Source organism: Bos indicus, chromosome 17 (assembly GCF_029378745.1).
Source record: "Bos indicus isolate NIAB-ARS_2022 breed Sahiwal x Tharparkar chromosome 17, NIAB-ARS_B.indTharparkar_mat_pri_1.0, whole genome shotgun sequence".
Classification (NCBI taxonomy): Eukaryota; Metazoa; Chordata; class Mammalia; order Artiodactyla; family Bovidae; genus Bos; species Bos indicus.
In genome coordinates this window covers 2534876-2679054 of record NC_091776.1, presented here as the reverse complement: position 1 = coordinate 2679054, position 144179 = coordinate 2534876, and the positions used below count along the sequence as shown (strand labels likewise).

Genomic DNA, 144179 nt, shown 5'->3' with positions numbered 1-144179 from the left:
GTCGCTTCAGTCGTGTCCGACTCTGTGTGACCCCATAGACGGCAGCCCACGAGGCTCCCCCGTCCCTGGGATTCTCCAGGCAAGAACACTGGAGTAACCCATTTCCTTGTCCAATGCATGAAAGTGAAAAGTGAAAGGAAAGTCGCTCAGTCATGTCCGACTCTTAGCAACCTCATGGACTGCAGCCCACCAGGCTCCTCCATCCATGGGATTTTCCAGGCAAGAGTACTGGAGTGTGGTGCCATTGCTTCTCCCTCTATAGCAATAAGTGATGTTAAAAATTGGAATCTGTAGCACTACAGAAGCACAGAAATGAACCCCAAATGAAAAAGAAAAGTTTGGGGAGCTAAATTTAGGTTGGGTATTTAACTGAAATTCCAGGACTGGGAACAGAGCTGGGCATATAGTAGGCACTGGGTGATAAGGGTGATAGGTGGGTGAACTGATGGGAAGTCAGACCTTCCTCAATGGTGGTGGACCTGGGAGCAAAGAAGCTGTGGTTCAGTCCTGATCCACACTCACACACGTCACAGAGAGTGAGTTATAACCTCAGTTTCTTCCTGTGTAAAACGGAGACAACACTCAACGGTTAGGAGGACTAAGTGAGAAAATGCTTATTAACTCAGTTCCTAGCACAGAGGAAGCACAAGATTCTGTGATCCAATCCTCCACTACAAAGTCTTCTGAGGAAGAGGCTCTCCAGAGGTAAAAAGTCTTCGGATGGGAAATCCCTTAGCTTCCGGGCTTCTGCGGGACTCCCGTCTTTTCCCCGGACAACGGACAACGGGAGCTCTTTCTCTTGGGACCCACGGCGGGATCCAGGGCCTGAAGATGAAGCCTAAAAGTTAGGTGGGCCCTGCGAGCCCGGATTCCAGCTTCCTTTATGCAGAAACCCCTTTATGCAGTGGAATCGTGGTCTGACCCACTGGGAGACAGAGACACCGGCCTGAGTGGATGCTGTGGCTGTCTTTTGACTTGGCTCTTTCCGTGGGAAGGTAGAAAGGAACAGCGAGGCGAGAGTTGATAGTTCTTTGACATCATCATGTTGTCCTGCAAAGCCAGCGTGCTTTCACAATCCCCTCACCAGACCCGGCGACCCAGTTTTGAATGCTTTTAAGGCATTAGACCAAACTGGTTGAATGCAGCCACCTTTCCTACAACTGGGAAACTAGGAGTCTCTCTAGCAAGTTGAATTCTCCCTTTTACGAATGAATGACCGCTTCTGGTTTAGGAAAATGTTCTGATGTTAGATTACTCTTGGGTGGGCCTTTCCTTCTAATAGCAATTGTGTTCCCTTAGTTTGACTGATTTAGGGAGGCAGGCTTACTTATATTGGTACTCTGAGAATGTTGCCTACTGTGGTTGTAAGGAAAGTTTTGTTCAGCCAACAAGAGCTCATTCTCTCAGTGGAAAAGCAGCCTAGTCGTCGCTAACGCTTCCCTGCTGAATAGGTCTGAAGAGACTTCAAACACGGACACATGAAGACGTTTCACTGTCTCCTACGGGTTCCCGGAGCCAAATTCCCGGCAGGCAAGGCAGGCGGAGAGAGCAGCTCTGGGGCAGTTCCACTGAGAAAAATAAATTTATTCAACAGCATAACAATTTGGCTTATAAACAGGGAGTTAACCAAGCAAAAAATAACCTTCAAGAAACTATGGACACTCGCTCACCATTCATTGCCCAAGACAGCAGAGCGCCTACATCTTGAGCAATGTATTCTGCTTCATATCACTCTCATCTCTCTCTCTCTCTCTTTTTTCTTTCGTTAAGTGACTCCCTTTTCAGAGGCGGCGGTCCAAAAATTAACCTTACTGGGAAAGAGAAAAATCAAATGCAAATCGGCTTGGCGCTGCCTGACTCACAAAACGCCCTGGGGATGCGACTACGTGATTTTTCCTTAAAAAAAAATTTTTTTCCCCCTCTCTCTGAAGGAGTGAAACTGCCTGCCGTGAGGAGGTTCTCCTTGATTTTGCCTCCAGTAAATTCACCGGGTGCAGACTGCCTTAGCGTTTTAAATCGGGTTAGTGACCACTAGAGACGGAAATCGCTAATTACCAAGTCCCTTTTGATCTCCCCGGGCCGTTTGGCTCTTGACCCTGGAGGCTCCAGTATCCGTACTTTCCCAGAACTGGACCAGAGCGGCGAGACCAGAGCCGGGTCTACAGTTAACGTGTACGCCAAGGTCTGGATCGGACTGCTAAAAATGTCCACAGACATCCCAGAGTTGCAGACCTCGGGAGCTGGTGTGCTGCTGGACGTTAACTAGCGCCTGTGTGTCCAGGAGTTTGATTAAGCTATCCGCTAACCGCACTTTTATTTAAATTTGGGGCTAAGAATGGGGAAATAATATATTAAAATTTCCTCATCCACTGCCTCTCCCCTCTAACGCACCTTCGTTTTTCGATTTTTTTTTTTTTTTTTGTGGAAAATGGAATTTTCTTCTCTTTGCTGGGACTAAAATGTGATTCGAAATAGTTTGTGAGATGAACAAAAGTCACCAGCCAGCCGGACGTCTAGGGCAGAGCGCTGACGGTAGAGGAGTGAGAGCGAAGGGTTGGTGTGGGAGGATAATGGGGAGCCGGCCTCCTCCCCGTCTGGTCTCCATTCCCCTCCGTCTTCCAGGTAAAACGGCTTTCCCTTAATCCATCACCTGCTGGGAGCGCCCTTCCCCAGGCAAGCGGAGAATTTGTTAGCTGCCAGAACCTGTTAGCTCTGTTCGGGGCGGCTTTGTGGAGCCAAACGAGGCTCCTTGCATTGTGGCCTTTGTCCGAGGAATTTAAGTATTTACATAATGCGTGAGCGCGGAACTCGGCGATGGGTCGGGACTCGGCGTGTGGAGACGCGCGTACTCGGCAACCGCGGCGCCCTGGCGCGCGTGCGCCCAGGAACCAGCTCGCTGTGCGCGGGCTCAGGGCGCGCAGGTCCTGAGAGCAGCGCCCCTTGCTCGGTCATCTCCCGGGGGCTGCGCTGTAAGAGGCGAAGTTTCGGTGAATGAATCGAAGAAGCTGGATCCATGAGACTCTGAAGCTGGAATAATTAACTCGGTTTTCTAGGAGAATGTTGGGCGCTTCGTCGTTTTACTTGCTGACCCGCTCGGGTTCCGATCACTCGCGGGGTCGCTTCCCACCCGCGCGCCAGCGGACAGCGAGGGACATTTAAAGGGGAGAAGAGTGCGCGGTGTGCAGGACCACTGCTCTGCGGAGTTTAGGAAGGAATCTGGAGGCTTTCGAGGCGCGCACACTTCTCAGAGTAAATGCAGATACTTTAGGAAGCCGACGTCTCCGAGTATCCAACCTTTTGGAGAGAGGTGGCTCTACTCAGAAATCTCGCCCAAGGCGACTCTCCACCAAAAACGTCCCGGAGGTACCCAGAACGCTCCCCAATCTAGCAGGTGCAAGATCTCTTATGCGGCCTCTACTTTCCAAAGCCGGCCGCTGAGGCGGAAGTGCTACGGGATGGATTTCAAAGAGGAGCCCGCACTGGAAGGGGTGGCTAGGCAGACCCTCGAAGCCCAGAAGCGGCCCGCCCTTTCCACGGGGCCTGCGGGCTGGCGCCGCCCCTGAGCGAGCGCGCTCTTCGCGGGTCCCAATCAGCTCTCTCGCCGGTCTGTGACGGCATTCGGCCCCGCCCCCTCGACGGAGATAAATACATTGGCAAAGGCTCCGTCGCGAGCAGCGCGTGCGGCCCTGCGCCCCGGCCCGGCCTCCAGGTGCACTGTATATACATAGCATCCAGCTTGTAGGGCAGGTTCCGCTGTCCCCGCGGTCAGCCGCGGCCAGCTCCGCATCCTCCTCAGTCCCGCGTGCGGTGCGGCCAAGCCGAGCCGATCTCCAGGCTTCTCGCCTTCTTCTTTTTCTCTCCCTCCCTCCTCCGCAGGTGACATGTCCCGCGGCACTGGCCGGCCGGCTTGCCAGTGAGCAGCGGCGCAGCGCCCCTGTTCGGCCAGCGCAACTTGCCTGGCTCCGCGCGGCTGGTGCCGGAGAACGGCGGTGCCCTCGCCACAAGACTCTTCCCTACAGGATGAAGAACCCAATGCTGGAGGCCGTGTCGCTCGTGCTGGAGAAGCTACTCTTCATCTCCTACTTCAAGTTCTTCAGTTCAGGCGCCCCGGGCGAAGACAAGGCGGGGAACACTTTATATGAGATCAGCTCTTTTCTCCGCGGTGACGTGCTGGAGGTGCCTCGGACCCACCTGACGCACTATGGCATCTACCTGGGCGACAACCGTGTCGCCCACATGATGCCCGATATCCTGTTGGCCCTGACTGACGACAAAGGGCTCACGCAGAAAGTGGTCTCCAACAAGCGTCTCATCCTAGGCGTCATTGGCAGGGTGGCCAGCATCCGCGTGGACACCGTGGAGGACTTCGCCTACGGAGCCGAGATCCTGGTGAATCACCTGGACAGGTCCCTCAAGAAGAAGGCGCTGCTCAACGAAGAGGTGGCGCAGAGGGCAGAGAAGCTGCTGGGCATAACTCCCTACAGCCTACTTTGGAACAACTGCGAGCATTTCGTCACCTACTGCAGGTTCGGCACCGCGATTAGCCCCCAGGCCGACAAGGTACCACGTGTGACTCTAACCCCGGTGGGCTCGGTGGGGACACTCCCTCCCTTCCCTAAACTTTCCTCACCCCTGGGAGCAGGGATTGGGTTCTAGATTTAGTAACGAACCTTCTGCTGTTCCTCAGGAAAGCGAAGTAAATAAATAAATGGCAATGTGCCTTGCAGGATATCTCGAAATGCACGGCGCAAGAGTGTGGCAATGCAGTACCGCTGCCAGCAACGCCAGAGAGCTGCCCAGTTATTGCTGCAGAAGTCATCAGGGTGTCCACCCAGCGTAGTTGAAATGACAAGGGCGAGTGACTAGGAGGGTCACAGAAAATCTGTCGCCGTATGCTTGCAACTTTACCCAAGAATTGGCAGTTGGAAGGAAGGTGTCCAGAGTTTATATTTAATCTATAACACTGTCTAGTACAAGTTGTTGTGCCTTTAAAACAAGGAAGCATGCCCGTTTTCCCTATGAGCTGCAGAGAGAGAATTCTCTTTGCTTAATATAAACTACCAAAATATCCATTAAGAAGACCTCCCTGGTAGGTCTCTTACTCCTGTGGCTGAGCTTAAGGGAAATCTTCTCCTTGGTATTCTGCATTTCTTTTATGCTGGCTTTAATCCCCATTTAGACTTCCCCATTGTTAAGCATCCTATATCTACTAGCCCCACAGTTGGGTTGGAGTGTTTCAGAGTTCCCCAGAGATTAAAACAATTAGTTTTCCAGAAGAGTCATTAACTGTTGGAAGGTAATTTTATGGGTACTTTAAAAAAAGGGGGGGGGGGAACTGTTAGAATTTAAGATGATTAAATTAGCTACAAAGCCAAAGGAAAAAATAGTGGATTTTTTATTGCCTTTTGATACCTCTTAACTTATAAAATTCACATTTTAAGCCTGCAATTTCATTTGCAGTTGAAAGTCTTAACCTTCTCTGCAGTTGCTAAAGAGGTGCTGTTAGTGTGCATCCTTTACAATGAAAATCTGGGCACTCACATAATACGTTTCATTTATACTCTTCATGTCTAGATACGTTGGGACCGAAAGAGTCTAAGTCCATGTAACCAGTTTTTTTATTTTTCCACATCTTAATTTTTTGACCCACATGGGAAAATCTTTCCTCTTTAGGAGAGCATGAAAGTATAGTGCTTGTTTACATCCATATATGAAACTCCTTACAGAATATTTATAAAGCCGTAACAGACTCAATCTAGGAATTCTAAGTAAAATAAAAATACAGTTACAGCACTGTGCAGTGATTCAAGAATCACAGCTTCAGTCCAGGCCTGTTTAGAAATGAGCTTCACCACATTTACAAACACTGGCTCCAAAAGTGTTCAAAAGGAAACACGTCAGATTTACTTAGGACCGAAGCAAGTCATTTCTCTAAGGAAAAACAGTATTTCCCTCCCATAATTAGGAGTTACCCTTTCATGGAATACATATAACACTGTATTATATATTTCTACAAAAAAATAGTACAAGTGCTTTTTTAAGGTAGTAAAATATTTAATCTGCATAAATAACTAGTTGGAACAGTTTTTCCTCTTTGGAAACTTTTTAAGGTTTTATAGAAGTAGAGAAGTGCTTTAATTGCTGTTGCTGCATAGCACCTCTTGTGAAACTGAGTTTTTGTCTTCACTTTGAATGGTCTAACAAACAATTTGGCCACACAGTAGATTTCCTAGGGGGAAAAAAAAAATCCCCATCCCAAATTTTCCAATTCTAAGGACTGTTTTTGAACATGCCCTGAGAGAAGTAGGTCATTAGTACTGAAGGAGGACTGGCTTTTATTTTCTAGAAACATAAGGACTGACTTGATTCTGGGACTGGTGGTTGAGTTCTCCATATATACAACTATCATCAGCTTAACATGTCTCACTTAAATTTGTGTTGATAAAATCTCTCAAGAGCACTTTCCCTCATGAAAACACTACAGTTAATATGAAAGTGAACTGGAAGAAAATCTTTTTTTTTTCCCTTTGGCAGTGATTTTTTTTTTTTATACAAGCTTAGAAAATGGAAAATTAAACCATTTTATAACAATTTCAGTATTTCATAAGCTATAAAGCCCTTTAATTAGTAACTATTATTATTTCTTATGCTTTTTTTTCTTTGCTGGTATTACTTTGCATTGCCAAAATGAATACCTGTACCCCCTTTTAATTTGCAGGGATTTGTTGCTCAAAGGTGCCCCTACAGGCTTCTTAACATTAATCCAGAACTAGAGGGCATTTCCTACCATGGAGCAACCCAGAGGTGCCTCCTGGACAGGACATTAGAAATGAGATGATCCTCTTACGGGGGAAAGAAAGTCCACAATGATTCTGTGTTGGTCTAAATTAAATATTATTGGGAAAAAAGGTAAAAGAAGAATGACTATATCAAGACAGTATTCTTATTTACTTAAATGTACGTGTGTGTATGTTTTCAGTTGTGTCCAACACTTTGTGACCCCACAGACTGTAGCTCTCCAGGCTCCTCTGTCCATGGAATTTTCCAGGAAAGACTACTGGAGTGGGTTGCCAACCCAGGGATTGAACACATGTCTCCTACATCTCCTGCATGGCAGGAGGAGTCTTTACTGCTGTGCCACCTGGGAAGCCCACCTAAATGTATATTTCCCCATTATTTGCCAAACAGCTTTTCTTACTATCCTGAAAACTTTATTCAGTTTGATCCTTATCTCCTCATCACTTGAAAATTATGTATTTGTTACTCAGTATCTTGTTTAGTAGAAAGAGACAAATCATGTTTGACACACAAAAAGAATGATATATAGATAACCAGCTGGAAATTTTATATTTGTTGACATACTGTATAAAAATATTGACAGAGACAGCCTTGCAGTGAAGGTTGTGTGTTAAAATATATTGGACTTGTTTCTGCAATGCAGGAGACATGGGTTCGATCCCTGGGTCAGGAAGATAAAGGGAATGCTTACCCACTCCAGTATTCTTGCCTGGAGAATTCCATGGACAGAGGAACCCGTGGGCTACAGTCCATGGGGTTGCAAAGAGCTGGACACACTGAGCGACTAACACTTTCACGTTCATTCTATCCATTAAGAATTTGGAAACGTGGCTGTCCAGAACTACATCTGGACACTGATGAAAGAAATCAAAGAGGAGACTCTAAAAGCATATACAGTGTCATCTAGAAAAGGAGCTTAAAGCCAAGTTCTTAGTTTTCAGTTGTATCCCCAACTCTTTGTGACCCCATGAACTGTAGCCCATCAGGCTACATGGGATTTTCAGGTGAGAATACTGCAGTGGGTTGCCATTTTCTTCTCTAGGGGATCTTCCCAACCCAGGGATCAAACCTGGGTCTAATGCATTGCAGGCAGATTCTTCACTAGCTGAGAACAAGTAGGAAACTCTTATCAAAATGGAGCAATTAATTGCTAAATTCTGCCCCAACAGTGATGAGGTAGAGATAACTGTCAAGATCTAGCAGTGAAAATAATCATTGTAATACTTTACATTTATACAGCATGCAGATGAATGCAGAGTACTTTTGCTAAATCTCATTTGATCCTCACAACAACCTCAGTATTTGCATGGAGGAGAAAAAGGTAGTCTGGACAGGTTAAATAATTAAGAGTGATCCAGGCAATACTTCCGAGAAAAATTAGTTTTCTAAGAAAAAAATACATATCTTAGAAGAATGCATTCTTCAGCGGGTAAAGATCTCATTTATTTTTATCTCCAGCAGCCAATTTTCAATTTCAACTGATCGTGACTTTATTTTGGCAGGAAACAGGATATGACAATAAAATCAGACTTTCGATGCCTTTAGATTTTGAGGCTTATCAGAAATTTATCATCAGAAGTATTACCAAATTTTAGAATGGTGAGGTGTAGGAATCAAAGTCACCAATAATGATGGGCTAAATTCTATTTGCTCAGGATCATTTTACTTTTGAATATGTTATTGTTATTGAGAGGCAATTTAGTGTTGTTTTTAACCTTTAATCCTGAATGACTTTCATGTGGTTATATTCTCTGTAGTTTTCTGTAGATGTTCTGCATTTACAAGGGCAAGTGCCTGAAGTATTATTTCAGCCACTATGGGATGTGGCATCAGGAAACTGAACTGTTAACAACTTAAATTCTTCCCTAAGTTGTGAGAGAAATTCTAGTTCTTCTGGTGACAGGGAATAGCTGGAAAAGTTGTGCTCTACTGTTTGGTATGTATGATTCTTCTTAGGTTTAGCCTTTTCTAATATTCTTAAATTTTATTTTCCAGTTTTGTGAGAATGTGAAGATAATTATTCGTGATCAGAGAAGCGTCCTTGCTTCTGCAGTCTTGGGATTGGCGTCTATATTCTGTCTGGGCTTGACATCATATACCACTCTTCCTGCAATTTTTATTCCATTCTTTTTATGGATGGCTGGCTAACTTCATACTCCTGTGTCAGTGTATGGATTCTCTGTATAGAAATGTTTATATTTATATAGCACAAATCAATATAAGCATTATCGAGAAAAATGTGACCTATAATAATGTGTGCTGGATAAAAATGTGATTAAGAATGACACAAAGTGCTTACCATGTAAGCCCAAGGATGGAGGCTTTCTGAATCTTTCCAGGCAGTTCCATTCCCAGGCATCGTGAGTCTTGGAAACATGACGGCTTGTGCTAGAATTCACTGTTATAAGAAAACCAGCCTGTAAGGTGATGGCCACAGGAGATTATTTGCTATTCTTTTTCTCCTATAATCATTGTTCTTCTCTGTTAAGCCTGAATTAGAAGATTGGAAAATTTGTTGAATGAGACCCCTAACTATTGTAAATTTATACTATTTCATTGAAAATTTTATGTTAAACGAAAATAATTTCCCTTATTCAGATGAAAGCATGTTTGATGATTGGCCAAAAAAAAATCACATTTTCTTTGTGTATTATATATAATTTCTAGTAAGTCAAGAATAATTTCATTTCTTGAAACAATATTGGCAAAGTTAAGGTTTAATGATAAAATAACTGACCAGAACTATAGAAATATGTTTTCTTGCAGAAATAGCTAATAATACTATAGTTTTGATAGGGCCTTACTTAATAGGAAGCCTGGCATTCATTTTTTTTTCCCTTTTATGTGTCACTGTAGTTACTTTAAACCACTCTGAGAGGAAAATGGACATAGGATTGAAGTAAGTTGGGTACTTGGAGAGTGTATGTGCCAATTAAATACACAGATGTATTGAGTCCATGTACTCGGACCGATGTACTGAGACTGAGTACAAGTATTGAGACATGTACTCAGACTAACAAATTGTTTGCTCTGAATTGCTTTACTGTCACAGCAGTGTAGTTAGTACAGAGCATTGGTGGAGGTGAACATAAAAGCACATTCAATCCATTTTTTTGCATTTATAGTGTAACTTGCATGTATGTCATTGGATGGTTTAATTTTAAAGCACTTACTAATGCACTGTATAATTTTTAAAAGCCCTGGCATTTTTCTTCTAGTTAGGTTTCTCCATTTCATTACCAAGTCAGTATAGTTTACATCCTTAAAAGAATGATGCTTCAGCAATATATAAAAACCCAAGCAAGTAAGACTAAGGGAAATAGCTGTTAGAAGTCATTTTTAAGTGTCTTAATACTACCAAGTGTGTAAGTTGATTACACAGAGCCTGTTTTAATGTCAGAGTTGAGATGCAGCAATGTTAAAGCAAGTGTGCAAGTACTTTTGCAAAATCACCAAATTCTAAAAACTAAGCTACAAGCCTATAAACTATCAAGAATCAGAAAATAATGAGTCACATAATGAGCGGTATGAGGAGGGCAGGGTTGGTAACTCAATGATCCAATCAGAACAAATTTAAGAGTAAATTTTAGTATATTTGATGTTTTATCACCACTAATTTACCAACAACAAATTCAGTTAAATAGTGACTAAACTTTGTATTTAATCATTTAAATGTGTTGAATACTTAAAACATGAAATGACAACACCACAGAATGAAGTGTTCTATGGGCCTATTCCAACCACTTAAAGTTATTCTTAGTGTGTATACATAAACACAACCACTATGAGAACTTCATTGTATTAGTGGTTTTTCACTTACTGTATATTACTTATGTAGCAATTGTTTATAAATAAACTAATTTAAACATATGGTTGTCCTCATGAATAATTTACACCTTTCTTCAGACTTTAGTATTGTAGGTAGCAAAAAAATCACTGTGTATTGTTAAATCTGTGTTCAAAGATCATGATCTCTCATTAAAAGCTAAGGGAAGTATTTAAGGTTGAAACTAACCTAATAGTCTTGACTCGCTTCATATCCTTAAAGCAAGATTCAATGCATCTTTCATTTATGTGCTCGTTATGTGTCAGACATTGACCTGTTGCAATTTCATGGTCTAGAATTCATGTTTGTTAACTACCTATATTAGAGTATACACAGTGCTATGGGAAAACAAAGAGAAGAACTCTTCCTGAAGGGTCAGAGAAATGTGTGTGAAGGAGGCAGTGCCAGCATCAGGCAGAGAAATAGAAAGAGGGGATCTCATCATACTGATGTGTCCTGTTACTTGTGGGAAAAGGGAATGGGAAGGAAGGTCTTATTCCCGGGAGTTGTTGACCTTCTTAGGAGAAAAGGAGAGTTTTTATTTTGTTGTGCTCAGTTTAATTGGTTGTTTAATGGGAAGAAAAAGAAGCATACATCCTTGATTGTGGTTATGGAAGAAACCCTGAGCCATTAATGTCTCTAGTGAATTGCTCTGGGCTTCATTAGGTAAAATTCATCCTTAAAATCCTACAAATTTTTACTCTAACTTGTGAAATGATAATCCAGTAGTGACTGATGCAGTTTTTGGTTGCTTATTTGTTCTTTGCCATACCTAGCTAAAGGTTGAACAGGACCAGCCAGGGCTAAGATGAAGCAATGCAAGTGCTGAGGGTGAAAAGATGAATGGGACATGGACCTTTTCCTCAAAGCTGATGGTCTCATGAGCACAGAAGGACACAGTAAGGCTTTCTGCAACAGAGCTGACTGAAGGCACAGAGAAAGAAGTGGTTCATTTTCACTGATATGGCCAAAATTATAGGGATTGCACTGAGACTTGAAAAATGGGAGTGCTTTCCAAAAGTACAAATTTGGGGTAAGGCATTTTACACATTGGGGACAGCATGAGCAAAAAGGCATGAGAACTGCCCCCACCAAGCCTGGCTCAAAAGAGTGAGGTACTTTCTTATTCTGGGACTGGAAGCCCAAAACTGCATGGGGGCATTTGGGCAAGTGCAAGAGGCCAGAGCAGAGCAGAGGCGGTGAGCAGAGGTGCCAGGAGAGAGTGATCAGGTGGAGCAAGTCTTGTGTAGACCAAGTTAAGACTTTATGAACCGGCAATAGAGACTTGGGGCTCAGAAAGACAACTCCCAAAAACATGTAGGTAAATGGACGCATGGGGCAAGACAACAAGGGACTAGTTATGATAACTAGTTATGAGTTAGGAATGGTTCTCAATCTCTAAAATAATGGCCTGTGATTGTAAGGGTGGAGAACAAACGTGTCAAGGAAATGTCAGCGGACGTTAGCCAAATTCTGACTCATGAGTAATTCCTGGTGGAGTGTCTGGGAAGAATCATGTATCTTTCCTTCTTGCCAGAAGGCTGGTTCCTGAAAAATACATGTGATGACTGGGTATAAATTATACATTTTAGATCTTTGTTTTGCTAAATGTGTTCCTTGTCAAGAACAAGCAAATAAGTATGAATTTGTTGTTTAAAAAATATTTTTTTTAGTATATAGATATATTTCATATTTTTCCATTTTCTATTTCATAATATTACTGTCAAGTATCAAAAATATTTTCCAACAATATCAAAGTTATGCCAAAGGCAAAAGTCTTTTATTATAGATGAGAAGTCTATGAGAAATGATGGTTGCTAATCTTCTATTTTATATAATCTGTTTAGAGAGTTTTATCTAACTGGATACGTCAGCTCAACTAATTTTACATTTGGTATACATGCATGTTCAATAAAAGCAGATTTTCATACTGTCCCCTCTTGTCTTTGAATTTGAAATGCATGAAAGTAGATAACAAACTTTCTTGAAAATGGTAGCCTGAAAGTTTTTGCCTCTCAAAGCTTTCTTTACTGAACATAGTTTTATATGTTTGAAATTAAAACATCTTGTGAATCTTCCTTCAGATTGATATAATCTATGTTATTTACATCTTGAAGCCTACCTTGACTATGTAGAAAAGGGTCCTGTGTAATATGAAATCACGAATCCCTTCTCCATTCTACAAAATCAACAAGAACAAACAGAGTCACAGGCATGAACTCTAGAATCAGATGTGTGACGTGTAACGACCGAGGCAGTGGCCACAGGTGCGGTGAAGGTGAGGTGTCAGTAGGAGCAAGTCCCAGCCCAGTCCTGAAATAAATTCATGGCATAGCAAGGACCACAGAAGTTACTGGGCTGAACCCTTAAACATCTGACCACATTTCAGAGGTGGAAAATCAGGTAGGGATTGAGATACTTTGTGGTTATGCAAATAAACTAGAGCCAGATCCAAAGCTTGACTCTAGCTTTCTTTCCACTGCAGCTCGCTGAGGCTTCCCATAAACAGGACAAGCTTTTCTTCAATGAATGTGTTAATTTCTTGCAGACCTTCTATGTCCTCCATATACAGGGCCATATAGGAATGCACTAGTTAGAATCTTAGTCCTAGTTGCGCAGTCTAAGGAGAAAGAATGGAAGTTCAACAGATTTTAAAACTGATAATTTTGTACAGGTGTCAGAGAACAGACAGACAAGACCTGTCTACTGGAGGCAGTAAAGGAGAGGGAGGGTGGCAGAGAATTCTTCATTGACACTTTAACTGAGCAGTAAGACTACAAACATTTAAAGTGACAAGTCCCTTTTCCTGGCCATTGCAGGCACCTGGAGCAGTAAATACAAAGGCACAGAGTCATGAGACTCCCCTGCAGTTGGATTGCTGCTAGTTATTAAGAAAAATCACCTGCGTTCACATTGTTGCTTTGAGAGAAAGGTGCCCAGTACTATTACAAAGACCTCACAGTTCTTTTGAGGAAGAACAGCTCTGCTCAGATGCTTCTAGAGACAAGAGCCAAGATCCTGGAAGGCTTGACACTGTAAAAGTCTTAAGAGCGAAGGAAGTGTTTCCTAAACTTTCCAAGTCACTCTGGTGAGTCTAATAAGCTGGCAATCTTGCAAAACACATGATGAATGGGGGTGGAATTAGATTGTGAGGAAAAGAAACAACGTTTTATGGAAAGATTTATTTAAGGTAGATGGAGAAGGGGGAAGTACAGGGACTTCCTCAAACAGATGAGTGGCCCCGTGTCCTGTCAGCTCACAGCTGCTCCTGGGTCCCAGCAGCGATCCTGGTGCCATCCTCCTCCTGACTCTGGACACTGTCCTGATACTTCTTCCCATGGAGTTTTAGCTGGTACTCCCGGGGCTGCTGACCTGCTGCTCCCAATGCTGAGTGTGTCACTGCGTCTGCTACCTCATGGCTTCCCTCAACTCCTTTCCTCTGTGTTTCACTTCCGCTTCACTCTCCTGGGTAAAGTCTCTCACTGAAAACTGCCAAAGGATCTAATTAGGCTGACTAGTAATGGTGCCTGGAAAACCCCATGGACGGAGGAGCCTGGTGGGCCGTAATCCATGGGGTCACTAGGAGTCGGACACGACTGAGGGACTTCACTTTCACTTTTCAGTTTCATGCATTGGAGAAGGAAATGGCAACCTACTCCAGTGTTTTTGCCTGGAGAATCCCAGGGACGGGGGAGCCTGGTGGGAAGCCGTCTATGGGGTCACACAGAGTTGGACACGACTGAAGTGACTTAGCAGTAATGGTGCAATATTGGTACTCACAATGAACAAAGTTCTCAAGCCAGGCTGCCTCATGGGCCAGTGAACCCTCTCATATCCTTTTTAGATTAGATACCTTCAGATCCTCCCGGCCAACGCCCCTGGCCTCGGGTGGCAGCCGGGAGGACCAACCCCACGTCTGAGGAGCGGTGGCTGCGGGGGCACAGGAGGGCCTAGAGGAGCTATCCCACGTTGAAGGTCAGGAAGGGCGGCGGTGAAGAGATACCCCTCGTCCAAGGTAAGGAGTAGCGGCTATGCTTTGCTGGAGCAGCCGTGAAGAGAAACCCCACGCCCAAGGTAAGAGAAACCCAAGTAAGATGATAGGTGTTGCAAGAGGGCATCAGAGGGCAGACACACTGAAACCACACTCACAGAAAACTAGTCAATCTAATCACACTAGGACCACAGCCTTGTCTAACTCAGTGAAACTAAGCCATGCCCCTGGGGCCACCCAAGACGGGTGGGTCATGGTGGAGAGATCTGACAGAATGTGGTCCACTGGAGAAGGAAATGGCAAACCACTTCAGTATTCTTGCCTTGAGAACCCCATGAACAGTATGAAAAGGCAAAATGATAGGATACTGAAAGAGGAACTCTCCAGGTCAGTAGGGGCCCAATATGCTACTGGAGATGAGTGGAGAAATAACTCCAGAAAGAATGAAGGGATGGAGCCAAAGCAAAAACAATACCCAGCTGTGGATGTGACTGGTGATAGAAGAAAGGTCCGATGCTGTAAAGAGCAATATTTCATAGGAACCTGGAATGTTAAGTCTATGAATCAAGGCAAATTGGAAGTGGTCAAACAAGACATGGCAAGAGTGAATGTAGACGTTCTAGGAATCAGCAAACTAAAATGGACTGGAATGGGTGAATTTAACTCAGATGACCATTACATCTACTACCCCGGGCAGGAATCCCTCAGAAGAAATGGAGTAGCCATCATGGTCAACAAAAGAGTCCAAAATGCAGTACTTGGATGCAATCTCAAAAACGACACAATGATCTCTGTTCATTTCCAAGGCAAACCATTCAATATCACAGTAATCCAAGTCTATGCCCCAACCAGTAACACTGAAGAAGCTGAAGTTGAATGGTTCTATGAAGACCTGCAAGACCTTTTAGAACTAACACCCAAAAAAGATGTCCTTTTCATTATAGGGGACTGGAATGCAAAAGTAGGAAGTCAAGAAACACCTGGAGTAACAGGCAAATTTGGCCTTGGAATACGGAATGAAGCAGGGCAAAGACTAATAGAGTTTTGCCAAGATGATGCACTGGTCAAAACAAACACCCTCTTCCAACAACACAAGAGAAGACTCTACACATAGACATCACCAGATGGTCAACACCGAAATCAGTTTGATTATATTCTTTGCATCCAAAGATGGAGAAGCTCTATACAGTCAACAAAAACAAGACCAGGAGCTGACTGTGGCTCAGATCATGAACTCCTTGCTGCCAAATTCAGACTGAAATTGAAGAAAGTAGGGAAAACCACTAGACCATTCAGGTATGACCTAAATCAAATCCCTTATGATTATACAGTGGAAGTGAGAAATAGTTTTAAGGGACTAGATCTGATAGATAGACTGCCTGATGAACTATGGAATGAAGTTCATGACATTGTACAGGAGACAGGGATCAAGATCATCCCATGGAAAAGAAATGCAAAAAAGCAAAATGCATGTCTGGGGAGGCCTTACAAATAGCTGTGAAAAGAACAGAAGCGAAAAGCAAAGGAGAAAAGGAAAGATATAAGCATCTGAATGCAGAGTTCCAAAGAATACCAAGAAGAGATAAGAAAGCCTTTCTCAGTGATCAATGCAAAGAAATAGAGGAAAACAACAGAATGGGAAAGACCAGAGATCTCTTCAAGAAAATTAGAGCTACCAAGGGAACATTTCATGCAAAGATAGGCTCGATAAAGGACAGAAATAGTATGGACCTAACAGAACCAGAAAATATTAAGAAGAGGTGGCAAGAATACACAGAAGAACTGTACAAAAAATATCTTCACAACCAAGATAATCATGATGGTATGATCACTCACCTAGAGCCAGACATCCTGGAATGTGAAGTCAACTGGGCCTTAGAAAGCATCACTACAAACAAAGCTAGTGGAGGTGATGGAATTGCAGTTGAGCTATTTCAAATCCTGAAAGATGATGCTGTGAAAGTGTTACACTCAATATGCCAGCAAATTTGGAAAACTCAGCAGTGGTCACAGGACTGAAACAGGTCAGTTTTTATTCCAATCCCAAAGAAAGGTAATGCCAAAGAATGCTCAAACTACCACACAATTGCACTCATCTCACATGCTAGTAAAGTAATGCTCAAAATTCTCCAAGCCAGGCTTCAGCTATATGTGAACCATGAACTGCCTGATGTTCAAGCTGGTTTTAGAAAAGGCAGAGGAACCAGAGACCAAATTGCCAACATCTGCTGGATCATTGAAAAAGCAAGAGAGTTCCAGAAAAACATCTATTTCTGCTTTATTGACTATGCCAAAGCCTTTGACTGTGTGGATCACAATAAACTGTGGAAAATTCTGAAAGAGATGGGAATACCAGACCATCTGACCTGCCTCTTGAGAAACCTCTATGCAGGTCAGGAAGCAACAGTTAGAACTGGACATGGAACAACAGACTGGTTCCAAATAGGAAAAGGAGTACGTCAAGGCTGTATATTATCACCCTGTTTATTTAACTTATATGCAGAGTACATCATAAGAAATGCTGGACTGGAAGAAACACAAGCTGGAATCAAGATTGCCAGAAGAAATATCAATAACCTCAGATATGCAGATGATACCACCCTTGTGGCAGAAAGTGAAGAGGAACTAAAAAGCCTCTTGATGAAAGTGAAAGTGGAGAGTGAAAAAGTTGGCTTAAAGCTCAACATTCAGAAAATGAAGATCATGGCATCCGGTCCCATCACTTCATGGGAAATAGATGGGGAAACAGTGGAAACAGTGTCAGACTTTATTTTTTTGGGCTCCAAAATCACTGCAGATGGTGACTGCAGCCATGAAATTAAAAGACACTTACTCCTTGGGAGGAAAGTTATGACCAACCTAGACAGCATATTCAAAAGCAGAGACATTACTTTGCCAACAAAGGTCCGTCTAGTCAAGGCTGTGGTTTTTCCTGTGGTCATGTATGGATGTGAGAGTTGGACTGTGAAGAAGGCTGAGCACCGAAGAATTGATGCTTTTGAACTGTGGTGTTGGAGAAGACTCTTGAGAGTCCCTTGGACTGCAAGGAGATCCAACCAGTCCATTCTGAAGGAGATCAGCCCTGGGATTTCTTTGGAGGGAATGATGCTGAAGCGAAACTCCAGTACTTTGGCCACCTCATGTGAAGAGTTGACTCATTGGAAAAGACTCTGATGCTGGGAGGGATTGGGGGCAGGAGGAGAAGGGGACAACTGAGGATGAGATGGCTGGATGGCATCACTGACTCAATGGATGTGAGTCTGAGTGAACTCTGGGTGTTGGTGATGGACAGGGAGGCCTGGCGTGCTGCGATTCATGTAGTCTCAAAGAGTCGGACACGACTGAGTGACTGAACCGAACCGACCTTCAGATCAGGTCATGACCTTGGCCAATCAGTTGTTGCTGAGTTGTACAACCATGGTCTCCAAGGCGTGGTGGAGCTACTCTAAGAAGCTATTTGTAACTGATTTTCCTTCACAGATAGCTATCAGCCAGGTTAGATGGGAGAGTAGTACCTGACCGTCACCTTTGAGAGTTCAGTCTGCAATAATATAGAGGATGGATTGCTCAATGAAACTTAACACAAAGGACATACATTCTGTCACCTAGATGTAGGACAGAAATGATGAAGACTGGATGAAAGTCAATGACCGTGAGGATGGAGAGGAAAGAATGGAGTGATTTGAGGGGTGTAAAAGCGGGGGGAGGTATTTCATAAAGGGTCCAACCAAGAACCATGAATCTGTTCTAAGTATTGTCTGGCAAGATGTGTGTGTGTGTGGTGTAATACCTTGTTTTTTCCCTTCCAGTCAGCCTCCGAACTCTTGGGAGGGCCTCACGTTGGCCAACTAAGCCAGAAAGCAGCTGACCAGAAAGCTGAGCATGCACCCTGCTGGGAAATGTAGCTGAGGGCTCACAGGAAAGGCTGGGTGCCCATCAGTATAACTGGTCGTGTTGTGCCATGCTGGCTAATTTGGAGGAGTGGGCCTTGGAAGAAGTAGGATGAGCCTGGTTTTGGATATGCAGTTTGAGTAGCCTAGAGTCGAATAGATGGAAATATAAACAACTGGAAAGTGTAATCTCTCACTCAAAACAGAGCTCAGGGACAGAGATATATTGGGAGTTGTAACAGTGGTGAATGGAGCCAGGCCACGAATATACCATTTGGGGGTGTCTATGAAGAATGAAAATGTAATGGTGGGAGACTACAGTTAGTCATGTCCAACTCTTAGGGACCCCGTGGACTGCAGCCTACCAGGCTCCTCCGTCCATGGGATTTTCCAGGCAAGAGTACTGGAGTGGGTGGCCATTGCCTTCTCCGTTGAAGAATGAAAATGTAATGGTGGGAGACTACAGTCACAAACAAATAAGAGCAAGGAAGAAAGACCAAAAACCTTTTTAGAAGGAGATTGAGGAATAATGGTACAAAGCTTAGAGCAGACCAGGAGACACTATGAGGAACCTACAGAGGGGTGAGTTCTAGAAGATAGTGTATGAATAGTATCAGGATAGAAAAAAGAAAAAGGCTGAAGATGTTCACATTGGACTTGGCAGACAAGGAGTAGAGTGACCTTGATTAGTAAGCACCCGCTATACTAGATGTGGGGTGTTAGTAGTAGGAAGTCAAGATGTACCTGGAGTAACAGGAAATGTTGGCCTTGTAATACAAAATGAAGCAGAGCAAAGGCTAACAGAGTTTTGCCAAGAGAACACACTGGTTATGGCAAATATCCTCTTTAACAATGCAAGAGATGACTCTGCACATGGACATCACCAAATGGTCAATACTAAAATTAGACTGATTATATTCTTTATAGCCAAAGATGGAGAAGCTCTATACAGTCAGCCAAAACAAGACCTGGAGCTGACTGTGGCTCAGATCATGAGCTCCTTACTGCAAAATTCAGGCTTAACTCACAGATACTAGGGGAAACCACTAGACTTATCAGTGGTTTCATTTGATTTCATAAATCAAATCCTTTATGATTATACAGTGGAGGTGATGAATAGATTCAAGTGATTAGATCTGGTAGACAGAGTGCCTGAAGAATTATGGACAGAGGTTTGTAACATGCTATGGGAGATGGTGACCAAAACCATGCAAAGTGGTGGTCTAAGGAGGCAAGAGAATTCCAGAAAAACATCTACTTATGCTTTATATATTACGCCAAAGCCTTTGACTGTGTAGATCACAACAAACTGTGGAAAATTTTTCAAGAGATGGGAATACCAGACCGCCTTACCTGTCTCCTCAGAAATCTATATGCAGGTCAAGAAGCAATAGTTAGAACCAGACATGGAACAACAGACTGGTTCCAAATTGGGAAAGGAATACGTCAAGGCTGTATATTGTCACCCTGCTTATTTAACTTATATGCAGAGTACATCATGTTGGAAGAAAAGCTATGACAAACCTAGACAGCATATTAAAAAGCATACACATTACTTTGACGACAAAGGTCTGTCTAGTCAAAGCTATGGTTTTACCAGTAGTCACTTATGGATGTGAGAGTTGGACTACAAAGAAAGGTGAGTACCAAAGAATTGATGCCTTTGAACTGTGGTGTTAGAGAAGACTCTTGAGAGTCCCTTGGACTGAAAGGAGATCAAACCAGTACATCCTAAAGGAAATCAGTCCTGCATATTCATTGGAATGACTGATGCTGAAGTTGAAGCTCCAATACTTTGGCCACCTGATGTGAAGAACTGACTCCTTCGAAAAGGTCCTGATGCTGGGAAAGATTGAAGGCAGGAGGAGAAGGGGATGACAGGGGATGAGATGGTTGGATGGCATCACTGACTCAATGGACATGAGTTTGAGCAAGCTCCAGGAGTTGGTGATGGACAGGGAGGCCTGGTGTGCTGCAGTCCAGGTGGTAGCACAGTCAGACACGACTGAGCGACTGAACTGAACTGAAGGAGGCCTTTTAAATAGCTGAGAAGAGAAGCAAAAGGCAAAAGAGAAAGGGAAAGATATACCCAACTGAATGCAGAGTTCCAGAGAAGAGCAAGGATAGGTAAGAAAGCCTTCTTAAGTGAACAGTGCAAATAAATGGAGGAAAACAATAGAATTGGAAAGACTATAGATCTCTTTAAGAAAATTGGAGATATCAGGGGCATCTTTCATGCAAAGATGGGCACAATAAAGGACAGAAATGGCAAGGACCTAACAGAAGGAGAAGAGATTAAGAAGAGGTGGCAAGAATACACAGAAGAACTGCACAAAAAAGGTCTTAATGACTCAGATAACCATGATGGTGTGGTTACTCACCTAGAGCCAGACATCCTGGACTGTGAAGCCAAATGGACCATAGGAAGTATTACTACAACCAACGCTAGTGGAGGTGATGGAATTCCAGTTAAGCTATTTCAAGTCCTAAAAGATGATGCTGTTAAAATGCTGAACTCCAATATGCCCGCAAATTTGCAAAATTCAGCAGTGGTCACAGGTCTGGAAAAGGTCAGTTTTCATTCCAATCCCAAAGAAAGGCAACGTCAAAGAATGTTCAAATTATTGTATAATTGTACTCATTTCACACGCTAGCAAGGTAATGTTCAAAATCCTTCAAGTTTAGCTTCAACAGTACATGAACCGAGAACTTCCAGACATGCAATCTGGATTTAGAAAAGGCAGAGGAAATAGAGATTAAATTGCCATCTGTTGCATCATGAAGAAAGCAAGAGAGTTCCCCCCAAAAAACACCCATCTAATTCTGCTTTAGTGACTACGCCAAACCTTTGTGTGGATTACAACAAACTGTGGAAAATTCTTAAAAAGATGGGAATACCAGATATGAGGAGACACCTTACCTGTCTCCTAAGAAGCCTGTATGCAGGTCAAGAAGCAAAAGTTAGAACCAGACATGGAACAACAGGCTGGTTCAAAATTGGGAAAGGGGTACTTCAAGGCTGTATATTGTCACCCTGCTTATTCTGATATACCACCCTTATGGCAGAAAGCAAAGAGGAACTAAAAAGCCTCTTGATGAGGGTGAAAGAGGAGAGTGAAATAGCTGGCTTAAAACTCAACATTCTCAAGAAGATCATGGCATTCAGTCCCATCACTTCATTGCAAATAAATGTGGAGAACATGGAAACAGTGACAGATTTCATATTCTTGAGCTCCAAAATCCTTATGGATGGTGACTGCTGCTGCTGCTAAGTTGTCAGTCATGTCCGACTCTGTGCAACCCCATAGACAGCAGCCCACCAGGTCTCCCATCCCTGGGATTCTCCAGGCAAGAACACTGGAGTGGGGTGCCATTTCCTTCTCCAATGCATGAAAGTGAAAAGTGAAAGTGAAGCCACTCAGTTGTGTCTGACTCTTAGCGACCCCATGGACTGCAGCCTACCAGGCTCCTCCATCCATGGGGTTTTCCAGGCAAGAGTACTGGAGTGGGTCACCATTGCTTTCTCCCATGGATGGTGACTGCAGCCACTAAATTAAAAGATACTTGCTCCTTGGAAGGAAAAGTATGATAAACCTAGACAGTGTATTAAAAAGCAGAGACATCACTTTGCTGACATTGGTCTGTATAGTCAAAGATACGGTTTTTCCAGTAGTCATGTACAGAGAGTTGGACCATAAATATGGCTGAGCACTGAAGAATTGATGCTTTTGAGCTGTGGTGCTGGATAAGACTCTTGAGAGTCCCTTACACAGTAGGGAGATCAAACCAGTCAATTCCAAAGGAAATCAGTCCTGAATATTCATTGGAAAGACTGATGCTGAAGGTGAAGCTCCAATACTCTGGACACCTGATTTGAAGAGCTGTCTCACTGGAAAAGATCCTGATGCTGGGAACGATTGAGGGCAAGAGGAGAAGGGGACGACAGAGGACAAGAAGGTTGGATGGCAACATGGACTCGCTGGACATAAGTTTGAGCAAACTCCAGGAGATAGTGAAGGGTAAGGAAGCCTGGTATGCTGCAGTTCTTGTGTTGCCAAGAGTTAGACAGGGCTTAGTGAATGAACAACAACAGGAAAGTTAAGGATAAGGCAGACTGTAGGTTGAAATGTAAATGGGTAAAGAGCTTGAGCTTCCTTTTGTAGTAGTTTGGTGGAAAAAGGAAGGAAACAAAGCACAAAGACTCAAAACAGTATAATATGTGACATCTTTTTTTTTACTTTAGCCTTGCTTGGAATGAAGCCTATTAAGAACCGATTTATGTCTCATTGTGTGTCTGTGTGTGTGTGCTCATCATGTTCAGCTCTTTGGGACCCTATGGACGGTAGCCTGCCAGGCTCCTCTGTCCATGGAATTTTCCAGGCAAGAATACTGGAGTTGCCATGCCCTCCTCCAGGGCATCTTTCCACCCCAGGGATGGAACCTCTGTCTCTTGTGTCTCCTTCATGTGGGTTTTTACCACTGGCACCACCTGGGAAGATTATGCCTCACGGAGGAACATAAATCAGAAGTGAATTCTCATAATTGTTTTCTGAGGGGGATAAGCTACTTGTAATATTATCAGAGAAGCACTTTTCTTTCAGAACAGTGACTGGTATCAGAGGATCAGTCAAATCAATGAACATTCCCATTTCTATTGGCTTCCTTGAAAAAAAACACATATTCAAAGAGAGATTCAAGCAGGGTCATCTAGACATTATCACACTAAGTGAAGTTAGAGAAAGACAAACATCCTATGATATCGCTTATTTGTGGAATCTTAAAAAAAAATGATACAAATGACTTTATTTACAAAACAGAAATAGACTCACAAACATAGAAAACAACTTATGATAACCAAAGGGGACAGGTGGGAGAAGGATACATTTGGAATTTTGGATTAACAGATATACACTACAGTATATAAAACAGAAAAACAGCAGATAAGTATATTTACTATCTTGTAATATCCTATGATGGAAAATAATCTGAAAAAGAATATACGTGTGCTGAGTGTTCAGTCATTTTAGTCATGTTAGACTCTTTGCAGCCCCATGGACTATAGCCTGCCAGGCTCATGTGTCCATAGGATTCTCCAGACAGGAATACTGGAGTGGGTTGCCATTTCCTTCTCCAGGGGATCTTCCCAACCCAGGGATCAAACCTGCATTTCTTATGTCTCCCTGCATTGGCAGGCAGGTTCTTAACCACTAGCACCACCTGGGAGGCCTGAAAAAATAACATGTATTTGCATATATTAATATATGTATAATGAATCACTTTGTTGTATACCTGAAACTTTGTAAATCAACTATACTTCAATAAAAATAAAAGAAATTCTAGGGGTGTCAGGAGAATTGGGAAGGAATAGAAACACAAGACAGACTGCACAGGACTCTAACCTTTGGCTCTTATCCCCACAGCCTATTCAGGGAAGTCTGTGGCCATTTCTTCCCTTTCACAGAATAATGGAGTAGAGATCAAAATACAAGACTCAGATTCAAAAGCTTCTGGAAACTTTTTGAGTGGCATGACTTCATAAGTTCTTTGGATTTTCTACAGTTAAATCTCCACAAATATTCATGAAAAATCATAATGGAAGATTAAACAAATCTAAATGGCTAACATGTTCAACAAAAATTGCACAAAATAATTTATCTCTTTGTCCTATGTTGACCCCAATACATGAAGAATTTTGAGACCATTTTATCTGGCACTTAACTGAATCACCTATTCTTTGGAGAAGAATTAGCATTCTTGAGAAAATCTCCTTGTTTATACCGAGTCAAACAATGAGCTGAACTTCCAAGATTTACTGATAAACAGCTTTGTTTGCTAAGCCCAGCTCGGCTTGAAGCTGCCTCCAAAAATCTGCTCAGGCTGAAGAACCTAAGCTCCATTTTGGTCCAGACTCCCGATCTGATCTCACTGCTGGAGAGAAACCAAAAAGGCAGCACTTGCTACCTACTTGAGTGACATCACGATTGATTTCCTCTTTAAGACTCCCTTAACCCCCTTCCAAACTCCACTGCTCCACACAAATCTTTCTCCACTTCACCTCTTGTGGTTCAGTTGCTAAGTCGTGTCTGACTCTTTGTGACCCCCAAGTATGTCAGGCTTCCCTGTCCTTTACTGTCTTCTGGAGTCTGCTAAAACTCATTTCCATTGAGTCAGTGATGCCATCCAACCATCTCATCCTCTGTCTTCCCCCTTCTCCTCCTGCTCTCAATCTCTCCTACTATTAAGGTCTTTTTCAATGAGTCAGCTCTTTGCATCAGGTGGCCAAAGTATTGAAGCTTCAGCAAGTCACAGACAAATGACTACCAGGGAATTCAACAACAGTAAATTCTTTCTGTTTTGTTTTTGTTTTAACTGAATTGTAGTTTATTTATAAAGTTGTATTAATTTCTGCTGTATAGCAAAGTGATTCAGTTATATATACATACGTGTGCGTGTGTGTGTGCGTGTGCACTCAGTCACTCAGTCATGCCCTACTCTTTGCAATCCCATGGACTGTGTAGCCTGCCGGCCTTCTGTGTCCATGAGATTTTTATAGGCTAGAATACTGGAGTGGGTTGTCATTCCCTTCTCCAGGGCATCCTCCCACTTTGGGCACATCTGTTGCTTCTTCTGCACCGAGAATCTTCTCCACATGGGAAGCCTATATACACATCATTTTAAAATATTCTTTTCCATTATGGCTTAATATAATATTGAATATAGCCCTCCATGCTATACAGTAGGACCTTGTGGTTTATCCACCCTCTATAGAAAACTTGCATCTGCTAACCCCAACCTCCCATGCCATCCCTCCTCCAACTCCCTCACCATTGGCAATGACTAGTCTGTTCTCTATGACCCTGTTTCTGTTTCATAGAAAGGTTCATTTCTGTCATATTGTAGATTCCACATACAAGTGGAATATATGATATGTATATATATCATATATTTGTCTTTCTCTTTCTGACTTACTTCACTTAGTAAGATAATCTCTAGTTGCATCCATATTGCTGCAAATGTCATTAAATGTAAATTCTCTTAATTTCATACTACACCTAATTTTTCTTGTGTAAAAAAGTGAATAAACAGAAACCGTAATTAAATAGGGTTGGGGGACTGGAAGAGGGAGCTCTTAACCCTTTCTAGGGAAGGACTCGGCCAAAGAAAAGCTATGGACCCTTGAATTATTACAGCTCTCCCTGCTTCCTTTTCCCTCTATAGAAAGTCCTCCTCTCCATTTTTGCAGGGGACTTTCACATGGCTAGCCATGGTTGCAGACTCTGAATTGCAAGTCTATCCTGATCCAAAATAGACCCATCTTTGCTGGAGAAATATCTGGCAGTCTATTTGTTTCAGGTCAACACTGGGATGAGGATTTAAAGTGACAAAAACATTTGTGATAATTATTTTTAAAAAAGCATAAAGGAACTGAAGACGTAAGACAAGATGAGAGAAAATCTGAAAATGAAGAGAAGAAAGGAAGTGGGTTTAGAGCACCATGGCAGTCTGTTTGAGGGATGACCCCTCTGCAGGTGAACAGCTACCCCGATACTTCCCTTTGCTGCTGCAGCCAGAGGTGGGGGGTTGGGGGTGGGCTGCTATGCCTCCTTCTGTAGCAGCTAGACTTCTGTACTTTGTAGGTGCTCACTCTTACAATCACTCTGGAACCAAGTGTTATCCCTTTGATCCCAAAGTTACCCTCCCATCTAGATAGAAAGGCAGACTATGAAAACTAGAAAAGGTCAACTTTTATCTGCTCTCGCCACTCCCACCCCTTTGCTTGGCTCTTTCCCTAGCCAGGTTCAAGGAATTTTATTGATGTGCTCCTAACTCAGCACGTTAGAAAGTGCTTCTAAGCACACATTTTGCCTGGTATGAGGGAGATTTGGTGGGTGGGGGCGGAGAGTCTCTCCTAAGAACCACAAATCTGTGAAAAAAAAGTCAGGTGGGCCTTAGGAAGCATCACTACGAACAAAGCTAGTGGCGGTGATGGAATTCCAGTTGAGCTATTTCAAATTCTAAAAGATGATGCTTTGAAAGTGCTGCACTCAATATGTCAGCAAATTTGGAAAACGCAGCACAGGCCACAGGACTGGAAAAGGTCAGTTTTCATTCCAATCCCAAAGAAAGGTAATGCCAAAGAATGCTCAAACTACCGCACAATTGCCCTCATCTCACACGCTAATAAAGTAATGGTCAAAATTCTCCAAGCCAGGCCTCAGCAATATGTGAATCATGAACTTCCAGTTGTTTAAGCTGGTTTTAGAAAAGGCAGAAGAACCAGAGATCATATTGCCAACATTTGCTGGATCATCAAAAAAGCAAGAGAGTTCCAGAAAAACATCTATTTCTGCTTTATTGACTATGCCAAAGCCTTTGACTGTGTGGATCACAATAAACTGTGGAAAATTCTGAGAGATGGGAATACCAGACTACCTGACCTGCCTCTTGAGAAACCTATATGCAGGTCAGGAAGCAACAGTTAGAACTGGACATGGAACAACAGACTGGTTCCAAATAGGAAAAGGCAAGGCTGTATATTGTCACCCTGCTTATTTAACTTATATGCAGAGTACATCATGAGAAATGCTGGGCTAGATGAAGCACAAGCTGGAATCACGATTGCCGGGAGAATTATCAATAATCTCAGATATGCAGATGACACCAGCCTTATGGCAGACAGTGAAGAAAAACCTCTTGACGAAAGTGAAAGAAGAGAGTGAAAAAGTTAGCTTAAAACTCAACATTCAGAAAACTAAGACCATGTCATGCTGTCCCATCACTTCATGGCAAATAGATGGGGAAACAGTGGAAACAGTGGCTGACTTTATTTTTCTGGGCTCCAAAATCACTGTGGATGGTAATTGAAGCCGTGAAATTAAAAGACGCTTGCTCATTGGAAGGAAAGTTATGACCAACCTAGACAGCATATTAAAAAAGCAGAGACATTACTTTGTCAACAAAGGTCTGTCAAGGCTATGGTTTTTCCAGTGGTCATGTATGGGTGTGAGAGTCAGACTATAAAGAATGCTGAGCGCTGAAGAATTGATGCTTTTGAACTGTGGTGTTAGAGAAGACTCTTGAGAGTTCCTGGACTGAAAGGAGATCCAACCAGTCCATCCTAAACGTGATCAGTCCTGAATATTTATTGGAGGGACTGATGTTGAAGCTGAGACTCCAATACTTTGGCCACCTGATGCGAAGAGCTGATTCATTTGAAGAGACCCTGATGCTGGGAAAGATTGAGGGCAGGAGGATAAGGGGATGACAGAGGTTGAGATGGTTGGATGTCATCACTGACTCAATGGACATGGGTTTGGGTGGACTCCAGGAGTTGGTGATGGACAGGGAGGCTTGGCTTGCTGTGATTCATGGGGTCGCAAAGAGCCAGACACGACTGAGTGACTGAACTGAACTGAACTGAAATAGAGTTGAGAGAGCAGCAGGGGACCTCTCTTGCCCTGTGGTTGGCAATCTTACCAACCTCTCCAGGTGTGTACCTGCAGGCTTAGGATACTAACTACTTACTGAAGGCAGCCAGCTCATTCCCACAGCAGATTATTCAGATTCTGCTTCATTCCTTTCATTCAGCTCACATGTATTGAGTGTCCATTATATCCCAGGCATTGAACTTGGGAGAGGGTCTACAGAGGTGGAAGCTAAAAGTTTCTGCTCTCAAGGAGAAGGTATGTTGCAACCATAGTTTGGAACTATCTGAGTTGAAAGTGACTTTAGAAAATATGACATTTTGCACTTGTTATTTCATAAAAGGTGTTCACATACATTCACTCATTTAATAATTATTACCCTATAATGAAGAACTGAGCCCACAAATATTGAGAAACTTGGTTTTTAACCACTAGGTGTTATTCTTGTTTTATTGTTAAGGAAACTGAGGCTAAGCAGGTTAAATGTTCAAGATCCTGTAGTCAGAAATGTAGCATCAGGACTCAAACTTTGGCATTTTTACTCTGTATTTACTCTATATTACTTCATACTACTATTTGTGGGAAACCAAGCAAATGAGATCATCAGTTTCATTCCAAGATCATCCCGCTACATGCAGCCAGTGGTCATGGACATGAGAAGTAGCCCATTTACTTTCCTAGTCCTTACTTGTAATTTTTGGCTGTAAAGACTGAACTTTAGTTCAGTATGATGTAACAGTTCTTAAGATTTTAAATCCTCACCCAAGAAAGTGAAAATGAAAGGTAAATTTGTCCCTATCCCTGGAATCTGAAAGGTTAGCTGACATAATTGATGTCTTATTTTAATCTTGTTAAGGTATCCATGCAAATTGCGCCCAGTTCCACCAGATGCTATTCAAGCTCAGCAGTCCTCTGATAGAGTTCATGAGCTGATACCACGGAATACTCTCTCCACAGTGAACTGTTTACCAAGCATCCTCCTTTTGTGAAGCAATGCCAAGATGATATTAAGATGTAACAAAAACCATCACAATAACAGTGGGTGTATCCATCTGCCATCAGCTTGCTTGTGCTCACACATATGCACAGCAGCTCTCTAAGCTTGGCAGCTTGGTGTTTGGGCCTTACCGTCTGGGTATATGACGAGTTATTTCTGGGCAATGAAATTCACAATCTGAATCACAGCCCTGGAACTCAACTGGGCAAATACTGAAAAGTTGAGATGTGAAAAGCGGACCATCGTGGCTCTCCAAAGGGGAACCACGCAAATCCTTCTCAAACAGTACTTGTAGGCCTACTGCAGGTGGTCAAATCACAAACAATGATGGGCCTGGGTTTCAGGTCTGAGGATATTATTTACATGTGTGACATATGCAACATTCTTGATTCAGCAGAAATCCCTCTTGATCGTTTTCTGAGAACAGACAGGATTGATTATCTTCCAATAAACAGTTCTAAACATTTTTCCTCTAGTCTCTAAACAACTTGTAAACCCTGGAATCCCTGCTGACAGGGGCTATTGAGAAACAAAGACAGAACAGATGGTGGGGTCTGAAGGGTGATGCCCTACAGTGGAAATTAGCCAAGGAGATGGGGCAGAGGCGGGAGCAGGTAGGGCAAGAAGTTCAAGATGACACTGTCCAAAGGCCAGGGGGTTGGCTAGTCTCACAAGAACAGGGCTCCTGGCTTTCTGTGGACCCACTGGGTGCTTGTTAAGTGCCTGACAGAATGCTTGAAGCAGTGTGAGGAAACAAAAATGAAGCTCACATCCAGAGTGCCCTCTCCTGAGTGGGGCTGAGCTTCTGGATGCAGGCCAAGCAGCTCCCTTTATCGGTGACTGAAAAATGGGGGCTGCAGTCAAACCCAAAGCCTGAGCCCACCTGGAACACCTCACACTGCAGATTTGAGATCCCTGTGCCTTGTTGACAGCTGGCTTGTCTTGCTCCCCAACTAAACTATAAGCCCTTCTTAAAAATAAACTCTTATAAGGTGTTTCTAAGTGTGTAGGACAGTGCTCAATCAATTCTAAAAAACAAGTACAATTTCACTGTCCCCTAGGCTTTTTTCAATCGACAGGCAGCCAAAGTAAGGAAAGTTTCTTGTTTCTAGTTCTTCAGCAGACTTACATTCAAACATCTAAGCAGCCATGTTTTTCCTTCTTTTATTTCACTTCTCCTCCCTTCAGATAGCATATATAGAGAGCGCCTGGTGCCAGAAAGGCTCCCTGCCTGCTTTGCGCGCGGCCCATGAGGCTGTAGAGACTCTACCACTAGAGGGCGGCCGAGGGACACTCCGTGCGGTCTCTAGCTCCAGGGCCAGACAGTGACGGTGATGCTGTTCAGGCCGCGGTTTGGAAGCCACAGGCACGAACATGCCACTTAATCACTCTGCCTTGTAAACGTCCTGTTTAATCTTTTGTTCATCTCTACACACCATTACATCTCATGATTTAAAATCCTCATTCTTAGGACTTGGCTCTGGGTTTGTGATGCAAACGCTCTCATTTCTGTCTTCCTAAATTACTTGTTGTCCAGAAAACTAACATATCAAAAAAGTTTTGAGCTGTTTCTGAGGTGTTTGTGACTGGTTCCGAGGGTACAACCGCTTTTCATGGTGTGATCCTGTGTGCCCCCTGGCTGAGGACATGATATACTGCGAGCAGTGCAAAGCAACCTGTTCTGTTTTGCAAGTTTTCCTCTTGCCTTGTGGTTCAGTTGCCAAGTTTTGTCCAGCTCTCTGCGGCCCCGTAGATTGCAGCTCTTCATGGGACTTCCCAAGCAAGAGTACTGGAGTGGGTAGCCATTTCCTTCTCCAGGGGATGGATCTTCCTGATACAGGGGTGGAACCTGCGTCTTCATTGGCAGGTGGGTTCTTTACCACTGAGTCCCCAGGGAAACCCTTCCTCTTGCCTGCCATCTGATTTAATGGGAGATTTTCAAAATAATTGTCTCCTAAGTTTAATAGAAATAAAATCTATATATCTAGGAAATGTTATTCTTGTTTAAACCTCAAGTTTTACTGTTGTTTCATAAACATTATCACATTGATTCACTGTTCTGCATCATAATTTCACTTTTCCTCTATGAGTATATTCAGTCTTCCTTGGGGAACCTTTGTGATAAAATGAAAAAGTCTTGCTTGGGTCTTACTCTGGACCAGCTGGACTCTCTGGCAAAGTCTCATTTTTAATCTTCTCAAATATAAATGAGGGAACATATTACTTACTCTCAAGGTTATCATGAAAGTTATAAATTATGTTGAGCCCCACAGTGAGCTGGCACGTAGATATGCTTAATAAACATTAGATATGGGGCTGTATGTCAGCATCACCTCTTCCAGATTCTGAAGAATATTTCTCCTGAAGTATTTCAAGTAGGCTTACAGTTGTTTCTGGTATCTACACACAAGTGTGTGTGTATTTGTGTGTGTGTGTGTGAATCGCTCAATCATGTCTGACTCTTTGTGACCCCGTAGACTGTAGCCTGCCAGGCTTCTGTGTCCACAGAATTCTTCAGATAAAAATACTGGAGTGGGTTGCCATTCACTTCTCCAGGGAATCATCCCAACCCAGGGATTGAACCTGGGTCTCCTGATTGCAGACAGATTCTTTACCATCTGAGCCACCAGGGAAGCCCCTACACAACAGTAATTTCTGCTAATATTTTAAAAGAGATTCTCCTGTCATCCAGCTTCTGCTCCACAACTCAGCTCTCAGAAAAGAGTGTGCTTGGCCTCCAGCTGCCACACCTTGTGGAGCATGGCTGGCGGGGGTCTGGGGGAGCTGAAGGGAGTGTCCATGCTGGTGGGGTGCGAGGCCCAAGTCCTCGTGGTCATTCAGGCAGTCTGCTTGTTGGAATGATATGCCCCAGGTGCCAACCTTTTGGAAATCCCAGTAGTGGTCAGACTGGCCTGGCTCACAGCAACTGAGTGTGTCTTTTAAAGCAAGGATTTTATGAACAGGCAGTGAAGAGCTTTTCAGATAGAAGTTGGGTAGCTGGAGAGTTTGTTTAGAAGCAGCCAGGGAAAGGAGGAGGGAGGGCAGTTGGAAGTGTGGCCTCAACACAGAGGCCAGGAGTAGGAACCAGAGCTTGTATTGTACATGAACACCTCTTTTTCTATACTTGAAACCTGGGAAACATAAATTGTACAGTTGTCATTAGCAGTCATATTGATAATAACTGGGGCTTTCCAGCATCCAAGATTCTACCTGAGGTGAAGATACAATAGTGATCAATGTGTGGTGTGTTTGTGTGTGTGCTCAGGATTTATCCTAAATATTTGGGAATAATATGGGAATACCAGACCACCTTACCTGCCTCCTGAGAAACCTGTATGCAGGTCAAGAAGCAAGAGTTAGAATCAGACATGGAACAATGGACTGGTTCAAAATTGGGAAAGGAGCACATCAAGGCTGTATATTGTCATTCTGCTTATTTAACTTATATGCAGAGTACATTATGTGAAATGCCGGACTGAATGAATCACAGCTGGAATCAAGACTGCTGGGAGAAATATCAACAACCTCAGACATGCAAATGATACTACCCTAAAGGCAGAAAGTGAAGAGGAACTAAAGAGCCCCCAATGAAGGTAAAAGAGGAGAGTGAAAAAGCTGGCTTAAAACCCAACATTCAAAAAACTAAGATAATGGCATTCGGTCCCATCACTTCATGGCCAACAGATGGGGAAACAATGGAACCAGTGAGAAACTTTATTTTGGGGGGCTCCAAAATTACTGTAGACAGTGATTGCAGCCATGAAATTAAAAGATGCTTGCTCCTTGGAAGGAAAGCTATGACAAACCTAGACAGCTTTTTGCCAACAAAGGTCCATATAGTCAAAGCTATGTTTTTTCCAGTAGTCAGGTACAGATGTGAGAGTTGGACCATAAAGAAGGCTGAGCATTGAAGAACTGATGCTTCTGAACTGTGGTGCTGGAGAAGACTCTTGAGACTCCCTTGCACAGCAAGGAGATCAAACAAGTCAATCCTAAAGGAAATCAACCCTGAATATTCACTGGAAGGATTGATGGTGAAGCTGAAGTTCCACTACTTTGACCACTTGATGGGAAGAGCTGATTCATTGGAAAAGACCTTGTTGCTGGGAAAAATTGAGGGCAGGAGGAGAAGGAGACGATGGAGGATGTGATGGTTGGATGGCATCACTGACTCAATGGGCATGAATTTGAGAAAACTCTGGGAGATAGTGAAGGACAGGGAAGCCTGGTGTGCTGCAGTCCATAGGGTCACAAAGAGCTGGACATGACTTTGTGACTGAACAACGAAGAACAAGTCCATTTTAATAATATGACAATACCTAGCCAACTAAAGTATTTTATTAACACACACATCCCATTTTCTAGCCTTGTTAATAAATAAATTTTCTTTTCAAGATATATATATTTCTGGAAAATATATATTTGAACTATATTTCTTGAAAATACATATCTTGAAAGGATATAATATGGACTGAATTTTAAACTCAGCCAATTATAATTTTCTGATTTCCTATAGTACTGTTCCTTAATGTGAGCTCCATGGGTGACCTGCATCAGAATCACCGAGGAAACATGTCAAAGTGGCAGGTTCCTAGGCAACATTTTACATGCAGTGGAGCAGAAATTACTAGTTACAATGCCATTGTCTCTTTTTCAGTACCATTATCCTTATTTAGTTGGGTTAGCTATACATGTTAGAATACTATATTTCCTGGCCTTCTTTTCCGTTTAAGAGTATTCTGACCAATGTAGTGAGAGCAGAAGTGTTGTATAGGAATTCCAGGAAGGCACTTTGTAAGGGAAAGAATGCATTGTTTCTTTACCCGTTTCTCTTGCTGCCAGTGTGAAAGTGAATACAATGGTTAGATTGCCAGCAGCCATTCTGGAACATGGTGTTACTTTATGGATGAATTCAGGTATCTGGGGTGGTGAAGCAGGAAGAAAGAACCTTGGTAGCACCTTATCAGATTTTGGCTGCCTTCCTCTAGAGGAAATAAGCTCTTAATTCACTTAGACCATTGAGAATGTTCCGTTCTATGCTGACCTAATTCCACTTTCTAAATCTGCTGAATCAAAATCTGTTGAAAAGCTGCAATTTTAACAACCCTCTTAGATAATTCTTGAACACAATCACATTTGAGAGCCACTGGCATGGTTTAAAAGGCCCATAAGTGGCTTTACAATTATTTGTTAGACCAATTAGGATGAGGATTGTATACATTATAGCTTTGCTTGTATTGCCAGGGTACAGGGTCATGAAATATTAGGAGATGGTCCATCAGAACCCACAGAATGAACAAATGGGTAAGAAAATCTGCTCACTTCTTCCATTATCTATCTGAGAAAATGTTTCTTTACTATGGACAATTTTAAGAAACACTTGGAAGATAAATCTTTTTCTACTGCTCTGAACATCAAAACGAAAGTACAGCAGTAATCACCACACAGTGGTCAGCGGCTTTGCAGTGACACTGTAATTTCTCAAATGTGGCGTGTGTTTTGTCTTTGGAATCCCCTCCAGAGTTTGCTACCAGGGTAGTATTAGTCCAATAATCCTATTCAGTCCTTCAGCGCTGCTAGCCTTATGGGGAGTAAATCCATTTCTAAACACAAAGCAACTAAATGCTCACCATATTGCTTCAGTAATCTATACCTATACTTATGTGTGTATGTGTAGACAATATCATCATACATATCATTGGAGGATAATGGCTTTAGAATGTTGTGGTGGTCTCTGCCATACATTAATGCTAATCAGTCATAATTTTATATATATACACACACACACACACCCATTTCCTCTTGAGTCTCCCTTTCTTTCTCCCCTAATTCCACTCCACTAGATTGTCACAGAGCACCAGGCTGGGCTCCCTGTGTTATACAGAAGCTTCCCATTAGTTATCTGTTTTACACATGACAGTGTATATATGTCAGTGTTACTTCCTCAGTTTGCCCTACCCTCACCTTCCCCCACTGTGTCCTCTAGACCAATTCTCTGTCTTCATTTCGTCTCAGTAAATAGCTTCATCAGTACTATTTTTCTAGATTCCATATATGTGTGTTAATATTCAATATTTGTGTTTCTCTTTCTGACTTACTTCATTCTGTATAACAGGCTCTAGGTTCATCCACCTCACTACAACTGACTCAAATGTGTTCCTTTTTATGGCCAAGTAATATTCCATTGTATATATTGCCACATCTTCTTGATTCATTCATCTGTCAATGGACATCTAAGGTGCTTCCACGTCCTGGCTATTGCAAATAGTGCTGTAATGAACATTGGGGGGGGGTGGGGCATGTAACTTTTTGAGCTGTGGTTTTCTCAGGATACATGCACAGTAGTTGGATTACTGTGTCATATTGTAGCATTATTGCTAGTTTGTTGAGGAATCTCCATACTGTTCTCCATAGTGGCTATACCAATTTACGTTCCCTCAAACAGTACAGTGGGGTTCCCTGTCGGGAGCCGCATTAGGCATTACTGACAAAATGGAGGCACAGCCCCCAACCCCCTCTCCTTGTCCCGCAGGCATGGACCCAGGATGAAGGAGTTAGGTCTTGTGATTCTGACTTGTTTTCTCCTTTCTTTGGTTGAGTTGACTGGAAAGAATGTTAAGGTGCTTACTGTCCTTGCGAGGAGCATGAGAAGGCACAAAGCTTTCTGCAGTTTTTCCCAGAGAACAATCCATAAAGTTAACCATTGACATTTGTTCAAGGATCCTTACAAAGAGTGTTCCAGGATGAGCATGTAGGCCGCAGCTTGAGGCCATGGGAGGGATTGTTATCTGAGACTATTTGGGAGGGAAATGTTTATGGCAAAGGAAGTTTGCTGAATTTAGGGTTTAGAAATAATTAAGAATATTTAGAAGCTAAAAATTTAAGGAATGTTGTAGTGTTAGCATATTTTACTATAGCTAATAGAGATTAGGAATTTTAGAGATATTAATAGAAGCCTTTTTAAGAGATAGTGAGCTCAGGATACTAGGGGCAAACAGGATTTAGAAAGATAAGAAATAAACTGAGGAATGTGGTATGCAGCCAAGACATTAGCATGAGTTACAATGTAATCACAAGTTAAATATAAGATACATAAGAGGAAGTAGATAATAGATAGTAAACATGATTCTGAGAGAATTGCTGAAGCAGGAACTCTGTCTGAAGGGCAACAGTGATTTTTGGAGATAATAAATCTGGGTCAGGGGAAACTGAAAATGTCAAACCTCTGACCTAATGCTTTTGTCAAAGTATAAAGGAGAACCCGAAGCTTGAAATAAACATGCAGTCCAGAACCTTGAATCAGAGGCTGCATCATTCCCTGCCGACATCGCTCATCTCTTCAGGCTGATTCCCTGGTTGCTGGAGCTGGACTCCAGAAGTTCCCTTTCCTCCACAGCCTCTCCAGCATTTATTTGTAGTTTTTTTTTTTTTTTTTTTTGATGATGGCCATTCTGATTGAGGTGATACCTCATTGTAGCTTTGATTTGCATTTCTCTAATAATGAGCAATGTTGAGCATCTTGTCATGTGTTTATCAGCTATCTGTACATCTTCTTTGGAGAAATGTCTGTTTAGGTCTTATGCCCATTTTTTGAGTGGGCTGTTTAGTTTCCTGATAATGAGCTGTATGAGCTACAGTTATATTTTGGAGATTAATCCTTTGTCAGTTGCTTCATTTGTAAATATTCTCTCCCATTCTGAGGTTTGCTTATCTTGTTTATTGTTTCCTTTGTTGTGCAAAAGCTTTTAAGCTTAATTATGTCTCATTTATTTATTTTTGCTTTTATTTACATTACTATGGGAGGTAAGTCAATGAGGCTCTAGCTGTGATTTATGTCAAAGACTGTACTACCTATGTTTCTTCTAAGAGTTTTATAGATTTAATCCATTTTGAGCTTATTTTTGTATATAGTTTTAGGAAGTTTTCTAGTTTCATTGTTTTACATGTATCTATCAAGTTTTCCCCGGAGAAGACAATGGCACCCCACTCTAGTGCTCTTGCCTGGAAAATCCCATGGATGGAGGAGCCTGGTGGGCTGCAGTCCATGGGCTCGCTAAGAGTCAGGCACGACTGAGTGACTTCACTTTCACTTTTCACTTTCATGCATTGGAGAAGGAAATGGCAACCCACTCCAGTGTTCTTGCTTGGAGAATCCCAGGGACGGGGGAGCCTGGTGGGCTGCCGTCTATGGGGTCGCACAGAGTCGGACACGACTGAAGTGACTTAGCATAGCATAGCATCAAGTTTTCCCACCCAAGCACTATTTATTTAAGAGGTTGTCTTTTCTCTATTGTATATTCTTGCATCCTTTGTCAAAAATAATATGCCCATAGATACGCAGGTTTATCTCTGGGCTTTATATCTTCTTCCGTTGGTCTATTTTTCTTTTTTTTGTGCTGGTACCATACTGTCTTGATGACTATAGCTTTGTAATATAGTCTGAAGGCAGGAAGGTTATTCCTCCAGTTCTGTTTATCTTTATCAAGATTGCCTTGAATATTTGAGGTCTTTTGTGTTTCCATACAAATAGTGAAATTTTTTGTTCTAGTTCTGTGAAAAATAGCATTGGTAATTTGACAGGGATTGTATTGAATCTGTAGATCACTTTCTGTAGTGCACTCATTTTCACAACATTGATTCTTCCAATCCAAGAACATGGTATATCTCTCCATCTATTTGTGCCATCTTTGATTTATTTCATCAATGTCTTATAGTTTTCTGCACACAAGTCTTTTGTCTCTTCAGGTAGGATTATTCCTAGGTATTTTATTCTTTTTGTTGCAATTGTGAATGGGATAGTTTCCTTAATTTTTTTCTTTCTGATTTTTCATTGTTAGTGTATCAGAATGCAAGGAATTTCTACATATTAATTTTACATTCTGCAACTTTGCTATATTCATTGATAAGCTCTACTAATTTTCTGGTGGCATCTTTAGGGTTTTCTATGTATAGTATCATGTCATTTGCAACAGTGAGAACTTTACTTCTTTGCAAACCTGAGTTCCTTTTATTTCTTTTTATTGTCTGGTTGCTGTGGCCAGGACTTCTAAAACTATGTTGAATAAAATTGGTGGGAGTGGGCACCCTTGTCTTCTTCCTAATCTTAGAGGAAATGCCTTCAGTTTTTCACCAATGAGAATACTCTTGGCCTTGGGTTTGTTGTATATGGCCTTTACATTGAGGTAGGTTCCTTCTTCTATGTCTACATTATGCAGAGTTTTTTTTAACCATGAATGAATATTGAATATTTTAAAAAGCTTTCTCTGCATATATTGAGATGATCATATGGTTTTTAACTTTCAATTTGTTAAGGTAATGTATCACATTGATTGATTTGTGTTTATTGAAGAATGCTTGAATCCTTGGGATAAACTCCACTTGATCATGGTAAACAATCCTTTTAATGTGTTGTTGGATTCTGGATGCTAGAATTTGTTGAGGGCTTTGAATCTATGTTCATCCATGATATTGCTCTGTAAATTTATTTTTTCTTTTTGGTGTCTTTATCTGGTTTTGGTATCAGAGTGATGATGGCCTTATAGAATGAGTTTGAGTTTTCCTTCTGCAATTTTCTGGGAGAGTTTGAGCAGGATGGGTGTTAGCTCTCATGGCATCCAGTCCTGTCACTTCATGGCAAACAGATGGGTAAACTGTGGAAACAGTGGCAGACTTTATTTTTGGTGTCTCCAAAATTACTGCAGATGGTGACTGCAGCCATGAAATTAAAAGACGCTTATTCCTTGGAAGGAAAGTTATGACCAACCTAGACAGCATGTTTAAAAGCAGAGACATCATTGTTAACAAAGGTCCGTCTAGTCAAGGCTATAGTTTTTCCAGTGGTCATGTATGGATGTGAGAGTTGGACTATAAAGAAAGCTGAGCACTGAAAGAATTGATGCTTTTGAACTGTGGTGTTGGAGAAGACTCTTGAGAGTCCCTTGGACTGCAAGGAGATCCAACCAGTCCATCCTAAAGGAGATCAGTCCTGGGTGTTCATTGGAAGGATTGATGTCGAAGCTGAAACTCCAATACTTTGGCCACCTGATGCTAAGAGCTGACTCATTTGCAAAGACCCTGATGCTGGGAAAGATTGAGGGCAGGAGAAGAAGGGGACAACAGAGGATGAGATGGTTGGATGGCATCACCGACTCAATGGACATGGGTTTGGGTGCTCCATGAGCTGGTGATGGACAGGGAGGCCTGGTGTGCTGTGGTTCGTGGGGTCGCAAAGAGTCAGACACGACTGAGTGACTGAACTGAACTGAATTGAAACATTTGGAATAATTTGCCTGTTAAGCCACCTGGTGCTTGGCTTTTGTTTGTTGGAAGATTTTTGTGTACAGTTTAGATTTCAGGGCCTTTGTTTGGTCTATTCAAATTTTCTTCTGGTTCTGTCTTGGAAGGTTATACTTGTCTAAGAATGTGTCCATTTCTTACAGGCTATCAGCAACAGCAGCAGCAGCAGCAGCATCCATTTTATTGACCTATAGTTGCTTGTAGTGGTCTCTTATGATCCTTTGTATTTTTGTGTTGTCTGTTGTAACTTCTCCTTTTCCATTTCTAATTTTATTGATTTGAGTCTTCTCCATTCTTTTCTTGATGAGTCAGCTAATGGTTTGTCAATTTAACTTATCTTCACAAAGAAACAGTTTTTAGTTTTATTGATCTTGCTACTGTCACCTTAATTTTTTTCCCATTCATTTCCAGTCTGATTGTTATGATTTATCTTCTTCTTCTAACTTTGGGGTTGTTCTTTTTCCAGTTGCTTTAGGTGTAATATTAGGTTATTTGATGCTTTTGTTTCTTGAGTTAGGCTTGTATTGCTATAAATATCCCTCTTAGCACTGCTTATTTACTGCACCCCATAGGTTTGAGTTGTCATGTTTCATTGTCATTTGTTCTGAGTTATTGTTTATTTCCTGTTTGATCTTTTCAGTGACCTTTTGGTTATTCAGAAGCATATTGTTTGTGTTTGTGTTTTTTACAGCTGTTTTCTCTAGTTCACGTATAATCTTAGCACTGTGATCAGACAAAAATATTTCATGCAGTTTCAGCTCTTTAAAATTTACCAAGGCTTGATTTGTGACCCAAGATGTGATCTATCCTGAAGAATGTTTCATGTGCACTTGAGAAAAAAGTGAAATCTACTGTTTTTGGATGAAATGTTCTGCAGATATCGATTAGGTCTATCTGGTCCAATGTTTCATTTAAACCTTGTTCCCTTAATTGATTTTCTATCTGGATGATTTGTCTATTGGTGTGAGTGGGGTGTTAAAAGTCCCCCACTATTATTGTGTTACTGTCAAATTCTCCCTTTATAGTTAGATTTTCCTTATGCATTGAGATGCTCTTATGTTGGGTGTATATATGTAGAATTGTTATATTTACTTCTTAAACTGATCCCTTGATCGCTTTGTAGTGCTCTTGCTTGTCTCTTGTAATGGGCTTTATTTTAAAGTCTGTTTTATCTGATATAAGTATTACTATTCCCCACTTTCTTTTAATTTCTGTTTGCATAGAATATTTTTTTCCAGACCCTCACTTTCAGTCTGTATATGTCCCTAGGTCTGAAGTAGGTCTCTAATAGACAGCATATATAGGTGTCTTATATTTTTATTCATTTAGCCAGTGTGTGTCTTTTAGTTTGAGCACTTAATTGATTTATATTTAAGGTAATTATTGTTATTATGTATGATTCTACTACCATTTACTTTATTGCTTTGGGTTTGTTTTTATAGGTGTTTCTTTGCTCTTATGTTTCCTGTCTAGAAAAGTTCTTTAGCATTTGTTGTAAAGCTGGGTTGTTATTTATTCACTAAGTTGTGTCCAGCTGTTTTGTAACCCCATGGGCTATAGTCCCCCACCCCCCACCCTCCGGCTTCTCTGTCCATGGGATGTTCAGGCAAGAATACTGTACTGGAGTGGCAGCCACATCCTTCTTCACGACATCCTCCTGATCCAGGGATTGAACCTGCATGAACCCAGTTATCACTGCACCACTTGGGAAGCCCCAAAGCTAGTTTGGTGGTGCTGAATTCTGTTAACTCTTGTTTATCTGTAAAGTTTTTTATTTCTCCATTTAATCTGAACAAGATCCTTGCTGGGTAGAATAATCTTGGTTGTAGGTTTTTTTTTTTTCCTTTCATCACTTAAGTATATCCTGCCACTCCCTTCTGGTCTGCAGTTTCTATTGAAAGATCAGCTGTTAGCGTTATGGGGATCCCCTTATATATGGGGATCCCCTTATATGTTATTTGCTGTTTTTCCCTTGCAGATTTTAACACTTTTTCTTTGGTGCTAATTTTCATTAGTTTGATTATGTGTCTTGGAACATTTTTATTTTTTTTCAGGTTTATCCTGTATGGGACTCTCTGGGCTTTCTGGACTTGGGTGGCTGTTTCCTTTCTCATGTTGGCAAAGCTTTTGACTATAATCTCCTCAAATATTTTCTCATACCCTTTTCCTTTTCTTCTGGGACCCCTATAATTCAAATGTTGCTGCACTTTATGTGTCCTAGATGTCTCTGAGACTGTCCTCATTTCCATTTGTTTCTTTATTCTGGTGTGCTTCAGTTATTTCCACCATTCTATCTTCCATTTCACTTATCCATTCTTCTGCCTCAGCTATTTTGTTAATGGTTCCTTTTAGTGTACTTTTAATCTCAGCAATCATGTCGTTCACTACTGATTGTCTATTCTTTATTTTTTCTAGGTCCTTGTTAAACATTTCTTGTATGTTCTAGATCTGGGCCTCCAGACTATTTATCTGTTCATGTGTTCTAAGTCACTTCAGTTTTGTCTGACTCTTTGCAATGCTATGAATTGTAGCCCAGGCTCCTTTTTCCATGGGATTCTCCAGAAAAGAATACTGGAGTGGGTTGCCATGTACTCCTACAAGGGATCTTCCTGACCCAGGGCCCGAACTCATGTCTCTTATGTCTCCTGTTTTGGCAAGTGGGTTCTTTATTACTAGTGCCACCTAGGTGCCTCCATTTTATTTCTGAGATTTTAGATCAACTTTACTACCATTACTCTGAATTCTTTTTCAGGTAGACTGCCTATTTCCTCTTCATTTGTTTGGTTTTGGGTGTTTTTACCATGTTCCTTCATCTGTTGTTTGTTTCACTTTGTTTAATTTTGTGTTTGGGGATCTCCTTTCTGCAGGCTGCAAAGTCATAGTTCCTCTAATTTGTGGAACACCCGAGTGGGTGGGGTTAGATCCTTACCTTGTGAAGATTTCCTGGTTGCGAGCAGTAGTGCCAGTTTTCTGGTGAATGCAGCTGAATCCTTTTTTCTCTTAGTACAGTGCTGTGTCCAGTGGTGTGTTTCGGGATGTCCGTGGGCTTGGTATGGCTTTGTGTAGCTTGTCTGCTAATGACCAGTTTTGTGTTCCTGTTCTGCTGATGGTTTGGCATGAGGTGTCTGGCACTGGAGCTTGCTGACTTTTCGGTGTGGCCATACATGAACTGTGAACTTCCAGATGTTCAAGCTGGTTTTAGAAAAGGCAGAGGAACCAGCAATCAAATTGCCAAAATCTGCTGGATCATGGAAAAAGCAAGAGAGTTCCAGAAAAACATCTATTTCTGCTTTATTGACTATGCCAAAGCCTTTGACTGGGTGGATCACAATAAACTGTGGAAAATTCTGAAAGAGATGGGAATACCAGACCACCTGACCTGCCTCTTGAGAAACCTGTATGCAGGTCAGGAAGCAACAGTTAGAACTGGACATGGAACAACAGACTGGTTCCAAATAGGAAAAGGAATACGTCAAGGCTGCATATTATCACCCTGCTTATTTAACTTATATGCAGAGTACATGAGAAATACTGGGCTGGGAGAGGCACAAGCTGGAATCAAGATTGCCAGGAGAAATATCAATAACCTCAGATATGCAGATGACACCACCCTTATGGCAGAAAGTGAAGAAGAACTAAAGAGCCTCTTGATGAAAGTGAAACAGGAGAGTGAACAAGTTGGCTTAAAGTTCAACATTCAGAAAAAGAAGATCATGGCATCTGGTCCTGTCATTTCATGGCAAATAGATGGGGAAACAGTGGAAACAGTGGTTGACTTTATTTTTCTGGGCTCCAAAATCACTGCAGATGGTGATTGCAGCCATGAAATTAAAAGACTCCCACTCCTTGGAAGGAAAGTTATGACCAACCTAGATAGCATATTTAAAAGCAGACACATTACTTTGCCAACAAAGGTCCGTCTAGTCAAGGCTATGGTTTTTCCCGTGGTCATGTATGGATGTGAGAGTTGGACTGTGAAGAAGGCTGAGCACTGAAGATTTGATGCTTTTGAACTGTGGTGGAGAAGACTCTTGAGAGTCCCTTGAACTACAAGGAGATCCAACCAGTCCATCCTAAAGGAGATCAGTCCTGGGTGTTCTTTGGAAGGACTGATGCTGAAGCTGAAACTCCAATACTTTGGCCACCTGATGCAAAGAATCAACTCATTGGAAAAGACTGTGATGCTGGGAGGGATTGGGGGCAGGAGAAGAAGGGGACGACAGAGGATGAGATGGCTGGATGGCATCACCAACTAGATGGACATGAGTTTGGGTAAACTTCGGGAGTTGGTGATGGACAGGGACGCCTGGTGTGCTATGATTCATGGGGTCGGAAAGAGTCAGACATGACTGAGCGACTCAACTGAACTGATAGAGAAAGAGAGGGAGAGAGAGGGAGGGAAAGGGAGAGAGAGAGTAGGAAGAATGTCTTCCTGTGTGTCCTTAACACAGTAAGCAGCAGCCAATCATACTACTCAAGAAGTCCTCCAATATTTCTAGGGGTTTGTGAACCTGTTATGGAGAAGGAAATGGCAACCCACTCCAGTGTTCTTGCCTGGAGAATCCCAGGGACATGGGAGCCTGGTGGGCTGCCATCTATGGGGTTGCACAGAGTCGGACACGACTGAAGCGACTTAGCAGCAGCAGCAGTGAACCTGTTTTGTGTGCTGTGGGGTTAGCTTAGACTCAGACCTGGCCTTAATCCAGCTTGTAATTGCTTCCAAAGTTTACAATTGGCATCAAATTCCACAGTCTCAGGCTAACTGTGGGGATGTAATCTGCTGCACCAGTGGCTGCAGGCGGGCATTCCCTTCCTCTTCTTTGGTCTTGGCCCTGCCTCTGCTTTTAGGCCACCTTCTGGTGTCTGTTCCCTCCCTAGACAAGACAGAGTGAAAGGAGTGGCTCGTTAGGGCTCCCTTGCTCATGTGGGCTGGGGAAAGGGAGGGGGTATAGCAGACACAAGTGGGGTGGATGGGGAGTGCCTGCTCTGTCCAAGGCCCATGAGATATTGCTATCATCTGAAGCAGTTCATGTGTTCCCTCATAGGAGTTGGTTGCTGGTTTTGTTCCTGAGCAGAGTCAAGTTGCATAGGCTCCCAAGAAGGTGTGGGCAGTGTCCTGTGCCTGCACACAGCTTGGTGGCAGCTGCCACTTCTGGGGTCAGGAGTGCAGCAGCCTCCTGTCCTCCACCTCTAGCTCTTTCCCTGGCTTTGGAGGTGGACTGTTGGCATGAGTTCCAGGTCTGGGATTGTAAACCGCAGTCATGGTTAGTGCTGCCTCTGGTACTTGTGCTGGCTTTGGCGATGGCCAGCCAATGTACCTACCTCTGGAGTCTCAGTCCACAGCCACAGCTCATCCCACCTATACACTTGAAAAGGTGAGATATTTCTATCTGTGAGCTCATGGAGTTAGAGGGCCCCTGCAGCAATGATCTCTTGCCTCTCTGGCAGGCCCAGGCTTTTTCCTTACACCTTCGGCTATGTCATATTTGCCCCCTTAGAGTATTTTAATGGCAGTCCACCCCAGTTCTCTCCCTGGGGTCAGACTCCCCAAAACCTGAGCCTCGGAATGCAGCCCCTGCTTGCTGAGGCAGGTGTGAAAACAGTGTCTAGCGTGGGAAGTGCTGGTTTGTAACCATCTCTGTGGTGAATTCTCTCCATTTTGTCTTCCAAGCACCTGTTTCTGCATTCCCCTCTGAGGTTCCAAAGCTCCCCCAACCCCATCCCTGACCATGAGGGGGTTTCTGAGTGTGTGGAAACTTTTCTTCCTTAGGGCTCCCTCTCTGAGGCACAGGTCTCTGACATGAACATTTTGTTTCTTATTTTTCTTATATCTTTTGCCCTACATCATTCTGTGGAGATTAGCTTGCCTTTTTGGAAGCCTGGGGTCTTCTGCCAGGGTTCAGACGGTGTTCTGTAGGAACTGTACCACATACCAATGTATTTTAAATGTATTTGTGGGGATAAAGATAATCTGACCATCTTACTCCTCCACCATCTTGGACATACTCCCCCTACACATACCATTTTATGAACAAAGTAAATGTCCAAGTTCCTGAACTTTGGTGTGTCCTCTAACATTATGGAAGTTAACAGCTCTGATAATTCTATTGAAAATGCCAGTTCCATGAGTGGAAAGTTGTATTTTTCATTTAGAACTGTGATGCTCAGAAGTCAAGGGTGATGCATGTTAATGATCCATAGCGATCTAACTAAGAAGTTTGGAAATAATCCACGTGCATGTTTTAAGACATTGATTATTCGACACTTCTTAAAAGATATAAAAAATCCAGCCCTTTGCCTGTATTGCCAGATTCCCCATGTTTTCCATGGATACCATCAGCCTAACCAAGGTATTGTCTTTTTCTTTTGCTCTTTAAGTACTGGCATATGTTGCTAAGACCTTGTGCTAGAGATTCTATAATAAGTATCATAGTTCAGTTCAGTTCAGTCACTCAGTCGTGTCCGACTCTTTGCGACCCCATGAATTGCAGCACGCCAGACCTCCCTGTCTACTGGAGATCAGTGGAGAAATTAGTATCATAAGGCAATGCTTAAAAATAAAGTGATTGCTAAATTCTTATCTATAAACATCAGCAATACTGAAATTAAAAAACCAAAACAATCTAGTTTCCTTCCCTGAAAAATGGAGATAAAAATAGTAATTTTTCATGAAGTTGCAGTGAAAAATACATGACAAGGCATTTAATATTCTGAGTAAATGTTAGCTGAGATTGGTCATTTTTCATTTTATTAAATGTTTTGGCTTCATTGAGCTTCTGGTAGATGATAAAACATCTGTGAAACTTTATTAAAGACATTATTTTAAACCTATTTCTGAAGATTTTTTGTGGCAATCTCCAAAATTGGAAAACCAACCCCCATCTTACTCCTAAGGAAAGGGGAAGTGACTCTGGATTTACAGCGGGGTCACACTCCTTGGATCATTCCCAAGGAATTGACTCCTAGGCTAGTCTCTCCCTTTTCATTCAACTGTCATCTGTTCAGTTCCTTATTGTTGGGACTGTTAATCTGCTATCATGCATGTGTGTTAAGTTCCTTCAGTTGTGTACAAATATTTGTGAGCCTATGGACTGTGGCTTGCCAGGCTCCTCTGACCATGGGATCCTCCAGGCTGGAGTGGGTTGCCATGCCCTCTTCCAGGGTATCTTCCTGACTCAGGGATTGAACCTGCATCTCTTATGTCTCCTGCATTGGCAGGCATCACCTGGGAAACCCAATTTGCTATATATCATTTGCTATAAACCACATTTTCAATATATTCTACATTAAAAAAAATATTGGGTGGTGTTTTCCTTCTTCCTGTTATTATCAGTATTGGAAAGAGAATGAAATACTGTTGAAACTTTGAGACAAGGCCACTGACCTAAATTCCATGGATTTGGAGGCAATTTTGATAGCACTTGATAAAAAAGCACAACATTCAAAAAGCCTGAATGTGCTCAAATTTTATTCTTTTTGAAATGACTTCTCTAACTATACATGTAATATGTGCTCATGTAGAAGATCGAGAAACTTTGGAAGCATATAATGAAATTTAAAATCACCAAAAATCCATCTATCTGGAATTACACCCACTGTTAGGATTTTAATATATTTCCAGTTAGGCTTTCCTGACTCCCTAGCTAGACTGGGCAGAAGGTCAAAGTGGCTCTACTGTACAGAGTAGCCTAGAAACTGCAAGATTTCCAAAGAGGAAACCCGTTAGCTTCTTCTAGAGCTCTCCTCACAGAGTCAGACCTTGTTTGGGCACTTCTCCATCTGATGACACAGTGACTGATGCTTGGGCAACAACTTGACTGGAGAGTGCAAGTAAGAGATGCCAGCTGAAAGCAGGATAAGAAGGCATGGAGTGAGAAGCAGGACCATTCATAGTGCGCAGAGGACCCTGTGTGACCTCGTACTCACAGGGAGCTTTGTTCCTTCTCTAAATGTACTATATACACAACAGCTCCGATTTACTGTTCTCACTGTTTCCCCCTTGTCTGCTAAGTTCCTGCCTCTCTCAGGATCCTTGTGAATCAAGGATATTTGCAAGTAACAGAAGGGAAACCCTGGTTGATTTTTTTTTTTTTTTTTTAATTTATAGGTGCGCAAAAGGGCCCTCACCCTCACCACATCTCAAAACTTTAGGCCTGTCCTTCCCACATTGAATGCCACCTTCAATCCTAAAGTTGTTTCTCTGGACTCTAGGATCCAAACATAGGTGGGAGACATTAGCCACTGAAAACAATGTAGCTGAATGTATTCCCTCCTGAGAGAAGAAGGGTTCCTGTTACACCCAGCCAACAGAGAAACCTGGGTGGCAAGTCTTTTTTTCTTCTTAGTCTTGACTTATCCATGTAAATTTTTTGTATTAATTTTTATTGGAGTATAATTGATTTACAATGCTGTGTTAGTTTCAAGTGTATAGCAAAGTGAATACATATATCTACTGTTTTTAAGTTTCTTTTCCCCTATAGGTCATTATAGAGTATTGATTAAGGTCCCTGTGCTATACAGTAGGCGTGTGAGTGCTAAGTCGCTTCAGTTGTGTCCAACTCTTTGCAACCCTATGGACTGTCCATGGGATTCTCCAGGTAAGAATACGGAAGTGGGTTGCCATGCTGTCTTCTAAGGGATCTTCCTGATCCAGGCATTGAACCTGAGTCTCTTATGTCTCCTTCATTGGCAGGCAGGTTCTTCACCACCAGCACCACCCGGGAAGCCTGACACATAGGTACTTATCACCTATTTTCTATATAGTAGTGTGTATGTGCGGAGAAGGCACTGGCACCCCACTCCAGTACTCTTGCCTGGAAAATCCCATGGACGGAGGAGCCTGGTGGGCTGCAGTCCATGGGGTCGCTAAGAGTCAGACACGACTGAGTGATTTCACTTTCACTTTTCACTTTCATGCATCGGAGAAGGAAATGGCAACCCACTCCACGTTCTTGCCTGGAGAATCCCAGGGACGGGGAGCCTGCTGGGCTGCTGTCTATGGGGTTGCACAGAGTCGGACACGACTGAAGTGACTTAGCAGTAGCAGCAGTGTGTATATGTTAGTCTCAACCTCCCAATTTATCCTTCCCCTCCACTTAGCTCCTGCTGACCATAAGTTTGTTTTCTATATCTGTAACTCTACTTCTGTTTTGTAGATAAGTTCATTTGTATGCATTTTTAAGATTCCACATTATAAGTGATACCATACGGTATTTATCTTTTTCTAGCTTACTTCACTCAGCATGACAGCCTCTAGGTCCATCCATGTTGCTGCACATGGCAATATTTCATTCTTTTTCTATGTCTGAGCAATATCCATTGTGTACACGTGCCACGCCTTCATTCATTCCTCTGCTGATGGACGTTTAGGTTGCCTCCATGTCCTGACTATTGTGGATAGTGCTGCAGTGAACATGGGGATAACTGTGTATGTGTTTCTATTATGCTTATTTGGTTTGCTTTTAGATTTCACATGTAAGTGAATTTGTCACAGATGTATGACATTTGTCCTCTGTCTGACTTGTTTCACTTAGCATAAAACTCTCCAGGTTCATCCATACTGTCACAAATGGCAAGATTTCATTCTTTTTTTATGGATGCGTAACATTCCATTTTATACAGAGACACAAAATCTTTGTGCAGTCATCTACTGATGGGCACTTAGGTTGCCTCTGTATCTTGGCTATTGTAAATAATGCCACAATGAACATAATGGTGCATATATTTTTTCCAATTAGTGTTTCTGTTTTCTTCAGATACATACCCATGAGTGGTATTGCTGGATCATATGGTGGTTCTTCTCTTTTTTTTTTTGATGAATCTTCATATTGTTTTCTATAGTGGCTGTACCAATTTACATTCCCACCAACAGTGTACAAGGATTCCCTTTTCTTTACATCCTTGCCAACAGTTATCTGTTATCTTTTTGATAATAGCCATTCTGACAGGTGTAATGTGGTATCTCATTGTTGCTTTCATTTGCATTTTCCTGATGACTATCGATGTTAAATACCTTTTTATGTGCCTGCTAGCTACCAGTATGTCTTCCTTGGAAAAATATCTGCTCAGATCTTCTGCCAATATTTAATCAGGTTGCTTAAGGGATATTAAGCTATATGAGTTGTGTATTTTGGATATTAACCCATTATGAGATATACAATTTGCAAATATCTTTTTCCTTTCAGTAAGTGACCTTTTTGTTTTGTTGATGGTTTCTTTTGCTCTGCAAAACCTTTTTAGTTTGACATAGTCCCATTTGTTTATTTTTGTTGTTGCATCCCTTGCCTGAGGAGACATATTTAGAAAATATTATGAAAATGAATGCTAAATAATGTACTATGTTTTCTTCTAGAAGTTCTATGGTTTCAGATCACATTTAAGTCTTCAACCCACTTTGAATTTTTCTGTGCATAGTATGAGAGAGTAGTCCAGTTTAATTTTTTTTTTTTTTTTGGCATTTAGCTGTTTAGTTTCCCCATCACCATTTATTAAAAAAGCTATCTTTCCTCATTGTATAATCTTGCTTCCTTCCATTGTCATAGATTTATTGCCATGTATATGTATGGGTTCATTTCTGGGTTCTCTTTCTGTTCCATTGATTTATGTGTCTGTTTTTGTGACATATCCATACTGCTTTGATTACTGCAGCTTTATAATATAGTTGGAAATTAGAGAGCATGATACCTCCAGCTTTGCTCTTTCTTCTCAAGGTTATTTTAGCTAGTCAGTGTCTTTTTGTGTTTCCAAACAAATGTTAAAATTATTTGTTCTTGTTCTGTGAAGAATGCCATTGGTATTTTGACAGGGACTGAATCTATAGATTGCCTTGGGCATTATGGCCATTTTGCAATATTAATTCTAATGCATGCACACAGAATATCTTTCCATTTGTTTGTACTATTTTCAATTTATTTATTCAATGTATTATATTTTTCTGAGTAGAGATCTTTTACCTCCTTAGTTAGATTTACTTAGAGTAGTTTATTCTTTGTGATGTGGTGATAAATGGGTTTATTTTCTTAATTTTTCTTTCTGATAGTCTGTTGTTATTGTATAAAATGCAACAGATTTTTGTATATTAATTTTCTATCTTGCAAATTTATTGAATTCACTAAAGATCTCCAGTAGTCTTTCGATGGATTCTTGAGGATTTTCTCTAGGTATAGTATCATTTTATCCAAAAACAGTGACAGTTTTATATTTTCTTCCCCAATTTGGATTCCTTTTATTCCATTTACTTTTCTTATTGCTTTTGCTAGGGCATCTGATACTGTGTTAAATAAAAGTGGTGAGGGTGGGCATCTTTGTCTTGTTCCTGATCTTAGAGGAAACGCTTTCAGTGTTTTTACCACTGAGTATGTTGAACATAAGGTTAGCTGTAAGCTTATTATATATACCTTTAATATGTTGAGGTATTCACCCTGTATACAATGTTGACAATTTTTTAAAATCAGAAATTGATGTTGAATTTTGTCAAAAGTTTTTTTCTGATTCTATCGATATGATTATAGGATTTTTATTCTTTAGTTGGTTAATACAGTGTATCAAACTGATTGGTTTGCAGATATTCAACTATCCTTGCATCTCTGGGATAAATTCCACTTGATCATGGTGTAAGATCCTTTTCATGCAATGCTGAATTTTGCTTGCCGATATTTTGTTGTAGACTTTTGCATCTATATTAATTAGTGATATTGGCCTTTAGTTTTCTTTATTGTGATATCTTTGACTTATTTTGATATCAGGGTGATGGTGGCCTCATAAAATGAGTTCAGAAGTGTTCTTTTCTCCATAACCATTTAGATTAGTTTAAAAAGGATAGATACTAACTCTTCTTTAAATGTTTAGTAGAATTCATCCATTAAGCCATCTTGTCCTGGACTTCTGTTTATTGGGAATTCTTTTTTTTTTTATTATGAATTCAAATTCATTACTGATAACTGGTTTCTTAATACTTTCGATTTCTTCCTGGTTCAATCTTGGGAGATTGTACATTTCTAGGAATTTGTATATTTCTTCCAGGTAGTCTGTTTTATTGATGTACAGTTGTTTGTAGTTACCTCTTATGACGTTTTTTATTTCCATAGTGTCTATCATAACTTTTCCTCTTTCATTTCTATTTATTTGGACTCATTTCCTATTTTTTGATACATCTGGCTAAAGGTTTATCAATATTGTTTATCTTTTCAAAAAACAACTTTTAGTTTCATTGATCATTTCTGTTTTTATTTTTTAGTTTCTACTTCATTCACTTCTGTTTTCTTTAGTATTTCTCTTTTTCTACTAACTTTTGGTTTTGTTAGTTTTTTGTTTATAAGGTTGTATTGTTTGAGGTATTTCCTGTCTCCCGAGGTAGGTTTGTATTACTATGAACTTCCCTCTTAGGACCATTTTTGCTGCATCCCATAGATTTTGGATCATTGTTTCATTCTTCTACAGGTTTTGTTTTTTTTTTTCTTCTTCTTGATTTCTTCAATGATCCATTGTTTAGTAACACATTGTTTAGCCTCCACATATTTGTGATATTTTGCAGTTATTTTTCTTGTAGTTGAATTCTAGTCTCATAGCATTTTGGTCAGAAAAGATGCTTGATATGATTTCAGTTTTCTTAAATTTACTGAGACAAACTTGTTTTGTGGCCTACTATGTAATCTCTGCTGGAGAATGTTCCACATGCACTTGAAAAGAGTGTGTGTTCTGCTCCTTTCAGATGCAATGTTTTGTATTTTTCTTTTCACAAAATAATTATATTACAAGCTCACTGTCACAAAATAAGATCATCTGTAATCCTTTTGTTAATAACACAGGAATATTTAACTTTTAATAAAAATGGGACTCTCCTTTTGCCATCAAAATCACAGTAAGTAGTGTTTTCCATGCCACGAATATTCCTCTGTAACAGCATTTTTGTTTAATCAGTCTGAGAATGTTAAACATTTTTCTAGCTGTGAAAACTCTTTTTTGCATCTGTAAAATGAGGCTAGTACTCATGGGAACTTTAAGGGTTGTTATGAGAATTACATGAATTATGCAAAGTCTTAGAACAGCACTGATTACTATTCCCCTACTGGACTATGACCACCATCAATGCGAGGACCTTGTCTGCCCTATTCAACCTGGTATTTCGAGGGTCTAATATCAACTTGGCAATAAATGGAATAGTAGTGCTGGTTTCAGCAGAACTGCTGGTAGAATTAAACTCTCAATAAATATTTGTTGAATATTTTTTATTTTACTTACATATATATATATGTAAGTATTCAATGGATGACCCACGGGTTACTAATAGCTATTAGTACCTGTTGGCTGTTGAACCTGTTGGGTGATTAAATTTAAGTTTAAGCTTTGGGTTAAACAGAATTAAACAGTTATCTTTGCTGTATCTCTGAACTTTTATAAAGCTATCAGGCACTGAGAATTTCTGAAAAGGATGTAATAAGTGGTTTTTCTCTAATTTTATTACATAACTTTTTTTTCTTTCCCACGGGGCATTTTCTGGTGTAAGAATTGTACTGAACACAGTTTGGGAATTCAAGGATAATGCTCTTGAGGTATAGATCCCTCCATTTTATAAATAAGAATGCATATGGGGAGTAGGCTGGAGAGAGGAAAGGGATACATGTAAGGTAGATACTGTGCTAGACACTCTACATAGACTGCCTATGGTCATGACTGATGCTGATTAGCAAACATGTAGGAGCCCACATATTGGGTGTCAACAGCATGTTAACCCTAGACTTTGTTAGCGGCATCATGTGACCAGTCTCAGCTAACAAACTGTGATTGGAAAGAACACAAGTCAGTTTGGAACCCAGCATGTAATTGCCCATGTGAGATGACCCAGAGCACTCCTGTCTCTGCCATGACCACCTGCAATGTGACAGGTGGCAGTGCTCCATTAGTCTGGGCTCCAGAGTAAAGGGAGAAAGAATGACTCCATGGGAGCAAATCTACAGCTGCTGTAGCTCAATAAGAAATGAATCTTTTTGTTATTTTAAGCTGAGATCTGTCAGACTGTTTATTATTGCACCATAATCTAGTCTACCCTGACTGATACTGTATCTTATTTAATCTAGACAACCAAAATACATGACAGACAATATTGTTTTTGAAGTGTAAATGATGTGAAAGTGGAGACTTAGAGAGGCTAAATAATTTGTATATAAAGTCAGACTGCCAGTATTTGAACTGTCTTACTCCAAAGCCTGTTTCATTTCCACCTTATTACACTGACTCAAAAAAAAAAGTTAAAATACAACTCTTAGATTTACTAAAGTGTTTACAAATATGTTCTAAACAATCAGTGAAAACAAGACCAGGAGCTGACTGTGGCTCAGATCATGAACTCCTTATTGTCAAATTCAGACTTAAACTGAAGAAAGTAGGGAAACTCACTGGACCATTTAGGTATGACCTAAATCAAATTCCTTATGACTATATAATGGAAGTGACAAATAGATTCAAGGGATTAGATCTGATAGACAGAGTGCCTGAAGAACTATGGATGCAGGTTCATGATATTCTACAGGAGGTGGTGATCAAAACCATCCCAAAGAAAAAGAAATACAAAAAGGCAAAATGGTTGTCTAACAAGGCCTTACAAATAGCTGAAAAAGAATAGAAGCAAAAGGCAAAGGAGAAAAGGAAAGATATACCCATCTGAATGCATATTTCTAAACAATAGCAAGGAGAAATAAAGCCTTCCTCAGTGATCAGTGCAAAGCCTTCCTCAGTGATCAATGCAAAGAAATAGAGGAAAACAATAGAATGGGAAAGACTACAGATCTCTTCAAGTAAATTAGATACCAAGAGAACATTTTATGCAAAGATGGACACAATAAAGGACAGAAATGGTATGGACCTAACAGAAGCAGAAGATATTAAGGAGAGATGGCAAGACTACACAGAGGAACTATACAAAAATGATCTTAATGACCCAGATAACCATGATGGTGTGATCACTCACCTAGAGCAAATCATTCTGGAGGGCGAAGTCAAATGGGCCTTAGAAAGCATCACTATGAACAAAAAAGTGGAGGTGATGGAATTCCAGGTAAGTTATTTCAAGTCCTAAAAGATGATGCTGTGAAAGTGCTTCACTCAATATACCAGCAAATTTGGAAAACTCAGCAGTGGCCACAGGACTGGAAAAGGTCAGTTTTCATTTCAATACCAAAGAAGGGTAATGCCAAAGAATGTCCAAACCACCACACAATTGTACTCATTTCACATACTATCAGGGTAATGCTCAAAATTCTCCACGCCAGGCTTCAACAGTATGTGAATTGAGAACTTCCAGATGTACAAGCTGGATTTAGAAAAGGCAGAGGAACCAGAGATCAAATTGCCACCATCCACTGGGAAATCAAAAAAGCAAGAGAATTCCAGAAAAAAACATCTACTTGTTTCATTGACTATGCCAAAGTCTTTGTGTGGATCAAAATAAACTGTGGAAAATTCTGAAAGAGATGGGAATACCAGACCAGCTTACCTGCCTCCCGTGAAACCTGTCCGCAGGTCAAAAAGCAACAGTTAGAACCAGGCATGGAACAATGGACTGGTTCCAAATTGGGAAAGGAGTATGTCAAGGCTGTATATTGTCATCCTGCTTGTTTAACTTATATGCAGAGTACGTCATGCAATATGCTGGGCTGAATGAAACACAACTGGAATCAAGGTTGCCAAGAGAAACATCAATAACCTCAGATATGCAGATGATATCACCCTCATGGGAGAAAGCAAAGAGGAACTAAAGAGCGTCTTGATGAAGGTGAAAGAGGAGAATGAAAAAGCTAGCTTAAAACTTAACAATCAAAAAAATGAGATCATGGCATCTGGTCCCATCACTTCATGGGAAATAGATGGGGAAACAATTGAAACAGTGACAGTCTTTTCTTGGGCTCCAATTTCACTGCAGATGATGGCTGTAGTCATGAAATTAAAAGATACTTGCTCCTAGGAAGAAAAGCTATGACAAACCTAGACAACATATTAAAAAGCAGAGATATTGCTTTGCTGACAAAGGTCCATCTAGTCAAAGCCATGGTTTTTCAAGTAGTCGTGTATGGATGTGAAGTTGGACCACAAAGAAGGCTGAGTGCCAAAGAATTGATGCTTTTGAACTGTGATGTTGGAGAAGACCCTTGAGAGTCCCCTGGACTGCAAGGAGATCCAACCAGTCCATTCTGAAGGAGAGCAGCCTTGGGATTTCTTTGGAAGGAATGATGCTAAAGCTGAAGCTACAAAACTTTTGGCCAGCTGATGCAAACAGCTCACTAATTAGGAAAGACCCTGATGCTGGGAAAGATTGAAGGCAGGAGGAGAAGAGGATGACAGAGGATGAGATGGTGGGATGGCATCACCGATGCCAATGAACATGAGTTTTAGCAAGCTCTGGGAGATGGTGAAGGACAGGGAAGCCTAGTGTGCTTCAGTCTATGGGGCTGCAAAGAGTTTGACGTGACTGAGTGACTGAACAGAAGCAAGATAAATTTTATTGAACAATGTTTCTTATGACATTGAATTATTATTTCAGTGATGCCCAGGGTTGGTGAAAGGATGGAGTCCTGTACTCTGTCAGCTAAGCACATTTCTAGATGCTAAAGTGAATGCTGGCTTTAAAATTTCCCCTGGAGTCAGAAGAAATTTGATTCACCATAATTTCAAATCAAGTAATAAATCAATGGAGTAGCATAAATTGTCCAAAAGCTAATTTTGGAATCATTTCCATCTGTTTCAAAATATGCTAGTTATAAGTTATCTAAACCTTGACATTATGAAAGCTATTCCACTCATATTTTGAAAATTAGTGTTCTACTTTTTCTATAGATGGGGATTATTTTTTTGTGTATTAGTAATTTGGAAAATTTTGTAAGTTTAACTTTTCTTTCATTACATCACTTCAATATTAAACTCTGAGAGGAAAATAAGCTGTTAATTTTTAATCTTATTCATTCCTTGGACAAATAAGTTTTGAGGGTTCTGTACTAGGCACTGGAGATCAAGAAATGAATAAATCTCTGCCTTCTTGGATACCATATTTCTGTAGAGGAGATGATAATAACAAGATAATAAAATATAGAGAATTAAATGGTGAGAAGTACTATGGAGAAAAATAAAGCAGAGATAGATACAGCTTGTATGTACAATGTAGAAGGATGTAATTCACACAATATGGCCTTACCTTGGAAGGTCTTACTGAAAAAGTGTAATCTGAATAAAGCCCTAAAGAAGATAAAATAGCCAGCTACCTGGTTTTGTGGAGGAAGAACATTCCAGGACCATGGAATAGCAAGAATAAGCTCCCTGAGGCAGAAGTTTACCTGTTATGGTCAGAAAGTCAGTGTAGCTGGAGTAAATAAAGGCAAGGAATTTTTAGTCTGGTTCATCATGAACATTTACTCTGGCAACTAGCATTCATGTCTAGCACATAGCAGTCATTCCATAAATGTTTGCTAATAAATAAATCAACAAAATCAGCAAAAGAAATGTTTGCTAATAAATAAATCATATCAATATGATTAGCACTGGTAGCTAGAGGAATTCTAATTTTATCCTATGTGTACATGCACATACACTTTTTTTTTTTTTTTTTTTGGCTCTGAATTTTTCTTTGTGAGAGTTTTGGTCATGTATGTGTTTCAGTTAAGTGGTACATTTCATCTAAATTATCAAATTTGTGGGCATAGAATTGTTCATCATATTCCTTTTATTTTCATTTTTACCCCTGTAGGAGATAATGTTTCTGATAATAGTAATTCGTGTCTTCTCTTTTTTCCCGGGCTAGCCTGGCTAGAGATTAACCAATTTTAATGATGTTTTCAAAGAACCAAGTTTCAGGTTTGTTGATTTTATTCTTTTGATTTCCTGTTTTCAATGCCAATAATTTCTAAATTTTATTATTTCTTTTTTCTGTTTGCTTTTGGGTTGCATTGCCTTGCTTTCTAGTTTTCTTTTTTTTTTTTTTTTTAATTTTAAAATTTAAATTAATACTGGCTCACTTTGAGCAGGGTCAGAGGAAGAGAGCTTGCCCTGGATTTGGGTGTTGTCAGGAAGCCAAGGAAACCCTGTGATAGGGTGTCTCAAGAAATCTTACCCACAAACAGCTCATACAATTCAATATAAAAAAAACCCAATCCAAAAAAAAAAAGGGCAAAAGCCCTAAACTGATATTTCTTTTTTTTTTCTTTTTTTTTTTTAATTTTTAAAATTTTTTTTTTTTTTTAAATTTCAGGTATACACATGCTCCCCATCCTGAACCCTCCTCCCTCCCCCCTCCCCATACCATCCCCCTGGGCCGTCCCAGCACACCAGCCCCAAGCATCCAGCATCGTGCACTGAACCTGGACTGGCATCTCGTTTCATACGTGACATTTCACATGTTTCAATGCCATTCTCCCAAATCTTCCCACCCTCTCCCTCTCCCACAGAGTCCATAAGACTGTTCTATACATCAGTGTCTCTTTTGCTGTCTCGTATACAGGGTTATCGTTACCATCTTTCTAAATTCCATATATATGCGTTAGTATACTGTATTTATGTTTTTCCTTCTGGCTTACTTCACTCTGTATAATAGGCTCCAGTTTCATCCACCTCATTAGAACTGATTCAAATGTATTCTTTTTAATGGCTGAGTAATACTCCATTGTGTATATGTACCACATATACACATATGTACCACAGCAGGATCCTCTATGACCCACCTCCCAGAATATTGGAAATAAAAGCAAAAATAAACAAATGGGACCTAATTAAACTTAAAAGCTTCTGCACATCAAAGGAAACTATTAGCAAGGTGAAAAGACAGCCTTCAGAATGGGAGAAAATAATAGCAAATGAAGCAACCGACAAACAACTAATCTCAAAAATATACAAGCAACTCCTACAGCTCAACTCCAGAAAAATAAATGACCCAATCAAAAAATGGGCCAAAGATCTAAATAGACATTTCTCCAAAGAAGACATACAGATGGCTAACAAACACTTGAAAAGATGCTCAACATCACTCATTATCAGAGAAATGCAAATCAAAACCACTATGAGGTACCATTTCACACCAGTCAGAATGGCTGCGATCCAAAAGTCTACAAATAATAAATGCTGGAGAGGGTGTGGAGAAAAGGGAACCCTCTTACACTGTTGGTGGGAATGCAAACTAGTACAGCCACTATGGAGAACAGTGTGGAGATTCCTTAAAAAACTGGAAATAGAACTGCCTTATGATCCAGCAATCCCACTGCTGGGCATACACACTGAGGAAACCAGAAGGGAAAGAGACACGTGTACCCCAATGTTCATCGCAGCACTGTTTATAATAGCCAGGACATGGAAGCAACCTAGATGTCCATCAGCAGATGAATGGATAAGAAAGCTGTGGTGCACATACACTTTTTAAAAATAGCAGATTAAAGCAAATTAAGCCAGTAGTAAATTCTGGGTGCTGAGAAAGTATGATGTATTTTATTCTTATATGTTTACCGAAAATTTCTGAAATTATAGTGAACAAACCACAAAAAAACAGTTTAGGAGATGATACTAAAAATCACATATCCCAAAGTGTCCAGTATGGGCTGAGTGTTTTCACTTGCTATGTCGATTTTATACTACCCACCTGTGAGAGAGCTGGTATTATGTTCATTTTACAACTGTGAAAACTAAAGCTCAGAAAGATTATATCAGTTAATGTACACTGGGAAAGAGAAGAGCTAAAATTTTCATATAGGTGTTATAATTTTAGTGCTTTTATTTACACCAATTTGCATATAAAATATATGAAAATATCTTATATGCAGATATATATATATGTGTGTGTGTGTGTGTGTGTGTGTGTGTGTATATATATATATATATATATATATATATGAGCATGCACGCATGCTCAGCTGCTTCAGTTGTGTCTGACGAGTTGTAACCCAATGGACAGTAGCCCACCAGGCTCCTCTGTCATTGGAATTCTTCAGAACAGAATACTGGAGTGGGTTGCCATGACCTCCTCCAGGGGGATCTTCCCAACCCAGGGATCAAACTCTTGTCTCCTGTGTCTCTTACATTGCAAGTGGATTCTTTACTCACTGAGGTGCCTGGGAAGCCTATGTATGTGTGTGTGTGTAATTGTATATAAAAGTACACTTTTCTACAAGTATAGATTATAAGATACATTTAACTATTTGTCACATCTAGTAAAAATAAGTAGTATGAAAAATATGTTTAAATTTTAATATGATTTCTTGCAATTAGAATTTGTCCTTAAAACAAAGCAGTCATTCTAATTTTACATCTTATAGTCATTTTACTAATCACTCCCCTTCTTTCCTCCTATGCCTCCACTTAATTGACATAGACACTGCTGCTACTGCTGCTGCTAAGTCGCTTCAGTCGTGTCCGACTCTGTGCAACCCCATAGACGGCAGCCCACCAGGCTCCCCCGTCCCTGGGATTCTCCAGGCAAGAACACTGGAGTGGGTTGCCATTGCCTTCTCCAATGCATGAAAGTGAAAAGTGAAAGTGAAGTTGCTCAGTCGTGTCCGACTCTTCATGACCCCATGTGTCAGGGAATGTTTAACAGGAGGATTCCTATGTGCTGTTTCTCACAAGTCTTTTGTTTCTTTTTAAGTGGAACAGCACGCTGCTCCCAGGAACTGAGGTCATTGTGTGAAACAGGCTTGAGTCTCCTTTAGTAAACATTCTCTTTACAACAAAACTGCTTAGTCTCGATCCCCTTTCTTGAGATATGGATTGGCTCCTGACCTTGTGACCATTATTAATCCTTTGTTCCCTTGGTAACAGTTGCTGTACATTTGGTTTTCTGATCTTTATCACTGTCAAAAGAAACTTCTTGTACCACAGCCTTTATATACTCACAGAGAAATCATTAAAGCACCTTTGCTCCATCAGAGCCTGGGTCCCCATGTCTTTCTCTCTTTCTCTCTCTTCTTGGCTGATTCTCTAGAGCACAGAGACCCGTCTTGCTCACTCTCCTGCCCGGGCTTCTAAGACTCTCTTGAGAAGGCGCCCTGTGCCTTCACTCCTCTTGGGAGGGCGCCGGGTGCCTTCGTGAGACACACAAGTCCTGTGTCAAGGACTTTATTGGTTCTCTGCATAAAACAGGGAATATCATTCTCTTTCTCTCTTTTACTTTCTTATTGCCGCCTCCATACCACCAGGTCCCAGTCCATTAAAGGACCCCAACACCCATGGACTGCAGCCTACCAGGCTCCTCCGTCCATGGGACTTTCTAGGCAAGAGTACTGGAGTGGGTTGCTATTGCCTTCTCCAGACATAGACACTACTCACCCACTTTCTAGAATTCTAAACACATATTCAGACTTGTTCTATCTCCTAGTTATTCACAGAACTGAAGCTCTGTCTCTGGGTTACATGGGGCTACTGGACTGAACCAGAGAAGTAGCTCTAAATCAGTCTGGTTAGCATACCCTATATATAAAGGACACCGCTGATGAAAATCAGAATTGGTAATTGTAGTTGTTTCAATTATAGATTGTAGTTCTTTCATCAGTTTCCATTTAAATACATTATTCCTACAGAAGAAGATTCCAGTGGGGCTAAGATACAGGTTGAGATGGAAATGTATCTCATTTAGTAAGAATGAGAATTGGAATGGAATGACTAAAAGCTGGTAAAACATAAAAGGTCAGTGATTTCAGGGATGCTGTAGAGATTGTACAAGTGGATCAATGCAAATGAGAACAGATATAATAATTTTTTAGAAAGATCTGATGCTTTAATGTAAAATGCAGGGAGAGGGGCAGGTGGTCCCAAGATGATGGAGGAATAGGATGAGGCGACCACATTCACCCCACAAATACATTGAAAGATCATCTGCATGTGGAGCAACTTCCATGGAACAACTTCTGAATGCTGGTGGAGGATCCCAGATACCCAGAAAGGCAAACCAATCTCTTCAAAATGAGGTAGGACGAAAGATAAAGACTAAAAGAGAGACAAAGGATTTCAGGACAGAGACCCATCCTGGGGAGGGAGTCATGAAGGTTGAAAAGTTTCCACACAATAGGAAACCCTCTCACAGGTGGGGTCAGTGGGGAGCTTTGGAATCTCAGAGGGCAGCATAACAATAACAACAACAACAACAAAAATCACCACAGAATAGGTGTTGAATGGCAATGACCAAGGAGAAGCAGCTCGCAGGCTTGTGTTTGCCCATGGTGAGCGGGGGCTGGGCGTATAGGCAAGGGCTGCATTGTAAGCCTTTAGGGTAACAACTAGGGCTGAATGCCCTGAGGACACTCTGAGGGGACTGATGTGACATAGCAACCCAAGCCTTCGGAATGCCAGAGAAACAGAGAAAAACAAAGGGCCTTTCCTGCAGGAAGGTTCTAACACCGCACTGTTACCCCTGGTGTGCTCACAGAATAGGGGGTCCTACCCTGGTGAATACCAAAGGAAAGCAAGCCAGCTGCAGTCTAGAGCCCTCCCTCCTCGGAGGCAGAGAGGCAGGTGTGTGACAGCCAGAGTCAGAACGCAAGGGGCTGCTTCAGTCTCTGCCCTAAAGACCTGCATCTTCCACCAAACTCTGAGCAGTCGGCCAACTGCTAACCATGTCTTCCTAGGATCTTGGGTGGTTCACATCTGCCAGGAGTAACACAGCTTCAGCTCCCCAGAGGAGACACACGGCACACCTGGGACTGTGTGTCACGCATGTGGGAAACTGAAAAGCTGGGACCAGGGAGGTACATAAACACATGGCCACCTGGGGCTGTGCGCTTGGAAAGCACCAGGTCACCTGAGCAGCTTGGACCCGAGAAAGACACAAAACGCACAGCCCATTGGGGTCTGTGCCCTTGCAGAGCACCTGAGACCCTAAGTGGCTTAGAGCTAGGAAGTGCACAGAACACAGGGTCCACATGGAAGAGTCCTCTTGCAGAGGACCCTGGACATGAGCAGTGTGGACCCGGGAAGTACAGGCCACCTTGGGCTGTGGCAAACCCAGTGCCATCCATCCACTGTGAGCACTCCCACACATGCCAGCGGTATTTGCAGTGTCCCTCCCTCCCCACAGCGCAGCTGAACAAGTCAGCCTAAATAAGTGGCCACCTTCGCCCCCTTGTGTCAGATTGGAAATTAGACACTGAAGAGACCTGCAAACAGAGGAAGCCACAATAAACAAAGAAGAGAGAACTGCTCTGGAAGTGACAACTGCAATGGATTAAAACCCTGAAGTTAAGGCAGAGACTGTGCATTTGAGAGGCAACTATAGACCTTGAGAACAAGTACACGCCAGAACAAGGGACCCCACACTGCCCACCACAGCTCCAGAGAAATTCCTAGATATATTTTTACTATTATCACTTTTAACTTTTTAAAAATATTTTATTTTTTATTACTGCTTTAACTTTCATTTTTATAGTCTACTATAACCTTTCAAAAAAGACCCATATTTTTAAAAAGACATTCTATATATGTGTATTTAAAATTTTTGTGATCAATTTTGTCCTGCATTTTTTATTGTATTTTTGAGAGTCTAACTTCTTTTCTAGGTTTTTAATCTTTGCTATCAATTTTGTACCTTTAATAATCTAATCTTCAGTATTAGGGATTTGATTATTGTCATGGTTATTCTCTCCCCTTTTGACTCTCCCTTTTTACCTCCAGGTCACCTCTATCTCTTTCCTACCTCTTCTCTATATAAATCTGTGAATCTCTCTGGGTGTTCTGGGCTGTGGAGAGTACTTAGGGATTTGGTTACTGGCTTGACTGCTCTCTCCCCTTTTTACTCTCCCTTTTGTCCTCCTGGTCACATCTATTTCCCTCCTCCCCCCTTATCTTCCCTATATAACTCTGTGAATCCTTTTGGTGTTCCTGGCTGCAGAGAATCGTTTCACCATTAATGCAGGGATTTTATCATCTGGGCTGTAAGGATGGAGAAGTCTTGAGGCTACTGTAAGAGAAGGACTGAAACCCAGAGGCAGGAGGCATAACTCCAGAACTTTAGAACATCAGAGAGCTCCTGACTCCAGGGAACATTAATAGACAAGAGCTCACTACCAAATTTCCATACCTACACAGAAACCAAGCTCACTCAACAGCCAACAAGTTCCAGTGCAAGACACACCATGCTAATTCTCCAGCAAAACAGGAACACAACCCTGAACATTAAAAGACGGGCTGCCAAAACCATGCCAAACCCATAGACATTCCCAAACTCACCACTGGACACTTCACTGCACATTAGAGAGATGATATCCAGCTCCACCCACCAGAACATAGACACAAGTTTCCCCAACCAGGAAACCTTGACAAGCCACTGGTCTAACCCCACCCACAGGGAGCAGACTCCTTAATTAAAAGGAACCATTAACTTCCAGCCTGAAGAAAGGGCATCTAAAACACAGCAATCAAAAAAAAAAAAAAAAAAAAGGAAAAAAAAAGAAAAGAAAAGGCAGAGAAGTATTCAGCAGGAGAAGGAACATGATAAAAACCCACCAAATCAAACAAAAGAGGAAGAGATAGGGAGGCTACCTGAAAAAGAATTCAGAATAATGATAGTAAATATGATCCAAAATCTTGAAAACAAAATGGAGTAACTGATAAATAGACTAGAGATGAGGACTGAGAAGATACAAGAAATGTTGGACCTAGAAGAAATAAAGTAGAGTCAATCAATAATGAACAATACAATAACTGAGACTAAAAGCACTCGGGAGGGAACCAACAGTAGAATGACCGAGGCAGAAGAGAGGAAAAGTGAGTGGAAGGTACACTGGTGGAAATAAAGGAAACAGAGCAAAAAAACAGAATTAAAAAGCAATGAGGAAAACCTCAGAGACCTCTGGAACAATGTTAAGCACCCCAACATTCGAACCATAGGTGTCCCATAAGAAGAAGACAAAAGGAAAGGGTATGAGAAAATATGTGAGGAGATAATATTTGAAAACTTCCCTAAAAAGGGGAAGGAAATAGCCACTCAAGCCAAGAAACCCAGAGAGTCCAAAACAGGATAAACCTAAGGCTAAACACCCCAAGACACATATTAATCAAACTAACAAAAATTAAACACAAAGAGCAATATTAAAAGCAGCAAGGTTAAAGCAACAAATAACACACAAAGGGACCCCCATAAAGATAACAGCTGATCTTTCAATAGAAACTCTTCAGGCCAGAAGGGCAGGACATACTTACAGTGATGAAAGAGAAAAACCAACAACCAAGATTACTCTATCCAGCAAGGATTTCATTCCGACTCAAAGGATAAATCAAAAGCTTTACAGACAAGCAAAAGCTGAGAGAATTCAGCACCACCAAACCAGCTCTTCAACAAATGCTAAAGGATCTTCTCTAGACAGGAAACACAGACATGGTTTATAAAAACGAGCCCCAAACAACAAACTAAATAGTAACGGGATCACACTTATCAATAATTACCTTAAATGTAAATGGGTTAAATGCTCCAACCAAAAGACAAAGACTGATGAATGGATACAAAAACAAGACCCCTGTATTTATTGTCTACAAGAGACCCACCTCAAGCCTAGGGACACATAGAGACTGAAGGTGAGGAGCTGGAAAAAGACATTCATGCAAATGGAGACCAAAAGACAGCAGGAGTAGCAATACTCATATCAAATAAAATAGACTTTGAAATAAAGACTGTGATAGAAGACAAAGCAAGACACTGCATAATGATCAAAGGATCAATCCAAGAAGAAGATATAAAAAATAAATATATATATGCACCCAACATAGAAGCACCTCAATACATAAGGCAAATGCTAATAAGTATGAAAGGGAAAGCTGAGGTAACACAATAGTGAGGGTCTTTAAGAAACCACTCACATGTATGGTAGACCAATCATACAGAAAATTAAAAAGGAAACACAAGCTTTAAATGATACAGTGCACCAGTTAAACCTAATTGATATCTACAGGGCATTTCACCCTAAAACAATGGATTTCTCCTTTTTCTCAAGTGCACACGGAACATTCTACAGGATATATCACATCCTGGGTCATAAATTTAGCCTTGGTACATTTTAAAAAATTGAAATTATTTCGCGCATCTTTTCAATCACAATGTGGTAAAATTAGATGTCAACTACATTCAGAAAATGAAGATCATGGCATCCAGTCCCATCACTTCATGGGAAATAGATGGGGAAACAGTGGAAACAGTGTCAGATTTTATTTTTTGGGGCTCCAAAATCATTGCAGATGGTGACTGCAGCCATGAAATTAAAAGACGCTTACTCCTTGGAAGGAAAGTTATGACCAACCTAGATAGCATATTCCAAAGCAGAGACATTACTTTGCCAACAAAGGTTCATCTAGTCAAGGCTATGGTTTTTCCAGTGGTCATGTATGGAGGTGAGAGTTGGACTGTGAAGAAGGCTGAGTGCCAAAGATTTGATGCTTTTGAACTGTGGTGTTGGAGAAGACTCTTGAGAGTCCCTTGGACTGCAAAGAGATCCAACCAGTCCATTCTGAAGGAGATCAGCCCTGGGATTTCTTTGGCAGGGATGATGCTAAAGCTGAAACTCCAGTACTTTGGCCACCTCATGCGAAGAGTTGACTCATTGGAAAAGACTCTGATGCTGGGAGGGATTGGGGGCAGGAGGAGAAGGGGACGACAGAGGATGAGATGGCTGGATGGCATCACTGACTCGATGGACGTGAGTCTGAGTGAACTCCAGGAGTTGGTGATGGACAGGGAGGCCTGGCATGCTGCGATTCATGGGGTCGCAAGGAGTCAGACATGACTGAGCAACTGAACTGAACTGAACTGAACAGGGGAAAAATAACTATTAAAAATACAAAAATATGGAGTCTAAACAACATGTTTCTGCATAACCAAAAGATCATGGGAGAAATCAAAATGGAAATCAAAACACACATAGAAACAAATGAAAATGAAAACACAACAACCCTAAACTTATGGGATTCAGTAAATGCAGTGCTAAGAGGGAGGTTCACAGAAATACAAGCCTACCTCAAGAAACAAGAGAAACATCAAATTAACAACCTAACTTTACACCTAAAGCAAGGAGAAAAAGAAGAACAGAAGAACCTTAAAGTTAGTTAAGGAAAGAAATCATAGAAATCAGAGAAGAAATAAATGAAAAAGAAATGGAGACTATAGCAAAGATCAACAAAACTAAACACTTCTTCTTTGAGAAGATAAATAACATAGACAAACGGCCAGACACATCAAGAAAAAAAGGGAGAAGAATCAAATCAATAAAATTAGAAATGAAAATCCAGAAAACACAACAGACAACACAGAAATACAAAAGATCATGAGCCTACTATGAACAATTATATGACAATAAAATGGACAATTTGAAAGAAATGGACAAATTCTTAGAAAAGTATAACCTTTCAAAACTGAACCAGAAAGAAATAGAAAATCTTAACAGACCCATCACAAGCACGGAAATTGAAACTATAATAATAAAATCTTCCAACAAACAAAAGCCCAAAACCAGACGGTTTCACCAGTGAATGCTACCAAAACTTTAGGCAAGAGTTAACACTTATCCTTCTCAAACTCTTCCAGAAAACTGCAGAGGAAGATAAACTGCCAAACTCATTCTATGAGGTCACCATCACCCTATTACCAAAACAGACAAAGATGCCACAAAAAAAGAAAACTACAGGACAATATCACTGATGAACATAGATGCAAAAATCCTCAATGAAATGCTAGCAAAGAGAAACCAACAACATATTAAAAAGATCACACATCATGACCAAGTGGGCTTTATCCCAGGGATGCAAGGATTCTTCAATATTTGCAAATAAATCAATGTGATATACCATATTAACAAATGGAAAGATAAAAACCATATGATTACCTCAATAGATGCAGAGAAAGCCTTTGACAAAATTCAACACCCATTTATGATAAAAACTCTCCAGAAAGCAGGCATTGAAGGAACATACCTCAATATAATAAAAGCCATATATGACAAACCCACAGCAAACATTATCCTTAGTGGTGAAAAATTGAAAGCATTTCCTCTAAAATCAGGAATAAGACAAGGGTTCCCATTCTCACCAATACTACTCAACCTAGTTTTGGAAGTACTAGCTACAGAAATCAAAGAAGAAAAAGAAATAAAAGGAATCCAGATTGGAAAAGAAGTAATATTCTCACTGTATGCAGATGACATGTTCCACTACATACAAAACTGTAAAGATACTACCAGAAAATTGCTAGAGCTAATCAATGAATATAATAAAGTTGCAGGATATATAATTAATATACAGGAATCCCTTGCATTCCTATACACTAACAATGGGAAAAAAAAAGAAAGGAAATGTAAGGAAACAACCCCATTAACCATTGCAATGTAAAGAATAAACTACTTAGGAATAAATTTATCTAAAGAAAAAAAAGATGTATATATAGAAAACTATAAAACACTGAGGAAAGAAATCAAAGATGACATAAATAAATGGAGTAATACACCATGTTCATGGATTGCAAGAATCAATACAGTGAAAATGAATATACTACCTCAAGCAATCTATAGTTTTACTGCAATCCATATCAAGCTACCATTGGTATTTTTCACAGAAGTGGAACAAATAATTTCACAATTTGTATGGAAACACAAAAAACCTCTAATAGCCAAAGCAATCATGAGAAAAATGAATGGAACTGAGGGAATCAACCTTCCTGATTTCAAATACAAAGCTACAGTCATCAAGACAGGATGGTACCGGCACAAAGACAGAAATATAGGTCAACGGAAAAAAATAGAAATCCCAGAGAGAAATCCATGCACCTACAGACACCTTATTTTTGACAAAGGAGTCAAAAATATACAATGGAGAAAAGACAATCTCTTTAACAAGTGGTGCTGGAAAACTGGTCAACTACATGTAAAAGAATGAAACTAGAATACTTTCTAACACCATACACAAAAATAAACTCAAAATGGATTAAAGATCTAAATGTAAGACCAGAAACTATACAACTCTTACAGGAAAATATAGGCAGAACACTCCCTGACATAAATCATAGCAAGATCCTCTATGACCCATCTCTCAGAGTAATAGAAATAAAAACAAAAATAAACAAATGGTACCTAATTAAACTTAAAAGCTTTTAAGCTTTTAATGAAGGAAAATATAAGCAAGGTGAAAAGGCAGCCTTCAGAATGGGAGAAAATAATAGCAAACAAAATAACTGACAAAGAATTAACCTCCATAATATATAAGCAGCTCATGCAGCTCAATACCAGAAAAACAAAAAACCTAATCAAAAAGTAGGCCAAAGAACTAAAGAGACATTTCTCCAAAGAAGACGTACAGATGGCTAATAAACACATGAAAAGATGCTTAACCTTACTCATTATTAGAGAAATGCAAATCAATACCCTAATGAGGTATCATCTCACATCAGTCAGAAAGGTCACCACCAAAATGTCTACAAACAGTAAATGCTGGAGAGGGTGTGGAGAAAAGGTAACCCTCTTACACTGCTGGTGGGAATGTAAACTGATACATCCACTATGGAAAATAGTGTGAAGATTCCTTGAAAAACTGGAAATAGAACTGCCATGCTGCTGCTGCTGCTGCTAAGTTGCTTCAGTCGTGTCCGACTCTGTGTGACCCCATAGACGGCAGCCCACGAGGCTCCCCTGTCCCTGGGATTCTCCAGGCAAGAACACTGGAGTGGGTTGCCATTTCCTTCTCCAGTGCATGAAAGTGAAAAGTGAAAATGAAGTCGCTGAGTCTTGTCCGACTCTTAGTGACCCCATGGACTGCGGCCCACCAGGCTCCTCCGTCCATGGGATTCTCCAGGCAACAGTGCTGGAGTGGGGTGCCAGCCATATGAACCAGCAATTCCATTGCTGGGCATACACACTGAGGACACCAGAACTGAAAGAGACATGTGTACCCCAACGTTCATTGCAGCAGTCTTTACAATAGCTAGGATATGGAAGCAACCTAGACGTCCATCAACAGACGAATGGATAAGGAAGTTGTGGTACATACACACAACAGAATATTACTCAGCTATAAAAAAGAACACATTTGAGTGAGTTCTAATGAGGTGGATGAAACTGGAGCCTATTATGCAGAGGGAGGTACATCAGAAAGAGAAACACCAATACGGTATATTAATGCATATGTATTGACTTTAGAAAGAAAGGAATGACAATCCTATATGCAAGACAGCAAAAGAGACAAATGTACAGAATAGACTTTTGGACTATGTGGGAGAAGGTAAGGGTGAGATGATTTGTGAGAATAGCATTGAAACATGCATATTATCATATGTAAAACCAATCACCAGTGCAAGTGTGATGCATGAAGCAGGGCACTCAAAACCAATGCTCTGGGACAACCCAGAGGGATGAGTTGGGGACAGAGGTGGGAGGTGGGTTCAGCATGTGGGGACACATGTGCACCCATGGCTGATTCAAGTTGATGTATGGCAAAAGCCACCACAATATTCTAAAATAATTATCTTCCAATTAAAATAAATTAATTAATAAAGAAGTTTACTCAAAAGGTGGAAAAAAAAAAAAACACTGATGAAAGAAATCAAAGGTGACACAAACAAATGGAGAAATATACCATGTTCTTGGTTTGGAAGAATCAATATAGTGAAAATAAATATACTACCCAAAGCATGCAATCCCTATCAAACTCCCAATGGTATTTTTCACAGATCTATAACAAATAATTTCACAATTTATATGGAACCATAGAAGATCCCAAATAGCCAAAGCAATTTTGAGAAAGAATGGAACTGGAGGAGTCAACCTTCCTGACTTCAGACTATACTACAAATCTACTGTCATCAGGACAGTATAGCACTGGCACAAAGACAGAAATATAGAACAATGGAACAAAATAGAAAGTCCGGAGATAAATCCATGCACCTAGAGATACTTTATCTTTAACAAAGGAGGCAAAAATATACAATGGAGAAAATAACAGTGTTTTCAACAAATGGTGCTGCGAAAACTGGTCAACTACATGTAAAAGAAAGAAACTAGAACACTTTCTGACACAATACACAAAAGTAAACTCAAAATGGATTAAATATCTAAATGTAAGACCAGAAACTATAAAACTCCTAGAGGAAAACATAGGCAGAACATTCTCTGACATACCTCATAGTAAGATCCTCTATGACCCACCTCCCAGAGTAATGGAAATAAAAATAAACAAATGGGACCTAATTAAACTTAAAATCTTTTACACAATGAAGGAAACTATAAGCAAGGTGAAAAGAGAGTCCACAGAATGGGAGAAAATAATAGCAAATGAAACAAATGACAAAGAATTAATCTCCAAAATATATATGCAGCTCATGCAGCTCAATACAAAAAAAACAAAGAACTCAATCAAAAAGTGGGCAAAAGAACTAAACAGACATCTCTCCAAAAAAGACAGGCAGATGACCAATAAGGCACATGAAAATATGCTCAAGATCAGTAATTATTAGAGAATTGGAAATCAAAACTAAGAGGCATCACCTAATGTCAGTCAATATGGCCATCATTAAAAAGTCTAAATAAATGCTGGAGAGGCTGTGATGAAAAGGGAACCCTACGACACTGCGGGTGGGAATGTAAATTGGTACAGCCCCTATGGAGAACAGCATGAAGATTTCTTAAAAAAATAAAAATAGATCTACCATATGATCTAGCAATCCCATTCCTGGGCATATATCCAGAGAAAATTCCAACTCAAAAAGATATTAAGATGGTATGGAAAACATGAAGGAATTTTTGGCCAACCAAATACATGCACCCCAATGTATGTGTGTGTGTGTGTGTGTGTGTGTGTGTGTGTATGAATACTACTCAGCCATAAGAAATAATAAAATAGTGCCATATGCAACAACATAGATGGACCTAGAGGTTTTCATGGTAAGGAAATTAAGTCAGACAAGGGCTTCTCAGGTGGTGCTAGTGGTAAAGAACCCACCCACCAGTGCAGGAAATGTTAAGAGACCTGGGTTCGATCCCTGGGTTAGGAGGATCCCCTGGTGGAGAGCCTGGAAACTCAATCCAATATTCTTGCTTAGAGAATCCCATGGACAGATCAGCCTGATGGGCTACAGTCCATAGGGTCCCAAAGAGTTCGACATGACTGAAGCGACTCAGCACACATGCACACAAGTCAAAGATAAATATATTCTATCACTTATATGTGGAATCTAAAGAATGATACAATCAACTTATAAAACAGAAGTAGACTCACATACATAGAAAACAAATGATGGGCTCACTAAAGGACAGAAATGGTATGGACCTAACAGAAGCAGGAGATATTAAGAAGAGGTGGCAAGAATACACAGAAGAACTGTACAAAAAAGATCTGCATGACCAAGATAATTACGATGGTATGATCACTCACCTAGAGCCAGACATCCTGGAATCTGAAGTCAAGTGGGCCTTAGAAAGCATCACTATGAACAAAGCTAGTGGAGGTGATGGAATTCCAGTTGAGCTACTTCAAATCCTGAAAGATGATGCTGTGAAAGTGCTGCACTCAATATGCAGCAAATTTGGAAAACTCAGCAGTGTCCACAGGGTTAGAAAAGGTCAGTTTTCATTCTAATCCCAAAGAAAGGCAATGCCAAGCAATGTTCAAACAACTGCACAATTGCACACATCTTACATGCTAGCAAAGTAATGCTCAAAATTCTCCAAACTGGGCTACTGGGCTTCAGTAATATGTGAACCGTGAACTTCCAGATGTTCAAGCTGGTTTTAGAAAAGGCAGAGGAACCAGAGATCAAATTGCCAAAATCCACTGGATCATTGAAAAAGCGAGAGTTCCAGAAAAACACCTATTTATGCTTTATTGACTATGCCAAAGCCTTTGACTCTGTGGATCACAATAAACTGTGGAAAATTCTTCAAGAAATAGGAATACCAGACCACCTGACCTGCCTCTTGAGAAACTTATATGCAGGTCATGAAGCAACAGTTAGAACTGGACATGGAACAACAGATTGGTTCCAAGTCGGCAAAGGAGGCCGTCAAGGCTGTATATTGTCACCCTGCTTATTTAACTTATATGCAGAGTACATCATAAGAAATGTTGGGCTGGAAGAAGCACAAGCTGGAATCAAGATTGCCGGGAGAAATATCAATAACCTCAGATATGCCGATGACACCACCCATATGGCAGAAAGTGAAGAGGAACTAAAAAGCCTCTTGATGAAACTGAAGGAGGAGAGTGAAAAAGTTGGCTTAAAGCTAAACATTCAGAAAATAAAGATCATGGCATCTGGTCCTGTCATTTCATGGCAGATAGATAGGCAAACAGTGGAAACAGTGGCTGACTTTGTTTTTCTGGGCTCCAAAATCACTGCAGATGGTGACTGCAGCCATGAAATTTAAAGATGCTTACTCCTTGGAAGAAAAGTTATGACCGACCTAGATAGCATATTGAAAAGCAGAGACATTACTTTGCCAACAAAGGTGTGTCTAGTCAAGGCTATGGTTTTTCCAGTGGTCATGTATGGATGCGAGAGTTGGACTGTGAAGAAAGCTGAGCGCCAAAGATTTGATGCTTTTGAACTGTGGTGCTGGAGAAGACTCTTGAGAGTCCCTTGGACTGCAAGGAGATCCAACCAGTCCATTCTAAAGGAGATCAGCCCTGGGTGTTCTTTGGAAGGAATGATGCTAAAGCTGAAACTCCAATACTTTGGCCACCTCGCGCAAAGAGTTGACTCATTGCAAAAGACTCTGATGCTGGGAGGAACTGGGGGCGGGAGGAGAAGGGGATGACAGAGGATGAGATGGGTGGATGGCATCACCGCCTCGATGGACATGAGTTTGAGTGAACTGCAGGAGTTGGTGATGGACAGGGAGGCCTGGCATGCTGCAGTTCATGGGGTTGCAAAGAGTCAGACACGACTGAGCGACTGAACTGAACTGAACTGAAAGGGGAAAAATAGAGGAAGGAATAAATTAGGAGTTCGAGATTGACAAACACACACTACTATAAATAAAATGGATTAACAACAAGGACCTGTTGTATAGAACATGGAAGTATTTTCAATATCTTGTAATAACCTATAATGGAAAAGAATCTGAAAAAGAATATACATGCATACATATATATGTTTGTGTATAACTAAATCACTTTGTTGTATACCTGAAACTAATACAGCATTGTAAGTTAACTATACTTCAATTAAAAAAAAATAATAAAGAACCCCCCCCCAACAAATAAACCCCCCTAAAATATACATACTGCATTGTGGATTATAAAGGCATTTTAAACATTTTCCCCTTAGAGTTCCATGGGCTTTGTGGTCCCTGCATATGAGAAAATGCAAACTCTTTTTGGCCCAAAGAACAAGTATCCTTCTGCTTCCTCTGCCATGACAAATGAGAGTTGGACAGGCAGAGCTGGAGTCATCAAGAGAGGGCACCACCTTAGATGGAGCAATAAAAGAGAAGTCACACCTGAGGTACTGCTTTGCCTCAGGCAGCCTTCCTGCCCAGGGGTACTAATGTCTCTGAACCAAAGCTGACTTCAGCCAAAGTCATTTTCTTCATTGAATATATTTATGGTGGCACTTTAAAAAGAATCTTTAAAAGTTCAAAGTCCAATTTGAAGTCTGTGAGAGCCAGTACATAAGACTGGAAGTCAGAGGTGAGCAGCTGGGCATCTGGTACTGCCACTGACTGGCTCTGGGACGTGGGCCCAGCGCTCCGGCTGCTCCCTACTGGCCTGATAACTCTTAAGGTGTCTGTAAGCTCTGGTACCACTGTACCTCATTATTCAACTACTCCAGTGAGTTAACATGGGAAAGAGTTTATCATGCTCTCTCCCCAAACAAGTGTTCACATTTTTAAACTTCTGGAAAAGGTCAGTTTTCATTCCAATCCCAAAGAAAGGCAATGCCAAAGAATGCTCAAACTACCACACAATTGCACTCATCTCACACGCTAGTAAAGTAATGCTTAAAATTCTCCAAGCCAGGCTTCAGCAATATGTGAACCGTGAACTTCCTGATGTTCAAGCTGGTTTTAGAAAAGGCAGAGGAACCAGAGATCAAATTGCCAACATCCGCTGGATCATGGAAAAAGCAAGAGAGTTCCAGAAAAACATCTATTTCTGCTTTATTGACTATGCCAAAGCCTTTGACTGTGTGGATCACAATAAACTGTGGAAAATTCTTCAAGAGATGGGAATACCAGACCACCTGACCTGCCTCTTGAGAAATCTGTATGCAGGTCAGGAAGCAACAGTTAGAACTGGATATGGAACAACAGACTGGTTCCAAATAGGAAAAGGAGTCCATCAAGGCTGTATATTGTCACCCTGTTTATTTAACTTCTATGCAGAGTACATCATGAGAAATGCTGGACTGGAAGAAACACAAGCTGCAATCAAGACCGCCAGGAGAAATATCAATAACCTCAGATATGCAGATGATACCACCCTTATGGCAGAAAGTGAAGAGGAACTCAAAAGCCTCTTGATGAAGGTGAAAGTGGAGAGTGAAAAAGGTGGCTTAAAGCTCAACATTCAGAAAATGAAGATCATGGCATCTGGTCCCATCACTTCATGGGAAATAGATGGGGAAACAGTGGAAACAGTGTCAGACTTTATTTTTCTGGGCTCCAAAATCACTACAGATGGTGACTGCAGCCATGAAATTAAAAGACTCCTACTCCTTGGAAGGAAAGTTATGACCAACCTAGATAGCATATTCAAAAGCAGAGACATTACTCTGCCAACAAAGGTTCGTCTAGTCAAGGCTATGGTTTTTCCAGTGGTCATGTATGGATGTGAGAGTTGGACTGTGAAGAAGGCTGAGCACCAAAGAATTGATGCTTTTGAACTGTGGTGTTGGAGAAGACTCTTGAGAGTCCCTTGGACTGCAAGGAGATCCAACCAGTCCATTCTGAAGGAGATCAGCCCTGGGATTTCTTTGGAAGGAATGATGGTGAAGCTGAAACTCCAGTACTTTGGCCACCTCATGCGAAGAGTTGACTCACTGATAAAGACTCTGATGCTGGGAGGGATTAGGGGCAAGAGGAGAAGGGGACAACAGAGGATGAGATGGCTGGATGGCATCACTGACTCGATGGACTTGAGTCTTGAGTGAACTCCGGGAGTTGGTGATGGACAGGGAGGCCTGGCGTGCTGCGATTCATGGGGTCGCAAAGAGTCGGACACGACTGAGTGACTGATCTGATCTGATCAGAAAAATCTTTTTCCATATGTCAGTTTTGTCATGTCATGAGTTAAGTCAGAGGGGGAAAATGTTTTTTTCTGTATTGCCTAATACTATTTCTAATATTATAGTTTATTAAAAAAATTAATTGGATGACTAGATTTTTTTAACTGAAAATGGGATACCAAGGGTCAGATGATCAGCATAGCACTATCATTATTGACAGATGATACTACAGAAAGATGAGTTATTAGCATTGCATATTCTGATATTTATTGCACTTTTTCTATACTAAGAAGGCTACAACAAATTAATTTGGTGACCCCAGCATAATACTTCCTCCATTCTTTTTTTAAATTATTTTAATTTTTAAAATTGAGGTACAATTGACGTAACACTATGCTAGTTTCAAGTGTACAACATAATGACTCAATATTTGTATATACTGCAACATGATCACCACAGTATGTCTAATTAATATCTACCCCTATATATAGCTACAACTTTTTCCTTGTGATGAGCACTTTCACTATCTCCTTATAGCAACTTTTAAATATGCAATACAGTATTATTGACTAGATGTCATGCTGTACGTTACATATTACACTCCCTTGAATTCATTATTTTATAACTGGAAGTTTGTACCTTTTCACGTCCTTTACCCTTTTGCCTTCATTTCACTTCCTGCTTCTGGGAACCACTAATCTGTTCTCTGTATCTGTGAGCTTCTTTTCTTTTCTTTCTCCCATTTCTTCTTTCTTCCATTTCCCATCCCTACATTCCTCTCTCCCTCTCTTTCTTCTTTCTTTCCATATATAAGTTAAATCATCAGATATTTGTCTTTTATGCATGAGTTACTCAGTCTAATGCCCTAAGATTCCAACCATGTTGTCACAAATGGCAAGATTTCATTCTTCTCTTATGCTTAAGTAATATTCCATTGTATGAATTCATGTGCATTTATGTATGTATGTACATATATGCCACATTTTCTTTATCCATTCACCCACTGATGTGTGTGTCTCCAGGCCTTAGCTATGGGTTTATTCTCCATGTAGAGCATTAATCTATGTAGGAAGATCCAAAAGATTTGCTGCCTTGGAAAGACAGGTTGTTAATCATGGGAGATACACTGACTGGATTTAAAGACGGTGTGGTATAACCTATCACCCAAACTAAAGAACACACTATCGTACTTTCATCTTGGTACTGACATTCACATCCCAGAGTTATGAAAAATTCAAATTAAACTGTCAGGCACAAAGCAGCAAATCCGGGTGAGAAAGTAAGGGTCAGCGAATTGAATGAAACATATTTACTCTAAGTATTGAAAAAGCTCCTATACTTCTGAAAGGGTTTTGAGAGATCATTTAGATTGGAGGGTCACCAAATTAACGGAGGTTCTCTAGCTCCCATGCTGTGTTCATTAATTTTATAAATATGCAAGTAGTTGCCTTTTTTTTTTGGTGGATCTGTGCCATCACTGCCAGGTATGGTTAAAGAAGGCTCCAACACATCGAAAACAAAGCAGACCACTGCATGATGCTCTTTCATATAAAACTGTTCACTTCTTTCCTTCTTTATTAGGACCAAGTTGGATTTTAAACATTTATAAGGACTTCTCATGGCTTTTTCTTTCCCTTTTGGGGTTTTGTATTTTACAGAAGGTAAATGAAGACAATTTAATCCAAAAAGCTTGCATTTAATATAGGGAAAATACATTTACATAGTAATCCAGATCACTTTATCTAACTATATTTTGTACACCCCTTCCAATTTTTTATTCTAACTTTTCCATTGCATTTTCCACAATATTATTGATCTTTTTGGCATTTACAGAGCTCCCTTTCTACTTTTTCCCTCACCAATAAGTATCTTTCAACTTTGGCTTTTCATTCAAAAACACCTCTACACAGTTTATCTTCCTGTTTATTTGTATCACATTTTCCATAAATTTGCAAATAAACTTCTAACAAAGCCTAACTTGGGATCTATTCCTGAAAAATAATTCAAGTTGGCATAACTGTTTTAGATTCTCTTTTCTAGGAGCCTTGAGAAACAAAGCTAAAGGTCACTCCTTCAATTTTACTTGTAGAGAGCACAGTTTTAATAGCTTTTGATAAATACAGAGGCAATGGGTAATAAAAGATTTGGGCTTCCCCAGTGGTTCAGCACATGCCCTGGAGAAGGAAATCGCAACCCACTCCAGTATTCTTGACTGGGAAATCCCACAGACAGAGGAGCCTGGCAGGCTACAGTCCATTGGGTCACAAGAGGCTGACACGACTTAGAGACTAAACCACCACCACCACTGATGACTCGGCAAGTGAAGAATCTGCCTGCAAGGCAGGAGTTGCAGGAGACTTGGGTTCAATGCCTGGGTTGGGAAGATCCCTTGGGAGAGGGCATGGTAACTCACTCTGGTATTCTTGCTGAGAAAAATCACATGGACAGAGGGGTCTGGCTCCATGGGGTTGCAAAGAATCGGACATGAACTAAAGTGACCAAGTACATTGAGCAATAAAAGATTTTGAAGGAATCTGACAAAAAGGACATATAATGTAAGCATCAGATCAGATCAGATCAGTCCTCCGTCGTGTCCGACTCTTTGCGACCCCGTGAATCGCAGCACGCCAGACCTCCCTGTCCATCACCAACTCCCACAGTTCACTCAGACTCAAGTCCGTCGAGTCAGTGATGCCATCCAGCCATCTCATCCTCTGTCGTCCCCTTCTCCTCTTGCCCCCAATCCCTCCCAGCATCAGAGTATTTTCCAATGAGTCAACTCTTCGCATGAGGTGGCCAAAGTACTGGAGTTTCAGCTTTAGCATCATTCCTTCCGAAGAAATCCCAGGGCTGATCTCCTTCAGAATGGACTGGTTGGATCTCCTTGCAGTCCAAGGGACTCTCAAGAGTCTTCTCCAACACCACAGTTCAAAAGCATCAATTCTTCCGTGCTCAGCCTTCTTCACAGTCCAACTCTCACCTCCATACATGACCACTGGAAAAACTATAGCCTTGACTAGACGAACCTTTGTTGGCAAAGTAATGTCTCTGCTTTGGAATATGCTATCTAGGTTGGTCATAACTTTCCTTCCAAGGAGTAGGAGTCTTTTAATTTCATGGCTGCAGTCACCATCTGTAGTGATTTTGGAGCCTTGAAAAATAAAGTCTGACACTGTTTCCACTGTTTCCCCATCTATTTCCCATGAAGTGATGGGACCGGATGCCATGATCTTCATTTTCTGAAGTTGAGCTTTAAGCCAACTTTTTCACTCTCCACTTTCACTTTCATCAAGAGGCTTTTTAGTTCCTCTTCACTTTCTGCCATAAGAGTGGTGTCATCTGCATATCTGAGGTTATTGATATTTCTCCTGGCAGTCTTGATTCCAGCTTGTGTTTCTTCCAGTCCAGCGTTTCTCATGATGTACTCTGCATAGAAGTTAAATAAACAGGGTGACAATATACAGCCTTGATGGACTCCTTTTCCTATTTGGAACCAGTCTGTTGTTCCATGTCCAGTTCTAACTGAAGCATCAGAGGGGTCTTAAAATAACACTGTCTTATCTAAAGCAAGGTTCTTTGGCCTGACTCTAATGCCTATTGAGGAATTTTTCTTTATTTGATTTCCTTTATATTTATAGGAAAAGAAAAAGGAAAAAAGAAAACTGGAAATGTAAAACAATTCTTCAGTCTACTTCCAAGAATGTCTTGTGCAGCTCACAAGACAACATCTGCACTTTAGTGACAGTGAAGGATCTTCAGCAATTCCTTAAAAAATATTAAACTTGTCAGACTAATACGTCTAACACAATTTTAGTTGAACTTTGAAAATATGTATTTACAATGTGTATTACAGTGAATTACTTGGAATTGAGGAGGCACCAACATGAAAATTAAGAATGTAATTTTTTTTCAGAGAAATAAATGAGCAGCCACAAATAGTAATCAATATAAGAGAATAAGTATCATCCTTGTGGTTCCCAAAATATTTTTTTATAAAAAAAAAATCTCAAGTATCAATAGGAATCGTCTATCAGTCTAGGTTTTCTGGTTTCTGTACTTTGAAGGCATGCAGCCTTCATAAATGAGACTGGTGTTCACTGCCTGAAGGGTAGAGAGTTTAGGGAAGAGTATTTCTTGAGCATCTAGTATGCACTTGGTTTTACGGCACTTGTTTCTGCACACATTTTGAAACAGTAAAACATACTTGTTTTGTCTGAAGGTTTCAAACTGGGGCCACTTACTTGCTAAACGACCTTCAGTAAACTACATACAGAGAAGGCAATGGCACCCCACTTCAGTACTCTTGCCTGGAAAATCCCATGGATGGAGGAGCCTGGTAGGCTGCAGAAGAGTGGGACACGACTGAGTGACTTCATTTTCACTTTCATGCATTGGAGAAAGAAATGGCAACCCACTCCAGTGTTCTTGCCTGGAGAATCCCAGGGACGGGGGAGCCTGGTGGGCTGCCATCTATGGGGTCGCATACAGTCGGACATGACTGAACCGGCTTAGCAGCAGCAGCAGCAAACTACTTAAGCTCTGTGTGTCTCATTTTCTTCATCTGAAACATGGGACTGCAGGGGGCTAGCATGTTTGCCAAAGTTACTTGGAGAAATAAATGAACTAATATGTGAAAATCCTTTAAAGTTGTTTCTGGCACACAGTAAGTGCTCATTATTTGTTAACATAATCATTTAAACACCCTGTCCCATTTTAAACTGGGGCTCAGAGAAGTAATTCGTCCAAGGTATCATAATCATAAAATGGTAACACAGGGAGTTGAGCCCAAATCTGTATGATTCTAAAATTCTTATTCATTCTTTACTGTTGGAATATGTTAATATATATATTAAATGTACATATCTGTTTATATATATTATATATGTATGCACACGCTTGTTAACTAAGAAAATTTAAGACATTCGTTAGGCCTCCAACATATGGAGATGATAAACTGAAATCACTAGTCTAGAAGAAAGCATCACGTGGTTGTGAATTAGGGGGCTGTGTTACTGTGTAACTCAGGGGATTATTCTGGGCATCAAGTTTCTCCTTTGTTAATGGAGAAGCTACGTGATCTAGGATCAATCTAGTTCTAATATTATTTCAGTCTGTTTAGGAGCTGGTTCCTAAAGCCATCTTTTTCTTTTTTTGTCTGCCATATAAACCCAAGCTCTATCTTTAAAGGAGGCAAAATTCAGTATTATGCATGCAGAAAGCCACACAACTGTATCCTTGAAAAGCTGGTTTTACCCAAGCATACAATCTGGTGCATCAGCTTGGCCACAGCCAAATAACTTTCCAAACTGATCAGCGGTAGGTTACTAGGTCTCCGATTCAGCCCATTTTCTTGTGCACTTAAACCATTCAAACTTTGTGAGTCTACTGCAAATCCGCCTTATATTTCCCCAACCCCTCCACAAGTCTTTATTTAAAGAGGTCCATGGACAGAGGTGCCTCGTGGGTCACAAAGGGTCACAGAGTCCGACACGACTGAAGTGACTTAGTGCGTACGTGCACAAACGTACGTACGTACACAAACACACACACTCTCTCTCTCTCTGACCGTGCTGGGTCAGACTACCAGCTAAAGACTTGAAAACTCAGAAAACTTTTACAATGCATCCACATTCTTCCCAAGTAAAAGTTGTAATGAAGTTCAAGTCACAGCCCTTGCTTTATAAACACCTCAACAAAACAAGCACGATCTTTTTTTTTTTTTGAATCAGTCTATGGGCACCTGCCCGGATAGCTGGCTCTTCTCCCTCCAATTGGCTAAAGTGTCTGTCACTCCAAGCATTTACCACCAGCCCCCCCCCCCCCCACCCACTTCCCCCGCCCAAGAACTACCTTCGGATTTAAACCTAGGGCCAGGACCCCCGCCCTCCTTCCTGGGGCTGGTCGCTGATTGGTCGAGACGTCCCTCCACGTGCGCTGCCTAGGCCACCGCGCAGCGCCCGCCGGGAGCCGGGCTGTGAGGCTCGAGGACCTCGCGAGCGTCTCCTCGTGGACTCCCCTCCCCCTTGCTGCGACAACCCCCCTACCGCCCTCTACCCCCGCTCCGACCCCACTGGTCCCCGAAACGGTGGCGGCGGTTTGTGGTCGTTGGTCCCACGGATTTAGGACCAATATTTGAAGATCCGAAGGGGTGAGGAGGGGATGGGGGCCGCGGGGTCACTGCCAAACCGCCTGTAACGGCCGGAGACCGTGCCTCCTGGCCGCAGAAAGCCAGGTCCAGCTCCCCGTCCCGGCAGCCGCGCCGCTGGGACCCGCGCTTGGCTGCAGGCGGCGTCTGCGGGCTGCGCCGTACCCCCGTCCCCGTCTCGTGGAGCGGCAGGAGGACAGGTGCCCTCGGCCGGGCTCCCCACCCCAGGGCGCCTTCTGAGGTGCCTGCACCCGCGGTTGCCGCCAGCGCCCACTGCCCGTCGGGGCCCCTCGGCGGCGCCCTCCGCGGCGCCCGGCCCTCTCCCCGCCTTATTTCCGCTCTGTGCCGCCGCCTTCCGGCCGTCCCCACCTGCTGCCCTCCATGTTCTCCTAACACTCTCTCTCCGTCGACCGCCGCGGGTCCAGGCCGTCTGCCGCGTCCGTGCGGCCGTTGTCGGGCCCGCGCGTTCCTTCTGGAGGCTCTGGGACAGCGCCCCGGGCGTCTGACTGCTGGGTGAGGTTTGGCAATCGCGTCGTCCTTCCCATCGTTGAAACGGGGATGAGCCTCGAACTCTCTCCCTCGCCCTTGATGCCCCTTCCTTCCCTGCCCGAGGGTTCGCGTTTGTCGGGTGTTGACAGCCGAGGGCTGCGGGTGGAGGGGACCGTAACTGACCCCTCTCCCGAGACTAGCAGTGCGCGGCCATGGACGGCGTGCGGGCGGGCGTACACGCAGGGTACCATCTTGTTTCCTAATGCCAGATAGTTTTCATAACTAAGTTTAAAAATACTTTCTTTGGGGTACTGAAAAGACCTCTGAGTCTGGAGTCGGGAGACTTTAGAGTTCATCTTGGCATTGATATTCTGAAATCCTTGTGAAACTGCTTTATCTGGACAGTCTTGCCTCATATGTGAATTTAGTTTATCTAATGTTGACGTTTCTTTAAGCTATCTCTTTACACTCTTGATTAATGCTCTATAGCTTTTATCGTGTATGGCGATTCTAATACGGGTCAATATCAGACGGGGCATCTGCAGGTGCTTTTCAAGGACGTGATTTCTTTTACGGATCTTCCGCTTTGTGTTTGAGGATTGCTATAGAACCAGGAAGCAGGATACGTTGCGTGTAAAAGTAGGCTAACATAAATAACATTGGCGTGTTGATAGAATTTTGCTTAAGGATGTATTTTTCTTTCAAGAATCTTCAGTAGTTGGACCAACTTCCATTTAGAGCCTTTCAGGATTAAACTTCATCATGGGCTCTAATGATAGACTTCTTTCCAGAGAACACATTTAAAACATTGTTTGAAAATTAGCTTGTTTGCAATTACGTACCCTTATAGACATAGAGAGACTTCCCTGGAGGCTGAACTGGTAGAGTCCGCCTGCCGTGCGGGAGACCTGGGTTCAATCCCTGGTTTGGGAAGATCCCCTGACGAAGGGAAAGGTTACCCACTCCAGTATTCTGGCTGGAGAATTCCATGGACTGTATAGTCCACGAGGTCACGGAGCGTCGGATACGACTGAACGACTTTCACTTGCATAGACATAAAGATTACTACTGGTGCTTCAATCAGTGCTGTAATTAGAACTGTTTTGATTGCTAATTTTGACTTAAGATTGAGTATTCAACTTGAACATTATAATACTTGAAATATGAATGTGAAATGTGAAGTATGAGTTTTATTGAAATGTACGACGTAGCCTTACTGAATATATGATGAGGTAAAAATTATCAGGCATACAAGAATATGCCTAATTTATGGACCGAAATTAAGGTTTATATTTTTAGTGGTGTCATGTTTGTTGTTAGGAATCTTAGACATGCTTATTTAAGGAGGATTTGGTGTAAAATCTGACCAGATATGCATATTAATGCTGTGTTTTTTGTTTTATTACCTCATGGTTGGTGAGGAAAGAAAATACGACCAAAATCTGTTCAAATTATAACAGGTTTCACATGACATTGATTATAGAAGACCTTATATAAGCAATAGTAAATGCATAATTTTGTAGCAGTACACAAGAATTTTGGTTCTATTGTAAATAGCTTTATCCTGAGTTCAAAAAGCATATAACACTTCCGTATTCAAAGCACTATTTTAGACACTTATTAGTTCCAGTTATTTTTAAAGTAGTTCAATTTTTAAGTGTTTTCTGAATTTAAATCTGCTGTCCACAGTATTACTGCTGCTTCTACTGCTGCTGCTAAGTCGCTTCAGTCGTGTCCGACTCTGTGCGACCCCATAAACGGCCTCCCACCAGGTTCCCCCGTCCCTGGGATTCTCCAGGCAAGAACACTGGAGTGGGTTGCCATTTCCTTCTCCAGTGCATGAAAGTGAAAAGTGAAAGTGAAGTCGCTCAGTCGTGTCCGACTCTTAGCGACCCCACGGACTGCAGCCTACGAGGCTCCTCCGTCCATGGGACTTTCCAGGCAAGAGTACTGGAGTGGGGTGCCATTGCCTTCTCTGACAGTACTACTAGAAGTTGTGAAACACCGAGTTCTAAAACTTTTTATACATAGATATATTTAACTTAGGAGTAAAATGTAGGAATAAAAATACAGAAATAAAAATGTGCTCTCATCTGTAATAAAAGTAAAGTGGAAGGTAATGGAACCACTACACCCTTTTATTTTGAAATAAGCTTAGACTTACACATCCATACATTTTCGATTATCCTTCTCATTTTTCCAACCATATTGCTATAGTGCAGTCTGTCACTAAAATGAGTTGTTGCTAAAAAATCTCTGTTGATCTGCTAACCATGTACCACCGTCAATAACAACTGAACGAACAAGTCAGAAATTTAATGCCATGTAATTTAAGGGATACCTTAAAGATCTAATGTGCTTTTTATAAGTGTGTTTTGATATTTTTGAAATTAATATTTTTTCACTGTTAAATTAGTTTTTAAAAATCAAAATTTATAAAATGTTCATTTTTACAACTTCATAAATTTTTACGTAACAAGTTGAAGTTTGAATTTAAGTATAGCTTGAACACAACTGACATTCTTTTAGATGAATGATTTTCACTTATATTTTGTTAAAATTGTGTTTCTTGTTTTTCATTAATATATTTTCTATTTTGAAACTCAGTAGGAGTTTGAAACTTGAAATTTTTGTTATTAAGATGCTTAACACTAATGAAGATACAGTTAACCATTTCAGGCTAAAGACTTGATTCAGATTGCTGCTTGAGTATCTGTCCTGTGATTGGCTAAATATTTTGGTCCTTCCACTTTGGTGGATTTTTTTTTTTTTTTTCTTTTTTTCTTCTTTTACTTTAAAATAGAGATGAAGAGAAATCTTTGAAAGTCCAAAGTTTGGGGAAAAAAGACTTATCTATGAAAGCTAGAGTCCACATAGGGTACAACAACTTTTAATCTACCCTTCCCAGTTTTTATTTTTTATAAACATGGTATGCCATTCCCATGTTCAGAATCCTCCTTCGTTTACTCAGATTATTTGGGTCAACAGGGGAAGGAGAAAACCTTGTAAAACACATAGCACTGTGAATCCACAGCTGAAAGTGCCAGAGGACTAATTGAGTCTTGGAACCTTCAATTGATAATATCAGCTTTGTCATAATGTATAGGACTGCTATGCCTCTTTGGAATTTTGGTAATTCTCAGATTCTGAAACATTTTGAAATGAGTATAAAAATACTGTATGCCTGCTTTAGATTTGACTTATGATTCTCTGGTTGAGGTTCTTGAATTCTGGCTCTTTTGTAAACATTTTGGCTAAATAAAGTATGGTCTTCATGTTAGATATTTTTCAGCTTTCTTAAATGTGAATTAGATATATGTATATGTTACTTTTGTTTGGGAGACTTTAAGATAAGAACATACTCTTTTTAAAGAGAGTGGGATTGGTGACTCTCCAGTGTATCTTATACTTCTGCAATTTCAAGTTTTTGTATTTTGATTGAGATTTCTTGAAATGTACTAAATATAGCATACATTTTTACTATCTCTTTAGAGAAAAAGTCTTTAATGTGGGGTCTGGCCTATTATTTAAACATGGGACTCTAGATAATATCTTTAAAACACAACTTTGGTGACATGGGCTAACTGAAGATATATATCTATAAAGTAATTGGGAGGGTGGGGTGGGTTGCAGAAATCAGCCATTTGGAGCAGGCTGTGCATTATACTTAAAAAAAAAAAAAAAAAAAAAGTCCAGAACTGTTTTGGATAAAACAGAAGCAGAATCTGTATTTATCTGTTGTGCTTATAGGCAGTAAATTTCATGTGTGAGGTAACATATTAAACTAGAGTCTCTCTTTGCTCATCCTTTTTCTTGCAGCATGTTTAAAAAATGGAAATCTCACACTTTCCTTTTCTCTACATTGTGTCAACATGATGTCATTAGTGTAGTGGGCCAGTATGATGTCCTGTGGGATCCATTAAGGTCCCTCTAGAATAAATGATGGGCTTCCCTGGTGGCTCTGACAGTAAAGCATCCACCTGCAATGTGGGAGACCTGGGTTCAAATCCCTGGGTTGGGGAGATAGATCCCTTGGAAGAAGGCATGGAGAACCAACCAATTCTCCAGTATTCTTGCTTAGAGAATTCCCTGGATAGAGGAGCCTGGCAGGCTGTAGTCCGTGGGGTCGCAAAGAGTCAGACAGGACTGAGCAACACACAGAATAAATGATGGAAGAGAGCCAGAGTTTATAAATCTCTTAGAGTTTGAGGGTTTGGGTCCCAGGTCTTTTCAATGACTAGTTTTATGACCTTAAGCAAGTTTATTTACTCTTAATTTTCCAGTGTGTAAAATTTGAGGGATTTAAGGTCCACTTGCAATTCTAGTATTTTCTTACTGCAGAGTCTGCAGTAATGGTATAATGGCAAAACCTAGAATAAAACAGTCTTAAACTGAGAAATGTAGTTATATCATTTAAAATGCTCTTAATTTTAAAGGAATGATAGTAGAAAAAATTGTGTTTATTCAAAGACGAAAGGCTGGTTAGCTAATATTTAATGATTCTGATTGTCAAAGAGTATCATCTCGTTTATAAGAAACTATTAATAATAGTTTATTGGATTTATATCACATTAATAAAATATATTCCTAAAGTATAGTGTAAGATACACAGCTGGATATACAGACTTAAGACTTTTCCTTGGATAAGGCTTTTTTTCTACTTCTGTCAGTTAATAAATGTATGAGGCCAGTAAATTAGAAGAATCTGAAAAACGTATAAAGAGAAATGAGACATTACCAGCCATGGTGAAATGAACATGGAAGGAGAAATTGAAGAAAAGATGAACAGCTTTCTACCTTTTCTGGAAATGGGCCTTTACATAGTAGATGTATTATTTAAAACAAGAGTTCTTTAGGATACCAGTTATACCTGTTCTTCAAGTGTAAATACATTTTTAAAATGAATTGTTAGTACCCAAATAATATTAATGAGTAGATACTCTCTTTTATTATAAAGATGACAGAATGTTTTAATCTGAATCAAAGATGAATAAGAATGACTATTTAAACCAGTATTGAATTCTGTTACTATCACTAGTCAGACTTGGGAAGATTTAAGTTGCTTTTTGATTATCTTTGGAAAGATAGCTATTGATTAAACTTGAAAATATGTGAGAGTTGTGTCCTGGAAGAGGAGAATAAGTGAAGTCATTTCATGAATGGGGCACAAGTTGATAAAATATTAGAGAGGAGGGTTGGAGGAAGTGGTGAGTTGAACCTAAGAAGGTGAAATTCAGTATGAGTCTAAAGTCTGGTTACTTGTTATAGGCTAAGGCAGATGTAGGTTTTTTGTTTTTTTGACAGTTTGCTTAATTTGAACTGTCAGTGTCATGCAGCTGTGTCAAACACTAATGTCTTTCTTTGCACTGGTGGCCTTTTCAGTTTCAAAGGAAAGAGGTTAGTGAGGAAGCTTGAAACTATCATAGAAGCAGTTGATACACTCATTTTCCAAATGGCTCTCTAGAAAGCTAATTACCGAGGAAAGTTAGAATATCATATTGAAATGTTTGGGAAACACAGAGTTAAAGCGGAAAGATTGGTTTTTATTAAAATTTTTGTGGCCTTAAATATGCTGCTGTTCATTGTGATGCTCCTAAGAGGGAAGTATAGTGATTCCCAGGTATTAGGCATAAAACACATTTTTGAGGCCTGCTAATAGCTTCTAGAATAATCATTTTAGGAATATCATTTTAGAAAATGTTGGATTAAAGAAACTGAATCTGCCTGTCTTGTAGAAGACACGGGTTCGATCCCTGGGTCGGGAAGGAACCCTGGAGAAAGGCATGGCAGCCCACTTCAGCATTCTTATCTGGAGAAGCCTATGGACAGAGGAGCCTGGTGAGCTACAGTCCATGGGGTCGCAAAGAGTAGCTCATGACTGAAGCAGTTTAGCACACATGCACAATAATGTTTAGAAGGAGAGAATCGTTTTTCAAAAGCAGTTATATGAAAGGGGCATGTTCAGTTTGGCCAGAAGGATAAAGTCAGAACCTGTAGGTGAAAGTTAAAAGGAAAAAGATAATGATTCATTAAAAAGACCTTTATTAAAGAATTAGCCCAAGTTATGTTGTTATAAGTATTCAAAAATAAGATGGGTGACTGCTTTGCAGCAAAATTGGTTGAATTAAATGATTTTAAGATCTCTAATTAAAGTTTGAAGTTATTTTATTAGTTTTCCAGAAAGTTTCCATTGATGGATTCCCCCCCCCAAGTTTATACAGTATTTTTAAAAAATCACACTGTAGTTTTAATTGATTTGTTACTTTAAACATTTTTAAAAAACTGTTATTGTGGAAAAAAATCTGGATTCAGGTTATATGATCTCAAGTAAATTATGTTACTTTCTGGACATCTCAGATTTTTAAATAAGTAAAATGAGGGTAATATAAAGTAGGGGTTTAGGAATCCCATATTTAGGCAGATGGGCTTCTAATTTGCATGTCTACCCTACCAAGCACTATCAATTTATAGGCACTATGACTTTTACCTCTCTTATTCTCAGCTTATTTATTTTTAAAATGGAAAATAATATCTTAGAGAGTAAGTACTAGATGAGATAATGTGTGTAACATGCTTGTCATCATGCAGAGTATAAATGTGCTAAATAAATGAATGCAGAAATAAGTGTACAGTGGAATTTCAGAAATTAGTAAAGGTAGAAGTGTAAAGTGATTTGTCAAAGATCTGTTGACTGAGAACTAGAACCCATGCCTCTTATGTTTATTTAGACCACAATGTATCTTCCTAAGCTAGTGAATGTGCCAGGGAATGTACATTGTGGTAGGGATTTGGGAATCAAAGACCAGACTCTGCTTAAGATCTGTCAGGGGTTGGGGAATGAGGGGGCGGCAGGGCCCAACAGTCCCTCACTCTGAGATGGTAGCAGTACAAAAGGATACAGCATCTAATTTAGCATGGAGAAGGGATGGTTTGTTTTTGTTTGTTGGGTTTTTTTTTTTTTGGAAAATATTAAGTTTGGGAGAGGCAAAGAAAGCAAGAGAGGACTGTGGAGCAGCCTATGCAGAGGCTGGTGTATGAGAACATGGTGCGTTTGCAGAATTGCAACTAGATAAGCTTTGTTGTTGACATACAAGAAGCGAAGTTTGAGAGAGATAGGCTGGGCTGGTGAGGAAAGGACCTTTATGATGCTTTTAAAAGAGAGTTTAGATTTTGTCTTTAAAGAACAGTGGAAAATCCCTGAAATGACCTTTTGCTTTTAGTAAAAGTAGCATATGCTCTTGATAGTTACAGAAAAGCGACAAGTTAAGGTCCCTTAACTCTTAGTTCCTACTTATAGATGATAACTACTGTTAAAGTTCCCTGTAAATTTTTCCAAATCGTGTGTCTTTAATTTTTGTGTTCACGAACATCTGTGAGTATATACATATATATCTTTAAACAAAAAACACGGTTGATACATAGTCAATATATTGTTTTCCAACTCATTCTCATGTGATATTTCTTAAATATTTTTCCATATCAGCACACACAAATCTATGACATTCTTTAATAGCTGCATAACATTCCATTATGTAGGTATACCATAATTTTAAAATCAGTCCTCTATTGGTAGACCACTAGAAATTTTTTAGACTTTTTATTTTGAACACAGTGTTTCAGTGAACATGCTTGTGTTTATATCTTTATATACTTGTACAACTATATCCGTAGGTTAATTTCTTAGTAATTACTGAGTATATATACATTTTAGAATTTAATAAGATTGCCAAATTTTCCTTTAAAAATCATTCTAATTTAATGCCTAGAGTGTATGAAATCATGTTAAGGTTTTTTTTTTTTTTAATTTTCTGTTAGCATCTTCATCTAGCAAATAATTACTAAGTACCTACTGTGTACCGAGCACTGTGTTGGATAATAGGGAAAGTGTTCAAGGCACATAGGAATCTCTGCTTTTATGCATATCAGAGTTTAAGCCACAGAATGTCTGCAGCTATTTTGTTTGGTTTCTACAGTTTTTGTTATTTATAATTGAATTAATTTCCAGGGTTTTCTTTTTTTTTTTTTTTTTAACCCTGCAACATTTTGTTTTCAAGAAACCATGAACCTCTTGTAGAGATCACTTCAGTTCAGTTCAGTCGCTCAGTCGTGTCCAACTCTTTGTGAGCCCATGAATTGCAGCACACCAGGCCTCCCTGTCCATCACCAACTCCCGGAGTCTACTCAAACTCATGTCCTTAGAGTCGGTGATGCCATCCAGCCATCTCATCCTCTGTTGTCCTGCACCTCCTCCTGCCCCCAATCCCTCCCAGCATCAGAGTCTTTTCCAGTGAGTCAACACTTTGCATGAGGTGGCCAAAGTATTGGAGTTTCAACTTTAGCATCAGTCTTTCCAATGAATACCCAGGACTGATTTCCTTCAGAATGGACTGGTTGGATCTCCTTGCAGTCCAGGGGACTCTCAAGAGTCTTCTCCAACACCACAGTTCAAAAGCATCAATTCTTCAGTGCTCAGCTATCTTCACAGTCCAATTCTCACATCCATACATGACTACTGGAAAAACCATAGCCTTAACTAGATGGACCTTTGTTGGCAAAGTAATGTCTCTGCTTTGGAATATGCTATATAGGTTGGTCATAACTTTGCTGCCAAGGAGTAAGCGTCTTTTAATTTCATGGCTGCAATCACCGTCTGCAATGATTTTGGAGCCCCCAAAAATAAAGTCTGACACTGTTTCCACTGTTTCCCCATCTATTTCCCATGAAGTGATGGGACCAGATGCCATGATCTTCATTTTCTGAATGTTGAGCTTTAAGCCAACTTTTTCACTCTCCTCTTTCACTTTGATCAAGAGGCTTTTTAGTTCCTCTTCACTTTGTGCCATAAAGGTGGTATCATCTGCATATCTGAGGCAAAAAAAAAAAAAAAAAATGCAGGCTTAAAACATAGAAGGAAGCTGACTGCATGATGATGATATTACTCTTTCCTGGATTGTAGGTCCTTTTAAAAAGGCAGAGTCTATGCTTGAACTCCGGAGAAGGCAATGGCACTCCACTCCAGTACTCTTGCTTGGAAAATCCCATGGACGGAGGAGCCTGTTAGGCTGCAGTCCATGGGGTCGCTAAGAGTCGGACACGACTAAGCGACTTCACTTTCAATTTTCACTTTCATGCATTGGAGAAGGAAATGGCAACCCACTCCAGTGTTCTTGCCTGGAGAATCCCAGGGACGGGGGAGCCTGGTGGGCTGCCGTCTATGGGGTTGCATGGAGTCGGACACGACTGAAGTGACTTAGCATAGCATAGCATGCTTGAACTCTCTTTGTATTAAATTTTGGGAGGAATATTAAAAGCCACATGGTCCAGCAATGCCCCCTTTGCTTGAATCTCTCCAGCATGTCCAGCCTGTGTTTGAATACTTCAGTTAGGCAGGAAGACATCTTCTGGTCAGCCGTTTCCAACTTTGTGCAGTTCTGTCTGCTTGGCAGAAAGTCCCACTGAGTTAATCTGTCCTCTGCTGTCCACCTGAGTTGTAGTCCTGCCCCTCAGGGTCATCCACATGAATAAAAATCCAGAAAAAGGCTTGTTCATAGAAAACATTCAGTAAATGTGTAGAAACTTGAACTGAATTGTGAGAGTTTGACTCATTAATTTTTTTGAGTTGGAATTTGGGTAACATATACCCTAGATTAAGTTTGAACATAATATTCTACCAGATTACATTTTAATCATGCCATTTTTATGCTGTGAGTATTTGCAAATGTAAATGGATGACATGTTAATGCAGCTCCTTGACTCAAATTTTAAGAATTGAGAGATTATACATATGAATCTGCAGATTTCCGGCTTCTCCTGAAACCTTGGAAAATTTAGCGTAACTGGGCAAACTGGGGATTTCCTCACAGTAATAGTTTGCTAGAATTGAGTATCCACTGCCTTTTCCCAGTGTCTTTCTTGTTAAACACAATCCACAGCACTTGTCAGAATCCTGTGGTTTTGCCTTTTTTTTCACTCATGTAACATTCGTTGCCATGGCCTTATAGGCATTTAAGTTGGTCATTTAGTGGGTATTCAAACTTAGCAGGCCCAGAACTGAACTCTGCTCTTACCCCTAAGTATAAGTTCTAAGTTCTATCTCAGCCTTCCTTACTTCCTTGATGCTTGTAGATCAGGCCAAAACTTTGGTGTTATCCTTGACATCTCTGTTTATCTCATATCCAATCTGTCAGAAAGCTATTGGACGTACCTTCTAATTGTATCTCACGTCGGAGACTCCCCTCCACCTCTACCTTTCTGGTCCATGGCACTATCATCTCACCTGAATTTTAGTCTTGGTTTTTGTTGGTCTCCTTGCTCCCACCTTTGCTCTTCTACAGACTTCACAGTACAACAGGCAGATAATCCTTTGAAAATGAAGGAGCATATTACTCTCGTGCTCAGAATCTCCAGTGGCTCCACATTTACTCAGAATCAATGCTGAGGACCTTCAGCACCTGACTTAGAAGATTTGTGAGATGTGGCAGCTTGTTACCTTGCTGACTTCATCCCCTGCTGTTCTCTTCTTGGCTTTACCATACTGGTCCCCTTGCTCGCCTCATATGTGCCATGCACACTTCTATTCTCGGGCTTCTGTCCTCATTTTTCCTTTTGTGTTGTTCTTCCCAAATAACTCCAATGCCCAGGTTCCTCAGTTCTTTGCTCAAATGTTATCTTCTCAGGAACCTCTGAGTATTAGTTATCTGATTAAAATTGTACACTCTCTTCTGCACACCTCTTCCCCAACCATGTACCCTGTTCATTTTCCTCCTCCTGTTATCTTTTAACATATTATCTACATATTACTTGTATTATCATTTGTTTCTCTTCTTGGAGTATAAGCTGTGCAAGGGAGCAGTTTTGATTTTTACCTTACTGATGTATCCCAGACTTAATGAATAGTGTCTGGCATACAGTTTGTCCTTAATAAACATTCATTGAATAAATGAATGAGTGAATTCATGTTTGCAGTCCCTGGTCAGCAGTTTGTTTTTTTTTTTTTTTATTAATTTATTACACAATAGGATTATTTTCCTAAAAGTTAACTTTAAGTATATATATTATTGTATTAATTAGATAATAAATTTATAATGCTTATATCCAAACTACTATTTTAAGCCCTTTATGCTTAATCCTGTCAGCAATCTTATGAAATAGAAACTGTTATTTTCTACTTTTAGAGACAAACTGAGGCCAAACTTGCCCAAAGCCATAGGTAATATGGGGAGGAACCAGAGATCACATCTAAGCAATCATTTAGGTACCTGAGTTTGCTCTTAATTATCATACCATGTTGCTCTTTCTATTTTAAGAAAATTAGGTTTTTATTATGTTGTGTTGCAGATCATTTCACCCCCGTTTGTAATTTTCTGCCTTCAAAATAGTTAATACTTACATAGTAAAAATGAAGTGAAAGTCTCTTAGTCGTGTCCAACTCTGCGACCCCATGGACTCTCCAGGCCAGAATATGGGAGTGGGTAGCCTTTCCCTTCTCCAGGAGATCTTCCCAACCCAGGGTTCAAACCCAGGTCCCCCACATTGCAAGCGAATTCTTTACCGTTGGAACCACCAGGGTAGTAAAAGTAATTTAGTACTATTTTTCTTTGAGGTTTTTTTGTTTATTTCTTAGAAGAGCCTTCTTGGTTCTAAGATAAAGTAAATTCACTCATTTCCCCTTTAGTTTTGATCTGTAGAAGCTTAAAGTAGTCAGGTACATATTTTTATATCATCTTGACAGCACTGAGATTTTGTCTGAAGGGGACAAAATCTCTGGAACAATGGTTAGGAACCTAGCATAGTCAGCTCTCTGTATCCATGGTTCCACAACTGCAAATTCAACCAACCTTTGATCAAAAATATTTGAAAAATAGTTCCAGAAAGTTCCTTAGACTTGAATTTGCCACACATAGTGGCATATATAGCATTTGCATTGTACTTACAACTCTTTACATTATGTTTATATTGTAAGTAATCTATAGAGATGGTTTAAGTATATGGGAAGATATGCATAGGTTAGCAGCAGCAGCAGCATAGGTTATAGGCAAACGACTATGCTATTTTATATGAAGTTTGAGCATATGTGGGTTTTGGTGTCCTTGGGAGTTCTAGAATCATACCCTGTGGATCCTGAGTGATGAAAAATGACTATGCTGATTCAGGTAAGATATAATTGAGAACAGGCTGTGGGATATACAGGAAAAGATTGATTTCAAGAAATATTTAGAAGGGAAAATATGCAGGTTTTTGTGGCTGATCAGCTGAGTCAGAGGAAGGCCTCAGGATTAAGTTCCTGAGTTTCTGGTTGTGACAGTTTGGAGAAGGAGTAATAAATAATCCTTGTGGTGTCATTATCAGTTGGCCAGATGAATTGATGGAGGTAAGGTAAAACAGGAAGGAACAGGTTTGGAGGATAAAATGACATTCAGTTTTAAAATATGTTGAATTCAAGATGCCAGTTAAAAATCTCATTCTTAGTGCTTGCTAGGCAAACTCAGTAGGCAATTTGATGATGACTGGTAGCTTAATACAGAGCCTTGGACTGCTGCATTTAGCTGTGAGGGTGTGTGAGCTACTTTCCTTCTATGTTGTCTTCAGAAGTGTATCATTAACACAACTGGATAGCTTGGGAGGAACCGTAAAAAGACTTTGTGGGTGTGGTGTATATGATAATGGATGTTTGTAGCTATATTTCTCATCACTCAGAAGAAAACTCAGATATTTTAGAACTAAGAAGGACTTTCTCAGGTCACCTAATTTTAGCTATATCATTTTAGAATTTCTGAGTACTTTGTTACTATTTCTGCTGGCTGTTTCCTCCTCTAACTCCTTTCACTTACTCCTGTTTTCCCACTTTTGTTTTTGTTGTTCCTTTGTTTTTTTCACTTTTGCATCCCTTTCTTTGTAGCTTATGCCTTATAAAGGTACTGCTTAACTGACTAGAGACATTAAAAGAGGTTTCCAGCTTCCCCTGTAGGGAAGAACTCTGGGGCCAAGGCTTCAGTGATCTCTGAATATAGCAGCCACAACTATTCTTGGTTTTTTGCACCTAGAGAAAAGCTTCATAGGTTCCTCCTGGAGCTCTGTGTCATAAACACTTCTCTTAAACTTTGCTATAGGAACTGCAACCATGAGTGAAGAAACTATAGATGGAACAAATGGATGCAGCAAAGTACGGACTGGTACTCAGAATGAAGCAGCATTGCTTGCTTTGATGGAAAAGACTGGATACAACATGGTTCAAGAAAATGGGCAAAGGAAGTTTGGTGGTCCACCTCCAGGTGTGGATTTTTTTATGTTCAAAAAATTGGATGTTTAATGCAGTCATTTACATTAGATATATATCTCCACAAGTATCCCAACAAATAGCTCTTTCCTTGAAACCACTTTAAGACCTCAGCAGTCATGTTTACTGTTGTGAAGGAAAAGAGGTAGATTATATTTGTTATGCGTGTCTTTCCCTGAACATTCTACTGTTGATTTAAGTAGCAGTTAAGAAATAAGTCAGGATTAGGTCAGTGGGGAAAGTGGGCTCTAGCTATGAAAGGGGAGGGCATCTGGGGAGGAATCAGAAAGAGTAACAAGTAGAGGAGTGGTGTTTATACTAGATGCAAGCAGATTATTAGATATATTGTTTTGCCTTTCTACCAATAGCCAGTACAGTTTCCTTGCTCAAAACCCTCCAGTTAACTTTCTGTGAGACAGAATCGTAGCCTCTAACGGCAGTGACGGCTGCTTTGCCTGTCATTTAACTCCTCCCTCAAGTATGCTTTTCCCATACAGACCTGCTTGCTGTGTGGTGTTCTAATATAACTAATATAAAAAGCACTTGCTTTTCCTTTTTTCTGATATATTCTCAAGGCTCATTCCTCCATTTTATTCAGATCTCTGCTTAAACCTCACATGCTTAGAAAAGAGGTACCTGATTACCAAAAATATCAACCCTTCTGTGGCTTTATTTTGCTTCATAGCACTCACTACTCATTGTCTTCTTTTTCTATTGAATATCAGCTTCATGAAGGAAGGAGGCTTCTAGTTTGTTCATTTTTGTATCCCCATTATGTATAATAGTGCATGGCATATAGAAGGCTCACAGTAAACCTGTGGAATGAATTATTGAATAGTAAACATAAATACCTTATTAGAATTTGTCTATTTTTGTCTTTCAGGTTGGGAAGGTCCACCTCCGCCTCGAGGCTGTGAAGTTTTTGTAGGAAAAATACCTCGTGATATGTATGAAGATGAGTTAGTTCCTGTATTTGAAAGAGCTGGGAAAATATATGAATTTCGACTTATGATGGAATTTAGTGGTGAAAATCGAGGTTATGCTTTTGTGATGTATACTACAAAAGAAGAAGCCCAGTTAGCCATTAGAATTCTTAATAATTATGAAATTAGACCAGGGAAATTTATTGGTGTGTGTGTAAGCTTGGATAATTGCAGATTATTTATTGGAGCTATTCCAAAAGAAAAGAAGAAAGAAGAAATCTTGGATGAAATGAAGAAAGTTACAGAAGGAGTTGTAGATGTCATTGTTTACCCAAGTGCAACTGATAAGACCAAAAATCGTGGTTTTGCATTTGTGGAATATGAATCTCACAGAGCTGCTGCTATGGCTAGGAGAAAACTAATTCCAGGTAAATGTATCCTTTTTCAAAGGTTATTTTTCTATGTTAACCTTACTATACATTTGAAAAAATAGCAGTACCTCGTAGATCAACTTATGAAGATATGTAGTGCCCTTGAAGAGGAATAGAAATTAAGAAAGTAAAACAAATGATTCTAAAAGAATATGATCCTATAAAATGAGTCATTTATAACAGTTTACTGATTTACTGAATTATACAGTTTTGTTTAGCTGTTGTTTGATAAAAATAAAAAGGACAGTACCTAATCCTTCTAATAAAGGTCTGTCTTTGAATTGTATTTGTTCTTCTGACTCTCAAAATTAATTTCACTGTAAGTCTGTCTCAGTTCACCTTAGTAAAAACTTGTGTGAATAGGAAACTAATACTTTACCAAATACATTATATGTATTTGAGTTTCTGTTTCTTTGGAGAAACAGTTTTACTTATTTTTGATTTTGATTTATTTTAATTGTCTTCAAATTTATTTTTTTACAGGAACCTTCCAACTGTGGGGCCATACCATTCAGGTGGATTGGGCTGACCCAGAGAAAGAGGTTGATGAGGAAACTATGCAGAGAGTTAAAGTTCTCTATGTACGAAATTTAATGATCTCAACTACTGAGGAAACAATTAAAGCAGAATTCAATAAATTCAAACCTGGTTCAGTTGAGCGAGTAAAGAAACTTAGAGATTATGCTTTTGTTCACTTTTTCAACCGAGAAGATGCAGTGGCTGCCATGTCAGTAATGAATGGAAAATGCATTGATGGAGCAAGTATTGAGGTAACACTGGCAAAACCTGTAAATAAAGAAAACACTTGGAGACAGCATCTTAATGGTCAGATTAGCCCCAATTCTGAAAACCTGATTGTGTTTGCTAACAAAGAAGAGAGTCACCCCAAAATTCTAGGAAAGCCGCCAGCTCTTCCAGCTCGTCTCAATGGCCAGCATAGCCCAAGCCCCCCTGAAATTGAAAGATGCACTTACCCGTTTTTTCCTGGAACAAAGCTTACTCCAATTAGTATGTATTCTTTAAAGTCCAATCATTTCAATTCTGCAGTAATGCATTTGGATTATTACTGCAACAAAAATAATTGGGCACCACCAGAATATTATTTATATTCAACAACAAGTCAAGATGGGAAAGTACTCTTGGTATATAAAATCATTATTCCTGCTATTGCAAATGGATCCCAGAGTTACTTCATGCCAGACAAACTCTGTACTACGTTAGAAGATGCAAAGGAACTGGCAGCCCAGTTTACATTACTTCATTTGGGTAAGTTTATAAGTACTTTAAACAATAGAGTAGAATATGAAATTAGAAAGTATTGTTATAGATTATTCATAAATGTATTTTGTTTGAACTCAACATTAGTGGTGAGTATTTAACATAAATTTGTGAACTCATGCTAAATTTTATTGAGACTTCTGCTTGATCTTCCTATATTTAGCTTTTTATTTATTATTTACTGGGGGGAACATTTGGTTTTGATTTACTGAGAGTTCACTATCTTAATTTATCAATTTACTGTTTTTGTAGTGACTAATCTTCATTTGAAATAATTTCTTTATAAGTTGCGGTATTTATTACTTAAACCAGTTTATAAGAATGTTTCTACATCCTTGGTGAAGTCTACATGATAATCTTTTTTTGAGAGCAGGCTTAGGCTTAAAATCAGAAGCATTTCAGATGGGTCATGTGTAGACACAGTTTATGCTCACCAATCTGGAAATCTGTCATTATTAACTCATGAAAAACAAGAAGCATCATTAAGAGATGTTTATGACCATTCTCTTTAATTTCATGCTTTTAAAAAAGTTTCTCTAAAGCATTTGAGGGATAATTAAGACACGTTTTGGGCCATATGCTAACTAAATATTTGGCCTTGTGAAGAAAGAGATGTAATGTCACTCTGGTATCTGCCTTCTGCTGTTTTTACTGTTCTGTCTTAGTCTCTCTGGACTGTCCTTCCCTTGCACTAGTTTGTTTCATTTTTTAATGCAGCTGTAGATTTCAGTTGGTTATTACTTTGTGTTTAAAATAATATTTATTAGAAGAATACTGGCTTATTGAAAGTTACAATAGAATGGAAAGGTCTCCTACTAAGGATTATAATTGCTCTTGATTATAATTGTCAATCATAGCTTAAAATTTATTATATAGTTGTAGAATCATATTACTGAATATTGCATCTGTTTAAAATTTACATTCTCAAATTTGTTAAGGAGAGGAAATTAAAAAGCAAAATCATTGTTAAAGGGAGAATAATTTTTGTACCTCATTACAGACTTGCTTATGTATCATGGCCACTCCCATGGTATTACAAATATTTTTAGGAGATTCTTATTTGGAGGTGGAGTCAGAAGTTTAGGGCTGAAGTGAGGTTCCCTACAAGAAACTTTTCAGCAGTGTTCTCAAGTATTAGTTTGGAATTTGGAAATTTTACAGTCATCTAAGTTAAGTCTTAGATGTGATTTCAGTTAATGTACAAAACATTGGGTTGGCCAGAAAGTTTGAGTTTTTCTGTATGATGATACATATATGTGTGCTAAAGTCACTGCAGTCATGTCTGACTCTTTGCAACCCCATGGACTGTAGCCTACCAGGCTCCTCTGTCCATGGGATTCTCCAGGCAAGAATGCTGGAGTGGTTGCCATGTCCTCCTCCAGGGGATCTTCCCAACCCAGGGGATGAACCTGCATCTCTTATGTTTCCTGCATTGGCAGGCGGATGCTTTTACCACTAGTGCCACCTGGGAAGCCTGTATGATGATAGAGAAAAACTGAAACGACCTTTTTGGTCAACTCAATAGAATCCTTCAGTTTTTCTTTTAATAAAGACAGTCTGAGTTAAAGATAAAATTAGGTGGATAGCAAATGATTAACAGTGTTCTTAGAGAAAATGGATCAAATTATTCTTTCAAAGTGGAATGTTTGGCATTCAATTGCTGAGCAAGATACTTGTGCTTGAAACGTATTTTATTTCTATATCTGTTCATTTTCTTTACAAATTTAAATTTGCAAGATTCTTAAAACTTTTTTTTTAGTTTGTCATATTTTCTATTTAGACATAGTTGACCCATCTACTTGTAAATTCCATTATTAAGATGTTTTTCACTTGAGTCCTAGGGCCATAGTTAACTCCTGTTCACCTGTAGTTCCCAAAGACAACCCCTGTTGAGTTATAGTATTTCCAACTTGAATATGTTCATTAGGGATACAGTTAGTGTCAAGGAATGAAGTTCTTAGAGGGCACAGACAATTTGCTTTAGTCTTCTTTACAGATTTTATCAGCATATATCAAAACTGCTTATAATGAAAAATTGAACAGTTTCTGTTTTATTTTATTTTTCAGTTTCAGTTCATCATCAGAGACAAAAGCCAAGATCCAAATGCAAGCCAAATTTTGAATTTCATACAGAAGGCTAGAGGCCTTGTCCATAGATAGTGGCACACAAACTGTGATTGACTAGAAATACGAATGAAGGCTGAGTTAAGAGGCAGCTAAGCAGGAAAAGAGAATTCAAGGAAGTGGAAGAATCAGAAATCAGAAGTCTAGAAATCTTTAATAAGAAAACAAACATCAGACCTTCAGAGGTCTTAAAGTAGGCAGCTGGAAAGTGACACATTGCCACAAGGCAGGTTAGGAATAGGCTGAATACTGTTGGCAGTGCTTTGGCATGCTTGTTCCTTCTGTCACCATTGGGTCCTTTGGGCTTTAATGAGTTGTGCCTTTTTATGCGCGGTTTCCTTTAAATAAAGGTTGCAGAGTTTCACTGGGTGCCTCAGGGTTGAGATCAGTTGGTGATAGTGTTGTGTTTTTAGAGGGGAAGAGGTGCTGTGTTACTGATGTCCTGCATGTTTCAAGCATAGATTGTTCCAAGATCTTGCGAGGTTGCTACTGGTTCCTGGAATTCCTCGAATGTGAGTGAAAGTGAAAGTCTCTCAGTCCTATCCGACTCTGTGACTCCATGGACTATACATATACGGTCCATGGAATTCTCTAGGCCAGACTACTGGAGTGGGTAGCCTTTCCCTTCTACAGGGTATCTTCCAAACCCAGGGATTGAACCCAGGTCTCCTGCATTGCAGGCAGATGCTTTACTATCTGAGCCACAAGGGAATCCCAAGAATATTGGAGTGGGTAGCCTATCCCTTCTCCAGTGGATCTTCCCAACCCAGGAACCGAACCGGGGTCTCCTGCATTGCAGGTGAATTCTTTACCAACTGAGCTATCAGGGAAGCCCCCTCAAATATAGTTCATTAAATATGAAATCATATTTTGGCTCTATTTTCTTGAAGAATTTGAATCTAATTTCCTAGGTAGTGAATTTAACTGCTATTAATATTTTAAGATGTTTTCTTTAGGTGTAGCATTTTATTTGCTTTGACACTCTTCTCTTTCAGTTTTGATGCTATTCTGATGCTATTAAATCTTACCTTAATGATCTTTGGCTGTTCTATGCTATATAAACAGTCATTTGCCTTTTTGTCTCAGCTCTTTAAGAGTGTGCTTTCACTATCCACATTTGTTTTAGCTTCACTATGCCTGTTTTTCAAGTCTGAAAAATAAAAGAGAAAAAAAATAGATTTCATTTAGTTAAATGATTATTGGTGTTGAGGGACATAGAAGTTTTTTCAAGGAAGAGCAGGCATTATTTAAGTACCAAATCAGAGTACTTCTGGTGACCATTTAGTGCTCTTACTAGAATCCAAAATATTCTTGTTGCATAGTAACATAAAATGAATTTTTAAAATATTCTGGGTTTTTTTTTGTTTCCATTTATAGTAAGCTTTATTTTAAGCAAGATAATTTACGAAAAGCTGGAAGCTGGGGTTCTTGCCAAAATTGAACCCTTATTATTATTATTTTTTACTTCAAAGATAGAGACTGTCTTCATCTTCAGGATGTCAGAGAGTAACTTCCCTGGGAACTCAGTACCCAACCAACAAGATAAGAAATTATCTGTCATTTGATTATTCAACATTAGGAAGCTGTAATAAATGGGATACTCAGTGGGTTTAAGGACTTCCCTGGTGGCTCAGCAGTAAGGAGTCTGCCTGCAATGCAGGAGATGCAGGTTCAGTCCCTAGGTTGGGAAGATCCCCTGGAGAAGAAAATGGCAACCCACTCCAGTATTTTTGCCTGGAAAATTCCAGGGACAGAAGAACCTGGCAGGCTACAGCCCATGAGGTTGCAAAGAATTGTACACGAATTAGCAACTAGACCACCACACCACCATCAGTGGGTTTAATGTGTAGAATACAGACTTGGGGGCTAGGAGATAGGTTCTATACTAAATATTTGATGTATGGAAACATCTCGGGTCATTCCATATCACATCTTTTTACATAGGCCTTTTCTGTCTCATAATTTTTATCTGTTTAATAATTGACCAGACTATCAGTGTGAATAATCCTGCTTTTCCTAAAACTTTGCCTCTGTCTTGAATCTTCCAATATTGCCATGGCTTTTCTCTGGAGTAGTCTTTGCTATTGAGGAGACAGAAATTGAGGAGATAAAGAAAAGTCCTAGTTTTGTAAGAAGAAAAGTCCTGGAGAATACTTACTGGAAGGAGGGAGGTAGCCTCAGTTAAATAATTTACTAACAAATAACTGTAGGCAAGACATTTCTCATTTCTGTGTGTGTTCATTCCTGATGCAAATGGTAGATTTTTACTTGAATGACACCTAAAACTCTTTAAAAAAAAGCAGGAGTGAAGAACCTGTCACAAACCAGCTTGTTTGTGACAGTGATTTAATTTTGTCTGAAATTTTGCACTATTGCTATGACTGATAAAATTTAATTAAAGAACAAGCTTTTTTGAATGCCTCTTTTGTGTGAATTGTACTTTACTAAGCAATCTGGACCTAAAGGTAAATAAAATACTATTCTGGCTCTTAAGGAGTCAGATCTGCTGAAGAAGGCAGAGGTGTGAACTCTACGCATAGTTACTTTGGGAACACAGAGATGTGCTTTGGTGATTTCAGTCAGATTTTTAGAATTAGAAATAGAAAATATGTGGACTTTAGTTAATGTAAATTTCATTAGTTCTATTTTTTGAAACTTTGTGGATATTTTCTTTCTTTTTTAGTACAGCTATGTTGATTGTGCTTGCTTTTGCTTTTTCTCTGTGCAAGCAATGTTTTTCTTAGATGAATCCATTTTGATTTGTGTGGACTATTTTATGTGAGAATGTTCATCTTTTTTTATATATTCTGTACTTTTTTCAGCGTTCATTTTGTGGCTGACCTGAATGTTGCTTCTCATATTTGACTTTGTAATGGCATACATCATCAGAATCTAGTTTTTTCTGGTCATTGAATGCTAAAATATTAAATATATATTCTAAGCATGTGGCCGTTGTATTTACTATCCCTTTAATATCATTAAAAGATTAGGGGATTCGGTTTTTATTTCTGTTGTCACTTGTAACTTGGTTGAAAGTTATGAAATACAAGACACAGTAAGATGAAGAAATACTATTCTGAGAAGTTTTCATCTGAAAAATAATTGGTGCTATTTTTTATGAGCTATCATTATTTCCAGATTGATGGGCAGAAATTCAAAAATAAAATTTTAACTTAAAAAATTTGCCAATAAATTGCTTTGAAACAAAGAGAAACTTCTCTAGTTTTTTAAATTTAAGAAATTTTAGGAGAAATGGATGGAGGAGCTTGGTGGGCTACAGTCCATGGGGTCGCTGGGAATTGGACACGACTAAGCAACTTCACTTTCACTTTTCACTTTCATGCATTGGAGAAGGAGGTGGCAACCCACTCCAGTGTTCTTGCCTGGAGAATCCCAGGGACGGGGGAGCCTGGTGGGCTGCCGTCTATGGGGTCGCACAGAGTCGGACACGACTGAAGCGACTTAGCAGCAGCAGCAGCAGACTAAAAATAATATAATGTTTATAGTGAAATTTTAAAATTAACTAGAAAAATTGATACTTTTAGAAAGTTAATATTTTCTTTCCAGTTTTAATTATGGATCTAACTTTTATACTATTTCAAACTTATATTTTAAAGAACAAAAGTAATTTTCTGAATTTGCTTTAAAATTCACCTAGTTAAGTGGGATGATCACCAACATTTTATACATTAATATGTTTTCATATGACCAAGTGGTGAGATGAAAATTCCATTAACTCAACTATGTGTCTTTGGACCTCTGAGAGGGCCCCGTGTTTGTGAAAATGTGTTTTTATTCCTCTTGAAACCTAGTTTGTTTTTTTCCCCCCAGAAGATCATCATTTGATATTACTCATAATTTTTTTCTTACACTTGTTTTAACGGACCATAATTTTTACGAAGTTGCTGCTGTGAGAGAAGCTTAATAATGAGTAATCAAGTAAAAGAAGCTATAGTCTCAGCTGCCAACAAAATGTGACCATGAAATGATCCACCTTTGTGTACCTCAGTGCCTTCATCTCTAAAATATCAGGGTTTTACTTGGTGACTTCTAAGGAGGTCACCTCCCCCAAATTTATGGTTTTGTTTAAAATATGATAAAAACTCTGTAAAGAACCAAAAAACAATATTTGAGTTTTTCTTTTGCATACTGAGACAGAATTCAAATAGTTTAAAATTAAGAGCTGCTTTTGTCAGAATTAACCCTTTTCTCAGTTTAATGCTCCTTTTTTCATATAATTCAAACTTATGTTTGTCTGTCACAGCAAAACAACTAGATTTAGAAAACGAGTTACCTATTTCATTTTCATGATGACAAGTAATTATTTTTTCTTTCCATGCATTTGTCAATTCATTATAATCAAAACCAAGATTTTATAAAACAACCTAATTACTTAGCAATTTGGAAATTGGTTTTTGTACCAGTGAATCTAGGAAATTAATGATGTATGTTAAAACATGTATGACCAGTATTTATTCCATAGTTATATTATTAGCTGACAAATTTGATCGTGTGATTTCATTTATTTTATACATTTATTTAGTCATGCTTGATCTTCTGTCCTACAGTTTCTTAGTATCTTTGGTTGATACATATCTAAAATTCTTTTTCTAATATACTAGTTTTAATAGTAGCTACTGCTTTTTAATTTATAAACTTAATGTATGATATTTAATATTTAAAAAACCTATGGTTTGTAAATTTTCTTCTAGTGTTAAAGGCCACAGTAAATTTTGCATATGTACATTCTTAGATGTCAGCAGCAACTCAAAATTTTACCACATTGTATCTCCTAAATATATTTTTCAATGTGGCTTTAAAAGAAATTTCAGTGTTGTGTTGATTTTTTTCTCTCCTCTAAGCTTTTAAACCCTCCGAAATAAGTAAGCTTTATACATGTTTTGGAGGGTTTAGAATAGTGAAACTGTGTAGAAGCTGCACTTTTGTGCCTTTATTTCTGCTTCCTACTTAATATTTAGTAGACAGTAATTACTGATGCTGTAAAATGAATGGACTAGTGAATAGGGAAGCTGTTTTGGAAAAATGGTTTTATTGTGATGAATTTATTCAAGTGATCATTTGTGATTTTAACCACTTTAAAATTGCTCAATGTCAGTTGCTTCCAGGCCTTTTGGTGAGGATTAAAGGTAGTACCTGATCTTACTAGTTAATTTCAGATATATTATCTATTCTAGAGCAATTCATCCTCTGTCATAGAGTGATACATATTCTATCCAAGACCTGATAGTGTGTTACCTCTAAGAAGAGTGTACTTGCCTCTGGAGAGTCAAAAAAAATGAAAAAAACCCTAATTTCCCAGGTGGTTAGAATCTCTAAATCACCAAAATGTTAATAACAACTTGGATTTTCTTTGCCCTTAAGTTTGAAATATTTGGTTAAAGGTCATATGTGGGCCTTTCCTTACAGCAAGTGACATGTGAGTTATAAAAATTATTTACAATAATTCATATTTTAAGAGAATCATTTATTTGGCTAACTGTATCTTTCTGCATTGCCTTTAGTAAATACAGTCTTACATACCACTGATAATGATTTCTACTATAAATGTATTTATAACTTCCAGTTAAAAAGTGTTATCAGAGTGTAATCATTAGAAAACATCAGTCTGCTCAATTATATTGCCTGATAATTTGATAAGTATACTCTAAGCTTCCTCATTTCTTACACGTTTAAACAGTGTAGCCTGATTTTTATACACAGAGTAATCAAGAGTAAATAAACTTGAATAAATAAAAATTTTAAACTTGAATATACAACTCGTTTCCTTTATACAATAGTTATCTATTGACCTTTACTTCATTTTTTCTTTCATGTTTTTGATTTTCCTTCGTTATATTTTCTAAGAATGTTATTTCTAGAGACGCTTTACTTTTTTTTTTTTTTTTTGGTAATCCTCTTTTATAGGTGAATTGTTGTAAGACTGCAAGCCCATGAAATTAATTTTTCCTCTTATCTTCATTTCAGCATACATATTCCAGTCTGCTTGTTTACTGGGCAGATTAGGGAGTAAGCAAATTTGCAGCCCATGTGCCATAGTGTGTATGGCTTATTCCTTCTGTGGCTGTGTTAATTTTTGATCTAAAGGTGACCAAATATGTAGTTACAGATTTAGTAAAGTTCAATTTCACCCACTATCCAAAGTAGAGCCTTTCTGGGAAACCTTTTGTAAGCCAAATAGAATAAAGCAAAGAGGCTTAGGACACAGTCTTGCTAACAGAGGCACAGAGTAAACCAAGGTAGAGCACAAATGCTCACCCACACAGTTCAGAGCTCTTGACAGCTTGACGCTGAGACACTGTCATTCTGGGGGAAGGAGCTTGCCTTTGCTGGTCTGGATGTTTAGGCTGCATGCTGTCTTTATAGTGGAATTGCTACAGAATGAATGCTAAGCACTGTTTTTGCTTTCTGCCTTTTCTCATAGAGGAAAAATCCTCTTTGTATTTCTTTTGGTTAGCAAAAACAGATACCAATGTGTAATGTAAAGTGAACTTTCAAAAAATGGGGGATACCTTTATTGGATAACTTTGGGTATAGAATTTAAAACATTCCAAGTGAGCCATTATGATTCTTTGGAAAACAGGTTTAAATTGTATTCTGCACTATAAAGTTATAATCTTTACCAAAAGCAAAATAATTCAGAGTAATGTTTATTAATTTAAATGTCTCACTTGTGTGTTCAGGTGTCTACATCTGTTTCTTTGAGAGATCACAAATCAAGTTTCCTTGAGTGATTCATAGGTGTGAAATTTAGATATACCAACTATAGAAATAATGAAGATATCAGAGCACTGGAAAGTTACTTTTTTTCTCTTAACTAGAGAGAAAGGGGAGATACTGAGCAAAAACAGGATTACTTATTCTGTGAAAGCACTCTTAGCTTCTGAAGGGTATTTACAAATATGATGAGGTATCTGTGATTTGTTTTCCTTCTTTATTTCTTCTAAGTGTTTTCTATGATTTACTGATTTTAAGATTTTTAAGTGCTTGTATTGAAATGTATCTAGGGTAACTGTGACTCTAGGATATCTGCTCTTTTTACAGTTAACTTTCTTATGCACAGTGTATTTTTAAACCTTACTTTTCCTGATTTTTAAAAATCTTTGTACCTTATTTATTTTGGCTTATTGTGGTTTATGCTACAAGCAGGGACTGGCATATTAGTGAACATGACTTGAGGAGGAGGATTAACGGCCTTTTTCATCAGTCCTCTTAGGCCTTGGCGAGTATATTGATGTCAGCCAGTCTGATTTAAATTGGTAAATAAGGCAAATTTTATTGTCTTGAGATTTTGTCTGAATTTTTAGGCAATAATGATTTTTACTTTCAATTATTTTAGTCTGATGTTGTATTTTGAAAATTTTTATATGAAAAGAAAAATTTCTATAGCCAACTAGTAAATATTTATGTTTAGATTTATCAGTAATTTGAAACCAAGTAAACTGAGGTGTTGTTGCATTGTTTAATTATATTTATCCTAGGGTTCTTTAAATACATAGTTCATTAATTCAGGGAATTTATATAAATTCTAGAGCCCTGTTATAAAAATCTGACTTAGGAAAAGGATGGAAAGATGTTTAACTTCCCCTCAGCTCAGTTTCTGTTTGGGAGAGAGCGTGTTGTCTCATACTGATGGAGCAGCCTGACCCAAGTAGAATATTAATCTTACCTTTATCTTTTCTGTTTATTTTCTACTGGTATTGGGCTATCCACCATAGTCCCTGTCTCTCCCTGAAATATATGAGGTGGTTTATTAAAAATAGGTAAAGTATGAAAGGATTCAAATCTTAAAAATTGCAGGAATTAAGTCAATGGGAAATTACAAGTAGGAAAATAAAGCCAAGCAAAACTAAACAATATATTGTTTAGGAATGAAGGAATATATGGCAGAACTATAAAGGAAAGCCAGAGAATGGTTAACACTTAAAAATTAAGATCATAATTACTTTAAGGATTAAGAGGAGAGATTGAAAGTGATGCAAGAGATTTCGAAGGTATTGATGATTTTCTATTTCTAAACCTGTGTGATGAGTGCATGTTTTTATTTTTAAAATTATGTTGGCTGAACAAGGACCTACTGTAAAGCACAGGGAACTTTGCTTAATGTTATATAGCAATAAAAATTGTTTTTATGTATAGAATTTTCTAGGCAAGATTACTGGAGTGGGTTTACCATTTCTTATTTCAGGGGATCTTCCCGACCAGCATCTCTCGCGTCTCCTGCCACTGCACCACCTTGTTAACGTGAATGTTCATGCAGCAAATATTTATTGAACACTGTGCTCTCTGTGAAGTCCTGAGGGTCACTGTAGTGAATCACACACAGCTGCTGCCTTCATAGAATTCACATTCTATTGAGGGAGACAATTATTCAGTTACAGTTCTGATAAACACTATGGGGTGTTACGAGAAAATATAATTGGATGACCTGAGATGAGAGGGTCAGGAAATAGTACATTGCATTTTAGAATTACAGCAAAAGGAAGTTCAGTTCTTTAAATTTAGGATAACATACAGGCAACATTGAATATAAGAACATGGCACTCAGCTGAATTTCCTCAATTCACATCCCAGCTTCATTACTTTCTTGGAAAAGTTACGTTTTTTTTTTTTTGAATATTCTTTTTTTTTTTTAATTTTATTTTATTTTTAAACTTTACAGTATTGTATCAGTTTTGCCAAATATCGAAATGAATCCGCCACAGGTATACATGTGTTCCCCATCCTGAACCCTCCTCCCTCCTCCCTCCCCATACCATCCCTCTGGGTCGTCCCAGTGCACCAGCCCCAAGCATCCAGTATCATGCATCACTTTATCCTCTCTGTACTTGAGTTTCCTCATCTGAATGTTAAGAATATTTATCTCATAGAGTAATTATATGTATTAAATGAGTTAAAATTGTAAAGGGCCCACAGCAGTGCCTTTTATATTAAAATATACTGTATAAGTATTAAAAATCTTTATTCAGAAAACAGATCCAGGACAACAGATTTTCCAATCATGTATAATAATGAATTTTATTAGTAATAATAGTAGTTAAGATTCTTGGAGTGTTTACTGTATATTAGGTACTGTGCTAAATGCCTTTACATGATACTACATTATTTTGTAAACTCTTTGAGGTGCTATAGATATTATTTTTATGTCTTTTTATATAGATATTATTTTATTTTTATGTAGATAATATTATTTGTATAATAAATATTATATTTTATGTCACCTTTTTTTAATAAGTGAAGAAACCAAGGCTTTAGTAGACTGAGTAATTTGTTCAGGATCCCCCAGTTGTCTAAGAAGTTGTGCTCTTAACTGCTCTTTTTTGTTGTTCCATCGCTCAGTTGTGTCCGACTCTTTGCAACCCCATGGACTGCAGCTTGCCAGGCTTCCCTGTCCTTGACTATCTCCTGGAGCTTGCTCAAACTCATGTCCACTGAGTCAGTGATGCCATCCAACCGTCTCATCCTCTGTTGCCCTTTTCTGCTCCTGCCCTCAGTCTTACCCAGCATCAGGGTCTTTTCCAGTCAGTTGGCTCTTAGCATCATGTGGCCAAAGTATTGAAGCTTCAGCTTCAGCGTCAATCCTTCTAATGAATATTCAGGGTTGATCTTTAGGATTGACTGGTTTGATCTCCTTGCTATCCAAGGGACTCTCAAGAGTCTTTTCCAGCACCACAGTTCAAAAGCATCAGCTCTCCAGCACTCAGCCTTCTTTATGGTCCAACTCTGACATTTCTATATGACTACTGCAAAAGCCATGGCTTTGACTATACAGACCTTCGTCAGCAAAGTGATGTCTCTGCTATTTAATATGCTGTCTGGGTTTGTCTTAACTACTGTTCTTATTTAACTACATGTTCCCAGTGAAAAACTGACCTTTGTGTAATGTTAAACATTTGATGACAGATCTGAATTTGGGGAAAATTATTGGCAAGTTAGTCTTCTAAAACTTAAAATATAGTGTAATGGGCTTTTGTATTTCATACTTTGCCTGCTTTTCAGAGACAGGTTTATCTTCCTAGTCCAACAAGCACATATTCCCATTCACTCCTTGTATTAATAGTGTGCACCTAAGATACCTGTTTGAATCCTAAATAAATCATTCAAGTTACAGAGGAGTTGTGAACATACATTGTTTACAAATGAGCTTGAGATTTTTAAGTTTCCTCTGGGGTAAGCATTGCCAGCTGGTCACATATGTGACATGCTGGCAGAAGAGACTTGCCTTTTTTTTTTTCCCCTTCATCAGATACTAGACAGAATTTCAAATAGGCAAAGTCTGTTTAGGTCTGTTCATGGTATGTTGTTGCTTGGTATCCTCATTTTGCTTTTGTATTGTGCTCAGATGTCACAGCCGTATGTAACTCACCCGTGTAACTTATCACTGCAGTTATGTCTGCTGTTGCTTTTATCATCATCTCCTTGCTCAGGAGCCTACAGTGGCTTGCTGTTACCATGTATAGCATATTACGTCCTCTGAACTCCATATTCTCTTGTTCGGAATTCTCAGTTGTTTGTCCCCATCTTACCTAACAGTAGATAGTATCTTCTGCCACTTTGAATCATTTTTCTTTTATATATTATTCTATCTTGATAGTAACTATTATATTGTGTGGTTTTATTTTTTTAATTATAAGTGATTAACTTTTCATTTATCTGTACTAATTCTTTTTTTAACTTACTGCATTACATACAAACTGAAAAGTATGCACAGTTCCCAACTGAAAGCTTTGTGAATTACCACAGAGGGAGCACATGAGTGTAACCACTAGTGTGTGCTCAGTGGTTTCAGTCGTGTCCGACTCTTTGCAGCGCCATGGGCTGTAGCCTCCCAGGCTTCTCTGTCCTTGGAATTTTCCAGGCAAGAATACTGAAGTGTGTTGCCATTTTCTCCTCCAGGGGATCAACTTGTGTCTCTTTAAAGAGTCTCCTGCTGGCCGGCAGGTTTTTTACCACTAGTGCCACCAAGGAAGCTGTAACCACTAGGGGAAGACCAAGTACCAATACCCTAGGATGGTCCTCTGTGCTCCTACTCGGCTATCTCTGTTCCCAAAGGAAACTAATCTTCTGACTACTTCTGTTTTTGAAATTTGTACAGAATTTTGTATATTTTTGTCTGGCTTATTTTGACATGTTTATTCAATTGGCCTGTGTTGTTACATGTACTGTCTTCTGTGTAAGGATTCCATCAGAATCATACAGTTTGCTATTTCTGTTGTTAGAAATTTGAGTGCTTCATATTTGAGCTGTTTGAATAACGATGCTGTGAATATTCTTGTACATGGTGGGTTTTTCTGGTGTACATTTGAATGCATTTCTGTTGAATACACAGGCATAAATGTGGTAGGTAATATTTTTAAAATTTGAGTGCATATGTGCTAAGTCACTTGAGTCATATCCTGTTCTGTGTGATGCTATAGACTGTAGCCTGCCAGGCTCCTCTATCCATGGAATTGTCCAGGCAAGAATGCTGGAGAGGTTGCCATGCCCTCCTCCAGGGGATCTTCTGGACCCAGGGGTTGAACCTGAGTCTCTTAGGTCTCCTGCCTTGGCAGGCAGGTTCCTTACCACTAGTGCCACCTGGGGAGCCTTTAAAACTTGAGCAGATAAGGCCAAACAGTTTTCCAAAGTGATTATATCAATTTATACTTTACTGGAAGTGCATGGGTTTCAGTTGTTCCATATCCCTACCACCACTTTGGACATTATTATTAGTCTTTTGATATTGGATACTCTGGCTAGATACATATTGCTGTCTCATTACGATTATAACTTCTGTATCACTGTTGAGTAATGGATAGTGAGCATCTTTTAATAAGATTATAGGGCATTAAGATATCCTTTTGATGAAATGTCTCGTTTTAAATCTTTTGTCCCTTTTTTATATTGGATTGTTTGTTTTTTCTTTTTTAAAGTACAAGCCCTTTGTTGGATATATACTTTATAAATACCTTCTTCCACTAGTGGCTTACCTTTCTACTCTCTACATGATATACTTAGAAAAAGACAGAAGTTCTTAATTTTAATGTGGTTTACTTTATCAGTCCTTAAAAGTTGGTACTGTTTGTGCCCTGCTTAAGAAATCTTTGCTTACCTCAAGGTGATAAAATATTCTCTTGTATTATCTTTTAGAAATTTCTATCTTTCAAGTTTAGTGAGGTTGTGAAGTATGTATTGTATGTATATGTAGGTATACGTTTACATATATATTGGTGTAAGTCTTACTGTAGATTCTATATTCCCTTCCATTGATTTATTTTATTATAGTATCTTAATTATGAAAATCTTGATACTTAGTATTTTTTTCTTTTTTCTTTTCTTCACAATTACCTTGACTCATGTTAGCTTTTATAGTTCCATATAAATTTTAGAATCAATTGTAAATTTTCACCAAAAATCCTACTAGGGATTTGATTGGAATTGAATGTGTAGCTCCAATTGTGATGAAATGACATTTTTATAATATTGGGCTTTCTGATCCATGAAACTTATAGATCTATCCATTTATTTAGACTTTTGTTTAATTTCTGTAAACACTCAATAGTTTATAAGTGTTTGTGTAAATATCTCCTACATCTTTTATCAGATTTATTCCTGAGTCTTAATGTTTTTCACTGACATTGTAAATGCTGCCTTTTATTTTGATTTCTAATTGTTCCTGTTTATATAAATACAATTTACTTATTATGTATTGAATAATGCTATTTATTAGAGTATAATGGTTTGGCTCTATATCATTTAAAATTTTCCTACTTACACAGTCATATCAACCACAAAAAAAATGGGAATTTTGTCCTCCTTTTCTGTCCTTTCACTTTTCTTTTTTCCTCTTGCCTTATTGCACTGGCTAGAACCACTTATCCAGCCTTGACTACAAATAAGGATAGAAGGCATTCTTAAATCCTTTCAGTATTTCTCGTATAAGCTATGATGTTTACTGTGGTTCTTACAGAAGCCCTTTATCATGGCCTTTCTATTCCTAGTTTGCTCAGAGGTTTTATCACAAATGGGCAATAAAGTTTTTCTGCATCTATATGGATAATTATATCATTTTATCTATTCTTTTAATGTTAACTGCATTGATTGATATTTGAATGTGACACCAGTCTTGAATTTCTTAAATAAACCCAGTTGGATCATGGTATACATTATCCTTTTTATATATGCTAAATTTCATTTTTATATTTTCTTTAGGATTTTTAGATCTGTGTTCATTAATGAGATTGGCCTATACTTTTCCTCATAAAAACATTTACTAAATTTTTTCTCTTTTAATGTTCTATGGAAGAGTTTGGTTGGCATTATATGTATATTTTTGGATATGTGGAATATGATTTAAGAAGTCATCTTAGAGTTTTCAGCCTTTCTTTTATTACACTGGGTACATTTCAAGGCTACAAACTGCCCTTTTAAGTGTGGTTATAGCTGTGTCACATATGTCTTGATGTCATTGATTGTTATCATTATTTATTTGAAAATACTTCATTTTGATTTCACATGAGTATAAATTTTAAACATATGAAGATTTCTATAGTTATATTTTAGTTTTTTTATTTTACTATGATCAAAAAGTATATTATGGATCATTTCAGTACTTTGTCTTTTGTTTTTTAATGATTAATTAAATAATTCATACCTGATTAAAAAAATGTATTTCCAGTTGCTAATTGCAGTGTATTTAGTTTGCTAGGGTTGCTGTGGCAAAGTACAACAGTCTGTTTGACTTGAGCAACAGAAGTTTATTTTTCCGTAGTTTTGGAGTCTAGAAATAAGTTGGTTCCCTCTAAAGTTGGTAGGGGAGAATTTACTTGCACCTTTTAGCTTCAAGTATTTGCCAGCAGTCCTTTAATTCTTTGGCTTCTAGATGCATTACTCCAACCTCTGCCTCTGTTGAGTAAGATTATCTTCTCCTGTATCTTTCTGTGTCTTCATGAGGCAGTTTCTTCTCTATGTTTCTCTGTTTCTATCAGGATATCCAGCATATTAGATTGAGTCCCTGCTATGGGCTTCCCGAATGCTTCAGCAGGTAAAGAATCTGCCTGCAATGCAGGAGACACAGGAAATGCATGTTTCGATCCCTGGGTCGGGAAGATCCCCTGGAGGAGGAAAATGGCGATGCACTCCAGTATTCTTGCCTGAACAGTTCCATGGACAGAGGAACCTGGTGGACTACCGTCCATGGGGGTCACAAAGAGTCGGGCCCTGTTGACCAGCTGAGCACATACTACTCCAGTATGACCTCATCTTGACTAATTACATTTGTGATTAACCTGTTTCCATTTGAGGTCCCATTATGAGGTGCTAGGGATTAGGACTTTAGCATACCATTTTGGGGCACACGATTTAACTCATAAATTAGCCCAGGTTTACTAACCATGTGTAAAATCTTTCATCTTTCATGTTTTTCTGGTGCTTATTCTATTACTGTGAGAGTGTTGTGAAGATTACCCATTGTGACTACAAATTTGGCTTTTCCTCTTTTTGATTCTGTCAGCTTTTGCTTTATATAATTTTAGGTTGTATATTTTTAGGTACATAGAAACCTAGAATTGCTATGTTTTTCTGGTGAAGTGTACATTTTATTATTATACTGTGTCATTCTATCTCTATTATGCATTGCTGTTGTTTTGTTCAGTGGCTATGTTGTGTCTGACTCTGCAACCCCACAGACTGCAGCACACCAGACTTCCCTGTCCTCTGTCTCTCAGAGTTTGCTCAAACTCCGGTCCATTGGGTTGGTGACACCATCCAACCATCTCATCCTCTTTTGCCCCCTTCTCCTCCTGCCCTTATCTTTCCCAGCATCAGGGTATTTTCCAATGAGTTGGCTCTTCTCATCAGGTATTGGAGCTTCACCTTCAGCATCAGTCCTTTCAATGAGTAGTCAGGGTTGATTTCCTTTAGGATTGACTGGTTTGATCTCCTTGCTGTCCAAAGGACTCTCAGGAGTCTTCTCTGGCACCACAATAAAGAAGCATCAATTTCAGCCTTCTTGATAGTCTCTCATATCTATACATGACTACTGGAAAAACCATAGCTTTAACTTTATGCACCAAAAGTGATGTCTCTGCTTTTTAATAGACTGTTTAGGTTTGTCATAGCGTTTCTTCCAAGGGGCAAATGTCTTTTAATTTTGTGGCTGCAGTCACCATCTGCAGTAATTCTGAAGCCCAAGAAAATAAAATCTACTGCTGTTTCTACTTTTTCACCATCTATTTGCCATGGAGTGATGGGACTGGATGCTATGATCTTAGTTTTTTGAAGTTGACTTTTAAGCCAGCTTTTTCACTCTCCTCTTTTCACCCTCATCAGGAGGCTCTTTAGTTCCTCTTCATTTTGTGATCAGAGTGGTATCTGCATATCTGAGGTTATTGATATTTCTCTTGGCAATCTTGACTCCTATCATTCTTTCCTGCCTTAAAGAATACTTTGATATTAACATAGGTTTCCAGGCTTTCTTTTGATTAGGGTTTCACACATTTATTTTCTTCTATTTTTAAACTTTTACTTTCCCTGTATCTTAGTTTTAAGGTGACCCCAGTGTAGAGTTAGTGTTGTTTTTGTTGCTGACATTTGGTTTTGTTGAAAGTCTATGTTTTAAGTGTTTGATCAGCTTGCATTTAATGTACTTACACGAATGTTAAGAATTAAGTTTGTCTTGCCCTTTGCCTTCTATTCCTTGTTCTGAGTCCTTGTGTACTCTTCCCTTTTTCACCTTTCTTGCCTTCTTGTAATGGATTATTTGCTTTTTTTCTGTCTTCCTCTTTTAGCTATATTAGTCATAGAGTCTTTATTATTCTAGTTTTAACCTTGTAGCCTCCACTATGTATTCTTTTTGGGGGGTTGCACCGCCTGGCATGCAGGATCTTTGTTCCCTGACCAGGGATTGAACTCACAAGCCCTGTGGTGGAAGTCCAGAGTCTTAACCATTGAACCACCAGGGGAGCCCCCAACATGTATTCTTAAGTTACTGAAATCTAATACTAATTAGTGCTTTTATTCCATTTCAGACAATGCAAGGGCCTTAATACACTCTAACTTATTAAATGTTCTCTTCCAATTTTTGGTAGTATCTTGATATTTCCGTATGTCTTAAGACTATGTTTTAACCCCCACATACCTAATTATAATAGTTTTTAGTTAACATAGATTTGTACTGTTTATATATCATTTCCTTTGCTCTTTATTTTCTGATATTACCAAGCATTAACTATGATTAATTCTTTATTCTGCTCAAAGAATATTCATTTGTGTTTTCTTTGGTATGAATATGCCAGTGACAGGTTACCTCAGTTTGTTTGCCTGACTATGTCTTTAATTCATCTGCCATTTGAAAGGGTATTTTTACTATACCAACTGTTACTTTCCATTAATTCCTTGAGGTTATTAATGCCATTCAGTCTTCAGGCTTCTGTTGTTTCTGTTGAGAGGTCAGCTGAAATTTGCTTTTACTCCTTTATTTATTTTAATTGGAGGCTGATTACTTTACAATATTGTGGTGGTTTTTGCCATACATTGACATGAATCAGACGGCTATACATGTGTCCCCCATCCCGAACCCCTCCTCCCACCTCCCTCCCCATCTCATCCCATCCTTCTGGGTCATCCCAGTACACCGGCTTTGAGTGCCCTGTTTCATGCATTGAACCTGGACTGGCGATGTATTTCACATATGGTAATATACATGTTTCAGTGCTATTCTCTCAAATCATCCCACCCTTGCCTTCTCCCACAGAGTCCAGAAGTCTGTTCTTTATATGTGTGTCTCTTTTGTTGTCTCTCATATAGTGTCATCGTTACCATGCATTAGTATACTGTATTGGTGTTTTTCTTTCTGACTTACTTCACTCTGTATAATAGGCTCCAGTTTCATCCACCACATTAAAACTGATTCAAATGCATTCTTTTTAATAGCTGAGTAATGTTCCATTGTGTATATGTCCCACAGCTTTCTTATCCATTCGTCTGCTGATGGACATCTAGGTTGCTTCCATGTCCTGGCTATTATAAACAGTGCTGCAATGAACACTGGGGTACACGTGTCTCTTTCAATTCTGGTTTCCTCAATGTGTATGCCCAGCAGTGGAATTTCTGGGTCATATGGCAGGTCTATTTCCGGTTTTTTAAGGAATCTCCATACTATTCTCCATAGTGGCTGTACTAGTTTGCATTCCCACCAACAGTGTAAGAGGATTCCCTTTTCTCACACCCTCTCCAGCATTTATTGTGTGTAGACTTTTTGATAGCAGCCATTCTGACTGTTGTGGGCTAGTCCCTCATTGTGGTTTTGATTTGCATTTCTCTGATAATGAGTGATGTTGATCATCTTTTCATGTGTTAGCCAGCCATCTGTATGTCTTCTTTGGAGAAATGTCTATTTAGTTCTTTGGCCCATTTTTTGATTAGGTCCTTTATTTTTCTGGCATTGAGCTGCAGGAGTTGCTTGTATATTTTTGAGATTAATTCTTTGTCGGTTGCTTCATTTGTTATTATTTTCTCCCACTCTGAAGGCTGTCTTTTCACCTTGCTTATAGTTTCCTTCTTTGTGCAAAAGCTTTTAAGTTCACTTAGGTCCCATTTGTTTATTTTTGCTTTTATTTCCATTACTCTAGGAGGTGGGTCATAGAGGATCTTGCTGTGATTTATGTTACAGAGTGTTATGCCTATGTTTTCCACTAAGAGTTTTATAATTTCTGGTCTTACATTTAGGTCTTTAATCCATTTTGAGTTTGTTTTTGTGTATGGTGTTAGAAAGTGTTCCAGTTTCATTCTTTTACATGTAGTTGACAAATTTTCCCAGCACCACTTGTTAAAGAGATTGTCTTTTCTCCATTGTATATTTTCTCCTCCTTTGTCAAAGATAAGGTGTCCATAGGTGCGTGGATTTATCTCTGGGCTTTCTATTTTGTTCCAGTGATCTATATATCTGTCTTTGGGCCAGTTTCACACTGTCTTGATGACTGTAGCTTTGTAGTATAGTCTGAAGTCAGGAAGGTTGATTCCTCCAGTTCCATTCCTCTCTCTCAAGATTGCTTTGGTTATTCAAGGTTTTCTCTATTCCCATACAAATTGTGAAGTTATTTGTTCTAATTCTGTGAAAACTGCCATTGTAGCTTCATAGAGATTGGAGTGAATCTATAGATTGCTTTGGGTAGTATACTCATTTTCACTATATTGATTCTTCTGATCCATGAGCATGGTATATTTCTCCATCTATTAGTGTCCTCTTTGATTTCTTTCATCAGTGTTTTATAGTTTTCTATATATACATTTTTCTTTGTTTGATTCTTTAGGTAAATGTATTCTTAAGTATTTTCTTCTTTTTGTCACAATGGTGAATGGGATTGTTTCCTTAATTTCTCTTTATCTGTTTTCTCATTGTTAATGTATAGGAATGCAAGGGATTTCTGTGTATTAATTTTATATCCTGCAACTTTACCATATTCACTGATTAGCTCTAGTAATTTTTCGGTGGTGTCTCTAGGGTTGTCTATGTAGAGGATCATGTCATCTGCAAACAGTGAGGGTTTTACTTCTTCTTTTGCAATATGGATTCCTTTTATTTCTTTTTCTTCTCTGCTTGCTGTGGCTAAAACTTCCAAAACTATGTTGAATAGTAGTGGTGACTACTTGTCTTGTTCCTAACTTGAGGGGAAATGCTTTCAATTTTTCACCATTGAGGATAATGTTTGCTGTGTGGTAAACATACATGGCTTTTGTTATGTTGAGGTTATGTTCTTTCTATGCCTGCTTTCTGAAGAGTTTTTTTTTTTTTGATCATAAATGGATGTTGAATTTTGTCAAAGACTTTCTCTGAATCTATTGAAATGAGCATATGGTTTTTAACCTTCAGTTTGCTAATGTGTATCACATTGAGTGACTTGTGAATATTGAAGAATCCTTGCATCCCTGGGATAAAGCCCACTTGGTCATGATGTGAGATGTTTTTAATATGTTGTTGGACTATGTTTGCTAGCATTTTGGTGAGGATTTTTGCATCTGTGTTGATCAGTGATATTGGCCGGTAGTTTTCTTTTTTTGTGGTGTCTTTGTCTGGTTTTGGCATTAGTGTGATGGTGGCCTTATAGAATGAATTTGGGAGTTTACCTTCCTCTGCAATTTTCTGGAAGAGTTTGAGTACGATAGGTGTTAGCTCTTCTCTAAATTTTTGGTAGAATTCACCAGTGAAGCGATCTGGTCCTGGGCTTTTGTTTGTTGGAAGATTTTTGATTACAGTTTCTATTTCCATGCTTGTGATGGGTCTGTTGAGATTTTTAGCTTCTTCCTAGTTCAGTTTTTGGCTTATACTTTTCTAAGAATTTGTCCATTTCTTACAAGTTGTCTATTTTATTGGCATATAGTTACTGATAGTAATCTCTTATGATCTTTTGTATGTCTTTGTTGTCTGTTGTGATTTCTCCATTTTCATTTGTAATTTGGTTGATATGAGTCTTCCTTTTTTTCTTGATAAGTCTGGCTAATGGTTTGTCAATTTTATTTATCTTCTCAAAGAACCAGCTTTTAGTTTTGTTGATTTTTGCTATAGCCTCCTTTGTTTCTTTTTCATTTATTTCTGCCCTAATTTTTGTGATTTCTTTCCTTCTACTAACCCTAAGTTTCTTCATTTCGTTTTTTGCTAGGTGCTTTAGTGTAGAGTTAGGTTATTTATTTGACTTTTCTCTTGTTTTTTGAGGTAAGCCTGTATTGCTGTGAACCTTCCCCTTAGCACTGCTTTTATTGAGTTCCATAGGTTTTGGGTTATTGTGTTTTCTTTTTCATTTGTTTCTATGCATATTTTCATTTTCTTTTTGATTTCTTCTGTGATTTGTTGGTTATTCAGAAGCGTGTTAGAGAATGCAGTGGCAACCCACTCCAGTACTCTCACCTGGAAAATCCCATGGACGGAGCAGCCTGGTAGACTGCAGTCCATGGGGTCGCTAAGTCAGACATGACTGAGCAACTTCACTTTCACTTTTCCTTTCATGCATTGGAGAAGGAAATGGCAACCCATTCCAGTGTTCTTGCCTGGAGAATCCTGGGGATGGGGAAGCCTGGTGGGCTGCCGTCTCTGGGGTCGCACAGAGTCAGACATGACTGAAGCAACTTAGCAGCAGCAGAAGCATGTTATTTAGCCTCTATATGTTTGTGTTTTCAATAGTTTTTTTCCCTGTAATTGACATCTAATCTTAGATGCTTGAAATGTTTTCAGTGTTTTCGAATTTACTAAGGCTAGATTTATGGCCCAGGATGTGCCCTAAACCTCACCCTAGGGATCCTAGAGAATGTTCTGTGTGTACTTGAGGAAAAGGTGAAATTCATTGTTTTAGGGTGAAATGTCCAGTAGATATCAATTAGGTCTGACTGGTCCATTGTATCATCTAAAGTTTGTGTTTGCTTGCTAATTTTCTGTTTGGTTGATCTATCCATAGGTATGAGTGGGGTATTGAAGTCTCCCACTGTTACTGTGTTACTGTTAATTTTCCCATTCATACTTGTTAGCATTTGCCTTATGTATTGAGGTGCTCCTATGTTGGGTGCATATATATTTTTAATTGTTATATTATCTTCTTGGATTGATCCTTTGATCATTAGGTAGTATCCTTCTGTCTTTTTTCATGGCCTTTATTTAAAAATCTGTTTTATCTGATATGAGTATTGCTACTCCTGCTTTCCCCTTGGTTTGAGGTGGGTCTCTTGGAGATAGCATATATGGGGGTTTGTTTCTGTATCCATTCAGCCAGTCTTTGTCTTTGGTTGAGGCATTCAATCCATTTACATTTAAGGTAATTACTGACAAGTATGATTCCATTGCCATTTACTTTGTTGCTTTGGGTTTGAGTTTATATACCTTTTCTGTGTTTCCTGTCTAGAGACAATCCTTTAGCATTTGTTGAAGAGCTGGTTTGGTGGTGCTGAATTCTCTCAGCTTTTGCTTGTCTGTAAAGCTTTTGATTTCTCCTTCATATTTGAGTGAGATCCTTGCTGGGTACAGTAATCTGGGTTGTAGGTTTTTCTGTTTCATCACTTTAAGTATGCCCTGCCATTCCCTCCTGGCCTGAAGAGTTTCTATTGAAAGATCAGCTGTTATCCTTATGGGAATCCCCTTGTGTGTTATTTGTTGTTTTTCCCTTGCTGCTTTTAATATTTGTTCTTTGTGTTTGATCTTTGTTAGTTTGATTAATATGTGTTTTGGGGTGTTTTGCCTTGGGTTTATCCTATTTGGGACTCTCTGGGTTTCTTGGATTTGGGTGGCTATTTCCTTCCCCATTTTAGGGAAGTTTTCAACTATTATCTCCTCAAGTATGTTCTCATGCCCTTTGTTTTTGTCTTCTTCTTCTGGGACTCCTACGATTCAAATGTTGAGGGGTTTAACATTGTCTCAGAGGTCTCTGAGATTGTCCTCATTGCTTTTAATTCTTTTTTCTTTTTTCCTTTCTACTTCATTTATTTCCACCATTCTATCTTCCACCTCACTTATCCTATCTTCTGCCTCAGTTATTCTACTGTTGGTTTCCTCCAGAGTGCTTTTGATCTCAGTTATTGCATTATTGACGGACTCTTCTTTATTTCTTCTAGGTGCTTGTTAAACATTTCTTTTGTCTTCTCAAGCTTTGTCTCTAATCTATTTATCTGTAACTTCATTTTGTTTTCAAGATTTTGGATCTTTACTATCATTCTGAATTCTTTTTCAGTTAGACTCCCTATTTCCTCTTTTGTTTGGTTTGGTGGGCATTTATCATGTTCTTTTACCTGCTGAGTATTTCTCTGCCTTTTCATCTTGTTTAGATTGCTGTGTTTGGGTGGCCTTTCTGTATTCTGGCAGTTTGTGGTTCCTTTTTATTGTGGTGGTTGCTCACTATGGGTGGGGTTGAACTAGGTGCTTGTCAAGGTTTCCTGGTTAGGGGAGCTTGCGTCTGTGTTCTGGTGGGTAGAGCTGGATCACTTCTCTCTGGAGTGCAGTGAAGTGTCCAGTAGTGAGTTTTGGGGTGTCAGTGGGTTTGGTATGGCTTTGGGTAGCCTGTCTTTTAATGTTCATGGCTGTATTCCTGCTTTGCTGGAGAATTAGCTTGATATGTCTTGCTGTGGAACTTGTTGGCTCTTAGATGGAGTTTGGTTTCAGTAAGTATGGAGGCTTTTGGATGTGCTGTCTATTAGTGTCCCCTGGAATCAGGAGTTCTCTGATGTTCTCAAGGTTTGGAGTTAAGCCTCCTGCCTTTGGCTTTCAGTCTTATTCTTACAGTAGCCTCAAGACGTCTCCATCCATACAGCACTGATGATAAAACCTCTAGGTTAATGGTGAAAAGATTCTCCACAGTGAGGGAAACCCAGAGAGGTTCACAGAGTTACATGGAGAAGAGAAGAGGGAGGCGGGAGATAGAGGTGACCAGGAGGAGAAGAGGGGGAATCAAAAGAGGAGAGATCAATCTAGCCAGTAATCAATTCCCTATGTAGTCTCCACAGTCTGGATCCCTCAGAGATGTTCACAGAGTTACACAGAGAAGAGAAGAGGGAGGAAGGAGACAGAGGTGGCCAGGAGTGGAAGAGGGTGAATCAAAAGGGGAGAGAGCAACCTAGCCAGAAATCAGTTCCCTAAGTGTTCTCCACAGCCCAGAACAGCCAGAGAGATTCACAGAGTTAAGTAGAGAAGAGAAGGGGGAGGGAGGAGATAGAGGTGACCTACGGGAGAAAAGGGAAAGTCAAAAGGGGAGAGTGCAGTCAAGCCAGTAATAACACCCCTGAGTGGAAATGGATACTGAAGATTAGATTCTTAAAGGTACAAAATTGGTAACAAATAACCCAAAAGCAAAGATTAAAAATCTAGAGGTTAGACTCTCAAAACTACAATATTAAAAATACAAAACAAAATCAATCACAAAATTATAAATATATATATATGTGAAATTTGCTTTAAAAAATGGTCTTTTGCAAGGTAATAGTAGGTTATAAAAATGAAAATTAAAGGAGTAATAAAGAACTAAAATTTTTTTAAATTAAAAAGTGATAATAGTAAAAACAGGAATTTCTCTGAAGCTGTTGTGGGCAGTGTGGGGTCAGTTCAGTTTTAGATAGTTCCTTGTTCTTGTACTTGTTCTCAAGATCTGTAGGCCCCCTCCAATGCTTAGTCAATGTTAACTACAGGATTTTAATATGATGGACCTGTCATTTCCAGAGCGGTTCTCTCTTATTTGTTTATTTTGGCTTCCTCTGTTTGCAAGTCTCTTCTAATTTCTGCCCTGACACAAGGGGTCGAACACCGTCATTTACCTAGGCTGACTTGCTCAGTTCTGTTGTGGGGAGGGAGAAACACTGCAAACAAGTACCACTGGCATGTGCAGGGAGTGCTTGCAGGGTATGGACCACACTGGGTTTGCCCCCGCTCACAGAGGCATGTGCTTTCCAGGTCTACACTGCTTAGGCTCCAGGGTGCTCTGCAGGGCACTGTCCAAAGCAGGCCCTGCTTTCTGTGCACTTCCCAGGTCTAAGCTGCTCAGGTTCTCGGGAACTCCACAAGGGCACAGACTCGGTTGGGCATCCATTCTATGCCCTTTTGAGGTCCAAGCAGCTCAGGAAACCAGGTGCTTGGTGAGGGCACTGTCCCAGGTGGGCTGTGCGTCTTACCACCTCCCCTGTCCCAGCCACTCAGTTTCCCCGGTATGCCATGGGAGTGCCGTCTCAGCTGTGTATCTCCTGTGGGGAGCTTACCTCAGGCTGCAACCTCCTGGCAGGAGTCAACCATCCAGGATCCCAGGTAGACGTGGTTAGCAGCTGGGGCCCTGCTCACAGTCTGGTGGAGGATGCAGTCTCTGGGGCTGAGACTGGAGCAGCACCCCTCCCCCCACCCCCCGCCTTCCGGCTCTGACTCTCGCATGCCTGCCTCTGCCCTGGCAGGGGGTAGGGGGTGGGCTGTATGCAGCCGGATCGCTCTCCTTTGATATTCTCTTAGTCCTTTGTTCTGTGAGCGGGCCAGGCTACGTGAAAGAGCCTTCCTTGGGAAAGTTCTCTCTCTCTTTATTTTTCCTCTCTAGCGATTCCCCAGTTTGGGTTGCTGTCTCACATTAGCTTCCTCAGATTGTCCTCAGGGCATTCAGGCCTGGTCCTTACCCCAAGGACTGATGATGCCACCCAGGCCTCCCTGTCCAGCCTCCACTCACTAGTGGTGGATGCGAGCATCTGGGCTGCTTCTCCGTTGGCAGTTGCGGTTAGGCACCTATTCTGTGCGTTTCCCCCCGCCCCCGCTCTGGGTTATGTTGCCCTCTGAGATTGCAAAAATCCCCACAGACCTGCCTGTGAGAGGGTTTCCTACTGTTTGGAAACTTCTTCTCCTTCACAACTCCCTCTCCAGATTGGGTCTCCATCTCTAACTCTTTTGTCTCTCTTTTTATCTTTAATATCTTGTCCCACCTCCTTTCGAAGAGAATGGGCTGCCTTTCTGGGTGCCTGGTGTCCTCTGCCAGTATTGAGAAGTTGTTTTGTGGAATTTGCTCAGCGTTCAAATGATCTTTTGATGAATTTGTGGGAAAGAAAGTGGTCTCCCCGTCCTATTCCTTGGCCATCTTGGGACCATTACTCCTTTATTATAAACTCCTCTGGCTACTTTCAATATTTTCTGTTTCTTCTGTGATTTTCAGAAGTATTACTATGGTAGACTTAGGTATAATTTTCTTACTTTTTGTCTTAATTGAAACTTTAACCCCTTCTAATCTGGATCAGTGTTTTTCACTTGTTTTAGAAAGTTCTAAGTTATTCTGTTTTCTTATTGCTTTTGTCCCATTTTCTCTGTTTTTCTCTATGGTACTCCAGTTATGAACTGTTGGACCATTTTACTATATCCCATTTATCTACTGTGTTCTTTCTATAGTTTTCCATTCTTTTGTATAATTAGTCTACATATTTTTTCAGGCTTGTCTTTCTGCTTATGAATTCCTTTTTTATCTGTGTCTAACATGATAAAGTAATTATTTGAATTTCTCAGCTCTGAAATTTCATTTGATTTTTTTGTTGTGATTTATATTTTTCTTCCAAAATTTTCAGTCTTGTTTTTTATTTCCTTGAGGATGGCAGTCATAATTATTTTGATGTCTAGTTCTGAAAAGTTTGTCTACATTTCCTATAGCTCTGTTACTGTTGACTTCTGTTTCTTGTGACTTTATTTTATCTTTTTATATGATTGGTTCTTTTTAATTGAATGCCAGGTATCATATATGACAAACATGATGATCTGAAAGTTAATATGCTTGCTTTAAAATGGTGACCAAAGGACTGGCAACCTCAGATTGTCTTAATCTTGGCAGATATTGAGATTTGAATTTAGTCATCTAAACTAAATTAAAATTGGTCTACTTCTAGTTCAGTTTTATTGAGGGTTCTAGACATGCTCCTCAACTCCAGTTTTTGTTCTCTTATCCTCAGAAATTTGTCTGTATGTTGCCATCTTCCTTTGTCTCTCAGATCCCTCTTCAGAACTTGCCAGTCTTTGTAGGCAAAACATACCTCCAGAAGATGTGCTTACCTTTTTGAGTTTCTTCTTGTCTAAGATCACAGTCCCACAGTTCTTCAATCTTGACCATTCTCGGTGCTTTTAGATAGTTAGCTTTTCTTTTAATAAATGTCTGGGTATTTAGTTCTCACTGGGAAGAGTTGACTAAATACCTAATTTATTACATAAAAACCAGAAAATATGGTGACTTTTTCTGCTGAGTTATCTGTAAGATCAGTATTTAAAAGTCTATAGTTTTATGTGGATCAAACATTTTTTACTTGTTTATACTTGAATACAGAGATCCACCAAAATGGATGGACATTCAAAGTTATACTGTATATAGCTAAGTTAGGCTTCAAGTAGATCAAGTTTAGCTGTTAATAAGTCAGATATTTTTTAAGGTTAGTATTATTTTGGCTATTTATTTCTTTTTAACACAGAGGGAAATGATACTGATTTTTTCAAATTCACTTAGGTTCTTTGGCTATCCACTTATAAAAAATCGGGCAATCTCATTTGTTTTTTAAATATTTTTCTTATTTTATTGGTAGAGTAGTCCTTCTTGGAAAAACCAATAAGGTCTTAATTTGTATAGAAAGATATGTTAATTCTGTTAATGTATTAAATCGTAATTTTCATTCGGAAAGCAAAATACTGCTCTTTGTTCATCTTTGCAGAACTTCAGAAATAACTATCACTTGTTTCTTTTCCTCTAAATTTATTTTCATATTTACTGATCAGATAATTTTAACTGAAGTTATCAAGGATTCCATCACTTCCAAGATAGGGATAACATCAGTCTAAAGACTCAATTCTTTTCTGTCTTCACTGCTTACAGACAGGGAACACAGTCTCTTCAGCCTGGACCTATGTAGAAGAATTTGGAGAAAATAAGCAGGTAAGAAAAAGCTTCTTAGGAATATTAAGTGATATGTTTTGTTTTCAGAAAGCTAGTTATAAATTATTCTTCTTACAGTTTTAAGAAGAAATATTTAAAATTGGCCAATGAAACCTTGTGATAACTTTTGATGATTATAGCTTTGATTATTATAGACACATTACACAAAGTTTTAAAAAGTTAACCTGGTTTCCATATTTTAGGACTTCTCAAAACTTTAAACAGGCTAGTGTATATGTTGTAAAGCACCCAAATGACAAACAGTATTTTAAAGTAGATGTAGTTGAAATAAACATATCATAAGTAGATTACCCCAGATTTCTCAAACTAACTTGACAAGGGAAGGCTGATTTTTTCAGATTTATTAAACCAAATTATTATTGATACAGTTTAGAATAAAAACTAAATTTATTAGGATTCACTTAGTTTTTTCAATATGGTACTTAGGAGGATAAATTTTAGTAGGAAATTAAAGGTAGTTTAGAGTTTGAGTAAAGATTATTAGTATCTAAATTCATTTTTACATATAGAGACCAAAAAAAAAAAAAAGTTGTAGTTCACTGGGAAGTAACCCGTATGTTCTTGAGTAAGTTTTTTATCTTTCTGTACCTCAGTTTCCTCCATGTTAAAGAGAAAATTAGTAGTACTTACCTTGTAAGGCTATTGTAAGGATTAAATACTGCTAATCTTGAGTAGTTATTTTTTTGTACTTAGTAAGTGCTCAATAAATATTAACTATAACTCATACTTCAGATACTGATCATGGGGTTCTTGCGGCAAGAATACTAGAGTGGTTTGCCATCTGTTCCCCCACTAGACCTCATTTTGCAGAACTCTTCACTATGACCCAGTCATCTTGGGTGACCCTACATGGCATGGCTCATAGCTTCATTAAGTTATACAAGCTCCTTTGCCATGACAAGGCGTGATCCATGAAAGACTCACACTTTTGCATTGGAATGCAAAAGTAGGAAGTGAAGCAATACCTGGAATAGTAAGGCAAATTTAGCCTTGGAGTACAAAATGAAGCAGGACAAAGGCTAACAGTTTTGACCAGATGGTTAATCAGTTCAGTTCAGTTCAGTTCAGTCACTCAGTCGTGTCCGACTCTTTGCGACCCTATGAATCACAGCACGCCAGGCCTCCCTGTCCATCACCAACTCCCGGAGTTCACCCAGACTCACGTCCATCAAGTCAGTGATGCCATCCAGCCATCTCATCCTCTGTCGTCCCCTTCTCCTCCTGCCCCCAATCCCTCCCAGCATCAGAGTCTTCCAGTGAGTCAACTCTTCGCGTGAGGTGGCCAAAGTACTGGAATTTCAGCTTTAGCATCATTCCTTCCAAAGAAATCCCAGGGCTGATCTCCTTCAGAATGGACTGGTTGGATCTCCTTGCAGTCCAAGGGACTCTCAAGAGTCTTCTCCACACCACAGTTCAAAGGCATCAATTCTTCGGCGCTCAGCCTTCTTCACAGTCCAACTCTCACCTCCATACATGACCACAGGAAAAACCATAGCCTTGACTAGACGAACCTTTGTTGGCAGAGTAATGTCTCTGCTTTTGAATATGCTATCTAGGTTGGTCATAACTTTCCTTCCAAGGAGTAAGCGTCTTTTAATTTCATGGCTGCTGTCACCATCTGCAGTGATTTTGGAGCCCCAAAAAATGAGTCTGACACTGTTTCCACTGTTTCCCCATCTATTTGCCATGAAGTGATGAGACCAGATGCCATGATCTTCGTTTTCTGGATGTTGAGCTTTAAGCCAACTTTTTCACTCTCCACTTTCACTTTCATCAAGAGGCTTTTTAGTTCCTCTTCACTTTCTGCCATAAGAGTGGTGTCATCTGCATATCTGAGGTTATTGATGTTTCTCCTGGCAATCTTGATTCCAGCTTGTGTTTCTTCCAGTCCAGCATTTCTCATGATGTACTCTGCATGTAAGTTAAAGATGGTCAATACCAAAGTCAAATTGATTATACTCTTTGCAGCTGAAAATGGAGATGCACTATACAGTCAGCAAAAACAAGACCTGGAGCTGACTGTGGCTCAGATTATGAGTTCCTTACTGCAAAATACAGACTTAAATTGAAGAAAGTAGGGAAAACCACTAAACCATTCATTATGACCTAAATCATATCTATTATGGTATGACCTAAATCATATCTATTATGATTAGTACAGTGGAAGTGACAAAAAGAGTCAAGGGATTAGATCTGGAAACAGAGTGCCTGAAGAACTATGGATGGAAGTTTAAAACATTGTACAGGAGGCGGTGACCAAAGTCATCTCAAAAAAAAAAAAAAAAAGAAATGCAAGAAGGCAAAGTGATTGTCTGAAGAGGCTTTACAAATAGCTGAAGAAAGAAGAGAAGCAAAAGGCAAGAGAGAAAGGGAAAGATATACCCAACTTTAATATAGAGTTTCAGAAAATGGGAAGGATAGATAAAAAGGCCTACTTAAATGAGCAATGCAAAGAGATAGAGGAAAACAGTAGAAAAATCTCTTTAAGAAAATTGGAGGTATTAAGGGAGCATTTTATGCAAGGATGGTCACGATAAAGGAAAGAAAAAGTAAGGACCTAACAGAAGCGGAAGAGATTCAGAATAGGTATCAAGAATATAGAGATAAACTATACAAGAAAGGTCTTAATGACCCAGATAATCATAATGCCATAGTCACCCACCCAGAGTCAGACATCCTGGAGTATGAATTCAAGTGGGCTTTATGAAGCATTACTATGAACAAAGCTAGTGGAGATGATGGAATTCCGATGAGCTATTTCAAATCCTAAAAGATGATGTTGTTAAAGTACTGCGCTGAATATGCCAGCAAATTTGGATAACTTAGCAGTGGCCATACAACTGGAAAAGGTCAGTTTTCATTTCAATCCCAAAGAAGGGTAATGCCAGAGAATGTTCAAACTACCATACGATTGTGCTCATTTCACATACTAGCAAGATAATGCTCAAAATTCTTCAGGCTAGACTTCAGTAGTATGTGAATTGAGAACTTCCAGATGTACAAGTCAGATGTACAACTTCCAGATGCCTTTTAGAAAAGGCAGAGGAACCAGAGATTTAATTGCCAGCATTCATTGTATTGTAGAAAAAGCAAAGGAATTCCAGAAAAGCATCTGCTTCTGCTTCATTGACTATGTCTAAAGCTTTTCACTGTATGAATCACAACAAACTAGAAAGTTCTTCAGGAAATGGGACTATCAGACCACCTTACCTGTCTCCTGATAAACAAGAAACCTGTATGCAGGTCATGAAATAGCAGACCCAAACATGGTACAACTGACTGGTTCAAAATTGGAAAAGGAGTATGGGAGTGCTGTATATTGTCACCTTGCTTATTTAACTTATATGCAGAGTACACCATGTGAAATTCCTCCACCCTGAAATCAAGACTGCCAGGAGAAATATCAAGAACCTCAGATATTCGAATGATACCACTCTCATGACAGAAAGGGAAGAGAATCTAAAGAGCCTCTTGATAAGTGTGAAAGAGAGTGAAAAAGCTGGCTTCACTTATTCAAAAAACTAAGGTCACAACATCTGATCCCATCACTTCATGGGAAATGGTGAAAAAGTGGAAGCAGTTACAGATTTTCTTTTCTTGGGCTCCAAAATTATCTGTGGACAGTGACTGCAGCCTTGAAGTTAAAAGATGTTTGCTCCTTGGGAGGAAAGCTATGAGAAACCTAAGTGAAAGTGAAAGCTGCTCAGTCATGTCCAACTCCTTGTGACCCCATGGACTGTGCATGTCCATGGCATTCTCTAGTCCAGAGTACTGGAGTCAGTAGTCTTTCCCTTATCCAGAGGATCTTCCAGACCCGGGGATCGAACCCAGGTCTCCCTCAAGCAAGTGAATTCTTTACCAGCTGAACCACAAGGGATGCCCAAGAATACTGGGTTGGGTAGCCTATTCCTTCTCTAGCAGATCTTCCCAACCAAGGAATCTCTTGCATTGCAGACAGATTCTTTACCAACTGAGCTAACAGGGAAGCCCCTAGACGGTGTATTAAAAAGAAGACATCACTTTGCCAACAAGGTCTGTATGGTCAGAGCTATGGTTTTTTCATATAGTCACCTACGGATATGAGAGTTGGACTATAAAGAAGTTTGAATGCTAAGAATTGATGCTTTTGAATTATGATGTGGGAGAAGACTCTTGAGAGAGTCCCTTGGACACCCAGGAAGAAATCAACCTCGATCATTCATCGGAAGGACTGATGATGGTGCTAAAGCTCTAATTCTTTGGCCCCCTGATGTAAACATCTAACTCACTGGAAAAGACCTTGATTCTGGGAAAGATAGAAGGCAGAAGGAGAAAGGGGAAAAAGAAGGGTGCAGCAGAAGATGAGATATTTAGATAGGCTCACCAACTTAATGGACATGAATTTGAGCAAACTCTGGGAGACAGTGAAGGGCAGAGGAACCCAGTGTGCTACAGTCCATGGGGTAGGACATGATTTAGCAACTGAACAGAGAGCACCATACTTCAGATACAAGCAATATGTTTAAATTTGAAACTTCAAACTTTATTTGTATAGATCTTACTCTTAGTTAAAATTTTTAAATATGTGATGCTGTTTCAGAACTGCCTTCCCTACAATTTTTTTTTTGTTCAAATTTTAAAGTATGAAGGCTAAATTTACTGACGGAAATGAAACTTGAAAAGAGTTGCTATCTTTCTTAGAGCTGTGTCTTCACCTTGGCTCAGACAGTTTTTGTAGTGAGCTACAATTTTTAAGCTATACTGAAGCCTAGTTTTGTATGTGTGGTGTCGCTTCGGTCATGTCTGACTCTTTGTGACCTTATGGACTGTAGCCTGCCAGGCTCCTCTGGACCTCGGATTCGGACAGGAATACTGGTGTGTTGCCATGCTGTCCTCCAGGGGGTCTTACTAACCCAGGGATCGAACTCGTGTCTGTCTCCTGCATTGGCAAGTGAGTTCTTTACCACTAGCACCACCTAGGAAGCCTAGTTTGTTATAACTCAAATCATAATTTTCCCTCTCATAGGCTGCTCTTTTATTCTTCTTTTTCCAAATGGTATATAAACTAGCATTAAAAGGAATTTGACACAATTAAATCTCTTAATACAAAGGTAGCATACTGGAAGTTCTAGAAAGAATTTGTTTGGTCTCTTCAATTTTCTGACAGGAAAGCAGCTAGGTTTCACTTCAGTACAAATAGCTGAACACCTATTATTTTACATTTGGTCCTTTTTCAGCTCTTTTGTTACATCTTGGCCTCTGAAGACATTTGAGTTTATAATTGCTGTATTTAACATATTTTAAGAATTTTTCTGATTTCTTTTTAATGTTTTCCCATTATATAGTAGTCTTATTAAAGGTTCTTCCTATACTGATTTGCACAGTTGTTCAGTGAAACAGCTGTTTCTGTGCTCACGTTTGGGAGGAACCATGAACTATATATACTCCCCTTGGAAGTTATAATGCATTGCAGTTAGCGTCCTGAATAACTATAGTACAATTTGTTTAGCTGTTAGATCCATCTTTCCTAAAATTTTCCTAAGATGTTTTTTGGCCCAAGGGATTCTTGTTTCAAGAATTGTGTGGGATGTAGTTTGGGAAACTTAAACTAACCCAGAGAAATGCTTGGGATTTCTTTCTAGCTTTTTTAAGGTATAATTAAAATACAATAAAATGCTCAAATTTAAAGTGTACACTTCTGGTCAATTTTGCTTTATAAATTTGTGAAATCAAGAAAAAGAAGATTTCTGTCACCTTTACTATAATCCACTTATTCTTCTGGGTCCTCTTTCCCAGGCAGGCACTGAAACTGATTGCTTTCACTGTAGTGATATTAGTTTGCATTTTCAAGGATTTCAGATCTTTGTTTTGGGGTTTCAATTATAATCTTTAGATAATTTAGAATGAAACAGCTGCTAATAATAATACAGATAATTGACAAAATGTTTATGATATATGGTATCAAAGTTTTTAGAGTAAGAATTTTAAACCCGTATCTTCAAAATTATATGGGAATTACACTGTAATGCGGAGAAGGCAATGGCAACTCACTCCAGTACTCTTGCCTGGAAAATCCCGTGGGTGGAGGAGCCTGGTAGGCTGCAGTCCATAATTTAATTAATAATTTCCCCTCAAAATTGAATCTGAGAAATAGAATCATCTAGTAAAATCAGAGAACTAATTAACTATAAGCTTATAAGGAAACAGTTATAGACAGTAACTTTCTTACCCAGCTACCTATTACTAAGATTATCATATTCAAACCCTCCTATAAATCATATTAAAACAGAAATAACTGACCTCAGCTACTCTGTGGGCCTACTCTTAAAGAAACACATCGGTCATTGCATGTGTACTCTTTGCCCTTTACTGTCAGTCACCTGATAGGAAAAATTAAGTAGGAAATAAAAATACTTAAAAAAAATTTACTTGAAGTAGGGAAAGTAAATGAGGTAAAAATACCGGTAAATTTGATACTCCTAATGTAGTCCAGTCAAAAATACCACATAAAAATTTAGTTAATGATTTTTAAATATCTCATAGGTTATAGTTGCTTAATAATTACCAATTCTGAAAATGCTTTCCTCTGCTATACAGTTAGCTCTTGGTCTTCTGTACTAGGATAGAAATACAGCATAATGAATGATAAATGTTAATTGTTTTCTAACATACATGATTTTAATGTCTATGTTTGAACCCAGCCTTTTAAAAATACTCTAGATATATATAATACTGTTAGAAAAAACTATTTTAAAGATGAAATTCAGTGGTTCAGTAAAAGAAAGTTATTGAGTTACTATAGTTATGGCTATTAGAATATTAGAAATTGAAATAAAAAATGGTAAAATGAAATTTTTTCAAAATTTTGATAGAGATTTCATAGAAATCTAAAGAAATGCTTAAAATACATGTTAAAGGTGGAAATGTTTTTCACAGGTCAAAACATCGGGTGCTTCACATTGCTGTTGGGAGAGTTAAAATGGTATATAGTTTCTTGGAAAATCATTGGCAATACCTCAGAAAGTTAAACAGAGTTTACCATATGACCCAATAATTCCATTCCTAGTTATTCACTCTAGAGAATTGAAGACATATGTTCACACAAAATTTTGCGCACGTACTCTTTAGCAGTATTGTTCCCAACAACCAAAAGGTGAATGTCCATTGATAAACAAATGGATAAACAATTTGATAAACAAAATGCATTATCTCTATACGATGGCTATAAAAAAGTTCTGATACATACTACATGGATGAACCTTTAAATCATGCTATGTCAGTTAAGAAAGACCACCTTAATTATGTAATTTCATTTATATGAAAAATCTGTAATAGGCAAATCTGTAGAAACAGAAAAGTGAGTGGTTGCTGGGGCTGGAGGAGATGGAATGGGGAGTGACTGCTAATAGGTACATACAGAGTTTCTGTTGAGGGTCTTGAAAATGCTCTGGATAGTGGTGTTTGTTTGCATAACTTTATGCCTGTACTAAAAATCACTGAATCGTACACTTTAAAAAGGTACATCAGAAAGAAGAGGTGGATATCAAGGTAGAATTCACAGAGCTAACAAGGAGAAAGGAAAAAACCAATTACGAGGAATTTACTTTGTAATGGAAAATGAATTCAAAGAGTGTCTGGTTAGAAACTAAAAGAAAAAGATTAATATGAGAGGATGCTTTCTCGGAACTCACTTTCAGGTCTCTATTAAGGCTTTCTCCTTTGTATGAGACAAAAGCAGCTGGCGATTGTGTGATGTTCCATCAGGATGTGTAAGAGAGAAACAGAAAAGCAAGACTCAAACAGAATAAATCAGTATACCTATTTCTTAGTTTCCACTGAGAAACATATTGGTGGCGTTTGTCTCATGCTGGACAGAGAAGGGTCGGAGGCCACAGTGTGTTCACTGCAGAGGTAGGACTGGCAAGCAGGTGGGACATGTTCTGCCAGGCTCTGCACTCCCTCCCTGGCACCACGTGGCACCATGGCTATGACTCACAATCCTGCTCACTCCAGACATAGCTTCAGAGTCTTCTGGAATTAAGGGCCCTCTTAAGGTTAAGCCTATAAATCAAATTTATTCTGTAAAAATGTTTTCATTCAGCATATAAATATGGAATTTTAGAGGATTTGATTAAAATGATATCTCTAATAAAGCATTGTGTTAGAGCAAGTTACTCATAACATTTTTTTGTACAAAGGGGCCTTTTCCTTAAATGAAATGTTGCATAAAAGTTTAGCATTTAAAGCAAGGGAATGCAGAGTTGTGTGTTGAAGTGCAAAATGAGGGTGTGGGTAGGTGCAAGCAGAAGCCGGGTAGCTTAGTGTTAGTCACTCAATCATGTCTGACTCTTTGTGACCCCATGACTGTAGTCCACTAGATTCCTCTGGTCAGTGAAATTCTCCATGCAGGAATACTGGAGTCGGTTGCCATTCCCTATATGAGGGGGTCTTCTCAACCCAGGGATCACACCTGGGTCCTCCCACATTGCGGGCAGATTCTTTACCAACTGAGCCACCTGGGAAGCTTCAGCGCTCTCTTTCTCTCACCCTGCCCACAACACCCTTTTGAAACACTTTCTCTCAACCCAGTGAGAAAATTGTCAGAGTAAAAGAGCTTGATCAGGTGAAAATAGTACTTTCCTAGGAGTTAGAAGGCCTAATTTTTGACTTGTTTTCTCTGTTTAACTGTGTGGAATATGGAAAAGTCACTCAAATCAACCATCTTTTGTTGGTAATATTCTTCAGTGAAAGAGGTGGTTTTAAGTAGAGACTTCTGAGGACTCAAGCTATTTCTATTTAATATTTTGATTTAGAGAATTTAATTAGTAAAAAACTTTATTGATATCAACAGTAAGAAGAAAAAAACCAGTAAGAATGATCAGTAAGTGACCATTTTAGTAAAATGTCTAGTTCAAGCCTTTGGGTTCATTTTTATTGCAAGTCACTGGGGTCAGAACCAAGACCTAACCAGGACCCTCATAAATCATAACAAAGAATCTTTTCAGATGCTACATGCAGTGAAATATGCCTGTAGCCAGCCTTTGCATCTCAGATCTTTGCAACTTGTCTTCTGCAATTTAAACAGCTTGGTTGTGTTCCACCAGTCTCTTGCATGCCACAACAAGTACGAATGTAGCCCCCATTTAGCAGGCTGTGAGGTTTTCTTCAACCCAGATTATCTGGAGACCTCTAAATTTTATGATGAAATTTTGTGAAAGTAAAAATGTTAGTCGTGTGTGACTCTTTGCGACCCTGTGGACTGTAACCCACCAGGGTCCTCTGTCCATGGGGATTCTCCAGGCAAGAAGCCTGGAGTGGGTTGCCATTTTCTTCTCCAGGGGATCCTCCCAACCCAGGGATCAAACCTGGGTCTTCTGCATTGCAGGCAGATTCTTTACTGTCTGAGCCACCAGGGAATCCTTAGACATAAGGGAAATACAAATTAAAACCAAAATGAGATATCATTTCATATCACTGCAATGTGTGTGTACTGCTGTAAATGCACTGTTTAGCAGTATCTGTCTCTACACTATCACCTAGCAATTCTACTCTTAGTTATTTACCCCAAAGAAATGAAAATATGTATTCACTAAATAACTTGTATAAGAATGTATATAACAGCTTAATCATAATAGTCAAAGTTAGAAACAACTCAAATTTTTATCAACAGGTAAATGGATAAAGAAATTGTGGTGTATTCATATAGTGGAATACTACTTACTCAACAATAAGAATGAACAGCCTACTGATATAACATGAATGAATCTAGACATAAAAAGTACCTTAAGAATTCATTTTATATAAAGTCCGAGAACAGGCAAAACTAAACTAATAATGCTAGAAATCAGAAAGTGGTTGCCTCCAATAGAAGGGCTCTGAAATGGATAATGGGATCTTCTAGATTGACGGATATGTTTTATATCTTGCTTTAGGTGTTGTTTACATAGGTTTTTATAGTTAGCAATACTCATTGTAATGAACACATAAGATGTATGCATTTTATTGTATGTAAATTGTGAAAGTGAAAGTCAGTCGTGTCCGACTCTTTGCGACCGCATGGACTATACATTCCATGGAATTCTCCAGGCCAGAATACTGGAGTGGATAGCCTTTCCCTTCTCCAGGGGATCTTCCCAACCCAGGGATCAAACCCAGGTCTCCTGCATTGCAGGTGGATTCTTTACCAGCTGAGCTATTAGAGAAGCCCCATGTAAATTGTACCTCAATTTAAATGTAAAATGTAAATTTTACCTCAATTTAAAAAGTGTTAAGACAGTTAAATAATTATCAGTGTGAAACAAATCCTGAAATTGGCTCTGTATCATTCCCATAAGAAGAAGGGGGGAGGGGAGTCCATATCCCAGTCTGAGGCAGAAGCAGAGGATGAACAAGAACTAAGGATGTTCATTGGGAAGAAAAAGCAGAGGTGGGCAAGTAAATATATGTTAGGAATTTTAATTCATTTGTTAATTTGTTGTTTCATAGAAATCAGTGATGTTTCTGAGTTCTGTTGTCTGTGATACATAAATTATATATTAGAGGAAATACAATTCATCTAGATTTATCTCACAGGTATTATCTCAAGTTTGGTATGTATTATATTTTCTAGACACCCAGATGTTTTTCTGAATATATTTAGAGTTTTCGATTGCAAAAGAATTTTTTTTGAAATGCTTGTAAACATCTGAAGCCTTTTATTTCCCAATCTTCGTAGTATTAGGGAGAATTTTTTTTCTTTATTTATCCTCTATGAATAAAGCCATCAAAGTGTCCTTTTAATTTTATATTTTAGTCTCCTTCAGAATGTGAGACTACAGTGGTCATTAGTGTGTTTTTAAATTGAAGGTTTACAGTAGGGGTATATCAAAAATGCAGTTCTTCAGACCTAATGAGCACTCTGTAAGTAGCCAGTTGTCTGTATCTTCTTTGTGAAATCTTCTGAAAATCTCTCTCTCAGCCACATTCCATGAACAGGCTGCATTAGATCTTGAATGGATATAAACCCAAAGTGAAAGTGATTTTTCTGAAAACTTCATTTCCCCATACACAAGTATAACTATTTAAAGATCTGTTCTTTTAAATCATTTTGTCTGTGATTACACTGTTAAAATTTGAAAGCATGAACTATATGAATAAGGAATTGATTGTGTGATAATCTTTAGAATGAGAGGAGAGAATCAGAACTTTAAAAAAAACAATTATTAGAATTATCAGAAACATTAAGATTTCTGTTTATACTCAATATTGTAATGCTTCAGGCAAAGAGGATCCTTTAAAAGAAGAAAAAAAAATTTCTATAATACCTGGATTTATGTTACTTTATTCTATAATACCTGGATATTAGGAAAGCAAATGGTATCAAATGGATAGTTCCTTATCCAGTTTCAAATATTGAAAATATTTTTAGCTGGATGTCTTGGTATTTGTCTTCTTGTAGCAAACTGCTTTCATTGATCTTATGGTACCATTAAAAGTTTATAAAAATTATTCTAATTAGAGTTTTACAGTGCTAGAAATTAAACTTACATTTAACTGATTTTTATTTTTTCCATTTTTTTTTCTTAACTAGGTTCTTTCTGATGTTTCTTGAGCTTATTCCCCTGCAGTTGATCTCATTCCTGTTGGCCTACTATTAAGTTCCATGACAATACTAAGTTAATGTTCATTTTTAAGCCTCATTTATAGTACCAGGAAAATGTAGAAAAAACTTGACCTGTATATTAGATGACCTAATTTCTTCCATTCCTAGAAGTACCATACCTTTTATAAGTAATCATTTTATAGTCATTTTCACACTCTTTGACTTACTCTACACTAAAGAACATAGTTGAGTTTTTGGAAAGTACAGGATTTAACAGATTTGGTCTTTAATGGTCACACACATCTCTAAACATTATAATTAATGAAGCAGGAAATTGCATCTACATAAGATTAATGTTTATTTTGGAATAGTAATATTTCAAGTACTGGTTTTCAAAAAATAATTTGGATTAATTTTTGGATTTCTCAATATTGTAAGTTGATAATGGTTTCTTGACATTTATTTTATGAAGATTCATTTTACTGTTTTATGGTACTGGTAGGATTCTGATATTAAGTTGGTTTGTCGAGTTGTATAATTGTTTATATTAATATTTAAGTAATGTTAGACAATTTTTGCAATCCAGGGGTAAATGTTTCACCTAACACAATTTTTAAAAAGAAGCAAATAATGAATTCAGTGTTTTATATCTTTTCTTCATGGATGACCTACCCCTTAGTGTCAATATCAGATTTAACAGGAGCTTCATTGTGAATAGAGTAAGAGAAATCAGAGGTTCTCTTTTTTGGTGATCATAAAGACACAAAACAATTGATAGATATCCAAGAATGCATTCTAGTAAGATCTCTGAAGCATTGTGTCAGTGAAAGTTTACATAACTGATGAAACTGTCAGGATTTGCAATGCAGTGAATGCTGAAATAGTCTTTACCAGCAATATAAGATAATCAGGATTTTGAAAGTTTTAGAACATTATGTTAAACTGTGATTATAGTTATAATGCATTGTCCCTTTGAGTTAAATTTGTAACCATAAAGATGTGCAGCATAATTGTTATGTATTTATTTACAGACTACAATTTCCGTCGCAGCTCAATAAATAGTCTTTCCCCTGTTAGTGCTACTCTCTCTTCTGGGACTCCCAGCGTGCTTCCTTATACTTCAAGGCCTTACTCTTATTCAAGCTATTCCTTGTCACCAACGATACCTCTTGCTAATGGCAGCCATGTTGGACAGCGATTATATATCTCCAATCAGGCCTCATTCTTCTGAAGAAAATACTGTAAACAGGAATATGAAGTTTCTTTGTAAAGCATGCACATTAAAATACTGTTTTATTTTAGAATCGGGTCTGTACATTTGGTTTTAAAATGAAAATTATATATTCAACATAGTAAACATCAGCCATAGTAAACATCAAAATAACCTACAATTGTAAAACTTGTAAAAATCCTACAGTTAAAAAGTTACTCAGTGATTTCTCTTGATAAAGGTATAACAAACTACTGTTCGTTTTAAATTTTTGGGATTTCAAATAACTTCTGATTCTTGAGTGGTCAATAGAACCCAGAAGTTTACATTACATTTTTTCATTGTAACTTTACTAAATAGAGTTTCACAAGTATTAAAGCACTAAATTTGATTACCAAGGATCACTTATCTGTATCAGAGATTAGAACAATCATATAACCAGAAGCATCTAACTATTATGTAAAAAGAAATGAAGGGCAAAAAGATTAAGATGCAAATTTTATGCAGTACTAAAGAAAAAGCAGTCTACCATTGTGGTCCTTGAAAATAACTATAAATATTTTAGTTAATAATTATTTGTTGTAAAAATAAATTATAATTTTGCTGTTAATATATTCAAGGTTTTTGTAGTTATACTTCTGTTTTTTTGATATTCGATGTATAGTTGAGTAAGAAGTGTTATGGTTTTTTAATGTTGAAATCATGTGTTGTTTAATTTTTGTACTTGAATTCAAATTCTTTGACATTAAATATACAGTGTTTCTAATATGCGTGTGTCTCACTTGTTTATTAGTATGCGCAAAAAGTTTAGTTCTCACAATTGCCTTGCCCTTCTAAAAACCAGTTTCCCTTACTTGGTTTCCATAGGCTCAGTGTCTTCGTTGGGATCAAAGCAAAGGATAATGCAGGAAGAAAATTAATAGTTTTGTGAAACATACTAACAAAGTCGTTTTTAGGGACCAGTAGAAATATTTTGTTGATTAACCCAGTGATGTTTTCCCCTCTTTCTTATGAATAATTAATGAACTCAGGTCATTTGGGCTGTTTAATAGTTCAGCAGCATACATCTGTGATCAGTTTCTAATGATGGTTTCCAAAATAGACAAAAATCTTTGCACTGGTTAGATACCAGATACTAGCTTTGATAATCATCTCATTGTATGGAATATAGGGTTTTGATAAGTAGAATATTAAATAGCTGCATGTATTTCTTCTGAAATTATTTTAGCAGAAGTTATTGGAGATAGTAAATTAGTCTTGATTGCATCCTCTAAAGAAGGTTCATTCCATTGGACCATACTTAATACTTTCTCTAGGTTGTTGCCTTAGATTTTCAAAATTGAATGAGCATAAACATTATCCTTAACTAGTGTTAATTTCTTTCTGACATCTGATTTTACAGTTTAACTTCTGTGATTCACAGCTTCATATCACTCCTTCAGCAAACATACAGTGAGTATTTTGTCAACTGCTATGGAAATACCCTTGAGATGCAGAGGTGACTCAGGTTCAAACCAGAAGATAAACAGACAAATTAATTCAGTTTTCCATAGAAATGTTTGGAATGGCCCAAATATAATTACAAGTTCCCACAAATATGGCAAAATCAATACAATATTGTAAAGTAAAAAAAAAAAAAAAAATATATATATATATATATTATACAGTTGACCCTTGAACAAAATGTGTGTGTTCACTTATATTTGAGTTTTTTTCAATAAATATATTCTGCTATAGTACATCATTGTGGTTGGTTGAATCTGCCGGTATGGAAGCATGGATACTGGAATGTGGATACTCCTAACCCGCTGTGTTCTTGGAGGATCAACTGTACATCACAGTTCAGAGAGTTTACCAATCAATCACACAGTGCATTTGGAGATCCATAGTTATATGGTGGGAAACATACGAACTTTGGCCTTTGATTACCAGTTCTGCCATAGCTGCCATACCTGTATGGCAGGTATATACAGGCCTCAGGTTTGATTACCGGTTCTGCCACAGCCAAGTAATAACTCTGAGTTTGTACATGATTTTTAATCATTCGAAGCTATAATTTCAAATCTGTATAATCATGGTAACTTTACAATGTTAAAGGTAAAAACACTTCCAAGTAGAAAGCACTCAAGTGGTAGCCTGTATTGTTTAGGTGGAACTATATAATGTATAGTAGTCATTTAATGTACTGGTTTCTCATTCTTTCTGTTCCCTTTAAATAGAAATATATAAATCAGTGCATTCATATCAAGCGCTGTCTCTGTGATGTAATGTTTGAGCTTGTAATGGTTGATGTAATGGTTAATTTTGTTCATACTGCATATGAAATTTCACTTGTGAACATAGCTACTAATTACTTGCTGATTTAATTCTTATAGCACAGGCTCTATAATAAGCTATTAACCACAAGCCATTATTAATTGGTAACTTTCTTAGCTATGTCATGCTGTTCACTCGACAGGGAAACACTTCTAAAGACAGCCGTTGATCAAATTCTTTGTGCAACTTTGTGCAAGGAGCTATGACTGAAATACGAAGTACTAAGTAGCTATGATCCTTGGCTTGTTTAAAAACCATGGTAAGCAGAAAGATCAGAAAAGTTATGCAGAGAGTTTAACCTTACCTCTCTTCTCTGGTTTTCCTTTTACAATATTAGAGTGTGATGTTTTCCCTAACTATGACTCACAATCTAAAGGTCATCATAGAAGAAGGTGAAAGTCCAATTTAAAAAGGAAATCCTGTGTGGCAAGAAAATGCTAAAAGTTATGTCAAAAGAGAAATGATAAAACTTGAAAAATAATTGTGAATTGATTCACAAAGTGCTAATCTCTAATATTTATAAATATCAATGAAAAGAACGTCCACTCAAGAGGAAAATGGGCAAAATGTATGAAGACAGAAGACTTGGCCCTTAAACATATGAAAAAGTGCTTTATCTCATAAAAAAATGCAATCTGAAAAGTTAGATTTACAGGAATTCAAAAGGTTGATAAACCTTTGGAAGCATTGAATAAAATGAGCATTTTCATACATTTCAGGTGAGATTATAAATTAGTGTAATTCATGTAGAGAGCAATTATTCAGCTATCATCCAAAATTACAAATACTTAAATCTTTGATCCGGAAGTCCTACTTCTGGAATATACTTGCACATGTGTGAAATAGTATGTGTAAAACTATTCATTGAAACATTTTGTAACTGTAATACCCATCACTAGTGAAAGTTGCTTAGTCCTGTCTGACTCTTTGCGACACCATGGATTATACAGTCCATGGAATTAGCCTTTCCCTTCTCTACGGGATATTCCCAACCCACGGATTGAACCCAGGTCTCCCACATTGCAGGTGGATCTTTACCAGCTGAGCCACCAGGGAAGCCCAAGAATACTTGAGTGGGTAGCCTATCACTTCTTTAGCAGATCTTCCCGACCCAGGAACCGAACTGGGGTCTCCTGTGCTGCAGGCAGATTCTTTACTGACTGAGTTATCAAGGAAGCCCTCATTAGGGGACTGATTAAATAATACATTTATTGGTGAATAGGAAGAGTTGGACTGTAAAGGGGGCTGAGCACAGAATTGATGCTTTTGAAGTGTGGTGTTGGAGAAGACTTGCAAGTCCCTCGGACTGCAAGGAGATCCAACCAGTCCATCCTAAGGGAAATCAGTCCTGGGTGTTCATTGGAAGGACTGATGTTAAAGCTGAAACTCCAGTATTTTGGCCACCTGATGCGAAGAGCTGACTCATTTTAAGACACTGATGTTGGGAAAGATTGAAGGCAGGAGGAGAAGGGGACGACAGAGGATGAGATGGTGAGATGGCATCACCAACTCAATGGACATGAGTTTGGGTAAACTCCAGGAGTTGGTGATGGACAGGGAGGCCTGGCGTGCTGCGGTTCATGGGGTAGCAAAGTGTTGGACACGACTGAGTGACTGAACTGAACTGAACTGAAAAGGTTGTACAAAATAATACTCTTTATTCCTAATATAGAAAGCGATGGGAAAAAAGTAAAGTTTAGAAATTGATGTATTTTGGGTAAAGAGGGAGAAAACATTTGTATGTGTTTTTATTAGGCTGTGGAAGGATTACAAAATACATGATTATGAGGAAAGCATATGAGGTCACACTTCTAGTTCCCTTCACTCCAGATACAGTGCAATGATAAATTGGTCTATCTGTCTCTCCTATATTTTATCTAAATTTCTTTTAAGTAAAAAGATATATTATAACTTCTCAGAAACGAAGATTTTTAAGGAACCATAATCCAAACACACACATTAGGGAAAAACTACACTGGTGTATTTACTGTGTGATCAGAAGTTAATGGGTTTTGAATAGGGGTCTCAGGCAAAATATGGTGAAAGCAGCAATGTAATCAGCTATGCAGTTCACCAATTTTGACTCAGTGGGTCCAATGTACTTGAAATGTGTCTAATTTCTGCTAGAAAAACAGTGAAAAAAGACCTCCAAGATTTGAAACAGTTGCATTTTCCTAGGCCAATAATTCTCTTCCTGAAAAACAGCTCTTCGTTTGTGATTAGGTTTAATAGAGATTCAGTTCAGTTTAGTTGCTCAGTCGTGTCTGATTCTTTGCAACCCCTTGAACCACAGCACGCCAGGCCTCCCTGTCCATCACCAACTCCTGTAGTCCACCCAAACCCATGTCCACTGAGCCAGTGATGCCATCCAGCCATCTCATCCTCTGTTGTCCCCTTCTCCTGCCCTGAGTCTTTCCCAACATCAGTGTCTTTTCAAATGAGTCAACTCTTCGCATGAGGTGGCCAAAGTACTGGAGTTTCAGCTTCAGCATCAGTCCTTCCAATGAACACCCAGGATTGATCTCCTTTAAGATGGAATGGTTGGATCTCCTTGCAGTCCAAGGGACTCTCAAGAGTCTTCTCCAACACCACACTTCAAAAGCGTCAATTCTTCAGTGCTCAGCTTTCTTCACAGTCCAACT

General features: G+C 39.2%; 2 protein-coding genes across 6 annotated transcripts; both read left to right on the top strand.

Annotated features, from left to right (window-relative positions):
• The first annotated feature begins 2418 nt into the window (after positions 1-2418).
• LRAT (lecithin retinol acyltransferase) lies at positions 2419-12559 on the top strand. Of its 2 annotated transcripts, none has more exons than XM_019977984.2 (2): positions 2419-4560; positions 4728-6712. In XM_019977984.2, the coding sequence occupies exons 1-2, from the start codon at positions 4021-4023 to the stop codon at positions 4842-4844; spliced, it is 657 nt and encodes a 218-aa protein (XP_019833543.1). In that variant the 5' UTR covers positions 2419-4020; the 3' UTR covers positions 4845-6712. The 2 variants fall into 2 exon arrangements, with proteins under 2 accessions (XP_019833543.1, XP_019833541.1); XM_019977982.2 differs by lacking the exon at positions 4728-6712 and adding an exon at positions 8794-12559 and having other exon boundaries at positions 2823-4560.
• A 68799-nt stretch (positions 12560-81358) lies between these two features.
• Positions 81359-140840, top strand: RBM46 (RNA binding motif protein 46). 4 transcript variants are annotated; one of them, XM_070768957.1, is made up of 6 exons: positions 81360-81519; positions 95115-95276; positions 96165-96632; positions 97119-97901; positions 126371-126430; positions 138000-139173. In XM_070768957.1, the coding sequence occupies exons 2-5, from the start codon at positions 95126-95128 to the stop codon at positions 126424-126426; spliced, it is 1458 nt and encodes a 485-aa protein (XP_070625058.1). In that variant the 5' UTR covers positions 81360-81519; positions 95115-95125; the 3' UTR covers positions 126427-126430; positions 138000-139173. The 4 variants fall into 4 exon arrangements, with proteins under 4 accessions (XP_070625054.1, XP_070625058.1, XP_070625057.1 ...); XM_070768956.1 differs by having other exon boundaries at positions 139043-139154; XM_070768953.1 differs by lacking the exon at positions 126371-126430 and having other exon boundaries at positions 81359-81519; positions 139043-140840.
• The last annotated feature ends 3339 nt before the right edge of the window (positions 140841-144179 follow it).

Excerpts from the sequence above, each read along its gene's own strand:
- RBM46 (XM_070768953.1), top strand. The coding sequence starts at position 95,126 with ATGAGTGAAGAAACTATAGATGGAACAAATGGATGCAGCAAAGTACGG. Across the intron at positions 95,277-96,164 it reads GTTTGGTGGTCCACCTCCAG|GTTGGGAAGGTCCACCTCCG; the intron begins GTGTGGATTTTT and ends TTTGTCTTTCAG. Across the intron at positions 96,633-97,118 it reads TAGGAGAAAACTAATTCCAG|GAACCTTCCAACTGTGGGGC; the intron begins GTAAATGTATCC and ends ATTTTTTTACAG.
- LRAT (XM_019977982.2), top strand. The coding sequence starts at position 4,021 with ATGAAGAACCCAATGCTGGAGGCCGTGTCGCTCGTGCTGGAGAAGCTA. Across the intron at positions 4,561-8,793 it reads TTAGCCCCCAGGCCGACAAG|TTTTGTGAGAATGTGAAGAT; the intron begins GTACCACGTGTG and ends TTTATTTTCCAG.